Source organism: Mobula birostris, chromosome 9 (assembly GCF_030028105.1).
Source record: "Mobula birostris isolate sMobBir1 chromosome 9, sMobBir1.hap1, whole genome shotgun sequence".
NCBI classification, from domain to species: Eukaryota; Metazoa; Chordata; class Chondrichthyes; order Myliobatiformes; family Myliobatidae; genus Mobula; species Mobula birostris.
In genome coordinates this window covers 40,642,968-40,787,146 of record NC_092378.1, presented here as the reverse complement: position 1 = coordinate 40,787,146, position 144,179 = coordinate 40,642,968, and the positions used below count along the sequence as shown (strand labels likewise).

The 144,179-nt window shown below is 41.1% G+C and overlaps 2 protein-coding genes across 2 annotated transcripts; one reads left to right on the top strand and one right to left on the bottom strand.

Annotated features, from left to right (window-relative positions):
* Positions 1–34,174: 34,174 nt before the first annotated feature.
* tmem229a (transmembrane protein 229A) lies at positions 34,175–36,578 on the top strand. Its single transcript, XM_072267894.1, has one exon. The coding sequence runs from the start codon at positions 34,186–34,188 to the stop codon at positions 35,224–35,226; it is 1,041 nt and encodes a 346-aa protein (XP_072123995.1). The 5' UTR covers positions 34,175–34,185; the 3' UTR covers positions 35,227–36,578.
* Positions 36,249–141,757, bottom strand: LOC140202709 (ADP-ribosylation factor-like protein 8B-A). Its single transcript, XM_072267895.1, has 7 exons — positions 141,527–141,757; positions 116,502–116,582; positions 83,577–83,650; positions 82,243–82,336; positions 53,360–53,427; positions 52,254–52,324; positions 36,249–42,908 (listed from the first exon to the last, which is right to left on the bottom strand). The coding sequence occupies exons 1-7, from the start codon at positions 141,653–141,655 to the stop codon at positions 42,859–42,861; spliced, it is 567 nt and encodes a 188-aa protein (XP_072123996.1). The 5' UTR covers positions 141,656–141,757; the 3' UTR covers positions 36,249–42,858.
* Positions 141,758–144,179: the final 2,422 nt, after the last annotated feature.

The following is a 144,179-nucleotide window of genomic DNA, read 5'->3' as shown; positions in this document are numbered from 1 at the left end:
TTCTCAGTATTATTTCTATTTGCAGAGTTTGTCTTCTTTTGCACATTGGCAGTTGCCAGTCTTTGATTATGTATAATTTTTTCATAAAATTCTGCTGTATTTCTTTCATGTAAAGGCCTATAAGGAGATGAATCTCAAGGTCGTATATGGTAAAATATACATACTTCGATAATAAATTTACTTTGAACTTTGAAATGCTGCAGGACCTCAGGACTGCTGAAGAGTCTCGGACTGAAATGCCAACTCTTTATTTGCTGCCTGACTTGCTGAATCCCTCCAGCATTTTGTGTGTTTTGATTTCAATATTTAGCAAACAGACTGCAATGAGCCAGAGTATGCAGTGCACCTTTCAACACCACCATCTGGGTGGGTAATTCACAACAAAACTGGACTGCAGTAGTGCCTGGTTGAAGTAATCCTTATACAATGTATCAATGATGTTAAATCAACAGTAGGTAAAGTCAAAGTCTGGCTGATGGAAATAACCATGATGCAGATGGTACACAGGCATTAGAATCTAATGATCTGTTTGTGCTCAGTAGGAAGCTCAATCAGATTAACAGCTGTTTTTTTTAACAGAAAGTGTATAAATCCTTCGGAATCCCATGTTGCCCAGACAGTACACAGCTAAACCATCTAGATCCCGATGATCCCAGGTTCAATCCTTACTCAGCACTGAAATATGCGATTGTATCAATGAAGCTTCATGGTTTTTTCAACATGCAAAGGTTTGGTATCTATCTGCTAACATCCAGATGGAAATGATAATGATCGGATTTTGCAATCAGAAGCAAAGAACCAACTGCCCATAAAATTTTTGCCAGCTTAGGAGAGATTTGTAATCATTAAAAATTTGATCCACTCCACATTAGTAAATAGGAAGTACTCTGCTTACCTAAACCGACTGAAGAAGCTTTTTTGTGATATGTTTATAAACAAAAAAGGTAGTAATTAGATAGTATTACTTTGCAGGAATTTAAATAAGAAATTTTTACAGAAAAATTGAATTATGAAATATGCTAAATTAAATTTCTGTAATTGTTATTTTCCATGTACTCTACTGCTACCTTAAATAGTTAAATTTTGTGGCATTTATACAACATGTGCAGATGTCCATGATAATAAACTTGAACTTGAAACTAAAAAAGAAAGAAAAATAGAAAGCTAAAATATACAACCCTAATTAAATTCTGAAGGAACAAAGTTCCCTAAATGGAAAATTAAGTGTCAGAGGATTTGTTTATTATGTAATAATATACCACATTGTTAAAAATTCAAACACCCGAATGTACAATCCATCATTTTGATTTAAAGAGGTGCTAATCAAGAAATTTGTTCTCTTGCCTTGATATCAAAGCTGAGTCTATCACCAAGATGCCTGTGGATGGTCAGGTTGCCTTAAATACCATTTCTGGATTTACCTTTATCTCTTCATGTGAATTTTCCAGAAGCTGCTATCCAATTCATTCCGCTTTATTCTGTGCTAATGGCTTTATCTTTCTTCTCAATGCAAAATCTGGTCCAATTACTTGATGACAAATTTATCTATCATAAGTACACCCTGAGGTTCGGTGGTGCTATGGATTGTCTGATACAGGGGAGTAAAGGCACTTTAAGAACAAACTCATTTACTTTGCAATCAGATTTCTGAACAGTCCTTGAATACCACCTCTCTACTCCTCTTTTACACTATTTATTTATTTTTATAGTAATTTTTATGTTTTGCACATCACAGAGTATGTCCATGATAATAAACCTGGTGACCATAATTAGTATACAGTTCCTAACACTCTACTTAAGGTGGCAAGAAATGCCCATCCTAGTTGAAGAGTCTTAGCCAGCCCTCATTCTATTTAAGTTACTTGGACTATGAGTATACAATATTCCTTTATCTTAATCTTCAACTGTATAGAGTCCATCAGCATTTAGATTATAATCCTAGAATTCTTTCCTTAGTGATGCTCCTGCTTCTTGGCATTTTTGAAGCATGACTTTAAAGTCTGACAATTGCTTGTGTTTGTATTGTGTCTTTCCAGATACCAAAGTGTCTTCTATGTAACCCATAACATCCAGCAGTCGTCAGACCAAATTATCACCGCCCTCTGGAAAAATAATCCGAGCCAATACTATTCCAAATGCAAGTCCACTGGATTGGGACTGACCAAGGTGAGCATTATTGTGGAGTACTTTCTGGAATATCTATACTCATCCTAGTAGAGCAAAGAAGTATCAATTAAAGATAAGGATTATCTGTCCACCTTTACTTTGTTGTTGATTATTATATTGAAATCTCCACAAATCAGTCTTTACTACACTGAATGAAATAATCCAATTAAAATCATTGATCCCTGTTTCCTGTGGTCACCTCAGATCTTCCTCTATCTTTACCTTCAGACTTTAAGCAGAGGCTAAGCTCTGACGAATGAAGGTGTAGTATTTTAGTTAAGGCAGTTCTCAGCTTTCATACCTTGAATACCTCTAAGCTCATTATGAAACATAACAATTCACTCGTCCAATAGGGTGCATTGACAATAATAGGACCATAAAAATTCTCTTGCCCCCTACAGGGTCTTCAGCACTGCCTTGCTTATCACAAACACAAAACACTGACCTAGAAATATGTTTGCACAACACAAGGGAAAAAATATGTTCGTTTGAAAATCTCATTAGTGCTACATTAAACTGTTCTATGCAGCTGTTTAGGAGCAAAGAGGATCCGTACCTGGAAAATATCTTGCAAGTGTACTTTCATACATCACAAAGGTGGGACAATGTTTGCATTGTATATTTCTGTGGGTAAAGAGCAGAAATATGGCGAAAAATGGACTCACAAATCAAGGATATTTACATCACCAGGTAAAAGGTTGCACATGCACAATGTACAGGAAACTGGATGTTGGCAACAGTCTTCAAAACATTTTAAAACATTATTGGGAATTATTTCCATTCCATTTGCTAATTTCTGCTGGACAGATTCAGAACTCAGCAACAAAATGCCTGCCAACCAATCCACATATTGTGGTGTACTTTAGCATGAGGATGGATGGATGGATGGATATAGTTGTGACAGAAACATAGAGAATCCTTTCATTTTTTGTTTATAGCTTGTGAAGAGATTGATTCATTTTTGGAATAACACATATTTGAATAAAACATTATGTAATTATTTTAAAAGGAAGCATCGATTCCCCAGCAAAGTTCAAAGTAAATTTATTATCAAAGTACATATATGTCACCATATATAATCCTGAGATTCATTTTCTTGAGGGTGTACTCAATAAATCCAGTAAACCTAATATAATCAATGAAAGACCGTACCAACAGGGTGGACAAGCAATGTGCAAAAGACAACAAACACCGCAAATACAAGATACATGAAATAATAATAATCAATAAATATCAAGAACATGAGATGAAGAGTCTTTGCAAGCGAGTCCATAGGTTGTAGGAACAGTTCAGTGATGGGAGAAGTAAAGTTTTTCCCTTTGGTTCAAGAGACTGATGGTTGAAGGGTAATAACTTTTCCTGAACCTGGTGGTGTGAGTCCTGAAGCTCCTGTACCTTCTCGAGAAGAGAGCATGGCCTGGATGGTGTGGGGGTTGGGGGTCCCTGATGATGGATGCTGTTCGATGGTGGGGACCATATCCATTACCTTTTGTAGGATTTTCCGTTCAAGGGCAAAGGTGTCTCCATACCAGGCTATGATGCAACAAGTCAACATACTCTCCACCGCACATCTGTAGAGGTTTGTGAATGTTTTAGATGTCATGCTGAATCTTTACAAACCCCTAAGGAAGTAGAGGCTCTGCCATACTTTCTTTGTAAATACATTTATGTGCTGGGCCCAGGACAGGTCCTCCGAAATAATAGCACTGAGGAGTTTAAATTTGCTGACGCTCTCCACCTCTGATCCCTACATGAGGACTGGTTCATGGACCTCCGGTTTCCTCCTCCTAAACTCGATAGTTAGTTCTTTGGAACGGCTGACCTTGAGTAAGTGTTTGTTGTTGTGGCACCACTCAAACTCCTTCCTATATGATGACGATTCCTCACCACCTTTGATTCTGTCTGCGACAATGGCATCATCAGCAAACTTGAAGATGGCATTGGAGCTGTGCTTAGCCACTCAGTCATAAATATAAAGTGAATAGAGCAGGGGGCTAAGCACACAGACTTGTGATGTACCTGTGTTCATGGAAATTATGGAGGAGCCGAACTGACTGGCATCTACAAGGGAGCAAATCGAGGATCCAATTGCACAAGGAGGTATTGAGGCCAAGGTTAGTAAGAGGACAGGACACTTTCATCTCTAGTAAAAGGTAGAGGCGGAATCAGCACAATGAACAGAAAATTAGATGTTGGAAAGTGTCTTCAGAACATTTTAAAATATCATAGAGAATTAATCTTTATGCCTTTTCCCAATCACAACTTGGGCAGCAGCACCAATCAGCAAAGTGGTTCCTGTCAAGCACTGCACATATCCATAAGCAACATTGAATAACATTTCAAATGAATGGTGCAGTTGGCAACGTCCACGTTCTTTCAACTTGTAAACTTCGTGTGGGAACCATGAGCTCCTTATGCTAGTCTATTTGATGGATTAACTGTTCTTATAAATAACAGTAATACAATCTTCTTGTTTGTTTCTAAAAGGAGTTGAATCCCACAACGCTGCAGTGATGAATGGAGAACACACATTTCCTGCATTGTCCTTCACATTGTAGTGAATAGGCTCTTGTATCTTGCAAAATGTTAAAAATGTGAAGTTAATCACCGAAGTAAAATAACAACTAATAATAGACATGCCTCACATTCAAACATAGTCCAACTTCACACACAGTTACTGAATGAAATGGTCAGATCTTTTCAAATACTACAGATTTGTCAAACTTAGTTGTTCAGATTTATGATATCACATTCTTTGGGTCCATTCCAAACAGTTAAGCTAAAATCTAGGCTGACATTTCAGTCTAATACAGAGGGAGGTTCCTGCAGTATAACATCCAATTGATAGTTAATTCATTTGGAGCACTTCAAGGTCAATCTTCTTTGCTGTGCTTTGTGTTTCTGAAAACAAATTTAATTTCATAGAAGAAAGGGGAGAGAAATGGGAACTATTTACTAAATAGTCTGCTATAAGTTGCCAGGAAAATGCTGGGAGATAACAGGGCACTTAGCGAAGCACAATATTAGGCAGTACCAACATATAGAATGGGAACACTGTTTGGCAAAATGTTCTTCCTCTTCTTCCTGCACACTTTCATGACAATTGGGAGACCAACATAAGGTGCATTACCGCTGCCTACTGTGTTGGAGTGTGGAGCAAAGTGACAGGAAGTATACCTACTAAATTCCCCTAAAATAAACTCAAATAATATCAAAAAGTCTAATGCTTTACAGAAAGTCAAATGCACACCTGTATATAATGACAGTGATATCCTAACAAACTTTCCATGTTAAACTGTATCCGTCCCAAAGATCTCAATTTAGCAACTAGATATTTTCTGTGCACTTCATAGGAACTGGTATTCAAACAATATACAGTATGCTGCACTTTTTCTTGACAAATGCACTCCCTACAAATGTCTGTATCATGTATGTTAATTTGGAACAAGGATTTATTCAGCCTAGTATGTTCATTACATAGCAACACACACAAAATGCTGGAGGAACTCAGCAGGCCAGGCAGCATCTCTGTAAAAATTACAGTTGAAGTTTCGGGCTGAAACATCGACTGGACTTTTTTCCACAGATGCTGCCTGGCTTGCTGAGTTCCTCCAGTTTTTTGTGTGTGTTGCTCAGATTTCCAGCATCTGCAGATTCTATCTTGTTTATGTTCATTATAGTTTGAGTACAGAGAGGAAGTTAAGAACCTGGTGGCATGGTGCGAAGACAATAACCTATCCCTCGATGTCAGTAAGACGAAGGAATTGGTTGCTGACTTCAGAAGGAGTAACGGACCGCACGACCCAATTTACATCGGTGGTACACTAGTGGAACAGGTCAAAAGCTTTAAGTTTCTCGGGGTCAATATCACAAATGACCTTACTTGGTCCAACCAAGCAGAGTTCACTGCCAAGAAGGCCCACCAGCGCCTTCACTGCCTGAGAAAACGAAAGAAATTTGTCCTGTCCCCTAAAACCCTCACTCATTTTTATAGATGCACCGTAGAAAGCATTCTTCTAGAGTGCATCACAACCTGGTATGGAAGTTGTCCTGTCCAAGACCAAAAGAAGCTGCAGAAGATCGTGAACACGGCGCAGCACATCACACAAACCAATCTTTCATCCGTGGACTCTACACCGCACGCTGTTGGAGCAGTGCTGCCAGGATAATTAAGGACACGACCCACCCAGCCAACACACTTTTCATCCCTCTTCCCTCCGGGAGAAGGCTCAGGAGCTTGAAGACTCGTACGGCCAGATTTGGGAACAGCTTCTTTCCAACTGTGATATGACTGCTGAACGGATCCTGACCCAGATCTGGGCCGTACCCTCCAAATATCCGGACCTGCCTCTCGGTTTTTTTTGCATTACCTTACTTCCCATTTTTCTATTTTCTATTTATGATTTATAATTTAAATTTTTAATATTTACTAATATTAACTATTTTTATTATTTAATATTTGTAATCCATGGAGTGTGAAGCGCAGAATCAAATATTGCTGTGATGATTGTACGTTCTAGTACCAATTGTTTGGCAACAATAAAGTATTAAGTATAAAGTATAAATGTGCAAGTATAACTTCTTCCCTACTTTTATACCCATCTCCCAGCTGAGTTCCACCACCCTCTGCATTTTATTTAAATGCCATCTTTTCTTTTTCCTTATCCTGACTTCATTGCCACAGTCATCAAGTAGACTTGTTAAATATGGCTTTCAGCTCCCTTGTAAGCAAAGGCACCACGACATTTACATCGCTAAGTTTAAGGGATTGTTTGGCTGGTGTGTCGGCCACCTTGTTTTCCTCAACCCAAACATGGGCATGGACCCATAAGAACTGTTACAGAGTCAGAGTAGCTGTGTGAATAAAGTTCAGAAGAATGTGAGAAATAGAAGCACGAGTAGGCCATCTGGTCCCTTGCACCTGATCCAGCACTCAATAGGTTCAACGGTAAAATGGCTTATTATTGTCACGTGTCACATTGTTTACCGTATGGATCATTCAATCAGTGTATCTTTTCCCTCAGCTTCACTTTTCTGCACTAAGCCAACATTCATTGATTCATTTGATATACAAACATCTATTGAATTAATCTCTGTTTTAAAGATACTCAGCAGCTGAACCTCTTAGGTAAAGAACTCAAAAGGTTCACTACCCTCTAGAATTTAGAACCTAGAATCTAAATAAAGTAGGTTCTTCTCAGCCCCTACCCCCTTACTCTTATTATTTTTCCCTGACCCTGTCCTAAATACCAATTTTTAGGGGAATCTATTTCATCCCTTCAATCACTTGATATAGTACTATCCCAGGAAACATACAGTTCATCTTCATAACACTCCCTTCGTTGCAAGTATATCTTTCCTTAAACACGGAAAACTAGTTTTATATTCAGAATCTGATTCAGGTTTATTATCACTGACTTATGTGTTGAGAAATATGATGCTTTGTGGCAGCGGTACAATGCAAAAACATAAAAGTACTCTAAATTACAAAATAAATAAACAATGCAAATAAAAAGAATGTAGTAGTGTTCATGGCCATACAGAAATCTTATTACAGAGGGGAAGAAGCTGGTCCTAATTCAGAAAGTGTAGACCTTTAAATTCCTATACCCCGGATGTAATCTCACCCAGGGGCCCATATAACTGGATTAAAATACCATTAATTTGCACTCAAATCCCCTTGCAAAAGGAATACATCTTAATTGTCTTCCTAATTACTTGTTGTACCTGCAGTCTAACTTTCATTGATTTATGTAAATACACACCCAGGTTCTTCTGAATACTCACTTCTTTCAATCTATCACCATTTAGCCTTTAGCTAACAAGACAGATGACCTCATTTTATTTCCAAGTTATATTTCACCTTTTGTGAAACAATTGATCTTCCTTGTTTCCCTGTATTTCCTTGAAACCTCTGCACATCCACCTCACAACCCATACTGTCCACCCCGCCTCCCACCCCAGTTTAGTATCACCAGCAAACTTGGTTCTCTCATTAAAATCATTGATATAAATTGTGAACATCTGGGGTCCTATGGGAACCATTAGTCACAGCTAAGCAACTGGAATATGACCTGTTCATTCCTATACTTTTACTGTCCATTAACTAATCCTCTATGCCAGTATGTTACTCCAGTTCCATCTGCCATCATCTTGCTTTGTGATACACACAACTTACAATTAGATTTTCAAAAGGCAATAGACAAGATGTCTTGTAAAAGATTTAAAGCAGGGCCTTATATTTGCGAGTTAAAACACTGGTATGGATGTCATATTGATTAACAGACATGGAGATAAATAGATGGCTTTGAAGTCAGCAGATTGTAATCAGTGAAGTTCCAAATGGATGAGTGGATGGATGCCAGCAGCTAATGGTATATAAATGACTTGGAAAAAAGGGGTTGATTGTAATCAAGTTTGCTGATGATGTTAAGTGATGTGGGAAAGTGAGCTATGGGAAGGAAATTGAAAAGGGATATGGAGAGGTTAATTGAGAGGAACAAAAAGGAATGGGAGAATGTGAAATTATTCGCTTTGTTAGGTAGAAAACATTTTTTTAATGGACAGCTGCCATTAAATATTAGTGCTTGGAGTAATTTGGGTGTCTTCATGCACACGTGAATTAGAACACAGGACAGAGGTCTGTGTGGCACAGGTAGATGCCCTTTGACACAATGTTGTGGAACAAATTAATCTAGTAATTAAATGCTGAACTAAGCTTTTGCCAACACAATGTCCATATCCCTCCATTCTCAGCATACTCATGTCCTTATCTGAAAGCCTCTTAAATGACTCTACTACCACCCCTGGAGGGTCCAGAATCCCACTACTCCCTGCAGTTATCCTTTGAATGTATCTCCTTGCCCCTTAAATGCACGGAATTAGACATTTCAACCCTAGGGGAAAAGATACTGGCTGTCTACACTTTCTATGCTTCTAATAATTTTATAAACTTTTTATTAGATCTCCCCTCAGCCTCTGCTGCTCCAGAGAAAGCAATTTAAGTCTGTCCAACCTTTCCTCATAGATATGCCCTCTAATCCAGGCAATATCCTGGTAAACTTATTTTGCATCCACATCCTATCTATAATGGGGTCACCCGAATTGAAGGTAATGCTCCAGATGTAGCCTAATTAGAGTTTTATAAATCTACCACATAACTACCAACTTGCACAGCCACTTTCAGTGAACTATAGACTTGAACTCTAAGATCCCTCTGTACATCAGTACTAAGGAACCCCTCACACTTGCCCAGATTAAACTCTATCTGCTATTTCTTTGCCCATACCTGCTGCTGATCTGTATCCCACCGTATCCTTTGGAAACCCTCCTCACTATGCACAATACCACCAACCTTTGTGCCTTCTGCAATGTACTAAACCAACCATCCACGTTATTATCAAGTTCCTGGGTGTCAAGATCTCTGAGGATTTAACCTGGTCCCAACATATCAATGCAGTTATAAAGAAGGCAAGACAGTGGCTATACTTCATTAGGATTCTGAGGCGATTTGGCATGTCAACAAATACAGTCAAAAACTTCTATAGATGTACCGTAGAGAGCATTGAGACAGGCGGCATCACTGTCAGCGGGGGTGGGGGGGGGCGGGGGTGATGTTACTGCACAGGACCAAAAGAAGCTGTGGAGGGTTGTAAATCTAGTCAGCTCCATCTTGGGTACTAGCCTACAAATTACCCAGGACATCTTCAAGGAGCGGTGTCTCAGAAAGGCAGCGTCCATTATTAAGGATCTCCAGCATCCAGGGCATGTCCTTTTCTCACTGTTACCATCAGGTAGGAGATACAGAAGCCTGAAGGCACACATTCAGTGATTCAAGAACAGCTTCTTCCCCTCTGCCATCTGATTCCTAAATGGACATTGAACTCTTGGACACTACCTCACTTTTTTAATATGCAGTATTTCTGTTTTCTGCACGTTTTTAAATCTATTCAATATATGTACACGGCAACCGATTTATTTATTTATTTATTATTGTTGTTAGTTTTATTTTGTTCATTTTTTTTCTCTTCTATATTTTACATTGCATTGAACTGCTGCTGCTAATTTAACAAATTTCACGTCACATGCCGATGATAATAAACCTGATTCTGATCTATGTCATTTATACACTGTATATCACAAACAGCAGAGGTCCAAGTATAGGTCCCTGTAGAACAATACCTGTCACAACTCCAGCCAGAATGCGCCCCATTAACCACTACTCTGTCCTCTATGGACAAGCCAGTTCTGAATCTAAACGGCCAAATCACCGTGGATACTATGCATCTCAATCTCCTGGATGAGCCTACCAAGTGGAACCTTGGCAAAAACTGTACTAAAAACCATGGAAACAAAATTCACAGCTCTACCTTCATCAAGTTACTATTCCAAGCCGTAAGGCTGATTAACACATCTACCCATTAACCCACTCACCACTATTTTATGATTTCTTGTCAGTCACCTTATGTACAGATACTCCCGTACCTATTGTTTCTTTATGCACATACAATCTAGGTATATAAACTAATGTTATGCTTTAATAGTTATTATGTTCTTTATGCTTACTGTGCTTTTTAAGCTGCATCAGATCCAGAGTAACACTCATTTCATTATCCTTTACACTTGTCACTGAAAAATGACAATAAGAAATTTGGAATCTTGAATCAATCACCTCCACTATCTCCTCAAAAAACTCAATCAAATTATAAAAAGATAATGTGCCAATGCAACAAGTAATGAAGAAAGCAAACAACTCTTGCCCTGTACTATGAAGACATGGAAGCACAAGGTTAAGATATCCTAGCCTAATTTGATTTGAGCTTTGAGAAGGCCACCTCTACACAATTTTGGTCTGCTTATCTCGGTAAGAATGAATTTGTTTTGGAATCAGTGTACTGTAAGTTTACTAGATTGATTTCTGAAATGGGAGTGCAGTCAAATGAGGAAAGATTGAGCAGACTGAGTCTATGTTTTCTGATTTAGAAGAACGAGAGGTGATTGTACTTAAATGATGGGCTGCATTTGTGCTAGATACAATATGGACTTACATTCTGGTTTTAATGGGCCACGTGAGCTGAAGTTCTGTATCCACAAGAGGGAGAGAGGTCCTGGTAGCAATAGGCTTCTGTTACAGGTAAAGGCCTTTAAACTGTAAATGTTTTCTGAAAGGTACTATGACTAGTTTAAGAAAAAGTGATATTGTTTAAAAAATAAATAAATGATAAAATTCTAGCAAACAATTAAATAGACACATATGTGCACTTACCTGTTTCCAAGTGTGATCTCATTAAAATGAGTGGTGTCTTCATTCTTACACCAACTACCGCTTGTGCCAACCGGAGAAGCAGAGTGGCTCTGGACTCACCCCACCATATATCCATGCACTGCCATTAAGCTGCAATCTAAGGTGTGTAACAATAGTTAGCTGGAAAGGACAAGCAAGGTTAAAGGAAATCTGGAGCAGTGAGAATGAAACACCCTCTTGAGGACAGGCAGGGTGACATGGTAGCATAATGTTAGCACAAAGCTTACAGTATAGTGACCTGGGCTCAACTCCACCGCTGCTGACTGTAAGTTTGTACTTTCTCCCCATTACCATATGGGATTCCTCTGTGTGCTCCGATTTCCTCCCAAAGTCCAAAGAAGTACTGGATGATAGGTTAATTGGTCATTGTCAATTGTTCCGTAAGTAGTCTAGGATTAAATCCGGTGATTACTGTGCAGTGTGGCTCCAAGGGCCGGAAGTGCCATACCCCAATAAATAAATAAATAACATCTGGTCATCAGGTGTGAAGTGCTCTCAGTGTTATCGTACTTGGTGCAGGTGGGGTTCATGTCCTGGTCCTCCATTATAGCAGTAACCCAGACTGGGTTCTGTAAGATCTGGGGATCTAAGGTAGAACTTGCTCATAGATATTTCAGCATCTTTATATAACTTCTTAATTTCTTCTAATGAGTAGTTTTGTGCATTAAATCTGATCTATTATGTTTAGGACCTTACATATTTTATCCGATTTTATTCACGCTCTCAGTCACTCCCACTACACCTTCACAGTAAATCTGTTTACTTTGAATTCTTGATCACATAAATGCAAAATATATCCATGGTGATTTATCCGTTTTGAAAACTTTTAGATGGTCTTTGACTTAAAGTCATAGAGTCATGCAATGTAGAGCCAGGCCCTACAGTCCACGACAACCAAGATTCCCATCTAAGCTAGACCCATTTAGCTGTGTTTGTCTCATTTCACTCCAGACCTTCCCTATCCATGTACCTGTCCAAGTTCCTTTAAAATGTTGTTAATGTACCTGCTTCAAGCACTTCTTCTGGCAAGTCTTTCCACATACTAATCATCTCTGGGTGAAAAATTGCCCTTCAGATCCCAACTAAATCTCTCCCCTCTTACATTAAACCAATATAGATCTATAATTCTGGATTCAGTAACACTGGGAAAAAGACTATGCATTAATCCTACCTATAGCCCTCAATCTTCTATGCAATAAAAGTAGTCCTAATCTGCTCAACCTCTCTCCATAACCCAGTGTCATAAGTCCAGGCAACATCTCCGCAAATCTCCTCTGCCCTCTTTCCAGCTTAATGGTATCTTTCTTATAGCAGAGTGACCAAAACTGCATATTACATTCCAAATACAGCCTCACCAATGCCTTGCGCAACTGCAACAATAACATCACACTATCTATTGTAAGAGTCCTGACTGAAGAAGTAGAATATGTCAAAAGACTTCTCACCACACTGTCTACCTATAACGTCATTTCAGGAAACTATGTACTCATACCCCCAAGTCCCTTTGTTCTACAACATTCCCTTGGGCCTTTCCATTCATTGTGAAAGTACTCCAATCTTGTCATCCCAAACTGTAACACTTCAATGATTTCACTTGGGTTATCTCTGTTTGCAAATATCAAGATACTAATGGATTCTCTTGTGAATACTGGGAAGATGTAATCACTCAGAAGACGAAATATTCTGTGATCACCTTCGCTTTCATTTTTTCCAGTGTTGGTCAAGAATGTGATGGACAGACCACAGAACTGAAATTACTACCTGAGGAGAGCAGAAGGGATCCAAACTTGTAACACTTGTTTCCACAGTTTATAACTGAGACTTTACCAGTATCTATCACTCATTTGTTTTTCTCTAATTTTGAAGTTATGAGTGTAAGTTGGTATTAGTACATGTACCAAGATACCTTGAAAAGCTTGTCTCATATACTGCTCCTACAGACCAAAATTATTGCATAGCGCATTGAGATAGAACAAAGTAAAACAATAACGATGCAGAATAAAGTGTAAAACCTACAGGGAAACTGCAGTGCAGGTAAACAACGAAGTGCAAGATAATAATGGAGTAGGTTGTGAGGTCAAGATTCCATCTTATCATACAAGGGGTAGAAATTGTCCTTGAGTTAGGTGTTATGTACCTTTAGGCTTTTCTATCTTCTGTCTAATAGGAGAGAGGAGAAGGAAGAATGTCTAGGGTGGGTGGAATCTTTGATTATGTTAGGTAGACTCATCTCCTACCTAAACAATGACCTGGACCAGCTGCAATTTGCCTATCGGCACAATAGATACAGCAGATGCAATCTCTCTGGCTCCCCACTCAGCCTTGGGTTATCTGGACAGTAGTAATACCCACATCAGGCTGCAGTTTATTTACTATAGCTCAGCCTTCAATACAATCATATCCTCAGTTCTAATCAACAAGCTCCAAAACCTGGGCCACTGTACATCACTCTGCAACTGGACCGTTGACTTCCTCACCAGGATACCACAGTCTGTGCAGATCGGAGATAACATCTTCTCCTTGCTGACAATCAACACTCGTGCACCTCCAGGATGTATGCTTAGCCCACTACTGGATTCTCTGTACAACTATGACTGTGTATGTATGCACAGCTCAAGCTCCGTCTATGACTTTGCCAATGACACAACTATTATTCACAGAATTTTAGATGGTGATGAGGAGTCATATAGAAGCAAGATAGATCATCTGAATGAGTGATGTCACAGAAACAACCTTTCAATCGATGTCAGTAAGACTAAAGAATTAATTATAGAATTCAGGAAGGGGAAATCAAGGAAACACAAACCAGTCCTTATCGAGGGATCAGAACTGGAAAGGGTAAGCAGTTTCAAATTTCCATCAGTATTATTTCCACTTTTCTGTACTACTTATTTCAATTAGTTTTATATATATACCTATTGTAATTTATAGCTTTTATTATTATTTATAGCAATGTACTGCCATCACAAAACAACAGATTTCATGACATATACCAATACTGTAATATCAAACCTGACTCTATTGAGGCAGCAAGTATAGACAGAGTTACAGCTTCCATAGAGGGGATGTTATTCTGCTTGATGTGCTGAGCTGTAGCCATAACTCTCAGGAATTTCTTGTGGTCACATGGAGAGCAGTTGCTATTCCATCTGATATGCATCTCGACAGAATTCTTTCTATGGTGCATTGATAAGAATTGCTGAGAATTAATGGGAACATGCCAAATTTCACTAGCTTCCTGAGGAAGTAAAGGCCTTGATGAGCTTTCTTGGCTGTGACATAAAAGTGGTTGGACCAGGACAGGTTTCGGATGATATTCACTCCTCGGAACTTAAAACCCTCAACCCTTTCAACTTCAGCACTGTTAATGTAGACAGGAGCATGAGCACTTCTCCCTTTTCTGAAGTCAATGACCAGCTCTTTTGTTTAGTTGGCATTGAGGGAAGGTGTTGGCATGACAACATGTCACTAAGGCCTCTATCTCCTATCTGCCCTTCAACTGATCCTTATTTGAGATCTGTCCGATTACAGTGCAAACATAGATAGGGTTGGAGCAGAATCTCGCCATGCAGATATATGTGTTCAGAGAGTAGGGTAGGAAGCTGAGAACACAACCTTGTGGAGCACTGCTGTTCAGAATAATTGTGGCTGCGATGTTGCTGCCTATCCTTACTGATTGCATTCTAGTGGTCAGTAAGAGGAGGATCCAGTTGCAGAGGGAGACATTGACTTCCAGGATGGTTTTTTTCGTAATGAATTTGCCTAGAACTATACACCCAGTGGCTACTTTATTACGTACATTTGTACAATTGCTCATTGATGCAGGTATCTAATCAGCCAATCATATGGCAGCAAGTCAATGCATAAAAGCATGCAGAAATGGTCAAGAGGCTCAGTTATTATGCAGACCAATGTGGCAGAAATATAATGTAAGTGACTTTCACCGTAGACTGCATGTTGGTGCCAGATGGGGTAGTTTGAGTATCTTAGAAACTGTTGATCTCCTGGGATTTTCATCCACAACAGTTTCTAGAGTTTATAGAGAATTGAGAAAGACAAAAATACTACCCTTGAGCGGCAGTTTTGTGGGTGAAAATGCTTTGTTAATGATGGAGGTCAGAGGAAAATGGCAAGACTGGTTCAAGCTGACTGGAAGGCAACGGTAATTCAAATAACCACTTGTTAAAACAGTGGTTTTAGAATCAGGTTTAGTGTCACCAGCACATGTCATGAAATTTGTTGTTTTGTGGCAGCAGTACATTGCAATACATAAAAACAAAAACTATAAATTACAATAAGGATATATAAACAAAGAAAAACAAATTAAATAAATAGTGCAAAAAGAGAGGGAATAAAAATACTGAGGTAGTGTTCATGAGTTCATTGTCCATTCAGAAACCTGATGGTGGAGGGGAAGAAGCTGTTCCTGAAACTCTGTGCGTATCTTTAGGCTCCTCTACCTCTTCCTCAATGATAACAATGAGAAGAGGGCATGTTCTGCATGATGGAAGTCCTTGATGGATGCTGCCTTTTCGAGGCATCGCCTTTTGAAAGTATCCTTGATGCTGGGGAGGCTAGTGCCATAATGGAGCTGTCAGAGTTTACAACTTTCTGCAACCTTTTCCGATCCTGTGCAGTAGCCTCTCCATACCAGACAGTGATGCAACCAGTTAGAATGCTCTCCATGGTACATCTGTAGAAATTTGTGAGCGTCTTTGGTGACAGGCCAATTCTCCTCAATCTCCTAATACAATACAGCCATTGTCATGTGTTATTTGTCATTGCATCAATATGTTGGGCCCAGGATAGATCCTCAGGGATGTTGATATCGAAGAACTTGAAACTGCTCACCCTTTGCACTTCTGATCCCTAGGTGAGGACTGGTGTAAGGTCCCTCGACTTCTCCTTCCTGAAGTCTGCAATCAACTCCTTGGTCTTACTGACACTGAGTGCAAGGTTGTTGCTGCGGCACCACTGAACCAGCTGATTTATTTCACTCCTGTACACTTCCTCATCACCATCTGAAATTCAGCCAACAATAGTTGTGTCATCGACAAATTTATAGATGGTGTTTGAACTGCATGGCTACACAACCATGGATGTAGAGAGAGTAGAGCATGCATCCTGGGTTTGCAGAAGAGCATCTCTAAATGCACAGCATGTTGAACCTTGAAGTGGATGGACTACAGTAGCAGAAGACCAGAATCATGTACTCAATGACCACATCATTAGGTACAGGAGGTAGTTAAGAAGCTTACCTGGAGGTTCCAGTTCCAGTTAATAATTACAGAATAAAAGAGAATTTTGGAAGGACAAGGCCTTTATTTAAAGTTTAAATGAGGGTATGAAATGACACGTCATACTTAAGTGGATACATCATTTTGCTATTTTGTTATTGGCAATATGTGGGTGCTGATAGTAAGGACAGCATTTCACACTCTTTAAGATGGTTTTGATAAACCATCCTCTTGAATCATATCAGCCCTTATGATTGAGGTACACCCACATTATGCAACAGTTTCAATACGACTGAGCTATTCCAGAGGGAAGTTATGAGCATGTCACTATAAGCACAAAGGAGCCAGTCTAGATCAGATTATCAGATTTCATTCCTGGAAGGACATTTGTCAATCAGTTGGGTTGTTATGACAACTAATATGTATTTTATCATCTTCAGTTATATTATTATGAAATTATAATAATTGATCATTTCATTTTACAATATAAATTTGGTATATTATAATTAATTTGGTATGTTAATATTAATTACATTTCAAGTTCGTTTAATGCCATTTCCAGTACATAAATTTCCAGTACAGAGAATGGACTAATTGTTTCTCCAGACACAGTGCAGCACAGTAAAACACAATAAGTTAAAGAGCACAGTAATACAAAACCACAACAGATATAACAATATAAATACTTAAAATTGATTGCTCTATATGTCCATAAAGTGCCATTAGGCACAGGAGTGTCTGTACATGGGGTGACTCCAACAAGAAATGATAAAAGTACGGGAGTTGGGGGGTGGTGGATTGTGGGCGGTTTGGTTGGTGGGTGGAGATGTTGACCAGCCTTACTGCTTGGGGAATGTAATTACTTTTGAGTTTGGTGGTCCTGTCATAGATGCTGTGCAGCCTTCTTTAACAAGATGCATTTTAAGAGATCGATTGGCCTAATCTTTTTAAGGTCACTTTTAATGGTCATTTCTCCTAATTCATCATTCAGGCTTTGTTAGTTTCACAGATTTCTGTTGCCACATTATAGCCATTCTTTTAAGCAACACACATAAAAATTGCTGGTGAATGCAGCAGGCCAGGCAGCATCTACAGGAAGAGGTACAGTCGACGTTATATAGATGCTGCCTGACCTGCTGCGTTCACCTGCAATTTTTATGTCTGTTGCTTGAAGTTCCAGCATCTGCAGATTTTCTCATGTTTGCGTTTTTATAGCCATTCTTTTGGCTGCATTCCATTCCATTTAGCTTGATTTGTTGCTGTTCTAATTTAAGTGTAACACCCTAGTAAATGTGTTACTGCTAATGTTGTAGGGTATTTCATGTAATGGTCTTTCTGCAGAAGCAGTATTTGTCTTTTTCTGCAGGAGATGAAAAGAGAAGACGCTGGAGAGAACCAGTCATAGGATTCAATCCAGGGAGGAAACGTGATTCAATGGCGCTCAGACATGGAGATATGCCGAGGATTGGTGAATATGGCTTTCAGAAGATTTGAGCTCAAACCTGTGCATATTTGACTATTTAAATATAATGGGCCCTTTTGTTTCTTTCGTTTCTTTTCTTTATTAACTCTTTGATTAAGTCGACGTTCACAAATATACTTCTTTATAATTGTATGCAGTGTGCAATCTGTTATTTCATGCTGTTGGGCTATTGCTGGGCAGTAAATCACACAGCATCCACACAAACTGGGGTCAGTGTGGGCAAGACATCCCAACCCCATGGATTTGGTGGGACTAAAGTCATATACTCCCTAGACATACGAAGCCGGAGAAAGGTGGGTTCTCACTGAAGAATCCAGTTTAATGAGTGAGGGGCTAACGAATCGCATTTGCAGAGACAGCCGGTAAAAGGGGGTCTTCATTGTGGGGGCTTGTCCGGGAGTGAATTCATTGAATGCTGTGTGATTGCCCTAGGAATTGATTAAGTGAGTTTGTGGTTAAGAGTGTGTTAAACTATTGTCTATGAAAATGACTAAGATACTTGGTTGTGGATGCTTCAGGGGCTAAGCGTTGGTGCAATTCAAAGAGATTAGCTGTAGCTAATGCTTGTGTTCTAATCAGGGTGGATATCCACAGCCCAGAAAATTGTTGATTAGACTTTTAAGCACTGTTAAATCATTAGGAAAAGTTACGATCATGGAGTGGCAACTTGACTGAACTGTGGGGAAAGATGTACTGTTAGTTCAGACTAGCACTGAGGTAATGGGAGTGAATCTGCCTGGTACGATTGGGGTCCTGGGAAAGGCAGGGTCATGGGCCATCCATACTTTCCAATGAAAGGGGAGCATAGACGAGAGTGCCAGATTGGAAGCCGAGTTTCCTGTAGCTGAGGGCGAAAACTTTAAAGACAAGTTGCTGTTGTTTCTGCAGAGTGAGGGGAAGGAGTGGTCTGATGTGAAAGGTCTAATGAGTCCTCCAGTGAGAGGTGAAAATTCTGAGTTGGTATCGGCCCGTATATCCCTGGCAGGTAAATGGTAAAGTGCACTGGCAGAGAGTCAAAGATATCGTAGGCTGAGGATATTCTCAGGAGTGAAGCCCAACTTCGAGGGGAGAAGGAACATGAGACTTGGGCGGAGCAGACCTCTCAGATGCTGGATGAGTGACAGTTCTCTGATAATGTGAAAAGACAGCGACTGGTAGAGAGTCTAAAAGGTCTGGCTGCTGAAATCATGAGGTCCTTAAAGGCAGAGAACCCCTAAGCTACGTCCACAGGCTACATGCAAGTGCTAGAAAACATTTTTTGCATGGCAGGAAGCCCAATGGAGCTTATGACAGGACTTAGGAGCAAGATTCAGGGGAAAGGGGAGAAACTGTCTGCCTACATCTTTCGGTTAGAGAGGCAGCTGTGTTGCTTGTGGCTTAGAGGTGCCATCCAGGTGGCTGAGGTGAATCAATTAAGGATGGACCAAGTGGCGAAGGGTGCACAATCACAGGACATGATTGCTTTCAGTCTCTGAATCTGAAGATACGCAGCGCCTCCCTTGTTTGTTGAACTGATCAGAGAAGTAAAAGAGGAGGTAAATGCGATGGAGGTGTCTGGGGCCTCTATCAGCAGGGTACAGTCCTTGGTAGTACCTCTGTTGCTGAAGTGATCCCTGATATCCCACAAACATGGGTGTTACAGGAGTTCGTGGCAGATCTTAGAGCTGAGGTATCCTGGTTATTATCAGCAGGTGCTGCCACCAAGCATAACAAAGCCAGTAGGGAGTCAGACCCACTGAGGGGACATACTAAGCAGAGGGCTGCTCTTGAATGGGGTCCCTTGAAAAGGGGAGCGACCGGTATCGTCTGTTACAATTGTCGTGAGGAGGGACACTTCAGGCAAGAGTGTGAAGGATGGGAAACCTTCAGAAGGTGAGCCTACAGTTCCTTAAGCAGAAAGGGAAGTTGGAAAACTTTGGAGAAACCCAGTGAGGGAATGGCCTGGAGCCTCAGTGGTGGGGGGGGGGGGAAGGGGAGTCACATTCCAATCAAAGTTTCAAGGCTGACACTGAAGTGAAAAACCCTATTCCCGAGGGCTTGGGGGGGGGGGGCGGGGAAGCTCCAGTGTATCCCTATGGATTGAGGGTATTTATGCAAGAGCCATACTTGACACCGAATCTCAGGTTACTCTGCTGTACCATTTGTTCTAAAGCTGGTATTTGACGCGTTTACCATTGACGCAATTCATTGTCCTAGAGCTCTGGGGCCTTAGTACTGATAACTAACCACATGATGGTCACTTGTCGTTGAAGCTGGAGTTTTCGGAGGTAGACGTGGGTGTAGCTGAGGTCCTTGATATGTTAGTGTTGGTTTGTCTGGACCCGGTTGAGAAGGGAGAAGCTTCAATTCTTGTGGGAACAAATAGTCCAATTATAAGGTGCTAGTGGGAGCCTGCAAGGAGAAAATTAGAGAGAGCTATCTGAAAACCTTGTCCATTCACCCTGTGTTCAAAGCTGCTTTTGAGGAGGTGTGCACCTGTCCTAGGCTGGATGATAAGCCCAAACGAGGAACTATGTGGTACACCCCGCCAAAACCCATCATGCTACGGCCTGGGGAAATAGCTAGAACGATGGGAAACTTCCTGGAATTTCCTGGAATGCCAAAGGCACACCTTTTTCTGGTGACGGTAATGTCTAGTTTTCCGGTGAGATAAACAGGAGAGAAACCAGCTCAAGGAAGGGGGAAGATGACAGCCAAGTCATTCAACTTTGGTGACTCCCAGTACCTGGAGGTTGACCAAGAAGATGTTGAAATTTGAAGGTGTCTTTTCCACTGACCAGTTTGATGTAGGTTGTTCCAAGAGTACTCATCATAACACCCGAGTGACAGAGGACATCCTTTTCAGAGAAAGGTCTCAGCGACTGGTACCCGCCGAGGTAGAGGACATGCAGCAGCATCTGTGGAAGCTGAAGAAAGCTTGGATTATCACTGAGGCCAGGAGTCCATATGCATCCCCCATTGTGGTGGTGAGGAACAAAATGGGAAGGTCCGAGTATGAGTTGACTATTGGACTCTGAATTGACACACAGTACCTGACGAGTATACTGTTCTGAGGATCAAGGACACACTGGCCTGCCTGAGTGAAGTGAAGTGGTTCAGTGTACTGGACCTAAGGAGTGCGTATTATCAGATACCCATGAGTGAGGCTGACAAGGAGAAGACGCATTCATATGTCCACTTGGATTCTTTCAATTTGAAAGGATGCCCCAGGGCATATCTGGAGCTCCGGCTACTTTCTAACTTATCATGGAGAAAACTGTTGGGGATATGAACTTGATTGAGGTACTGGTGTAGCTGGATGATCTCATAGTGTAGTGTTCAGGTCCACCCTGGAAGAGTACAAGGCGAGGCACCCGAAGGTGTTAGGCCACCTGAAAGGTGAAGAGTTAAAGCTGTCACTGGACAAGTATCAATTCTGCAAAACGTCTGTCAACTACGTTGGGCGCATAGTCTCATGGATGGAGTAGCTACCTATCAGCCAAAAATAGAGGCAGCGACCACATGGCCAAGGCTCAAGAATGTGAGTGTCCTATGCTCATTCCTTAGATTCTGTGGGTACTGTCAGAGGTTCATGAAGGACTATTCTAAAGTGAGTCACCTTTTGAATCACATTCTGTGTGGTTACCCTCCCCTGGGGAAGAACGGAGGGAGGACAAAAGGAGAAAATGATAAAAATGGAGCCTTTTGGAGCAAAATGTGAAGAGGTCTTTCAGTTGCTGATGGAGCTGCTGACAAAAGTGCCTGTTATGGCTTTTGCAGACCCCTAATTGCCATAAATATTGCACACAGACACCAACCAGAGTGAGACTAGTCGCTTTCATCAGCCAGAGTCCGTCACCCTCCAAGCGAAACTACCCTATGCACAAATAGGAGTTCCTGACATCGAAATTAGCCATGGGGATCAGTTAAGTGACTACCTATATGGTGCCAAGTCCAAGGTGAAGACAGACAACAATCCATTGACTTATATCCTGACCTCAGTGAAGTTGAATGCCACGGGCCATCGCTGGTTGGCGGTGTTGTCTGCCTATGATTTCAGCCTGAAGTACCAGCTGGGAAGCCGGAACACTGATGCAGATGCATTGTCCTGTTGTGCACATGAATGGATGGAAATGGATGGAGAGTGGGAGAGCGTTCCTGCACCTGGAGTTAAAGCAACGTGCCAGTTTTCTGCCACAGGCAAGGCGAGGGCAGGATCGAGCAGTGGATCATTTGGGGACTTCTGGCTGTGCCATTCCATAAGCTTACTGCAATGTGACTGCTCTGAATACAAAGCAGTTTCCTGAGTAGGGTCCAGGGGAAGTGGACTCCGCTCAGTGAGATGACCCTTGTGTAGGTACCATTTGGTCAGCTGTTGTGGAAGCGGATAGGCCCTAAGCTGAAAAGGTGAAACACCCTGCCATTTTTCTACTGCTGAGAGACTGGAATGAACTGGAGTTGAAGAACCAGGTTCACGTCTCCTCCAGGCAGGCCTTGGTGATCCCAGTTGGTTCTGCCTGAGAAGTTGAGGTCATTTGGGGTTTGACAAGACCTATGGATTGGTCTGAGGTCAGCTCTACTGGCCCCGAATGAAGCCTGAGATCGAAGAGTACTGCAAGACATGCACTTGATGTTTTCGGAGGAGGACACTGCCTGTGAGAACTGCTCCTTTATCCCTCTTACAGAGTGCAGGGCCACTAGTTTCAGTATGTATGGATTTCCAATCCATAGAGCCTGATCCAACAACCGGCAAATATCTGAGCCTGATTCCAGCAACTGGCGAATATCTTGGTAATTACTGATCTTTTTTTTTAAGGCATCCGTTAGTCTTGCGAGACCATGGATCTGCGCCTGGAAAGTTTTCACTCTCCAGGGCGCAGGCCTGGGCAAGGTTGTATGGAAGACCAGCAGTTGCCCATGCTGCAAGTCTCCCCTCTCCACAACACCAATGTTGTCCAAGGGAAGGGCAAGGGCCAATACGGCCTGGCACCAGTGTTGTCGCAGAGCAGCGTGTGGTTAAGTGCCTTGCTCAAGGACACAACACGTTGCCTCGGCTGGGGCTCGAACACACGACCTTCAGGTCGCTAGTCCAATGCCTTAACCACTTGGCCACATGCCCACGAATTACTGATCACTACCCCAGATATCCTACAAAGGATATGAGGGAGGCCACCATGGCCGAAGTGTTATGGGAGAAGTATTTTGTTCATTATGGCCTTCCCAAATGGATAAGTAGCGATTAGGGAAGGGATTCTGAGAGAAGGCTCATACATGTGTTACTGAGCATGCTTGGAGTTGAGAAGTTGAGGACTATGCCTTATTGCCCTGAGGGTGATCCCCAGTCTGAGAGGTTCAATCAGACATTGCTAGACATGCTTGGAATCCTAGAGATCAGCAAGAAGAACAAATGGAGTCAGCATATTGGGCATCTGGTCCTCTGCTACAACTGTACACGGAATAAAGCTACTGGATACTCACCATATTATTTGTTTGGGCGCAAGGCAAGATTGCCTGTAGACCTGTGTTTTGTAACTGATGGGAAAGATTTACCATAGAAGACCTATCTGAAGTATGTGTCTAACATGAGGAGGGAATTGCAGAAGGTTTGTGAACTAGCAGAGGTCTCTGCTACCAAACAGAATCAAAGAAATAAGAAGAGATGTGATCAAGAGATTAGGTTCTCCCAAATGATGCCTGGAGACAGAGTTTTCATGAGGAATTTGGGGCTACTAGGGAAGCAGAAATTGGCTGACTGCCGGGTGGCTACGTCTTACGTAGTGGAGGGTCAGATGCCAAACTTACCTGTTTTCTGGGTGAAACCAGAGGATGGGAATGGACCTGACAAGGTACTTCATTGGAACCACCTTCTACCTCTGGGACAAGAGGTACATGTGACCCAGAGCCTGACCTGGACCCAACACCTAATAAGAGGACATTGCGATGATGTGGCAAAACAGAAGGACAAACGCTGGAAAGGCCCGGAAGGGACTTAACCACTGAATATGGTACGGACTCAGAGTACGAGGAAATGGGAATATGGTATATGTTACCCTATGCAAACTCTCCAGTTATGGACAAAGAGATTTCCAAACCTCCCCACTCTGCCACTGTGATGCAGATGAAATCGGGGGAGGGGGAACACTACCATGGACAGGCAGGCTTGCATCTGGACAATGAAGGGAGACTGAGCTCTAAAGTAACTGGGAATGAGGCTGAGCTCAGCCAAGTGACAGGGGCCCCGAGTTGCCGGAAGGCATGAGTAATAGACGGGGACAAGTCTCTCCATGTAGACAGGAAAGATCCCAGAGAGTGTCCGAAACTGAAGAAGTAGATAATGGGATAAGGAGGCCTCATAGAGTCAGGAAACCCCCAGGTAGACTGACCTATGGCACACCAGGGGAGCAGAGTGTTACGTCTATGCCACTAGTGAGATATGCCACTACAATTTACAAATAGATCAGAGGTTCTGACATCAGGAAATTCTTTTGAAAACTATGTTATTAATGAGGGAATGATGAATTATTTCAGGTCATGAGGACATGACTATTTTGATGGGGGGAGAGTGTAACACCTTGGTAAAGGTTTTACTGCTAATGTTGTAGGATATTCCATGTAATGGTCTTTCTCTGGAAGCAGTGTTTGGGTTGCTGTTGAGAATAAGGGACGCCTAGGAATGTGGGCCATCCAATCAGGAGAGTGGAATGGGGAGAAGTTTCTGGAGAAGGCTGGGGGAGTGGTTTTGTGACTGACACCAGTGGTAGGTCTTTGTTTTTTTTTCAGCAGGAGATAAAGAGAGAAAATGCTGCAGAGAACCAGTCACGGGATTCGATCCAGTAGAGGAACATGACTCAGTGGCGCCCAGGTGTGGAAGTCTGCTGAGGATCGGTGAATATAGCTTTTGGAAGATTTGAGCTCCAATCTGTTCGCATTTGACTGTTTAATTATAATGGGCCCTTTTGTTTTTCTTTCTTTCTTTACTAACTATTTGGTTAAGTTAATGCTCACAAATATAAAGGCTTTATAATTTTATGCAGTGTGCGTTCTTTTATTTCATGCTGACTGGTTATAGTAGACAGTAAATCACACAATATTCACACAAACCAGGGTCAGGGTGGGCGAGACATCCCAACCCCAAGGATTTGGTGGGACCAAAAGATCCATATTCCCAAGACATATGAAGCCAGAGAAAGGTGTGTTCTTGCTGCAGAATCCAGTGGCTGTTAATAAGGGGTAATGAGCTGCACTTCCAGTAAAAGGGGGTTTCATGGTCATAAGGCAAAGTGTGATAGCAAAGAAATGACACCAAATGTTGACAAAGGTTTTGTCAACATTTGGTATTTACCTTCATAATTGAATGCTAAATGATTTCCCACAGATTTACTATTGGTGAAATGGTATTACATCACACAAGCAACATATTGACATAGGGCGGGGAGCGCAAACAGCTCTGAGAAAGGAGTCATATATCAGCTCTATGAATATAGAGTTGGGCTTGGACTCCACCAGCACAAAGAGTTTTGAAAGTACCGAGAGAATGTGTCTACACTGTTTGAGTATCCCAGGAAAAAATGTTCTGAGGCATCCTTACCGGTTCTGGGAATTAGATTAATAGGGGTGAGGTCCTGCATACCAGCACAAGTTCACTCTGGAGGATGAAGGCCTTTTGCTGCATTAGTGAGTGGAAGATCTGTAAGTATTGCTGGATGACAAAGGGGAGAGAAGTGTCTTGTAAATGTCTGGCAATATAAAATGATTGTGGAGATTGCCAATTAAATGAGATTGAGATTCACAACTGCCATTTTAGGGCACCTTTCTCAAATGATGGTTTCCACATCTAGGAGGATTCATGAAAATTGACAGAATCTATTATTCTTCATTCTAATCTACTCAAATGTACTACTAGATTAAATACTTGAACCACATTATATTCCACCCCTCAATAGTTCCTGAACTCTCCAGGCATCCATGTTCCCCAATTAGTTTAAATTCTTCACCCTCTACATATACCATACACTGATAAATGGCTTGGATCCTATGAACCCTCATCCAGTAACCTCAATCCTAATTATCTCTTCCTCAGTGCTTCTGGAACCAAACTTTGATAGCATTCTCAAACCAAGCCTTCCATCCTTCATTGTTCCCAAATTGCCAGCCCAACAGCTGAGAGAATGGAGGCAGTTTCAGTGCTATGAAAGAAAGACTACAATTGCAGCATTATTAGTCTTCATTCTTATCACCTGGGAAACAGGAAATGTGTCCTATTAATCTGAGTTGAAAGGAGCTCCTTCCCTATTATGCTCAAAGCCCAGCATCAACTTCCCTTCCAAACTCCATTGCTTCTAGACTTGCGCGCCAGCTAGTAAACCTAAAATATTTTCCACATACCATTATCATTTAGAGCCAATGTGCCAAATCTACCTGTGATGCCATTTTCAATGAATTATGGACCTGTATTCCCAGATACCTTTATTCTACCACACTCCACAGTGCCCTACCTTTCACTGTGTAAGGCCTACCTTGGTTGGTCCTATCAATGTGTAAAACTTCACACTTGTCTGCCTTAAATTCCATCTGCCATTTTTTTTAGCTCATTTTTCCAGCTGATGCAATCACTTGATAACCTTCCTCACTGTCCACTACACCCCCAATCTTGGTGTCATCCACAAATTTGCTGATCAAGTTAACCACATTATCATCCAGATCACTGATACAGATGACAAATAATGAAGGACCCAGCACCAATCCCTGTGGCACTCCACTGGTCACAGGCCTCCGGTCAGAGAAGCAACCCTCTACTATCACTCTTTGGCTTCTCCCACAAAGCCAATGTCTAATCCAATTTACTACCTCATCCTGAATGCTGGGTGACTGAACTTTCTTGATCAGCATCCATTATGGGACCTTATCAAATGTTCCTGCATAATTTGATCAAGATTTACCTCATAATTCACTGCACCTCAACATATGGGCTTAACAGGATGAACGTCATGTGTGATTTCTTCTACCTGTAATAGCTAGATGCAAAGATCACCAATGAATTCTCATATCCATAAACTTGAGTCACACTTTCAAAAAACATATACAAAGGAATAAAAGCAAACTGTTCATTTTCAGGACATGGAGAAGTTTTACCTATGACAGAAGTTCTAATTTACTTCAGAAGTCATACAATTTGTACAGAAAGAAAGCTAGTTCAATGTCTATTGACCCGAGCAGTATTTAGAAACAATTAGGTTCTAACTGATGTGGGAAGGCAATATAATTACATATTATCTATTAAAGGGACACATTAATTTTTGCACAGCTGTACTTTAGCAACAGAATTACAAGCTGTTCTTTATGTATTACAGTTCTCTTGTCCTTACAGAACAATTTAATGTGTCACTTAGTTTGAGGAAAACCAATGGGAGTTTTATTTGCATAATTAAAATATCACAAACCTAAAATTGTCTGCTGAGTTTGCTAGTATATAGACCTCCTAATGAAGGAATGCTTAGAAGAATTGTTTAACGTCAACGATATAAGACAACAGCTTCTATCATCTTGTAAATAATCAGTTTACAATTGTCTTTAAAAATGACAATCTTGTGAACATGATGATAATAATATAGCCAATATTCAAAACTATTCACAAAGTCAAGCATGCAGAACAGTTGATGATTGCAAGTCCAAAGTGACCATCCTTCAGATGGTAAATTAAATAAGCCATTGTTACAGGGTATGAATGAAATTCGGGCTTTGTTGTTTTTACTGAAATCTTTTCCCAAATAAGAATGATGAAAGGCCTGAAGGCAACTGTGCAGACAGCCAATTATGATTAACCCTGTGGCTCCATTCCTCTCATTCCCCTTTCCAAAATGCTGCCAATGATAATATTCCAGTTACCCACAGCAATCAACAGACTTCTCTAATGCCCCTCAAGGACAGGGGAAGAGGTGACAGTTGTCAGTACAATTTCGGCAACAGTTAGCAATCTAAGTTGTTGCCATAGCAACAGATAAGTCGGACATGACCACAAGCACTGATCTTATTGTATGAAGTAAGATTAAACACAGGAAAGAAGATTGTTGCAAATTTTTAAAAAATTCTTCGGATATTTAAAGACATGCCCTTAAATGTTGCAGAAAACTTTGACAAACTTCTATAAACATGTGGTGAAGAGTATATTAACTGGTTGCATCACAGCCTAGTATGGAAAGACCAGTGTGCTCGAATGGAATAGCCGATAACAATTAGGGGATATGGGTCAGTCCATCACAGGTAAAGCCTCGGCACTATGGTGCATATCTGCACGGAGCGCTGTCACAGGAGGGCAGCATCCATCATTAGGCACCCACTCCCACCCCCAACCAGGTCATGCTCTCTTCTCGCTGCTGCCATCAGGAAGAAGGTACAGGAGTTTCAGGACTCACACCACCTGGTTCAGGAAAAGTTTTTACCCCTCAACCTGAATCAAAGGATACAACTTCATTCATCTTCACTTGCTCCATCAAAGAAATGTTCCCTCAACCTAAGGACTCACTTTCAAGGACTCTTAATTTCAGGGTCTCAATATTTATTTCATTCTTTATGAATTTGCAAAGTTGTTCTTTTGCACACTGCTTGCCCGCCATGTTGGTGCAGTCTTTCATTGATTCTATTATGATTATTGTATTTATTGGGTATGCCCACAAGAGGAGGAATCTCAGGGTTGGACATGGTGATGTATATGTTCTTTGATAATAAATTTACTTTGGACTCTGAAAAGATTAAAGATATTTATATGTTCTACAGACATTTGAAGCCAATGTTATAAAATGAAAACTTTTTTAAACAGGTTTTCTGCCAACATTTGAAGTTCTTCCTAAAGCTCGACATTTAAATGTCTCTAGTCAGTAGAAGCAGAACTCCAGTTCATCCCACTTCCATAGAAAGTGTCTTTGAAGGATTTACTTCAAGAATCTGGAAGAATTCCAGTGGAAGAGCTTTTCAGGATTTTGTCATTGAAAAGAGTAGACAAGCCTCATTGAACTGACATTCAGACATCAGCTTTTGTTTTTGCATTTCTGAAATCTCGAATTTGGCAAAAAGCTTTCCTTGTATATAAAGGCCTTTTTTGATTAAATTGCTTGCTCCCAAGTACTGCTGCCTGAGAAATGTGGACTAAATTTGCTTCTCCTGACATAATTGACAACTAGGTAATCCAAGTGAGAGGAAGTATCCTTATGAAGTGATGTATTCTGTTCAGTGTGAGATGCTTCTATTACCGACTTGTTTTCTTTTATTTATGACGGATACATATAAAAGGACTTGAATTTATGAAGTGTCTCTCACAGTCTCACCGTATGTCCAAAGTACTTTTTGGCCAATTATGTTTTGATTTGTAGTCACTATTTTGCAATGCAAATTACATTGCATTCAATTTGCACACTGTAAAAGGCCACAAAGAGTGTGGTGATAAACACCCTCCAACCAGTTTTGGTGATATTGGTTGAGTTAAATATTAATTATGACAACAGGTAGAATTTGAGTCCATCAACCAAAGCCATGGGAGAGAGCAGACATGGGTCAACTGGAACTCATGCACAGTGGGATGGTGACAATGCTTATTCTTCCTGGATGAATGCAAAGTGCCATAGATTTCTGAAACAAAACCTACAAGTTCTGAAAAGACTAGCTTGTGAAGAACTATGTGTGAAAAAGAGTTCATGTTTTGGGTTGATGGCCTTCTGTCAGAACAGACATATATGAGTTTAAGATTTTAATGTTTTTATGGGAGTAACCCTGATAGTAAAATCCTGTTTAACTTCAACATTCTTCACTGCTACTTCTCCAGCAAAACAAGGACGAACAGCTTTTTTTTTGTTGGTAGAGCCAGACTAGCAATCTAAACCATTTCCTGATGAGAAACACATTTTATTTTGTAAGGGCCACATAATATCTTAAGTAACACAAAATGCTGGAAGGAACTCAGCAGGTCAGGCAGCATCTACAGAAATGAATAAACAGCCTATGTTTCAGGCCAAGACACTTCATCAGGACTGGGAAGGAAGGGGAGAAGATGCCAGAATAAAAAGATGGGGGAGGGGAAAGGGAAAAAGCTAGAAGGAGATAGGTAAAGCTAGGTGTGTTTGGGGGGGTGAAGTAGGAGGCTGTGAGATGATAATTGGAAAAGGCAAAGGGCTGGAGAAGAAGGATTCTGATAGGGGAGGAGAGTAAACCATGGGAGAAAGGAAAGGAGGAGGGGAACCAAGGGGAGGTAATAGGCAGGTGAAAGTAGATAAGAGGCCAGAATGGGGAATAGAAGAAGAGGGATGGGAGATGGAAAAAATTTACCAGAAGTTGAAATTAATGTTCACGCCATCAGGTTGGAGGCTACCTGGATGGAATATGAGGTATTGCTCCTCCACCTTGAGAGTGCCCTCATCATGGCAGAAAAGGAGGTCATGGACCAACATGTCAAAAGGGGAAGGGGGATAGGAATTAAAGTGGCTTGTCACTGGTAAATTCTACCTCTTGCAGCGGTGCTCGACACAGTGGGCCTTCAATTTACATCAGGTCTCACCCATCTCAACTCTCCACTTCTTCTCACACCCCATCAACTCCTGCTGGGTGTCCCCCCCCCCCCACTTCTCTCCTTTCTCCCATGGTCCACTCTCCTCTCCTATCTGATTTATTCTTCTCCAGCCCTTTACCTTTTCCACCTTTCTTAAGTGTACGTATTAAATCTAGCTGCTTGCACCTTACTCTCAGAGGCCTGATTCATGTAATTTCCTCACTGTCCAGTTTCAATAATATTGCAATTCAGGTTAATGGTCATATGTTCGGACTTACAAATGTAAACCCTGGGATGGAGGCCAAGGCAGGGAATGTAATTCAAAGAATCTTATGACTCGTTGTGTCCTTTATCCACTTGTCAAAAGAACTCTCCGAAACTGCCTTTTCTGCCAGAAAGAGATCAGAACCGTATCTTGGTGTTCTAAGTACTAGTAATGCATACAATATTATACCCCAGTTTTATTCAGTGAAAGCCTGGTGCTCACAAGTAACGTAACCCATTATGATGCAAAAACGTTTCTGTGTCCACCAGTACTGCATCCCTGTGTATACAGTGACAGTCCTATGCCTATCTCAATGATAATCCATGACAATGGACCCTATACAGATGACAGAGGAGGAGGAGTTTGCTGGCTAGAGGAAAATTGGGGTGGACATATCCCCTGGTCCTGACAAGGTGTTCCCTCAAACCCTGTGGGAGACAAGTGCAGGAACTGCAAGATCCATAGAAACATAGAAACATAGAAAACCTACAGCACAATACAGACCCTTAGGCCCACAATGCAGAGATACTTAAATCTTCTTTAGCAACATGTGAGGTACTGGAGGATTGGAGGATAGCTAATATTGCTCCGCTGTTTAAGAATAAACTAGGAAATTATAGGCCAATGAGCATGACATCAGTAGTGGGAAAATTATTGGAAGGTATTCTAAGGGACCAGATATATGAGTGTTTGGATAGACAGGGACTGATCAGGGATAGTCAGTATAATTTGTGTGTGGTAAATCATGGCTGACCAAACTTATAGAATCTTTAGAGGAAGTTACCAGGAAAGTGGGTGAAGGTAAGGCAGTGGATGTCTGCTACATGGACTTTTCAACAAGGCATTTGACAAGGTCCCAAATAGGAGGTTGGTCAAGAAGGTTCAGTCGCTTGGTATTCAAGATGAGATAGTAAATTGGATTAACATTGGCTTTGCGGGAGAAGCCAGAGAGTGGTAGTAGATGGTTACCTCTCTGACTGGAAGCCTGTGACAAGTGGATTGCCACAGAAACAAGTGCCAGGTCCATTGATGTTTGTCATCTATATCAATGATCTGAATGATAGTGTGGTAAACTGGATCAGCAAATTTGTGGATGACACCAAGATTGAGGTGTAGTCGACAGTGAGGAAGATTATCAAAGCTTGCAGGGGGATCTGCATCAGCTGGAAAAATGGGCTGAAAAATGGCAGATGGAATTTAATGCAGACAAGTGCGAAGTTTTGCACTTTGGTAGGATCAACCAGTGTAGGTCTGATACAGTGAATGGTAGGGCACTGAGAGTTGCAGTGAAACAAAGAGATCTGGGAATATAGGTCCATAACTCATATATTACAGATAGATAGGTTCATAAAGAAAACTTATGGCATATTGGCCTTGAAGTACTGAGTACTGGAATTGGGATGTTATACTGAAGTTGTAGGATGTTGGTAGTGCCTAATTTGAAGCATTGTATGCAGTTTTGGTCACCTACCTACAGGGAAGATGTTAAGAAAGTTGAGAGAGTACAGAAAATATTTTCAGGCATGTTTTGGGACTGAAGGACCTGAGTTATAAGGAGAGTTTGAGTAGGTTAGAAATTTATTCCCTCAACATAGAAGATTGAGGGGAGATTTGATAGAGGTATACAGAATTAAGAGGGGTATAGGTAGTGTAAATGCAAGCAGGCTTTTACCACTGAGGTTGGGTGAGACTACAGCTGGAGGTCATGGGTTAAGGATGAAAGGTAAAATGTTTAAGGGGACCATGAGGGGAAGCTTCTTCACTCGGAGGGTGGAGAGAGTGTGGAATGAGCTGCCAGCACAAGTGGTGGATGCATTTTCGATTTCAACCTTTAAGAGAAGTTTGGATTTAGATTTAGATTTAGATTATGAGGACACTCAAGTTTAGATAGGTACATGAATGGGAGGGGTATGGAAGGCTGTGGTCTGGGTGCAGCTGGATGGATCTAAGCAGATTAAATGGTTCTGCATGGACTAGATGGGCCAAAGGGCATGTTTCTGTTTGTACTTTTTCTCCTCTACCCACCTTGGTATTCCGGCTACTTTCCACAGAATCACTTATGTTTACAGAACCAATAACAATTTAACTTCTTAGTCATTTTACAGTGCAAATTCATATTTTATTAATAGTTGAATTAAGATAAAGTCAGCAGGTACGGGAAGTTGACAAAATGTCCCCACTGATGGTTTACTGCCGTACCATGTGTTTCGTGACTCACAACCAAAACAGTTTTCTGAAAGCACTTGGCTGAGTTACCAAGCCGGCTTTTAAAAGGATTTTTGTGCTCTCCAAACTGTGCGGGGAAAAAAACAGCTGAAAAAAAAGTATATTCGTAAACTTGTTTTATAACACTGGGCAATTTAAATAAAAAGCTTCTGGAACAGTGGACATTTGAGTTCAATTAACAGATAAATGTTCAGCATGCAATAGCTAATATCACCCACCACAATTCCTGCCTTGCATATTTATATAATTAAACGTCCGTGCAATGTAATACTTGTGGCACTGTTTCGCTTTCCAGCGTACTCCCGAAAATCGTGAACCTCTGAAGACCGAAAAGGTGAATTTAAATATATATATCTTTAGGAATTTGGGGGGAGGAAGGGTTGAAGTATATCTTTCCGCGCTCCTAGGGATTTATTCCTCAACCACGTAATTCTGAAGCTTCTGCTATCATAGCTAGTGAATGGGGTATCTGTAGAGAGGTGGAAGATTGTTGGGATGGAATACATGAACCTTGCAAACTGTGGTAGAATACTTTATTAATGTCTAAAAGAAATGTGATGACACTAGCAGTCTTAAATAAATTCGGCCTTATTGGGAAGACCATCATTTGGATTTTCGGGGGTGGGACACTGTATGCATGCAGCTTTAAGGATGGCTGCGTTTGAGGTGGCGAGTATGGGCTTGCTGTGTGGAGACGTTTATTTTTACGTCTGTATTTGCCGGCCCGGCTGCGTAGGGTGAGCTTGCTACGTCTGCTGCCAGGTAACCGGGATTGGATACACAATCAAAACTGCTAACCTTTCCGCGAGGGCAGAGAGAGAGTGAGAGAGGCGGGGTGGTGGGGCGGGAAAAGGAGGGAGGTGAGTTCGTCCTTAACCTTGCCCGCTTGCTTTTGCAGGTTTTTGTTCTGAAGTGCAACTCCGCGGGCTGCAGGCCTTCATTTGAGGGGTGCGGAGGGGAGGAAGCGCCGAAAAAAAGAGCTAGGAGATAATGAGCAGCAAACGCCGCGAGGGTCAGCGACTGCTGTCAGCGGAGCGCGCCCAGCAGAGCAGCAAACGGAGCCGGCTGGGCGCGTCATTCTCCCCCCGGCTCAGGGACCTGTCCGGTGCTGAAAGCGGCGGCCGCGCCAGCTCCACTCTTCCTACTTGGATGCGCCTGTATTTCTACGGGATGCACGGGATCACGCTGGACGTCCTGCTGTCCTCCGTGCAGCGCTTCGCGCGGACCAGCGATCCGAAGATGCTGGGCTACTCGTCGCCCTACCTCGCTGTGCTTCACTCGCTCTCCCACCTGGCCCTGGAGAAACTCTACCTGCAGGGAAGGAACTTCCAAGGGCGGCCCGTGGTCTTTCACCTGCTGCTCTACCCCTCGGTCTACGTGGGCTTGCAGAGCCTGTTGTCCACGCTGGCGGAGGGCTCGGGCTCCTCGCTGCTCACCCTCCTGCTGCACTACCTCCTCGCCCTCTACGACTCGCAGCTCTTCCTCAAGGGCTTCCTCCGCCTACAGTGTTGCTGCCGCCGAGCTCGGCTGCCCGAACGCTTGCCCTCGCCCCGGGGTCTCCCTGGCTCCCTGCGCTTTGTCTTTTACGGGATGCACGGATTCTTGGACGAGATCTTCTTCACGTCCATGTTCAACCTGGTGGAGAACTCGGACCGCAGGCTATCGGGTCACACGTCGCTCTGGTCCTTCCTCATGTACGGCAGCTGCAGCTTCGTGGTGGAGAAGCTCTACTTCTATCTGTACTACCGCCTCGGCTGGACCACTTGGCAGAGGTTGCCCGTGTACATCCTCTTCATCTACACCTGGGAATTCACCTGGGGACTGGGGCTCCGCCACTACGACGCTTGTTCCTGGGATTACTCTCACTATCCGCTCAACTTCATGGGCCTCGTCACCTTAATGTACCTGCCTGGTTGGATCGTGCTCAGTTACTACCAGGACGTGTTGTCTAACGTGTTACTACGTGTGCAGTGTGCCAAGAGCAAAAGCTCCAAGACAGTCTGCAGCAATGGCAAAAGCAAAGAATCCTGACTCAAGCAAGAAGCTGATTTTTTAGTACATCTGAAACTAACGGGAGTTTTGATAACGATTGGGATATATTTTAATAAACGGCGGAGTTATGATTAAATATTTAGCTTTGCATAAGACTGGTAAATATTAACGATCATCAAATTGATTGCAAGCCGGCTTCCAGCGGACGCATGTTCCCTTTCATTGATAGCAACTCTCCAATTGTAATTGTCCGTCCATACTCTCACGGCCCACGGTGTTCAAGGTGTGCGTGTTGTGGCTATAATTCCAGAATCTGCTGAGATCTGTACTTACAGTATAACCATCACATTATCATGTGTTCAACAGCAGACATTGCTTGCAGTAGTGTTGTAAATCTCACGTTGAGTAGGTTTAGTTTAAAAAATAGCAACCGGGGAAGATCTTTGCCAGCCAAGCTGCCTGGGGCATTGAAACCCAATTTGAAAATCATTTATTCCCTGCCATATTGATTAACAGCACAAAGAATTGCTAAAAATATTTTTAAAAAACAGATCAGTAGTTAGTCAATCAGAATGGTGCTACGAGAGACTTTCTTAACACCTCATGGATGAGGCGAAGTGAATCCCAATTGGATCCAAAATGACCAATCCAACCCAACTTGGATGCGTAGGGTGCACATTTAGGTGAATTTGGGACGTTCTCCAGTGAATAATGGAAGCACTATTTCCTATGACTGTACCACGTGTTTTATACACCTGACGGTATTTGTAATCAGCCACATTTAGGGGGCTACAGATGAGTTTTTTTTAAGTCAATGAAACCCAGTCCCTTTGAGAGCCACACCTTTATTCTAATACTCTAAATGCTACAATTTGTAATTCCAAACAAAAGAATTGTATGTATATTAATTTTTAAATGTTTGATTGTTCTTAGGCTAATTTTATTAAACATAATTGAAGGTAGATGGTGAAATCTCCACCTCGGCTGAAAACTTCCTCAAATCACTGTTTTTGTATTGGTCTATAGACATCAATATTGTTTCTCTAACAGATGTTAACCACACCAACTATACTTTAGTACTGTACTTTTGTGGATTTATTTGAAGGATACATATATCTTTTTTTGCAATATTGTTTGATAACAACCATATGTCACTGTGTTATTACAATACTTAAGTTAAAAAATCTCTACAATTTTGGCTTCAGTACAGAGAATAAAACAAATACTTATATAAGAGACTGTAAACATGCTAAGGCCACAGTTTAAATCTGTACATTTTGTGTCAGGAAGCATAAACAGAAATTAATCCATATATTTATTTCTTATTAAAACAGTTATTCATAGCTGAAATAGTGTGAAGTTTGTATTCTGCGGGTGCCGCCACACTCATCATTGCAGAGCATCCAGGACTTCCATATTCAGTCAGTTTGGGAATTCCAATGGATTAATTAGAGATTTGTGCATTAAATATTCCAGCATGATTTCACACTGCCCAATATAATGCTTTATTTCCTCTTTCGGTTCCTTAAGGTTGTTATAACCAGGGTGACAATGGGGACAAGCTCCCACCACCTATTAAATGCTTCCAATGGCGTGTGCCTCAAATAGGCTCTCACAACCAAGTCCAGCTCCTGGCCTTCACATGTGGCTTAGCTACTAAGCCCAGCAGAACTGTTTCTACTGACAGGAGAAGGGGCAAAGGTAGGTTACTGGCACCTTAAAACCAGTCGCTTCAGGCAGATGGGGCTTGTGAGCTGTGATTGACAGCTCATTTAGGAGAAGGAAAACTCATCTCAAACCTCCGCTGCCTTCTGGCTATACACACTCATGGGGAAGGCTTCGGGAGTAAACCCAGAGAGAAATACCCAGAGCTGGAGTCCCTAAGGCAGTCCTACTGGCAACTCCTGCGATGCTACTGGTACCAAACTTTGTCTGTCTCTGCCATTCCTTTGAGTTCATCAGATGCGTGGAGAGGGAGAGCTTGCTACATGGGCAACAGCTTGCTCTCCAAATTGTACTACCCAGGCTTGCATATCCAGACAGCTAAGACAATATCCATGGTCAACTTTGACCAACAGAAGCCTCAGACCTCAGATTTCCTCTTCGTGCCTCTGATTATATCCAGTTTTTTTTAATACAAGGAAATATGCAAGGCTGATAAATCTACAATTCACAGACATCAGGGATGTTTTTTTTTCAAGTCAAATTCAGTAGATATTGTAAACTTTACAAAGGCATTTGATAAGGTGCCACACCAAAAGGACTGGAGAAGGCAAAGTTTGGGGGGAGGGGGTAGGGTGGATTGGCGTTTGGTAATGATGGAGCCTGTTAAGATACTAGGATAAGAGAGTATAGGCTTGTTATTTTCAGGTTGATGAGCTTCAACAATTGGGATATTGTAAGGATCAATGGTAGGATCATAACTACTCAGACTGGCAAAAGTGCATGGATATGTCCTTTGATGGTACATACAGAGCCTGTTCTACAATTATCCTGGGCTTCCTTGTCAGAAACTGAGAACTTGCTGTTAAGAACATGTGTTAACTGATGTAACAGTAATCCTGTGTTAAAACAACATTGGAATGATGGCTAATCATTCTTCATTCCAAAGGTTTGCTTAAGAAGAAAGACTTGTAATCAATTTTAATGACTTGGCTGAAGGAACAGGGTGTAGTTGGGGTTTATGATGATGTGAAGTGGTAAAATGTGACAGACAGAAATATGTAAATAAGCCAGAGAATGGGCAAAATTTGCAGAAGGGATATCCATTTTGTTAGGAGAATAGGAAAATGTGCTCTTTAAATAGTTCTACTCAAAGCTGCAATAGAGAGAGATCTGGGTGTCTTCATTCATGAAGCACAACTTAAGCATATAGATACAAGCTGCAAAAGGAAGTACAATGCTAACCTCTGTATAATTAAGGCCAGTTTATAAATATCTTGAATGTAACTGTGCTGTTTACAAGTAATTGACACTGTTTACCTCAGGTCACCTTATTATTGGAGACACACACTTGCATTGGAGGTACCTCACAGGTTCACTTGGTTAATTTCTGAGATGAGGGCATTGCTTTCTGAGCGAAGTCTGAATAGCTAAAGCCTATACCCATTGGTTTAAAAAGACCGATAATATCACTGAAGTATATAATATCCTGATGGGATTTGGCATGATGTACTCCTTCAAGGGGAAATCTAAAATTGTGGGGGTGGGGAGAAAGAAAGATTAAACTTCAGAATAAGGAGCTATCCATTTCCTACAAAGAACAGGAGAAATTTATTCTGTCAAGGGAGATTTCAAATCTTTGGAATTCTTTACCTGAGAGATCTATGGAGTCTGATTCACTCAATCGTATTCAAGGTCCACTTTGATTTCTGATTTACAGTGGAGTCAAGGTTAAATCTACAGATGAGAGAGTGGAGCTGAGATTAAGTCAGCTGTGTTTCCTTGAATGGAGGAGCAGCTTTAGAGAGTCATATCATGTTCTCCTGTTTCTTATTTTTAGGAATCTGAAAGGTTTGGTTGGCTTATAAACCCTAGATTGTAAATATTCAACATGCAAGCTATTTGGTTCATATAACATTCTATAATAACTATTTCAATTTTAAAATAGGCAGAATATAAATTTAACCTGTGGTCAAAATATATATATGGACCATGCTGATCAGAAATCTGAATTTGCTGATGACTGCTGACCTCTTTGCAGAGTTCTCAGTCTCCTTGACAAAAAAAAAACAACCATGTCACCGAATAAAAAGGCTGCATTACCAAACTGTAAATGAACAGTCAACCTGTCCTTACAAAATCAGGTTAGTGAGTGGATGATGTTAAACATCAGTATTGGATAAAACTAATTCTGTAACACATAGCGAACCCTGAAAATAACAGAATAAATTTGCATCTAATCCACTGTTCCACAAATTCATCACCTCATTTTGAACGTGTTTGTTCCCATTAACTAAAAAATTGTCTTCTGTATTTGCTTAATCCTGTAAAAATATACAGATTTTCAGAACTGAAGCAATCAACCACAAGAATCCAGTCTCTACTTGAAATAACAGTACTTAAGATTCATCTCAGTTTTTTAATAGCATTACATTTCATTGTTATTATAGAATTTATAAGTTTAGTCTGTAAGTATACACAAACTTTTCTACCACGACTATCAAGGAAATAAAAATTACTGAACTTTAAAAAACAAGTTGTTCCAGTCAGCAACAGTGTGAAATACCCAGACATATTGCAGTGGCAGATGCACATAAACATTAGGTGGAATATTGAGCAATACAAGGTCATCCTTTCAATATAAAAGCTGATCAAGAATAGGGCCTACTGATTGCTAGTATGTTAGATTCTTGGTTAGAATTATACACCATGGAAGGAAACACTTTGATTGATTCTGATCATGGGGACTCTTGAAAGAACTACCAATTGGTTCAAGTCCCCAGTGCTGGACAAACAATAGAGAACAAACGAGACTACATGGTCCAACTGATCCATGTTTGGATCTTGTACTCCCAATGGGCCACCTCAAACCCTACTACTCCTAAGCCTCCTTGTATTAGCATTCTATTTCTTTCTCTCTCATCAAATGCTGCTTGTTTCGAAATACTTTGACATTTTAGTTAATACAAGATTATATGATACATACTGCAGCATAATTTGAGAGAATACATAGTGCATAAACCAGCAAAATGAAATGTACATTAAAACTATTTCAGAAAAATATTCAAAAAGTAATTGGAAATTGAAATTGTATTTTGCAGAATGACTGTAACAATGCATTGGACTGAAAGTGTTACACAACTATAATAGATCAGATTGAAAGCATGATTCTGGTAGTAGAGAAATACAAAGTTCACCATTTAAAATTGAGTATAAGCATATCATCACAGTAGTTACAATGCAAATTTACTTTTGTTTTAATATAAATATGCTGAACAAGAAGAGCTTAGAGGTCCATCTTTATCCAGTTATTGTGAATATGATCTGAAATATGTTCTATATAGATATGAGAGTCGGTTGAATAGGTGGTGTTCCTGCAGAAGCAACTTGCAGGCATGAAAGAAGAACATGAGCAATAAACCCAGCATTTTACTGATGTATCCAGTTTAAAATTTACATGCCACAGCACTTAGTAATAAAGTTAAATTTCAATTACAACAAGTAATTTTACTGAAGAATTGGAGATGTTCCAGGCTTCATGGAATTGTTGTAATGGTGCAATCAAATCATCAAATTTATTTAATTACTAAACTGAAAAATGTAACTGACAAATTGTATAAAGCAAGTTAAACACATTGCATCTGCACCTTGTAGCAGGGGTTCCCAACCATTTTCATGCCATGGACCTCTACCATTAACCGAGGGGTCTATGAACTCCAGGTTGGGAACTCCAGTAAGTGACATGAACTGCAACTTGCTGCTTGGGTCCTGCAAATGAGCTTCTAACCCTTAAAAAAAAAAGGAAATTCATTCTCAACATTAACTGCAGTTATTTCGAAATTTCAACACCTCAGATTTTGCACATTTATTGAGATTTTATCCTCTTTAATAAATCAGAATGTTCATTTAAAAACTTTTAAGGATGCATTAAATAAAAATCTATAAAATATAAAACAGTGCCTTAAACTGTTATGGTGATTTAAGCATAAAGTAATTTAATTGTTTTAAAAATGTTGGCAATTATTTGTTTTACTATTGAAAAGGAATGAAGAAATCTTATTGAACAGAAAACCATTCAGCTTTCAGAACAGGAAATTCTGGCACTAGAAATGTTATCCATTTTCAGCAAACTTTCCCTCCCGTCTTTCTAAAATGGTAAGCACCTTTCACTTAGTTGCGATATTGTGTTCAGTAAACATCAAACATCAGCTTGTATGCTACAAATTCAAAAGCCATTCCAACCAAACACAATCCAGTTTGATATCAGTGGAATGCTAAGTAAGTGCTAGATTGTCACAGGTCTTGTATTTTGGATGAGACTAACCAAGGCACTCCGTCAAGAATCAAGATCGCAGCTGTTTAATGAATGAGGGCATTCTCCTGAGCCCAAACCATTAATTTTCCCTCAACTAACATAACTAAACTCAAATTAAATATCTTTGTTGAAAGGAATCAGTAAGACAGAATGGAATGAAACAAAGATTTTGTAAGCATTGAACTGACATATTTCATTGTAGGTCAACAGATGTTTGTCCTACTAATACTGCAATAAACAATTTTTACATTGGCAAAAACATTCTTAAGTCTGGTGACATAAGAGACAGCAGAAACTGAAATCTGGAGTGAGAATTATGGTGCTGAGTGAACTCAGTGGGTTGAGCAGCACCTGTGTAGTAGTCCTGATGCAGAGTTTTGACCCAAAATGTCAACAGTTCCTTTCCCTCCAAAGATGCTTCTTAACCTGCTGTGTTCCTCGTTTTGATCATCAGCATCTGTTAGGAAATGCTTAACTTCACGGGCACCAAGTTCAAGTGCTAGGCAACTCATATGTACTAGACAATGTTACATTAATTAAATGTACTTTCAAAATTTATCAGGGAATGAAAAAAAGGGAGAGAAATGTGAAAGTGGCAGAAATTTATTACTACAGAAGAGCAATCTTGTTTAAATAATGTAGTGTTTCCTCATTCAAAATGTATCAAAAAAAATCCTACTCAGTAAATACTACACCATTCTGGAGCTGATTGACTGTGATTGAAGACTGTTCAAATTTGTTCTTTTTCTGATAGAACTGATGTGACCCACCCTATATTTAGTTACGAAGTGTCCTGCAGCTATTACAACATTAATAGTAGGTCTATCATGTGCTGCACTGGCAAAGGCATCTGAAGAATACAAGATGGAACTGGGAGTGGTGTATATCATTACATGAATTTAAATCAATCTCCAATTTCCATCAAATCAATATCAACTGATTTCTTTTTACATGTTTACAAAAGCAAATAGTTGAGAGAAATTTAAAAATGAAAAAAAAACTGAGGATATCCTGCAGAGCTGAATATTCAAACAGTGCTTGACAGGAAAAAAAGCATTTTAGAGCTATTTCCAGTGTCTATATTAAGAGTGCAATCCATATCGCTGTCAAAATGGGGAAGTGAAGCTGTTTCTCCCAATCAACAAAAACTTACCAGCCTGCTCCAAAATCCACTCTCACAATATGATTATTCTTATTATAGTAGCAGCATTATCTTCACTGGTATTCAAATAATCCAAAGTTATTTTAAATAGAGCTGAGCAGTTTTGATCAGTAATCCTTCAAAGAAATAATGCATTGTATGAAAACATCACATGCAAAATGAAAAATACACAACCAGAATAAGCACCCTGTTAAATAGGGTATAGGCAATTTGCATTTTTTTTTAAACAGAGACATCATTCAAATAATGAAGCCACATGTCTGGGGCTTACATAGGTGGTTTGTGATTACTCTGCATTACTGTTGAACGGCACAAATCAATTTTCCTTTTAAATGTAGAAAATGGCCTGAAGTCAGAGGAAACCAAAAGGAGAAATCTTTGAGGTCCATAATAACAGGAACTGGGGGTGGGGGGGGGGGGTGGTGTTGAAAGACTCAGTCCCAGCTGAGTTAGGATTTGCTCTTCCAAACTTTCTTCCAAGGTATGTAGGATGGACAAGCTGTTTATGATCTTCTGCTAAGCAAGACCATTCTCAGCAACGCCTCGACTTGGAGTGCTGAATAAGCCACTGTAGTGTAATGTCTGCAATGACACAATTTAAGATGTGAATTACAGCATCATGTCACTATTTTTACATTCATGAACAAAAAGTACAATAATCCATAGAAGGATTTTACCCTTGAAATTCCTTAATATGAAAAAGCACATGGAAAACTATCGGGCTGTTTCACACTCAGATCAAATAAAACATAGCATCCCAACACAATAGAAATATTGAGTAAATTGCTGACAGCAATTGCAGTAACTTATTTTCTTTTTACAGGCATGAAAACTATTTTAATATCTAAGCAAACCTAGGGTGAGTTTACTATAATAGAAATGAGCCTTCAACTATGCAATGAAATTTAGCAAGCTAAATGCGATCCCAGACTTAGATACTATACACATAGAACATCTGTTCTACCTCCGAAACGATACACAAACAAGCACGAATGAACATGAGTGTGCAGCAAGGTGAATTGCTTCTCAGTTGCACATTTCCATTCATTAATACATCCTCTTAAGTTGGTTGTGAAGACAATGTCAAATAAGTATCATTTGTAAATTGAGTGGGAAAGGCAAGTAATGGCTGCTCTTTGACCTCTCTTTAACTCAGTGCAAAATAATGTATCACAAAACTATTCAATGGAATAAAAAAATTAAACATTAAATGAAAAGCATAAAGTCAATGTAGATCAACACACATCAAAGTTGCCGGTGAAAGCAGCAGGCCAGGCAGCATCTCTAGGAAGAGGTGCAGTCGACGTTTCAGGCCGAGACCCTCATTGAATTTCCAGCATCTGCAGAATTCCTGTTGTTTGTTGTTTGAAGTCAATGTAGATATACATTTTAAATGCTTTTTCTAACAAGTAGTCAAATGGAATTCTGTTAGGATTACAAACACACATTTTCCATTTTTTGCTGATTTAAAACTAACCCTCATTTTCCAACTTCAGCAACAAGTGCATTAGTGTAATAAATGGAAAAGACCTGGAGAATTAGCTGGAATATCTCTTAGTGCATTTTCATACATCAGTCAGTGCAAAGACTTGAAATGTTTTGTTTAATTTATGAGCTACTTATTTTGGATTTACATTTTAAATGCACCATGAACAGGAAAAATCCAGCAAATTTAAAACTTTCTAGTAAAGAAGCAATGGTATAGTACATTGGAGCACCATCATACAAAATTACTGTGTTGGATATAGAGTCCGTCCCCTTCACTTGTTACTGGGTTCTCAGTGACATCGCCCTCTGTCACATAGGACAGCACTCAAATTGAAAGTAGGTTAATTTCTTCACCCTTTCAGCTTGTACTGTTACTCCGCAGTCCTTCATTGTTTATATGTGTTAGATACAGACATCAACAATACGGATTGATAAGAGGTCCATTCTCCCCAAGACCAAATACATCGTTTGCTAGGAGAGGTATCATTTTTACAAAAATCGTCAACTGTTACTACTTCCCACTAAGCAATAAACCATACAAAGTAATGGGTTTCTCTGGCATTCAGATTAAATGTCTGGATCACTTTTACAAGAATAAATTCGTATCAACACAAATACTTTGTTTTCTTAGACAAAGCCACCCATTCAGAATTGTCACATATGCGCATACTGATACCAATTTTCCATACGTGATTAGTATTTCCCAGCCTTTTCCTTGAATGTACATCAATGCCAGACTCCTCATGGGGACAAGAATTGGAATGAGAAGTTGTGGCAAATATCCACTTCTCTCTCACCAGGGAATCCACCCACAGAAGTGCCCCAAGTTAGATCAAACAGAGAAAGAGCAGCAATTAACCAAAGTATTACATCATTATCATCCATTGATTTAACCGAGCTTAGAGAACTACTTTGTTTCTAAGACCATAAGTCATCGTAGCAGAATTAAGCCAATTGGCCCATCGAGTCTGCTCTGCTATTCCATCACATCTGATCATTTATCCCTCTCAACCCCATTCTCCTGCCCTCTCTCCATAATCAAACACCTCGTTAAGGTTCCTACAAGTATTGTTGATTTCTGGATGTCAATCAACATTGAAATAGTTATTGTTAATTTCCTAATTAACAGTAAGTATATTTCAAGTATACTGCCTGTAAGGAGTTTGTACGTTCTCCCCATGACCACGCGGGTTTCCTCCCACAGTCCAAGGTTGTACCGGTTGATAAGTTAATTGGTCATTGTGACCTGTCCCGTGATCATGCTATTATTAAATTGGGGGACGGCTGGGTGGCACGGCTCAAAGGGCAGGAAGGGCCTGTTCCACACTGCATCTCAATAAATCAATAAACAAACATAGCAGTGAAACAAACAAAGCTTCACAATCCAAGTTCCAGGTCATTCTCTTCATTTTCCAGAACTAGAACTAAAACGCCTTTCTTCCTCGCTGGACTGGGAAATGCTGAATAAGTAAGTTCTTTATATTTGGAATTCCACCCACCCACCAAACCTTGACCTTTACACAGATATTTTCCCAACCTAATTTAGCATTATTAAAATCTCCCTCACACTCACTGTTCTTGCGTCTGACAGCAATTTACCTTCCTACTATCTGGCAATCTGTTCTACAAAGCCAGTGGTCTGATAACTCTGCCAACTTGAAGCTTATGGGAACATCATTTTTTCAAACACTGTAGCAGTACCTGTAGTCAATACCTAAATCAACCTCCTTTAATTCCTTCCCTATACATTGCAGTCAAAAATATCAAGCGTCCATCCCTATCTTGTTTAGGCCAACTGTGTAGCTACCTCTAGTGTAATCTTAATTTTACTTCCACTTGCAAATACACTTTGTACGCCTGATTCTGTGTGTTTATATAGAAAAACTCCAAATCCATCTTACATCTGGGGTGGCACGGTAGCGTAGAGATTAGCACAAGACTTTACAGTACAGGTGAGCTGGTTCAATTCCTGCCACTGCCTATAAGGAGTTTGTACATTCTCCACATGACCATCTGGGTTTCCTCCGAGTGCTCCGGTTTCTTCCCACAGTCCAAAGATGTACCGGTTGGTAGGCTAATTGGTCATTGTAAATTGTCCTGTGATTAGGTGAGCATAAAATCGGGGGATTGCTAAGCAGAGTGGCTCGAAGAGCTGCAAGGACCTATTCCGTGTTGAGTCTCAACAAGTAAACACATCCTTCCCCATTTGATTTCAGATTTACCTAGTCATGTATAAGGATCCTACACTTTCTGAATGACTCTTTACTCTAATGTTTCCTCTTTCCCAGTTCTCTGATCGTCTTTTATCGACTCTCTAATTACTCCTGCTCTCATGTTAGTTTAAACCTTTCCTCATAATATTAGTACAGAAAGGTGTAAAATAGTTCATCTTGCACTATTCCCTTTCACTAACTCACTTGCTTTTGCTTGCATTCACCTGGACCACCATTATCCTTATGGGTATGCAATGTAGAAAACCAGTTTTTAAGTCATATGCTCCAAGTAGACTTTTGCACCCCTGCTTCATCCTGCCAGAGCAGCCAGACTACTGCATATTTACAGTTTTCCTCAACCATGGGCTCAGGGTAATCACCTGCTGAAATTTAGAGCTTTGTCAACCCTCCAGTGCTGGTACTGGACCTTGGCAAATGAAGGAAGCCTGTAGCTTCCTATGGCACATGAACTAGTGTGTGTTTAATGTTTCAAATTAAATCCCCAAAGAACGTTTTTCAAAAAGATTTAAAGGTTAACTTAAAACCACACATATTGAATTTTTCCCGTGATTCAAATGTTGGTGTATATTCATAAACTTGCTATTTCTCCTTCACCCGTCACTCCAGAGTAGATTGCTTTTGTAATGCAATAATCCATAAATTGCAAATGAATGACCCAATAATCCAGGGGTGTGGGTGGGGAAGGTGTTTGAATTTGTTTCAACAGTGTTTGGTGATGGAGAAATGCTGTCCAGGATGATGGGGGAACTTCACGCTATTTTTCAAATGGTGCCACAGAAAATCTGCCACCTATCCAAGTAAATTGGGAGGAAGCAGTATTACAGTACACCATCTTTGTCAAAGGCCAGCACATTGACAATGCAAAGTCAATTATTCCAGATTATGAAGTCACTTCCAGAAATATGTGTCCCAAGGAGCTCCACAGCACCACATGGCTTGCATTCGACAAGGTATTCGGCAAGCTGCAGAGTTCTTCTCACACTTATGTTTTCTTTGTTTTATATATATACTCCGCTGAATTTTATGTTTCTATAACAAGGTTGGTTGTAGTCTTCAATGACATAATGAGTCTGCATACAGCAGATAAATGTTACACTTCTATTGAAATACCTCAGCATTCGTTCATCCTGTATCATGTGGCGTGGTCTTAAATTTATGAGCATTCTGGGATGTTTTTAAACAGATGTGAATGGAGTTGAAACAAAACATACAGTATACATAGATATAATGAAGAAGTCCTAAGCTGCAATGACTTACAATGATTGACTCTGAGGTGATTTTTATTTATCAAGACACACAGTGTGGAATAGGCCTTCCTATTCAGTTGTATCATCCAGCAACTCACCCATTTAAGCCCAGTCTAATCACAATACAATTTACAATGACCAATTAGCCTACTAACCAGTGTGTCTTTGGAACGTGGGAGGAAACTGGAGCATGCAGAGGACACTCATGGGGAGGAACGTATAAACTCCTTACAGATGGCGTCGGGATTGAACTCTCTACTCCGATGCCCCAAGCTGTAATAGCTTAGTGCTAAGTACTACACTACCGTGGCACTGTGATGTTTTGGCAATGCTGGTCAGTGATATGATGGGTGTTGCTTCTACTGGAAACTTCCTCCGCAACCTAAGCAGCGTCATCTACAGATGGCCCTGACCCCTTGAAATGAAAATAGCCCTCAAATGGATGCTGTGATCTACCTGCCTCTTCGGGGACCTCTCACTAAACCTGAGCGCACATTCTCTGCCTTAGAGATCACCAGCAAATAAACAGCGACCGTAAGCATACTGGTGATCTTGTGCACGGGTACTCATAAGGTTTGCTAATTAAGTCTCAGCTGAGTAGCTAACCATTGGCAGTGGGGAGAAATCCAGCAAGAGCTTCTCAGTAAAGCCACCCGTTTCCAATGCAGAATGGCATTTCATTAAATAAGCCCAGCCACGTGGCACTGTAAATTATCACCACCTTTTTAGGAGATATTTAGAAGAGACATCATTGTTTTAATGGTACATAAAGGAAGCAAATTAATTATTTAGTCAAAAACGTTTGGAAAGAAAAGCATTGGGGTGGAATAAAAGCCTTCCATTAGTTTCCATTTTCTCCCTGTAGATCACAGTTAGTCCCCCCGAGACATCACAATTGTAGAGAGATACAGAACAAGCCAGGAGCTTTCTCATGTGCATGCACACACACACATAAAATACTAAAATGACCATTAAGCATTGTTTCATTTTGTCACACACACACACACACAATACTAAAAAGGCCATTAAGCATTCTGTTTGATTTTGTTCGGTTTTCTGAGCGAGAGGAAGGATTTGGGGGTCAATATGCCTGTTCTGCTTTGTTTTTTGTGTGGGGAGGGGACATTTTGGAAGTTGATGGTCATACTGCCTTTTCTTTCTTGGTTTCATGGCTACTCAGCGAGTATACTTTGTATACTAAGTGAACCTTTGAATTTAAATATTAATTTATGCTCATATGTCAACTTTTAATTGTTCTGAATCATGAAGTGACCAAGTTTGTTGAAAGTTAGTAAAAAAGTTTACAGATACAATGGACTTCTTGATAGTTGGTGTCAGTGTCACACAGAAAGCCAGGACTTTCTGAGCACGTCTCAAATCTGCCTTCTGGCCAGAACGGCTGTTCATGCACTTTGCCCACACACACACTTGCCTGGGGTCAATATGGAGGGCTAAATAAGCTGGCCACCCACCCTAGGGAACCCATCTGTGACAGATATTTGAGGATCTAGTAGCACACCTGCTACTAGATCCCCAAATATCTGTCACAAATGGGTTCCTCAGGTAGCACACTGCTGAAAGACTGTGGTTCCCACCCCAGGTGCTGGCCGAGCCCACTTTATCTCTGCCTAATGTTTCAGTAATTCTAAACCCCGTATTAACATACAGAATTTGCTTGATTTTCTTAAAGCATTACTTGCATATAAATTGACTTTTGTCTCCAGAATAGAAAGCCACACATGAAATCACTCTACACTAGAAACCCAGTGGATGCAATTTGAGCTTTCATCAGTGACTGATTTTCCCCATGAGATTCAGATCTAAAGATATTATTTGCTATCCCTGGAACATTGTAGGGAAAATGAGTCACAGTGTTGTGAGGTTCATCAGATTCAACAGCTTTCACCAGTCAGCACTGGGATCCCGACCTAAGGGGTTATCTTTCATTTAGTTAATTACCTTCAGTTCTTGTGCTACCACTGCCCACGTACAACCTTTAGGCAATTCACATCATTATGCTCCAGCTTTAAGATGCATATATGCAAATATACGTGTGTGTGTGTGTGTGTGTGTGTGTGTGTGTGTGTGTGTGTGTGTGCGCGCGCGCGCACACGCGCGCACGCTCCATCCAACAGATGCTGTCTCTAAACGTTTTGGATTCTTTTTTTTACCTTTCAATGAAGGCCTCGCTCTGTCAAGTGTGAATGACAGGTGACGTGCAATAGCTGTCCAAGCTAAAGAATTAAGCATGTACTACTGCTTGGAATTGAAGTGGGAGCAAAATCACCTACAGCCTGCAAATCACCCTTATAAGTTGAAGCAACTGGGAAGGATTGATGTGCAGTTGTTAGAGTGAAGTGTCAAAACCTGGAAACTAGATATTCAAATGATCTTTGCTATTCAAAAGGACAGAAAGGAAAAGAAAGTGTGTAGTTGAGTTGAGGCTGAGGTCAGTACAGTGAGGAGTGGTGATACCGGCTCAGTATCTCAAATACTATGGAAGAAGTTACTGGTGGGAATAGTAAATGAGCTGCATAACAGGTGTAGCCTACTGCATAAATCAATAAATAATAGGAACCTGTGTGGAAGGTACTGCAATAGTCATGCATGATTTTAATTATCATATAAAAAGTTCCTCGGCATAAACATTACCGAGGATCTCACGTGGTCTGTACGTACTGGCTGGGTGGTGAAAAAGGCACAACAGCGCCTCTTTCACCTCAGACAGTTGAGGAAGTTTGGTATTGGCCCCCACCACCCAAACTTCTAAGAACTTTCTACAGGGGCACAATTGAGAGCATCCTGACTGGCTGCATCACTGCCTGGTATGGGAACTGTACCTCCCTCAATCGCAGGACTCTGCAGAGAGTGGTGTGAACAGCCCGGCCCATCTGTAGATGTGAACTTCCCACTATTCAAGACATCTACAAAGATAGGTGTGTAAAAAGGGCCCGAAGGATCATTGGAGACCCGAGTCACCCCAACCACAAACTGTTCAGCTGCTACCATCCAGGAAACAGTACTGCAGCATAAAAGCCAGGACTAACAGGCTCCAGGACAGCTTCTTCCACCAGGCTATCAGACTGATTAATTCATGCTGATGCTACCGTATTTCTGTTATATTGGCTATCCTGTAACATTTATTATAAATTATTATAATTGCACATTTGAATGGAGATGCAACATAAAAATTTTTACTCATGTATTTGAAGGATGCAAGTAATAAAGTCAATTCAATTCAAATTGACAAGGTTCACCATGTGGATGAGTTCATAGCGTATGCTCAGGAAGCTTCATTAGAGCAATATGTGGAGGAACCAACTGCAGTGTAATATTGTAAATATATTGTTTGATTAAGCATTCTTAGTTTCCTTACATAATTTATTATGTATTATATGTAAATAGTACACACAAATGACATATGTCATTATGCCACTACCTTCCCTTTCTGTAAAGGGTGAAAGCAAGAAGTAGAGATAGGTCACTAATCTATCTGTAATGAGCAAGCTGTCCGTAAGAAAATTGTACATTCACCCTGTGACCACCTGCATTTCCAACCACATTCCAAAAAGAGGTATGGGGTATGTTTAGTAAGTTGTGGGCATACTATGTTGGTGCCAGAATCATGCCGATATTTGCAGGCTGCCCCCAGCACATTTCCAGAATGTGTTGGTCATTGACTCAAACAACACATTTCACTGCATGTTTCAATGTATATGTGACAAGTAAAGCTAACCTTAAAGATTTAGGTCTTAAATCTACCGGAGTGAACAATGGTGGCTCCTTAGTGACAGTGAACAGTGACGATGCTGAGATGAAACCTGAAGCTTTGGCTCCAGTTAGTTAACTACTTGAATAAAACTTCAATAAATTGAAAGATGGAAATTGCAGAGCAGACAAAGAGGAGAAATAACGCACCAGATCCTCAATCAAGAAGATTGTGCTTCAAGACTCTAATTCTGGACCCTTTTGGCACTTTGCTGGAGGAAGAAATTTGACCAGAGAGATTCAAACACAAAGCTGCATAAATCTGAGAGTGACAAGTGGAGCAGCAGTTTGGAAGGAGGGGGCATTTTAAACAGAAGCTGATGATTGCAGTTTTGAAAGATAGAGACCCTGGGTAATGGAAGCATTCACATATCAGTTCACAGAGCTGCTACGAAGCAAATTGATAGGCAAAAATTTAGTGAAAATTAGTCTCGAGGGACCATGGATATAGAGATAGAATTGAAAGAAAGGAGTATCTTAGTGGACAAGGGGAAGGTGGAAGCAGAGTTGTATGATGAAGCAACAGAAGCCACTGAATGAATCACCATAGTTCTGGTTACGAAGAAGTCACTCTGACAAACATGAGGGAAAAAGGATTCAGGTGTTTAAGAATCTGCTGGAGAAAAAGAGACAAAGACCATCAGACATAGGAGCAGAATTAGGCCATTTGGTCCATTAAATCAGCTCCACCATTCAATCATGGTTTATTTATTATCCCGCTCAACCCCATTCTCCTGGCTTCTCCCCATAATCATTTATGACCTTACGAACAACCTTACAACTACCATCTAGGGCAATGAGTTCCACAGATGCACCATCCTCTAGCTAAAGAAATTCCTCCTCATCTCTGGTCAATTTTGCTTTTAAGAATAATCTAGGAATAATGGAAAGGGTTGGCAGAACAGCGTGTCTCAAAATTCTCTGGAATGACTTTGTCTTACTGTAATTAGCATCATCGAAAAGAACTGTCTGTGGTACTGAAGAGTCTACTCTATGTCAGAAGTTAAATATAGACTTGGAATAGAAATATACTACGCAGCTCTGAAGAATGGTCATTGACCTGAAATGTTAACTCTCTCTCCCCCTCCCTCCCTTACACTGGGCTCCTTTGTAAGTCCAGAAATTTCTGTTTACACTTCAGAATTCCAATATATTCAGCATTTTGTAGATAAGAATCTGGATGTTCTCACCTATGTTATCCTTCTCTTTGCAGGACACTGAGTAACAACAGATTTCTCGATCCTGGATGGCAGATAGGTTCCTGCAGAATAAATAAATGCACATCACAAACACTGGTTTACAACTCAAAAATGCAGGAAAATGTATTCCAATGTCAGTCACATTAGCTACTACTTTAAACTTCTCCACCTGAATCCATTAAGTATTGAGAGGGAGCCAGACAGGCTGCTACTAACTACATGGTTTAGTTTTTGTACAAGACCCCTACCCTCTAAGTGGTTACTTCGCAAGAGCTACCCCATGCTCACTAACTTTGTCTGGCATCCAATACAACCAATCCAATACGGACAGGCAAAATGTAAATGAATTTAATTAAACAAAATGCAACACCAGACTTATTCATTTGTATTTACATAATATTGGGAATTTGGCCTGACATTTCTAACAACCATTAAGCTTGAATGAGTGCATGCAGAAAATCTATTATTAATTTATTTCTAAATATCTTCTCGCACAGCTCTGGAAATTGCTGGCTCATCTAACCTGTGGCTAATGTCCAAGAAATTTTTGGGAATCATCCTGGGTATACTTTCCATTCTGCTGTCCAACAGAGAAAGTTATCACTCTTGTAGCCAGAATGGGGATGATTGAAGAATTCTCCACAGTTGTGAACAGAATTAATATTACACATATTAACTATCTATCCTCTCATTATTACTTCATGCTTGATAAATCACCTTATTTTGGTTTTATTTTATGTAGCTCACTGAAATAATTTTCTTCTGTAACTTGCTTGCTTTAGAGCAATTTAAACAGATATGCTTTGCTGAGTAACTCAGCTTTGTCAGGTAAAAATAAACAGAGTCCGGTGAATCCCAAACCCCCTACAACTCTTTCCCTGACAGTGTGGTGACAACAGATATTTTGCTCTAGAAGAGGTCAAGATACCTACCCAATATTATGTGACTCTTAGAAAAATCAAAAGGAAACTGGGGTAGATCGTCCTGCCATTCTAGTAACATAAAACATTAGCCTAAGTGCTGAAATAGAGCTATTTATCACTAAAGTTCACAATATTGCTGCTATTTCAGTCATATAGGGAAACACAATGACTTACATTTTCTCAATCAGCTGTTTCTCATCCAAAGCATTGGAAAGGTCTCTCTTGTTGCCCAAGACTAATACCTATTAAATAAAACAAAAAAACTCAAACTGATTGTTTGACTGAAGACACGACTGGTTCAGTTTTCCAAACAGACTATGCTGGGTTTGATATCGAAACCTGCATTCATTAATGAACTAATTTGCAATTCTAATGCAGCAGTTGTTTTCTTTTTCTTTGGTAGAAAAACAGGAAGGACTATATTCACTGGATGTTGTATCATTTACTGTACATCATCCCTACAATAAGGCCTTACACTGTTGTATCTATGGTTAATCCATTCAGTGATTAATTCAAGTGTTAACTAACTGAAATGAAAAGTTAGCAACATGACTTTGTTCTATTTGGACTGTCATTTTTAACATCTAACAAACAGCACGTACACCAGTGTAAGCCTATGGTTACTAATGTGGAATACTGTCTTTCAACTCTGAACTCAGCAAGAATAATGGGAGAGGAATACTTTGTTTTGCCATTAACCATAAAGTACCTTTTGTTAGATCAGCAGCTTTAAATCAAACATACAATACTGTACCATAATCCTCAGCACAAGTTTAACCAACAGTTGGTACTTTTTAAACTGTTAAAAAAAACCGCCATACTTCTCATTAGTGTGCTGCCATGCAACATCCGCTTTACGGTTTGCTCTAATAGTTATGTGGGCAATATCTGGTTCTGACTCAGACTTAGCACATCTGTCCTTACTGAGGGATTAGCAGTGGAAAGGGTGGATAGATTTCACTAGGAGATTGAAGAGATTTGATATGTCTCCAAAGAGAAGTAAATTTCTACAGATTTTCTGTGAAGAGCATTCTTGCTGGTTGCATCACCGTCTGGTATGAAGGGCTATTACACAGAATTGGCATAACCTGCAGAGGATTGCAAACTCAGCCAGTTCCATCATAGGCACTAGTCTCCCTGGCATTGATGACATTTTTAAAAGACAATACCGCAAAAAGTTGACATCCATCATTAAGCACCCCCATCACCAAGGGCATGCTCTCTTCTTATTACTACCAAAGAGGTATAGGAGTCGAAGACACTCACTCAACATTTTACAAATAGCTTCTTTCCCTCCACTATCAGATTCCTGAAGGGACAATGAACCAACCCATGAACATTTCCTTACTATTTTTGCTCTCTCTTTATGCTACTTATTTAATTTTTAAAATACATTTCTCATAAATTATAGATTTTTGTGTGTATTACAATGCACTGCTGCCACAAACAACAAATTTCATCATGTGCCAGAAATATTAAACTTGATTCTGATCAACATGACAATAGCTACCCAGTTTGACTGTCAATAGTCTCTAACAATGATGTTTCTCTCTAAACCTCTGCATTTTCAGGGTAGTAACTGGAATCTCCCAAATGAACAGAACTCAACATTGACACAAGAAAGTCTGCAGATGCTGGAAATCCAAAGCAACACAAATTGCTGGAGGAACTTAGCAGACTTGGTAGAATCTAGGGAAATGAATAGACAATCGACTTTTCAGTCTGAGACCCTTTTTCAGGAGTGAAAAGGAAGGTGGAAGATGGCAGAATAAAAAGGTGGGGGGGGAGGGGAAGGAGGCTAGTTAGAAGATGATTAGTGAAGCCAAGTGGGTGGGAAAGGCAAAAGGCTGGGGGAAGAAGAAATCTGATAGGAGAGGAGAGTGGACCACAGGAGAAAGGGAAGGAGGAGGGGACCCAGGGGAAGTGATAGGCAGGTGAGAAGGAGTAAAAGGCTAGAATGGGGAAATCGAAGAAGAGGGGAGTGGGAGGTTTTTTTTAACTGTAAGGCGAGATCGATATTCATGCCATCAGGTTGGAGGCTACCCAGATGGAATAACAAAGTGCTGCTCCTCCACTCCAAGGGTGGCCTTGTCTTAGCCTAAGAGGAGGCTATGGACTGACACCTCGGAACAGGAATTGGAATGGGAATTTAAATGTTTGGCCACTGGGAAATTACACTGTTGGCAGATGGAGCGGAGGTGCTCAACAAAGCGGTCCCTGAATTTACAACGGGCCTCACCAATATAGAGGAGGCCACATTCGGAACGCCAGAGACAATAGACAACCCCAACAGATTCACAGGTGGAGTGTTGCCTCACCTGGAGGGGCTGCTTGGGGCCTCTAATGGAGGTGAGGCGATTGAGGAGGTGGAATAGGCAGGTATAGCACTCGGGCTGCTTGCAGCGATAAATGCCTGAAGGGAGATTAGTGGGGAGGGACAAATGTAGTGGGGAATGGCGGAGGGAGTGATTCCCTGTAAAAAGTCAGGTGGGGGAGGAGAGCAAAATACATTTAGTGGTAGGATCCCTTTGGAGATGGCAGAAGTTGCGGATGTTAATGTTCCTCGTCTTTACCTACTACTCCTTCATCCTCCACATCTAACACATCATCCTCCGCAACTTCCGCCACCTCCAAAGGGATCCTCCCCCCACCTGGCTTTTTGCAGGGAATCACTCCCTCCACCATTCCCTTGTACATTTGTCTCTCCCCACTAATCCTCCTCCAGGCATTTACTGCTGCAAGCAGCCCGAGTGCTATACCTGCCCATTCACCTCCTTCCTCGCCTCACCTCCATTAGGGGCCCCAAGCAGTCCCTCCAGGTGAAGTAACGCTTCACCCGTGAATCTGTTGAGGTTGTCTATTGTGTCTGGCATTCCCAATGTGGCCTCCTCTATATTGGTGAGGTCCCTTGGCCAGGAGATGGAGGAGATGTGGATGAGGGCAGCATTAATGATGGAGGAAGGGTAACCCTGTTCTTTGAAGGAGGACAACTCTGATGGTCTGGGAAGGAACGCTGCATCCTGGGAACAGATGCAGCAGTGTCTTGGAAACTGAGAAAAAGGAATAGCATTTTTTTTTATAGAAAATAGCAAGGAAACTCCACATTGAGGCCCACAAAACATTTTCCAGCTTCAATTTTTAGCAGCAGAATATCAAAATTCAGTTATACTTTATTAAAATTCTGTTGCACTCAATCTACATCTCACAAATCAGTGTTAACAGATGTGAAGAGTCAGGAACTATTGATATTGCAACATATCCAGCTCGTTGTCCCAACTAGATTTCTGGAATACGACTTGGAGCTAGAGGTAGAAAAGTGTCTTTTGCCAATCTTCTTCCTTGCATTAACTCATAATAAAGACATCCTGAAAAACTGTGTGGTAATTACATTTTCTTAACACAGCCTGTGTGAGGTAAAGGTCCATTAACACAACTATTGTGCATTAGCCCACTACTGATATGTTATGTCATTCCTATAACTCTATCCTTCAGCAAGGAACTAAATATTATATTTCAGACACATGCTTTAATTTATTTTACTCCAGCGGTGAAAATACTGGATTAGAAAACAAACAGAAATGATGCAGAGAGAGATTTTTTTAAAATCAGTAGCCTAAAACAGATGAGCATTCATTGGTGCAATAAGAGCAAGCCTGTAGACTAAAATCATTAATCAATTTGCTTTTGAGGATTACTGGTGACCAACGAAAAACCTTTCCCATTTTTCCTCAGAACTGGCCAGCAGCCTGTTTCCATTCAGCCTCACTAATGATTGTTCTCTGTAATTTACATAAAAAGTACATCTACTGCTTTCGTAGTGTGGATATATAGTGCTATGCAGGGAGTTAAACTCCTTGTCAAAAAAAAAATCACCCGAGATGGAAACTTTCTTCAGGGTTTTTAAATGAGATCTTACTTGTGAAAAGATATTGTTGTTTCAAAGGCAGTTAAAGAGTGGCTAGAGATAGATGGCTTTCTACCTGCTTGCAACAAAATTCAAATTAACCTCTGCAAGGAAATGTTGTCCATACAAAATGAACTGTACCTCTAGAAGTCAGAACACCATAGGATGTCAAACCCAAATTGATAATCCAAGGAATTATCAAATCTAATCACTTGACTACTGAAACTAAAAGTCAAATTATTATTTCACACACCATTTCACAAACTGTTTGGTAAAAGAAGGGCAGTCTCAGAGACTGGTCTTGAAAACAGCCTTACTATATAGACTTTAACTGCTCTCATGTCGAAAATACCAGCCTTGATGATGTTCCTGGTGGAGATCAGGAAGAAACGCTGGGCCAGTTAACCATGAGCAGAAGGTGAGCTGGAGCCCTCTTGTGGCATGATCAGATGAGATGAAATCAATAGCAATGCAGTTCCATGGGCTCTTCAGGGTTGTAGATCGTGGAAAAGTTGGGTAGGTTTGTGGAATCTTCAAACCTTTAAGATCCTGAAAAGAAGACCAGCAGTGCTGCCATTGCTCACGTTTCTCTTTAGAGTGAGGGACATCCCATCTAAACTGTCTGAGGTTAACTCTCTTAACATGAAGTATCCCTGGATATCGAATGAAGCATCAAATCCAAGAGGGTCAAATAGGCTGCTGATAGTCGATAGCACACCACAATATGCAAAGGGTCTTTCAGTATAAGCAACCTGGAAAGTAAGGGTGTTGGTAAACCAGATCCCTTCTAATGCCCCGACTGCACTATACAGGAGTGAGGTCCTGTCCACGATCAAAATTCTGTGGACCTTTGGCCAGAACTTCAGATGGGAAACATTTCTGACCTCAGCACTATTGAATGCAATCTCATGCGGTCTGAGATTAGATTGTACCAATGCATCTTGCGCCACTTTCAGCATGCTGACTGCTTCTATTGCGGTAGAAAATGATGCAAGACCATCGACTTAGAAAAAGTTCTCTAAGTATTTAAAAGCTCTCCATGAGTTAGTAAATTTGCTGATGACACAAAGGTTGGGGGTGTTTTGGATAGTGTGCAGAGCTGTCAAAGGTTACAGCAGGACATTGATAGGATGCAAAATTGCGCTGAGAAGTGGCAGATGGAGTTCAACCCAGATATGTGTGAGGTTCATTTTGATAGGTCAAATATGAAGGCAGAATATAGTATTAACGGTAAAACTCTTCGCAGTGTGGAGGATCAGAGGGATCTTGGGGTCCAAGTCCATAGGACACTCAAAGCTACTGCACAGGTTGACTCTGTGGTTAAGAAGGCCTTCATCAATTGTGGGATTGAATTTAGAAGCTGAGAGGTACTGTTGCAGTTATATAGAACCCTGGTCAGACCCAACTTGGAGTACTGTGCTCAGTTCCCACTACAGGAAGAATGTGGAAACCACAGAAAGGGTTCAGAGGAGATTTACAAGGATGGTGCCTGGATTGGGGAGCATGCCTTATGGGAATAGGTTGAGTGAACTCGGCCTTTTTTCGGAGCGACGGAGGATGAGAGGTGACCTGATAGAGGTGTACAAGATGATAAGAGACGTTGATCATGTGGATAGTCAGAGGCTTTTTCCCAGGGCTGAAATCCCCAGCACACAAGAGGGCACAGTTTCAAGGTGCTTGGAAATAGGTGCAGAGGAGATGCCAGGAGCAAGTTTTTTTTAAAAAACGCAAAGAGTGGTGAGTGCCTGGAATGGGCTGCAGGCGGATACAATAGGGTTTTTTAAGAGACTCCTGGATAGTTACACGGAGCTTAGAAAAATAGAGGGCTATGGGTAACCCTAGATAATTTCTAAGATAAGGACAAGTTGGGCACAGCATTGTGGGCTGAAGGGTCTGTATTGTGCTGTAGGTTTTCTATGTTCTATGTTCTATTTCCATACTTCAATCCCGAATTACTTTTCTCTCTCAATAGTTATTCTCTTAAGGCCATGGTGGTCATAAAGACATGAGAATCTAAGGTAGTCTCAATGATCCTCTCTTACTAGGAAGCTCTGGAACATTTGTTTGACTTCTGCCTTCACTGCATTCTGAGTTCTGAAGTGCGTGATGACTCCGAACAGATAGTTGTTGAGGTCTGTACCCTGGAAAAGCACATCGTTCAGTGATACGCCTTTGGGGAAATGCGCACTTACATCAAACACAATTCACATTTGTTTCTTGGGGGTAGTAAACACCAGAGGTAGGCAAATACCAGTTTTCTTAGTTGGGATCTGGTGGAGGAGCTCACTCAGCATGATTACTCCTGAAGAGTCTCTCCATGAATTCCATGTGATGATCTTTAATTTCTGGTTTCCTTCTCAATGTATGACTGGGTGACACAAGTTGACTGAGGACCTGCTTTCTGTTATTTGGTAGGAAATGTAGTGGAGAGCAGAAAGGAAGGGGAGCTACCCAACTGTTTGTTCATGATTTGAAGGAAGACCCCATCTTCGCTGGAAGGTGCCAGCTTATAATCATTGTCCAAGTGCTTGCCTATATCTGGTTGAGCAGAAACAAGTATACCATGGTGCTTGGTTTGCTTTCGTACAATCTTCTCTTTCATACACAATCTACTCTCACAGGGTCTGAAATGACTTGGGCGTTTGACACAGTGACTTCACCCACTATGATCCAACCCAGGTCCAGTTGTTGGTTGTAAGATGCATTGTGCCAGCCATTGTGCTGTTCACAGACCTTATGTGCATGGATGGTGTCTCAGCCAAATGAAAGAACCTCTGCAGGAGAGACAAGTGGGGGAATCTTGCCAGCTATGGCCTTAAGATGTGAATGACTGCATGCACATTCAGGAGTCGAGATTTGTCCCTGTTGTTGGGAATATGATCATACTCAATGAGGCTTGGCAAGGGTAAAATGCCCTCCCCTCCTATTGACTCCATGACAAATTCACTGACTCTTCTTCCAGCAACTTCTGAGGTTTCAGAATATGCCTTTAGCGTGTTTGAGAAAAGAGAACTTTGAATTCTGAATGTGTCAAAGAATGTCAACTTTGCTAATGACACATTGCTCAGGTCATCCAATATCACATATATCTTTATTTTTTGCTCAGTATGTCCTTTAAGGTAGATGTTGGCTGGACATACCTTAGAGCAGAATTTGCCTTGGAACCCTATCCCACTTACCTCTGTACCTGAGGAAGTGGCTACATCTAATGGAGGCTCAGCTGGCTCCCTGCCGTGCTCTGCTGAGGGTGTGCTGGAACCAGTCATAGCCTAAGGTGCTGGCCCAGGATGAAGTGCTGATATGTGCTAGTCACTAGGTATGGTAACCTCATAGTTTTTCTGTTGTGCTTTTGAAGCACCACACTTGAAACATATTGAGCGTTCCTTCAGAACGCACTTCCGGTCTGCAAGCAGTGTGTTTCTGAATCCTCTGTGTTACCTTCGGGGGTGAGGGTTCTTATGAACCGGATAATATCATGATCCGGATTCATGATAGAGTTTTCTATTTTGATTTTGTTGACCATGATAGGGGTTTTGGTCCTTCCATGCTTTTGCTGGAGATCTCTCTTTGAATGAGGTGCTGCTGAAATTTGAAAGCATAAAACTAGGGTCATTTTGGATTTCTGCGTGGTGGCAGATGAACTCCACAAAGAATGAAAATGGCAGGTAGTGGGCATGATGCTTCATTTTATACTTGAACTCTTCAGTTAGCCACTGTTTTTGCACATTATTCGATAGTTTATCCACTGTAGGGTTTGTTCCCCTTGCTGTATCCAAACTCAGTTCTAATAGGTAACACTCATTACTTGCAGCTTGCAGTTCCAACAACAGATCTGCAAGCCCCAGTTCCTTGAGTGAGAGCTTTGGAAAGTTATAGAATCTGCTACAGAGACTCTTCAATGGCCTCTGGAGACAGCATTTGTAACCCTTCTTACACATTGCAGCGATTCCCATCAAGCCACTTAAAGAGAGGTTTAGCTCTTCACTAGCTTTGAGACTTAGTCTTTCCACAGCATTGTGAAAGTTCGAATTCCAGGACAGATAACTGGCATACTGGTTGTTGAACACTTTTAGTCCTGCTGTGACTAAGTCTTGGCGAGTCATATACAAAGCCAAATGTAATGCACCTGCGGCTCCTAAATAAGAGCATTATGGGGAGGCTGGTTTACCAAATGTGTGTCCTGGGATGGATGGAAATTCAGCCAGTAATTGCAGTCAAATACTTAACTTTTGCTGACATCTCTGTAAGTGAGGTTTCACCTTTGGAAGCACATACAATTGTCACCTCCTGTGCGAAACCGTCTTGTAAATGCTGTCAAAATCCATCCACTTTTCCAGTGAAAGCTCACCTGTGTGCTATTCAGACTCAGATCATTCCAATGAATGATCCAACTCTGAAATCAAACCCCTATGAGCAAAATTTGCAAGATCCAAATATCTGCAGCTGACACTATCCAACCTGTTCCTCACTACCATATTCAGTTGTTCCTTCCCAGTTTACTTGGTGCAGCTTTCCCAGGCCCTTTCTGAACGTCCCACAGCAGACGCACCTAGAATATGCTTACAACATGATGACAGAGGCACAAAAATGTGCCTAATGAGCAGTTGTACCTACCAACACTGACAGCCTTGGAGAAAGAGTAAAGAAGTTTGTAGATGATGTCAGAACTGGTTGTGTAGTGGACAGGGAAGAATGTTGTCCAAGTTTACAGTAGGATCTGGATCAACTGGGAAAGTGTACAAAGAAGTTGCAGACAGACAAGTGAAAATTATGCATTTTGGAAAGATAAATCAGGGAAAACAATGAAAGGCAGGATCTTGGAGAATAATTAAAGGGCACAAGTACATAGTTCACCGAAAGTGGCAACACTGGTATACAGAGTAGTGAAGGAGGTGCCTGGGATGCTTGTTTTCATCAAAGCACTGAATACAGGAGTTAGGGCATCATTTTGCAGATGTACAAGATGTAGGTGAGTCTGCATCTGGAGTATTCTGTACATTTCTGGTCACCACACTACAGGGAGGACAAAATTAAGTTCTAGAAGATGCAGAAAAGATTGATAAGGAAGTTGCTAGGAGGGCTTGTGTTATAAGGAAAGACTAGACAGGCTGAGGCAGTTTTCTCTTAGAGGTTTATAAAACCATGAGGAACACAATGGATGGTCACAGTATTCTTCACAGAGTATAGGGGTCTAAAACTATAGGGCAAAGCTTAAAGGTGAAAGAGGAAAGATTTAAAGAGGATTTGAAGAGAAAATATTTCATACAGAGGCTGGTAGGTATACGGAACAAGCTGCCAGAAGTATTAGAGGTAGGTACAGTTACAACATTCAAAAGTCAGGTTCTCAGATAGGAAAGGTTTAGCAGGGTATGGACCACACGCAGGCAAAATAACACTAGATCAGATAGGTACCCAACTCAACATGGATGGGTTAAGGCCAAAGGGATGGCTTCCATCCTGTACAACCCCGTGACTCTATTTCTGACCCTAAAATAGTTTACATAGACATACACTTTATTACATACTATAACCATATAACAATTACAGCACGGAAACAGGCCATCTCGGCCCATCTAGTCCGTGCCAAACTCTTACTCTCACCTAGTCCCACCAACCTGCACTCAGTCCATAACCCTCCATTCCTTTCCTGTCCATATATCTATCCAATTGAACTTTAAATGACAACATCGAACCTGCCTTAACCACTTCTGCTGGAAGCTCGTTCCAGACAGCTACCACTCTCTGAGTATACCGTTTAATGTTTTTGCAGGACTAGTTGAAAAAACAAATGTGCTGTCAAATGTAGTAGTGCAAACAGGTACATGTGCAGGGAGAAAGGATTTAATTTGGCATATTTGGCACATCATAGAACAGAGATCAGCCTGTGCTGTCATGATCTATGCTCTCCCATTCATTGGGGTTCTCTCGGTTCCTCTACCATCACTAAGTATGCTGCGTTATCCTTAAATAAACACATGGGCATTCATTTTTTTTAAACTGAAAGAAGTTTTTGCCCCATTCATGATTCAGAATTGCACTACTTGTTAAGTTGATCAATCAAGAGGCTACCAGGACCAAAACTGTTAGGCTTTTCACTGATTATGATTTCCAGCACTCCAACATCTGACGTTACAATGAGGCTTTCCTCCCTCTGTAGTAGTGTAGTTCTCGTACTATACTTAGGGTATGAATCGAAGGACTAAGTTTTGAGCAATTCAGTATTCAGAGCATATTCTATCAGGCAAGCTTCAAATTTCTGAGTCTTTCCTACTTCAAATTCTACAGAAAATATGACATAAAAGCCCCCTCAACCTTATTCTAATTCTTCACCTCCCCATAACCTTTGATGCATCCTTTTTAATCAAGAACCTATCAAGCTTAAGTTCTAAAATTTAAGGATTTAGCACCCACTAAACAATCGGACAAACGACAGAATGGAGCCAACAGATGTGAGCCGAGTGCCAGACGGAACCCAAGGACAGTAGGATCTGGCAGGTGAGAGTTTGGACAGGTGTGAAGAGCTGCTCTCACGGCAGCTTTGCACACAATTAACTTTTAATGATTAGTGAAATTTGGTGGTATGCTTCTGAAAGGAAGAACAGTTGAGTGTTGCTTCTTTTTAACATATATTTGTGTGGCAGCAATCATGCAAACAAGGACAGTGGACATAATGGTTACACACTGTAAACGCTTACAATGTTCCAGGTTCTAGCAACACACATCAAAGTTGCTGGTGAACGCAACAGGCCAGGCAGCATCTCTAGGAAGAGGTACAGTCGACGTTTCAGGCCGAGACCCTTCGTCAGGACTAACTGAAGGAAGAGTGAGTAAGAGATTTGAAAGTGGGAGGGGGAGGGGGAGATCCAAAATGATAGGAGAAGACAGGAGGGGGAGGGATGGAGCCAAGAGCTGGACAGGTGATTGGCAAAGGGGATGTTCGAGATTCTGTTTTTTTTAAACTTGCATATCCAGTATCATCTTCCCACATGGTTTCAGTACAATTAGATTAGCAACTTTGTTATTTCCTATTAATTTAATTTGGCCAGCTAAAAGAGAAAGTGAAATATTATGAGATTAAACAGCAAACATGCTGTGATAGCTGTGGTCTCCCTACATGTCAGTGACTGAGCTAGATTGTGACAAAAAGAACATCTTTTGAGAAGCTAGTGTGATGATAGATACTGATAGTGGATAAATTAGATTTCAGAAGGAGTGTGCTGCTGTTTTATGACTCACAAAAAAGAGATATTAGTTCTATGAAATGTCATACATGGATATAAACAACAGAAACGTCAAACATTTGAATTTCCCTGCCACATTACTTGCTTAGTTCGAGTAAAACAAGTAATCAGAGCTAGCTCCTTTAGAAGATATGTCTAAGTCAATGATTCTGGGTAGTCAGGCTCCGGTACCTCCTCCTCGATGATAGTAATGAGAAGAGGGCACATCCCAGATGATGAGGGCCCTTACCAATGGACACCACCTTCTTGAAGCATGCTTCAAACTAAAGTTACTTACTTCCCAGGTGTCCACGTTTTAAGGTTCATTTCAACTGTTCTTTTTTTTAAAAAGAGAATACTACCAAGTTTCACTAAAGTTTAACATGCGTAGAGTAACCCTGAGAACAGCACTTTGCACCTGTCCAAACTCTCACCTGTCAGATCCTACTATCCTTAGGGCCAGTCTGGCACCTCAGCTCTCATCTGTTGGTGCCATTCAGTTTTTGTCTTATTGTTTAATAGGTGCTAAGTTTTAACATTTTAGAATTTAATATCTTTTTAACCAGCCCCCCAAAAAATCAATATTCAAATTGAAATTGAGATCATGGGTATTTTAAAGCAAAATTCTAAAAAAAAACTGGAACCAGGAGCGGACTACTCAGCTTCTCAAACCTGCATCACTCTCCAGTAAGATTATGGCTCTTGATACTGAAACCGCATCTAGCTGTGTCCACTTGCAGTAAACCTTCTATTCCTTTGCTTCTTAAGAATCTGTGCTTCTGCCTTAAAAATATCCAGTGATTCTGTGCCCAATCTCAGTTAAGGAAGAGAGTTCCAAAGATGTGTTACACTCAGGAGAGAAAAAAAAATCCTGTTCTTAAATAAGTGACCCTTATTTTGAAACAATAATCCTTAATTCTAGATTCCCCAGCAAACAGAAACCCCTCTACATATCCTCTCCACGGGATCTTATTTGGTGAGATGACTAAGACATTAAAACAGTTCTAAAACTAGCTTTAGATCAACACAGATTACAAACACTAGCCCAAAATAGGTTTTGCAGGCCCCATGATATTTGTTTTGTGAATTGACCCTCGAAAATGAATCTGCAGAGAGCCTCTAATTACATACACACTAGTATGTTACACAAGGCAGAGATATCACAACTAATTTCTAGTGACTGCAAATATACACACTTGAGATTCTTCAGACAGCTATCTGACTGTTCATATTACGTTATGATCTTTTAATATTTTTGATGACCTGCTGGATGATTTTTTGATGCATTTGAATCATTATTTTAGCCACAGTTCTCTACTTCCTCCTTTATTTCTTGAAACACATCCAATGTCTGCATTCACACATGACGAAAACTTACCTGGCTGAAACACTTCTCTTCACTTCATGTACCTAAGTTCAGAGGGCAAAACAACTCCAGCTAACAAAGGGCTGTCAGCAATACTATACGTACAAATGTAGAGTGTATAAATCGGGTTGCTTCACGTGCCCTGAGCCGGGCCAGCTAGCAGCCCGAACTCCGCAGGAACCCGAAGAAGCACAAAATGCTGGAGGGACTCAACAGGTCAGAGTGCATCCAGGGAAATGAGCAAGCAGTCGCTGATTCGAACTGAGACCGAGTCCTGAAGAAGCTCGAAACATTGACTGTTTATTAATTTCTATGGATGCTGCCTGACCTGCTGTTCTTCCAGCATTTTGTGTGTATTGGTTTGGATTTTCAGTTTCTGCAGAATTTCTCATGTTTAGAAGGAAATTGGGGTGGGTAAAAGGGAATAAATTAGAAAATAAGGACAAAGCACACAAATTGCAGAGATAAAGAAAAACATTGGATAGCTCCCCATACGAAAGTTCCCTAAACATGCATCTTCTAAAGCCATCTGTTGAAGTTCTCAACACAGGAACAATAATAAAGAAAAATGTGTTAAGGATCACACATCAAAGTTGCTGGTGAACGCAGCAGGCCAGGCAGCATCTCTAGGAAGAGGTGCAGTCGACGGTTCAGGCCGAAACCCTTCGTCAGGACTAACTGAAGGAAGAGTAAGTAAGAGATTTGAAAGTTGGAGGGGGAGGGGGAGATCCAAAATGATAGAAGAAGACAGGAGGGGGAGGGATAGAGCCAAGAGCTGGACAGGTGATAGGCAAAAGGGATACGAGAGGATCATGGGACAGGAGGTCCAGGAAGAAAGACAAGGAGGGGGAACCCAGAGGATGGGCAAGGGGTATAATCAGAAGGACAGAGGGAGAAAAAGGAGAGTGAGAGAAAGAATGCGTGTATAAAAGTAAGTAACAGATGGGGTACGAGGGGGAGGTGGGGCATTAGCGGAAGTTAGAGAAGTCGATGTTCATGCCATCAGGTTGGAGGCTACCCAGATGGAATATAAAGTGTTGTTCCTCCAACCTGAGTGTGGCTTCATCTTTACAGTAGAGGAGGCCGTGGATAGACATGTCAGAATGGGAATGGGATGTGGAATTAAAATGTGTGGCCACTGGGAGATCCTGCTTTCTCTGGCGGACAGAGCGTAGGTGTTCAGCAAAGCGGTCTCCCAGTCTGAGTTGGGTCTCGCCAATATATAAAAGGTCACATCGGGAGCACCGGACGCAGTATATCACCCCAGCCGACTCACAGGTGAAGTGTCGCCTCACCTGGAAGGACTGTTTGGGGCCCTGAATGGTGGTAAGGGAGGAAGTGTAAGTGCATGTGTAGCACTTGTTCCGCTTACACGGATGTTAAGGATACACTGTTTGCTCATTATTGTACTGTATGTTTAGATTTTCTCAATACAGACTGAAAAAAAATTGGATATACACAGTATTCTCAAATCACCCACTATCCTTTTTCCATGGTCAATATCTGCTAATCATATAATGCAGTTTCAAAACTAACCAGGAAATAGTAAGTGAAATTAAGTTTGATTTTTATCAACAATGAATCATTGTAGGCAATATTATTTTTATTTTAACATGTCCATATGAATTGGAGTAGAGACCAGAATAACTTCGACAAACAGCAGCTTTACCACCGATGGTAAGGCACTAGAGGCAAGGCCAACAAAGGGATTGTCACAGAAGGCAGGGGAGTGGCTACTGGACTACTGTGTAGACGGGGCCATGTTTAAAGAATCAGAGGACCTGAATTAATATGCCAAGGTTACCACCAACTTTACAAAGACACATAGGGATGAGTGTGTCCCCATAAAATCATTCCAAGTCTCCCCAACCAGAAGCCGTGGATGAATTAAGAGATTCACAATCTGCTGAGGGTTAGATCGGTGGCATTTAGGATTGACAATCCAGAAGAAATACAAGAGGTTCAGGTATGGTCTCCAGAAGGCCCTCTCAGGAGCAAAGAGCAAAGTATTGAAGACCTGTGCTAATCAACCTCTCTCTTGGCAGACTGAGGTACCCACCTGTTTCAAACAGGCATCAACCAACTAAGAAGAATGTGTAACTTCCTTTAATGACTATTGTCCAGTAGCACTTACATCCACTGTGATGAAGTGCTTCGAGAGGTTGGTCATAAAACAAGTGACCTGGATCTGTTACAATTTGCCTATGGTTGCAAAAGGTCAAGAGTAGATGCCATTTCATTGGCTCTTCACTCAGCTCAGGAATGCATGAACAATGAAGATGCATACATCAGGATGCTCTTCATTGACTACAGCTCAGCATTCAACACCATTATACCCTCAAATCTCATCATTAAGCTCCGAAACCTGGACCTTGGTACCTCCATGAGCAACTAGGCCAAATCTTCTTCTCACTACTACCACTAGGCAGGATGCAGGGAAGTCTTGGTTCCTACACCACTAAGTTCAGCAACAATTATTACCCTACAGTCATCAAGATCTATGACCTACAGACCCGCTTTCATTGACTCTTTACAACTCACGCTCTCAGTATTATTTTTATTTACAGATTGTGGTATTTTGCACATTAAGACCGTAGGATATAGAACATAGAATAGCATAACACATTACAGGCCCTTCAGCCTACAATGTTGTGCCGACCCTCAAACTCTGCCTCCCATATAACCCCCCACCTTAAGTTCCTCCATATACCTGTCTAGTAGTCTCTTAAACTTCACTAGTGTACCTGCCTCCACCACTGACTCAGGCAGTGCATTCCACGCACCAACCACTCTCTGAGTAAAAAACCTTCCTCTAATATCCCCTCTGAACTTCCCACTCCTTACCCTAAAGCTATGTCTTCTTGTATTGAGCAGTGGTGCCCTGGGGAAAAGGTGCTGGCTATCCACTCTATCTATTCCTCTTAATATCTTGTACACCTCTATCGTGTCTCCTCTCATCCTCCTTCTCTCCAAAGAGTAAAGCCCTAGCTCCTTTAATCTCTGATCATAATCCATACTCTCTAAACCAGGCAGCATCCTGGTAAATCTCTTCTGTACCCTTTCCAATGCTTCCACATCCTTCGTATAGTGAGGCGACCAGAACTGGACACAGTATTCCAAGTGTGGCCTAACCAGAGTTTTATAGAGCTGCATCATTACATCGCGACTATTAAACTCTATCCCTCAACTTATGAAAGCTAACACTCCATAAGCTTTCTTAACTACCCTATGTACCTGTGAGGCAACTTTCAGGGATCTGTGGACGTGTACCCCCAGATCCCTCTGCTCCTCCACACTACCAAGTATCCTGCCATTTACTTTGTACTCTGCCTTGGAGTTTGTCCTTCCAAAGTGTACCACCTCACACTTCTCCGGGTTGAACTCCATCTGCCACTTCTCAGCCCACTTCTGCATCCTATCAATGTCTCTCTGCAATCTTTGACAATCCTCTACACTATCTACAACACCACCAACCTTTGTGTTGTCTACAAACTTGCAACCCACCCTTCTACCCCCACATCCAGGTCGTTAATAAAAATCACGAAAAGTAGAGATCCCAGAACAGATCCTTGTGGGACACCACTAGTTACAACCCTCCAATCTGAATGTACTCCCTCCACCACGACCCTCTGCCTTCTGCAGGCAAGCCAGTTCTGAATCCACCTGGCCAAACTTCCCTGGATCCCATGCCTTCTAACTTTCTGAATAAGACTACCGAGTGGAACCTTATCAAATGCCTTACTAAAATTCATGTAGATCACATCCACTGCACTACCCTCATCTATATGCCTGGTCACCTCCTCAAAGAACTCTATCAGGCTTGTTAGACATGATCTGCCCTTCACAAAGCCATGCTGACTGTCCCTGATCAGACCATAATTCTTTAAATGCCCATAGATCGTATCTCTAAGAATCTTTTCCAACAGCTTTCCCACCACAGATGTAAGGCTCACTGGTCTATAATTACCCGGACCATCCCTACTACCTTTTTTGAGCAGACATATAGGAGCAGAATTAGGCCATTTGGCCAATTGACTCTGCTCTACCATTTCATCATGGCTGATCCATTCCTCTTTCAGCCCCAGTCATCTGCCTTCTGCCCATAACCCATCCTTCTCTGACTAATCAAAAATCTATCAACCTCCATCTTAAATACACCCAATGACTTGGCCTCCACTGCTGCCTGTGGCAGTGAATTCCACAGATTCATCACTCTCTGGCTAAAGAAATTCTTCATCTCAGTTCTAAATGGACATTATTCTGAGGGCTGTTCAACTCTGGTCTTAAGACTCCCCCACCATAGGAAACGTCCTCTCCATATCCACTCTATCGAGGTCATTCAACATTTGATAAGTTTCAATGAGGTCACTCCTCGGTCTTCTGAATTCCAGGGAACACAGGCCCCATGGTCATTAAACACTCCTCATATAAGCCTCTCAATTCCAGAATCATTCTCATTAACCTCCTTTGAACCCTCTCCAAAATCAGCAGAACCTTTCATCGATGAGCCCAAAACTGCTCACAATACTCCGTGACGCCTCCCCAGTGCCTCATAAAGATTCTTGCATTTTCTCTCCATTTAGAAAATAGTCTTCGCCTTTATTTCTTCCACTAAAGCACATGACTATACACTTCCTGACACTGTATTCACTATATTTCATCTGCCACTTCTTTGATCATTCTCCTAATCTGTCTAAGCCCATCTGCAATATCTCTGCTTCAATACTACTTTCCCTTCCACCTATCTTCATCTCATCCACAGACTTGCCACAAAGTCATCCATTTCATCATCCAAATCGATGTCGTATAATGTAAAAAGAAGCGGTTCCAATGCAGACCCCTGTGGAACACCGCTAGTCACGGGCAGACAACCAGAAAAGGCTCCCTTTATTCCCACTTTTTGCCTCCTGCCAATCAGCCAATGCTCTCTCTATGCTACTACCTTTCCTGTAATGTTATAAGCTCTTAACTTGTTAAGCAACCTCAGGTGTGGCACTTTGTCAAAGGCCTCCTGAAAATCCAAGTACACAACATCCACTGATTTTCCTTTGTCTCTCCTGTTTGTTATTTCTTTAAAGAATTCCAACAGATATGTCAGGCAAGATTTTCCCTTAAGCAAACCATGCTCACTTCACCCTATTTTATTATGTGCCTCCAACACCATGAAATCACATCATTAGCAATTGACTCCAACGCCTTCCCAACCACTGAGGTCAGACTAACCGGTCGATAGCTTCTGTATTTTGGCTTCTCTCCCTTCCTGAGAAGAGTGGAGTGACATCTTCAATTTTCCACTACTCTGGAAACATGCCAGAATCCATTGATTCCTGGAAGATCATTATTAATGCCTCCACAATCTCTTCAGCCACCTCCTTCAGAACCCTGGGGTGTAGACCATCTGGTCTGGGTGGCTTATATTTTTCAGACCTTTCAGTTTCCCAAGCACCTTCTCCTTTATAATGGCAACTTCACTCATTTCTGCCCACTGATACTTTCGAACTTCCAGCATACTACTAGTGTCTTCCACAGTGAAGAGTGAGTCAAGATATTCAAGTTCATCTGTCATTTCCTTGTCCCCCATTACCACCCCTCCAGCATCATTTTCTAGTAGTCTGATATCAACTCTCACCTGTCTTTTATTCTTTATATATCTGAAGGAACTTTTGGTATCCTCTTGAATATTACTGGCTAGCATGCCTTCATATTCCATCTTTTTCCTCATAACTTTTTTTTAAAGTTGCCTTCGGGTAGTTTTTTTTTAAAAGCTTTTAAAACTTAACTTCCCACTAATTTTCGCTCCATTATATACCCTCCCATTGGCTTTCACTTCCCTTGTCAGCCATGCTTGTCATCCTGCCTTTGGAATACTACTTCTTTGATATGTATCTATCCTGCACCTTCTGAACTGTTGCCAGAAACTCCAGCTTTTGCAGTCATTTCTGCTAGTATCTCCTTCCAATAAAATTTGGTTATGTCTTTTCTCATGCCTCTGTGATTCCTTTTTCTTCATTATAATGCTGATACATCTGACTTACCTTCTCCCTCTCAAATTGCCGAGTGAATTCTATCATATGATTGATGTTTCCTAAGGGTTCCTTTAACCTTAAGCTCTCTAATTGATTTAAGTTCATTGCACAACACCCAATCTAGAATAGCTGATCTCCTAGTGGTCTCAATCTCGAGCTGCTCTTAAAAAGCCATCTTGTAAGCATTCTACAAATTCCTTCTCTTTGGAACTAGCACCAACCTGATTTTCCCAATCTACTTGCATTGTGAAATCCCCCATGAGTATTGTAAGACTGACCTTTTGACATGCATTTTCTATCTCCTGTTGTAATTTGTAGTTCACATCTTTGCTACTGTTCAGAGCTCTGTATACAACTCCCATTATGGTCTATTTACCTTTGCAGCTTCTTAGCTCTACCGCAACGATTCCTCACCTTCTGATCCTATGTCACCTCTTTCTAAGGATTTGATTTTATTTTTTAACCAACAAAGCCACTCCATCCCCTCTGCCCACCTGCTTGCCCCTTTGATACAATATTTATCCTTAGATGTTGAGCTCCCAGTTATAATCTTCTTTCAGCCGTAATACAGGGATGCGCTTGCTAACAGTGTCACTAAGTACTGCCACTAAACCAACTACCCCACCTTCAACCCTTTCACTCTTTCACTCCTGTTCCCATCCTCCTGCCAAATTAGATTAAATCGTCCCGATCAGTTCTAGCAAATCTGCCCGCAAGTTTATTGGTCTCCCTCAGGTTCAGATGTAACCTGTCCCTTTTGTAGAGGTCATACATTCCCCAGAAGAGGTCTCAACAATCCAGAAATCTGAACGCCTGCCCCCTGCACCAGTTCTTCATCCACGCATTTACCTGGCAAATTCTCCTATTCTTATCTTCACTTGTGCGTGGTACAGGCAGCAATCTAGAGATTACTATCTTGCAAGTCCTGCTTTTCAGCTTTCTACCTAGCTTCCCAAAATCTCTTCTCAGGATCTCCTTACCATTCCTACCTATGACATTGGTGCCAATTTGTACCAAGACCTCCAGCTGCCCACCTTCCCCCTTTAGAATGCCATGGACATGATCCGAGACATCCCTGACCCTGGCCGCTAGGAGGCAACATGCCATCCGGATGTGTCCATTGTGTCCATGGAGAAACCCCACTTGAGTGATGTGCTGAAGAGTGTTAGTGGATCTGACAAAACTGGATACCATTGAAAACCAACAAAAAAAGCCTTCTTAAAACAGAATTACTGTGTAAACATGGAACTGCACCAAATGATGCATCAATTGCACAAGAATAAACTTTTCACAAGTTTTAGAAGCACTGTGCATTTTTTTCCCTAAAATATGATTACAGATTAAAAATGTCAAGCAGCTTTCAACAAACAGGATAAAACTTGAAAATGCGCAGCACGAGTCCTGTTTCATCAGGAAACTGTGCTTCTGTGCTCTTTTATCTGACAAAAAAAATATTTCATGCTAATATCTCCCTGGGTTTTGCTCTGCTTGTAAACTTATTATTCAGAAACCAGACGTTGCCAGGGTAATCATTAAACTCATTGTTACTTGAAGCTCCTTGCTGTGCTCAAATAGATTGAGCATTTTTCCCCCAAAGGTGGGGAAAATTTACAAGTAATACAGAAATGTATTGCGACAATGACCAGGCTGCAAAGGAATGTTGACTGCGAAAGTAGATATCCTGAGATGATGAGTCTCTGTAAAATAAAAATGTTTCTTTCTTAAATAAGAAAATCAAGGAGTCACCCTTTGGCATAATGACTTTGGTCTTGTTGGTTCCACTGTAAGTTTTCAACTGTAAGTGTTAAACGACAACAAAATTGAGTACATCTACAAGGAGCACTGCCACAAGAATCTAACATCCATCATCAAAGACCTCCACCATCAAGACCATGCTCTCTTCTCGCTGCTCCCATCACAGAGGAGGTACAGGAGCCCTAGGCACCATGCCACCAGCTTCAGGAATAGTTAATACCCTTCAATCGCCAGGCTTCTGAACTAGCATGGATAACTTCACTCAACTGAACAGTGAACTGATTCCACAGCTTATGGACTACTTTCAGGGACTCTACAACTGATGTTTTCAATATTATTTATTTACTTATTTATTACTATTAGGGTTTTCTTGTAATCACACAGTTTGTCATCTTTTACATTTTGATTGTTTGTCAGTCTGTGTGCCATTTTACATTGATTCCATTGTGTTTCTTTGTTCAACTGTGAATGTCTGCAAGAAAATGAATCACAGGGTGACGTGTTATCTGCTTTGGTAATAAACTTACTCTGAACTCTGAGATTAGAAATGGATCACAGCTCCACAATCTCTATCCAAAATACTTTTTGGCTAGGTAAGTGTTGGCACAAAAGCCACCCCCAAGTAAAAGGAAGATAAATAAAATAAAAAGCAAGATGCTGAGAAAAAGGTGACAAGACTTCCAGTTGATGCTACATGCTGAAATAATTAAGTGAACTTTCAAGAAGCACATGAAAATAAAAAAAAATGAAGATGCCAGAAATCTGAAATAAAAATAGAACATGCCAGAAAAACTCAGCAGGCCAAGCAGCATCTGTGGTAGGAGAAACAGAGATGACGTTTCAACCAGCATCAAAGAGGAGAAAGACAGGCCTCTATTTTCTGCTGGTGACTGACTCGTTGGATACTTCCAACATTTTGTTTTATCTATCAATTAATTTTTCCACTCCAGTTTCAATGACCTCTCACTCCTTGCACCACAAGCCTTCAATCTGTTGAATTAAGCAGAGCTACAATTGGATGTCTGATTCAGCGCTTTTCCATGATGAAAGTCTAACTAATGGTAGGAATTGAAATGAATACAGAACCAACAATACCCACGTAGCAAGAATGAATAAATACATATTATATAAAATGTCATCAGAAAACTTACCTCAGCAAACTAATGCTCAATCGCTTTTGTTGTTCCCTTCAACAACATAACGCTATTGTATGTTGGGGGGGAGGGGTGGCACTCGAATCAGTGCACTGACTGCCACAACGGAGAATGATACCAGTAAATGATCTCCGTATTTTAATACTTCTGATTGGCCACTTTCTATACTTGTGTCAATTTTCCTCTGAATGAGTCAATATTAGAATCGTGATAACTTTATTCAGCAAATTTCTGTCAAAAGGAGTCTGACGTGGAAAAAGGGAAGACACTATTTAACCCCCACCCAACTCCTGCTGTGTTCAAGGACTGTGTTCATTTCAGACTCTGCCATAAGAAGCAGATAAAAACAAAAGTGAAATGCAAGATACTGATGATGGACAGGTCTAATTTTCATCACTGCTTTAATAGAGACTTTGCAAAGCAAAATGCTTAAAGCTTTTCAGATTCAGCCTGCAAAGTATATTTCAGACTCTGTAGCAAGTGATCTACTTTCAGATGCACAAATTCAGTTCTACAAATGAGGATCAGCTACTTGGGATGACTGCTTTACAAAGTGCGAGGGGAAAGACACTTTTCACAGACTGAGTTATTTTAATGTTACAAACTGAGTTTGCTGCAAGAGAGCTTTATTCATCATTGTTTCACAGTCTGAAGGTACTCAAGAACCTGACTTGGTTATGACTTCGGGCAAGTTCCACAGCATCCAGCAGAGACGTAATTGTTAAGGGGCTGAGCAGGGTAGATGCAGAGATGCTGCTCTAAAGGGCACAGCGGAACATATATATTTTTTAATTCAGCTGATAGTAAATCTTTGGAATTCATGATGGAAATCAAATTTTGTGATATTAAGGGATACTGGTGCTGAGGTATAGAAGTCAGCCTTGCCCTGCTGAATGGTGGGACAGACACAAAGGGGCTCTATAGTCCTCTATTCTATATTATATAAAATATGGCATTAGTCGCCCCCAACCACAAGCTGTTCCAGCTGCTACCATCCAGGAAACAGTACCGCAGCATTAAAGCCAGGACCAACAGGCTCCGGACAGCTTCTTCCACCAGGTCACCAGACTGATGAATTCATGCTGAAACAACTGTATTTCTGTTAATATTGACTGTTCTGATGTACATCTTACTGTACATACTATTTATTACAAACTACTATAATTTGCGCATTGTACATTCAGATGGGATGTAACGTAAAGATTTTTACTCCTCACATATGTGAAGGATACAAGAAATAAAGTCAATTCAATTATGTGACCTGCTTCATTAAACTAGGGACCAATGGCTATTCCTGATATTCATCAATAAAAATCAATGAGGATCATCTATCAAGTTTGCTTTCTAGGAAACCACGTTTAATACTTAACAAAAGTTCAAAGTTATTGCTGTGTTCACTTCCCGTTACTGGAATGTTTCTCTACCATATGAACTTGGAAAATTCTGCTCTTTTAATTTTCAGCACTACATGAACCAAGATCAATTTTATCTGGAGGAAAGCGTATTAGTGATTATTCCCTCATAAGATCTTTGCAAAACTAAACTGGACACATTCCGTCAAAATTTGTTCACTTCCCGTTACAGGAATGTTTCTCTACCATATGAACTTGGAAAATTCTGCTCTTTTAATTTTCAGCACTACATGAACCAAGATCAATTTTATCTGGAGGAAAGGTATTAGTGATTATTCCCTCATAAGATCTTTGCAAAACTAATCTGGACACATTCCATTAAAATTTAACTGAGCACCCTTAACATTTTTTCCAGTGTCACTTAACAAAGAGAATGATGTCAATTATTAGTCACAACAGCAGCAGAAGGAAGTAAACACAAGAGATTCTGCAGATGCTGGAAACCTTTGAGCAACACACACAAAATTCTGGTGGAACTCATCTATGAATGGAATAATTTGTTAGGATTGGAAAAAAAAAAGGGCCAGAAGTCAGAAAAAGAAGGTGGGAAGAGAGGAAGGAGTACAAGCTGGTAGGTGATATGAGGTGTTGCTCTTCCAACCCAGGTTTGGCCTCATTGCGGTATCTGAGATGGCCAAGGACAGGCAAGTCAGGATTGGAATGGGAAATCAAACTGAAATGGGTAGCCACTGGGAGATCCTGCCTTTCGCGGTGGACAGAGTGAAGGTGCTTGACAGAACAGTGTGCTATAGTCCAGCTTAACTCAATACTTAAATGGCCACCTCAGCAGGTAGTTTCAGAACTAACAGTGCAATCACTTTCCAAAGTCCACAGGGCAGTTTAAACTAACAGTGATCCCACTGCATAACTGAAGGCTTCCAGATCACCACAGAAGGCTCAGCAAGGTCAGAGATGATGGAACAGAAGTGTCCATATCCAAGAACCAAATACACAGACAGTCTTTACAGACAGGGCATCCCAGATCCCTCTTATCAGCAATAGCTTTGCAGTACAGGTTTTCCCAAGGCTTTTAGAACATTTACCCTCAAGTTCATGGTCTCAAATTTCTGCCACATGTTTGCTGGTCATCACAGGCATAGCAAGGTTGGCCTAGCTTTGTATTCCTGGAGGAACAATTTCATTTACTTTGATTTAAGAAAGAAGGGCTAGACTCTCCTCCTTTGGCTTCTCACTCTTGCCCACAGTTCTACCATAGCCAAATACAAAAGGCACTCATACAAGAGTGAAGGGTTTCAGACTTCAAATGTTAAGTCTATTTCTCTTTCCACAGGTGGTGACTGGCATGCTAAGTGTTTTCAGAACTGTCTGTTTTTATTTCAAATTTCCAGCATCTGCAGTTTTTAAAAATTTCCATTTGATTTTCAGGTTGTGATGGAGACCTCCGTTAGTTTCCCCATGATGACACTTCACTGTCTTCACCAGCCCAGATGTTCATATACTCAATATGTGGAGGCTTCACTGTATTGTATTTAAACAAAGACAGAAGCGGCGCTGGAAGAGCACTGAAGAGCCAAGTACCCTACACCTCCTCTTTCTGTTATGTTCATCACTGAAAGGCTCTCGAGAACCACTAACCTCAGGCAGGAGGAGGAAGAGGGCTAGGAAAATAGTGGATGTTCATGATAGACAATGGAAAGAACTAATGTCTTGGGAAATAGAAGCAACACATTTCACTTTTTCACAGGAACTAGATGTGACCACTATATTTGTCAGCTGTCACTAACCCCATTTTTCCTGGAATCAGAATGTCATACATCCTCGTCATGTCCATGCCAACTATCTGATTAGTACTAATCCTGCTTTATCAGCACTTGGTCCGTGGTGTTCCATGCCTTGGATACTTGTTAAATATTGTTTAGAGCTGTTACTTCAATCACTTCCTTGACAGTGCGTTCCAGATTTCAACTGCACTTTCAATGAATAAACAATCTTCTAATCCCCTATATATCCCCTGCTCCTCAACTTGAACCAATACCTTTTAATAAGCAGGAAAAATTGAATTTTGCTGTCCACTACTGCGAGGCCAATAAACTCAGGCCATTCAGACTTTCCTCACAACTGAATAACAAATCCTAGGAATGTCCACATGAATCCGTTCTGCACCCTCTCCTGTGGCATGCATAACGGAAAGAACAGCACCAAGTACTTGCTCCTCACTCTGCAAGAATTCATATCCAGAAGATTCTCAGGGAAGACACTTCACCAGAGATTGACATTATGTTTTTAAATAAAGTTATAGTAGGGAAGGAGGCCATTTGGTCCATCATTCCTGTACCTTCTCTTTGAACAAACCAGCTGGACCCACTCCTCTGCCTGTTCCCCTTAACCCCTGTAGATTCTCTATGAAAGGGATGGTAGAACAGACAAGCAGGCAAGAATCCTGCGATAATAATACCCGTCAGATGTTCGCATTCACAGCCCAATGGTCATGGGGCTCCAAGTGCCACATCTGGACCAACCACTGCCAAAGACCCAGGATCAATCCTGACCTCCAGTCCGGTATGTGCAGAATTTGTACATTCTCCCTGTGATCACACTGGTTTCCTTCTAGTGATGTTGCTTCTTCCCACATCCCAAAAATGAGCAAGTGGGCAAGCTAATGAACCAGCGTCAATTGCCCTGTGTGTGTCGGTGACTAGTAGAACCCTGGGGGAGTTGCACAATAACACAGAATAGTACTGCACAGGATCAGAACCTTCAGCCTATGATGTTTCTGATAACCACGTTGCCAGTTTAAAACGTATACCTCTTTGTGCATGGTCTATACCCCTCTATTCCTTGGTAGACTTGGCCACCTCAAGTATTTGACCTGACAAGGTGCATGGCGATTTACTAATGCCCTGTGGAAGGGAAGTCTACCAATGCACTATGCCCACCCTCCTCCTGCTTTTTCCACTCTTCCCTTCAGCTCCTCCCTGTGCTCTCCCACTCCCAGCAGAGGGGCGAGCAGGAGGACTCCAGTGGTCACACTCAAAGCACACTCCAGTGGTCACACTCAAAGCACATTTATAGTCTTATAGTGTTGCAGCAGTGCGCATGGTATTACTCAGAAAAAAGCAAGTGCAGTGATCATAACGAAGCACTGCTAACAAGCATACCTGGCAGATTTTGTATTGCTTCCACTCGTGAAAGCAGTTGTCCCTCAGGGCAAGTCCTGTCCTTGAAGGGAACAATTGTGACCTAAATATAAAGGTCTGGTTTTTGCTGCTGGGATTAGCTCAAAGTTCCTCAAAAAGTGTGATAAATCACCGGGGTGGTGGGGGGGGGGGGTGGCACAGTGATGCAGCGATACTGCTCCTTCCTCTCAGCTCAAGTAACCCTGGTCACTCCCAACCTCAACTACTGTGTGTGTGGAATTCTTCCCCTCATCCATGCAAGGATTTCCTCCACGTGATGCTGTTTCCTCCTACTTTCAAAAACCTGCAAGCTGCTGGGTTAATTAGATATTGTAAAATGCCACTCACGGGTGGATCTGGTGGGAACGTCAGAGAATAAAACGGGATGAGTGTCGGCGTGGTGCAAGTGCATGATTGATGGTTGGTGTGGACTCCTCCTGTGCTGTGGTAGTTTGTTCACCTCGATCGGCTGAGTGAGGCATTGCTCTCAAGGAACGACCAACCCACCCCCCAACCCACTGCCATTCCGGTGATCTGTTCCTCACTGTTTTAGCCCAAAATGGAGAAGATGCAGCTCACAAAATTACTTCTCCATAACCCTATATTGAGAGGATTGATTCTAAGTATCGGGAGAACGCCAATGGTGATGGTGAAAATGCTGGATGGTTAGGACAGGGTAGTGTGTGTGTGGAAATGCAAGTGTATGAGAGAGCAGTACACATGGCAATCCATAGCCCCCCTCCTACCAACCCCTTTGTATGATGCCGCAGACCTGCCCCCTGGTTCCCTTGACAAATGAATCCTCCCTCATGGATCAGTGCTTCAACATCCCCTTTGAAAAGCTCCCCTCTCCTCTTTGGTAGCCACTGTATGCTGCTGTTGTTGTCCAGCTGCCAGAGGACCAACACCACTCCCTGACCTCGGTGCAGCTACATGGACTTTAGTAAGGCCTTTGACAAGGTCCCACATGGGAGGTTAGTTCAGAAGGTTCAGACCCTAGGTATCCATGGAGAGGTTGTAAACTGGATTCAAAATTGGCTGTGTGGGAGAAGACAGAGAGTGGTAGTGGATGATTGCTTATCAGACTGGAGGCCTGTGACTAGTGGTGTGCCTCAAGGATCTGTCCTGGGTCCATTGTTGTTTGTTGTCTATATCAATGATCTAGATAATAATGTGATAAATTGGATCAGCAGTTTGCTAATGACACTAAGATTGGAGGCGTTGTGGACAGCGAGGAAGGCTTTCAAAGCTTGCAGAGGGATCTGGACCAAATGGAAGAATGGGCTAGAAAATGGCAGATGGAATTTACTGCAGACAAGTGTGAGGTGTTGCATTTTGGAAGGACATATGCAGTAAATGGTAGGGCACTGGGAAGTGCGCAGGAACAAAGAGATCTGGGAGTTCAGATACATAATTCCCTGAAAAGTGGCGTCACAGGTAGATAGGGTTGTAAAGAGGATTTTGGCATCCTCGCATTCATAAATCGAAGTATTGAGTATAGGAGTTGGGATGTTATGGGGAGGTTGTATAAGACATTGGTGAGGCCAAATTTGGAGTTCTGGTTAGGTGTACAGTTCTGGTCACCTAACTATAGGAAGGATATCAATAAGATTGAAAGAGTGAAGAGAAGATTTACTAGGATGTTGCCGGGTCTTCAGGAGTTGAGTTATAGGGAAAGATTGAACAGGTTAGGACTTTATTCCTTGGAGCATAGAAGAATGAGGGGAGTTTTTATAAGAGGTTTACAAAATTATGAGGGGTACAGACAGAGTAAATGTGAATAAGCTCTTTCCACTTAGATTAGGAGAGATAATTGTGAGAGGACATGGCTTTAGAGTGAAAGGGGAAAGGTTTAGGGGGAACATTGGGGGAACTTCTTCACTCAGAGGGTGGTGGGAGCATGGAACGAGCTGCCATCTGACGTGGTAAATGCAGGCTCACTCTTAAGTTTTAAGAATAAATTAAATAGGTACATGGATGGGAGAGGTCTGGAGGGTTATGGACTGGATGCAGGTCAATGGGACTAGCAGAATAATGTTCCGGCACAGACTAGAAAGGCCGAATGGCCTGTTTTCTGTGCTGTAGTGTTCTACGGCTCTAAGTGTCAGCAGCTCTGCTGCACTTAAGGTGGCAAGATGAAACTGTGCCTCTCACAACTTCTGGGAAAACAAACTAATTGTGCTGCACAAGCAAGAGAACATCTACAGATGCTGGAAATCAAAGCAACACACAAAATACTGAAGGAACTCAGCAGCCCAGACATCATCAAGAAGAACAGTACAGTCGACATTTCAGGCCGGGACCCTTCAGCAGGGCTCAGCATCAGTACTAATTGTGCTGCACTCATTTTTGACTAATTTGACATCTTAATGAACAAAAAGATTTTTGCCGAGAATGCTTAGTACACAAACAGGTGCAGCCCAGTTTTTATGCATATGATACCACTATTTGGTGACATTATCATTTCTTCTCTATCTCTGTCCAGGGTCTTAAAAGCCATTACACAAATACAGGCTTTCTAATTAACAGTCCTTGTGTACATCAGTGCCAGAGTCAAGGTCTGTCCATCTTTAATGTGGCTCCTGGACGCTTACACTTCAGATGGTATCTCTTTTACCATTGCTATCTCTCCTTTCCTTGCTCTTCAAAGGAGACAGACAAATTCCATTCAAGGCTGTTTTCTTATTGAATCTAAAAAAACTGAAGGATCCCTCTTGAATTGCTTACTATTCAATTGTTTAATATTGTGCTTTGTCTGTGGAAAGGGACATAGCCTCCACTTTGCAAGTGCTAACATGGGCAGGGTTTCAAGACAGGTGCAGGGGACTAACTTCAGATGCAGGACATCATGCCGTAATTTGCAGGTGCTCAGAATTACATTGAGTCTAAGAGGCTGCCCTCCAGGAAGATATACTGAGAGTCTATACCTTCACAAAAGTTAGAACAAAATTATATTAAATACACAAGTATTCCAAAATCAACAGCAAGGTTTCCGAAACCTTACAAGTGGCCCCTTCTGTGTTACATTTCAGCCAATATGGAAAGCAATTTAAACATACAGTATAAAAGAAAGGTTGACTTACAGGAATTCCTTGCAATTGTGGCTTATCTAATAAGTTGTGGAGTTCATTCTTTGAAGCTTCAATCTTTTCAAAGTCTGCAGCATCCACCATGTAGCTATAAACAAGCATCAGGAGCACTGGTCAAGTACACTGTGAAAGGAAGCCTTAAAAAGCATGAGAGGGAGAGCAAGGGGGAAAAGGAAGTACACCAAGAAGGGGCTAAAGGACAAGAAGATGTAATGTGGTAAATTGGATCAGCAAATTTGCTGATGATACAAAGATTGGAGGTGTAGTGGGCAGTGAGGAAGGTTTTCAAAGCTTGCAGAAGGATTTGGACCAGCTGGAAAAATGGGCTGAAAAATGGTAGATGGAGTTTAATACAGACAAGTGTGAGGTATTGCACTTTGGAAGGACAAACCAAGGTAGAATATACAAGGTAAACGGTAGAGCACTGAAGAGTGCAGTAGAACAGAGGGATCTGGGAATACAGATACAAAATTTCCTAAAAGTGGTGTCACAGGTAGATAGGGTCGTAAAGAGAGCTTTTGGTACATTGGCCTTTATAAATCAAAGTATTGAGTATAAGAGTTGGAATGTTATGGTGATATTGTATAAGGCATTGATGAGGCCGAATTTGGAGTACTGTGTGCAGTTTTGGTCACCAAATTACAGGAAGGATATTAATAAAGTGGAAAGAGTGCAGAGAAGGTTTACAAGGATGTTTCCGGGACTTGAGAAACTGAGTTACAGAGAAAGGTTGAATAGGATAGGACTTTATTCCCTGGAGCGCAGAAGAATGAAGGGAGATTTGATAGAGGTATATAAAATTATGATGGGTATAGATAGAGTGAATGCAAGCAGGCTTTTTCCACTGAGGCTAGGGGAGAAAATAAAACAGAGGACATGGGTTAAGGGTGAAAGGGGAAAGTTTAAAGGGAATATTAGAGGGGGCTTCTTCACACAGAGAGTGGTGGGAGTGTGGAATAAGCTGCCAGATGAAGTGGTAAATGCGGGCTCACTTTAAACATTTAAGAAAAACTTGGACAGGTACACGGATGAGAGGTGTATGGAGGGATATAGTCCAGGTGCAGGTCAGTGGGACTAGGCAGAAAAATGGTTCGGCACAGCGAAGGGCCAAAAGGCCTGTTTCTGTGCTGTAATGTTCTATGGTTCTATGGTAAGAGGGGATAAGAGGAAGAAAGGAGAGAAGGTAGGAGAGGGAGAGAGGAAGTTGAAGAGATGGTACAAGAGGCAAAGGGGAGATGAGGGTGGAGTGGAAGAGGACTAGGAGAGGGTAGAAGTGGAGGAGAGGCTCTATATATGGAAATCATAAAAATTACAGACTGTAAACTCACACAATAGCATTGACTCCTCGGCAGTAACGTTCCCACATACTTCGGAATCTTGGCTGACCACCAATGTCCCAAATCTGAGGGGGAAAGAGTATACACATGCATTCAGCACAACCTTATTAAAAAGGTAAAATAAGAACACTGCTTCCAATTGGAAAATAAGATGCAACAAAGATTAATCAAATTTTCTCTGAGTAAAAAACATTCTGAGCTGCAGTAAGGTTGAGCAGACCTTAATCATTTTTATAGCTACCAGTACCCATGACAAATTATCTCACAACAATCTGGTGATAACTCGTGGCGTTCTTCAGCTATCATCCAAAGCATTTCCACCAGCATATCCTGATGGAATTCAGATTAATGAACTATTTGGAAATATTAAAAACAAGAAATGAAAAACAACTTTAAAGATATTGGCTTGGGAAATGTACCTTGTTTGAAAAGATACAGTAAAGCCATATAGTCAACTTGGGCAGAGTTACAGCACACCTTTTGAATGTTTGGCCTCCAGAATCTTACTTTATTGCATGAAACCCCAAATTTTTCATACAATAAATCAATTTTGTGCATACAAATGAACAAGATTTAGTATCCCAGGTTAGGCAGGCTGATCATTTGCTGGTGTGCATCTGAACCCAGGCGGCAAATCTCTGTATTCAGACAGAGATATCTACTGCATATGTTGTAAACCAACTCACAAACAAGAGAAATCTGTAGATGCTGGAATTCCGAGCAACACACACAAAACGCTTGAGGAGCTCAGCATTTATGGAAAAGAGCAGTCGATGTTCCAGGCCGAAACCCCTTGGCAGGACAGGAGAAAAAAAGCTGAGGAGTAGATTCAAAAGGTGGGAGGGAGGGGAGAAAGAAAAATACCAAGTGAAACTTGGAGGGAGAGGGATGAAGTAAAGAGCTGGGAAGTTGATTGGTGAAAGAGACAGAAGGCCATGGAAGAAAGATAAAGGGGGGGGGAAGGAGGATCACCAGAGGGAGGCAATGGGTGGGGCAAGGAGATAAGGTGAGGGAGGGTAAAGGGGATGGGAACTATTGAAGGGGGGGGGCGGTTGGTGGTGGGAGGCATTACCAGAAGTTTAAGAAATCGATGTTAATGCTATTAGGCTGGAGGCTGCCCAAAAGGAATACAAGGTGTTGTTCCTCCAACCTAAGTGTGGCCTCATCACGACAAAGGAGGAGACCATGGATAGACATATCGGAATGGGAAATGGGAAGTGGAATTAAAATAGGTGGCCACTGGCGGACAGAGTGTAGATGCTTAGTGGTCTCCCAATCTACATCGGGTCTCACCGATAATACATGAGGCCGAACTGGACACAGTATATGACACCAACAAACTCACAGGTGAAGTGTCACCTTACGTGGACTGACTGTTTAGGGCCCTGAATGGTAGTGAGAGAGGAAGTGTAGGGGTCGGTGTAGCACTTGTTCTGCTTGCAAGGATAAGTGCCAGGAGGGAGAGATGAATGGACAAATGAGTCACGTAGGGAGCTATCCCTGCGGAAAACAGAAATTGAGGGGGAAGGGAAAGATGTGCTTGGTAGTGGGATCCCATTGGAGGTAGCGGAAGTTTCGGAGAATTATGTGCTGGACGTGGAGGCTGGTGGGGTGGTAGGTGAGGACAAGAGGAACCCTATCCCTGGTAGGGTGGCGGGAGGATGGAGTAAGAGCAGACGTGTGTGAAATGGAAGAGATGCGGTTGAGGGCAGTGTTGATGTTGAAGGAAGGGAAGCCCCTTTCTTTGAAACTGGAGGACATCTCCTTCATTCTAGAAAGAAAAGCCTCATCCTGAGAGCAGATGCGGTGGGGACAGAGGAATTGCGAGAAGGGGATGGTGTTTTTACAAGTAGCAGGTTGTGATGAGGTATAGTCCAGGTAACTTTGAGGGTCCGTGGGTTTGGAATAGACATTGGTGGATAAGCTGTCTCCAGAGATAGACAGTGAGATTGAGATTGAGAAAGGGAAGGGAGGTGTCAGAAATGGACCATATAAATTTGAGGGCATGGTGGAATTTGGAGGCAAAGTGGATGAAATCGACGAGTTCAGCACGGTTGTTGGAAGCAGCACCAATGCAGTCATCGATATAGCATAGGAAAAGTGCGGGACGGTCACCAGTGTAGGCTTGGAACATAGACTATTCCATGTAGCCGACAAACAGGCAGGCATAGTTGAGACCCAAAAGAGTGCCCATGGCTACCCCTTTTGTTTGAAGGTGGGAGAAGCTAAAGGAGAAATTACTTAGAGTGAGGACTAGTTCTGCTAGGTGCAGGAGAGTGGTGGTGGAGTGGAACTGGTTAGGTCTGGTGTTCAGAAAAAAAAACGGAGAGCTTTGATGCCTTCCTGGTGAGGGACAGAGATGTACAGGGACTGGACATCCATGGTAAAAATAAGATCATGGGGGCCAGGGAACCCAAAATCCTTGAAAAGATCAAGAGCGTTTGAGGTGATATGGATGATGCTAGGAAGGACTGGACTGGGGGGATCCTTTTGGATAGTATGCACTGAGCTTTTTGCCTCTCAATAAGGGGCACTGACTTCAAGATAATGTGCATGTGAAACACTGGAGTCCCACTTTGAGTGTGAGGATCAGTCCCACAGTGAAGGGACCACTCCTCACACTCTGGTTGTACTTTTGTTTCAACCTCCTAACCTTTGAGAAGGTAGTGTGGAGTAAGTTGTCAGTCTTATGCTGGGTCTGGCCAAGGTGGCCCTTCACAAGTCCACACAGAAGGCCATCAAGTGTTACACCAAGCTGATTGTCTGTCCACTATCCCCCGCACCTTTTCAGAAGACAAAAGAGCCCTAGCGAGAGAGCACATAGTGTCCACTGGCGCTCTGAAGGCTGTCTAGAACTGGTGGGTTGTGCAGGAGCATCCAAGACAAGAATGGTAACATTTAAATTTTATGTAAATTTTGTAAATACTGAACTGAGAATGATGCAAGAATTGTAAATACTGTTCAGGAATAAACTTGAAAAAGAAGACAAGTATTTTTCAGTATTTGCTGCCACAGTGTGGAACTATTCAGGGACCATTTGGCCTCCTCATACACATATCTGTCCTATTCACTTTAATGCTGCCCTGTGGTAAGCTCCACACACTCCAGATAAAAGGCTCTTCGTAACTCCCCGTTCCATTTCATGGTCATTCTCTTAAGCTGTCAGGTCCCAGCTACATTGTTTCCTACTGTAACAGACTCAATGTGTCCTTATCATCAAGATTATCATTTTAAACAGTTCTATAAATTCTAAATTTACTTTTCTCAAGAGAAAAGGCACCCAAGCTAGTATGTGTGTGCGTGCGTATACTGTATATCTCTATGTCTTCTTGGTATCATCCTTGTAAATCTTTGGTGTATTTTTTCCCAGTCTATCTATTCATTTTTATAATATAGCAACTAGAAACATATCAAATCTCCCAAATGTCAAGCCAAGGGTAGATGAAGGTTTAGCATTACTTCCTTACTTTTTCCAATTTTAAACCTTCAGTAATGATCCCATGTACTTGACCTGCTTTCTTGTTTACCTCTCTCCATCTATACACACATTTTTATTTATTTATACACACACACACACACACACACACACACACAGAGTTCAAAATCTCTTTGTTTCCCTACCTAGATTCCATCTTCCAAGTAATCTGACTTCCCTGCTTCTCCCAGCAAAACCTAACAGCAGGCATTTATATCTGTTGAATCCCGTCAATTTTTTTTGCTCAGTCTGTCCCTCAGACAGTGTTGCATTCCTCTTGTTTCTGACCAACACCCCAATTTTGCATCACCTGGTAATTAAGAAATTGTTTTGTTGCCAAAGTCTAAGTTATTAATTTAAGTTGTGAACAGCTGTTGCCATAGCATTGATTCCGAGGAACACCATTATTTATTTTCCATTCCAAATAGCTGACCTTTGCTATCCCGCTTTACTGTCTTCACCTTGAAAATAGCTACCAATCCAGTCTTCCAGCTTCCGCACTTCGTCATGTTTACTAGACAGTTATGGGATATCTATGGAAGGCCTTTAGAAAAATCTAGGTAAATTACATACATTGCATTTTGATGGTTTAACATAAAAAGGATAATAACGTTTGTGAAGCAAGGTCTTCCTTTTCAAAAGGCTTGCTATTTATTATTACATTTTGTTTCTAGATGCTCTAAATATTCTATATTTTCCTACCACGGATATGAAACTGAGTGGTCCATAATTTACTTAACATTCTATCTCCTTTTTAAATATAGACATTACACACATTATCTGACACTGCGTCTTCTCATGAATCATCAAATGTATTTGACCATCCTTACTCAACACTTTCACAGATGTGTAGTGCTAATATCTGTTTGCATTTATTATTCAGATTTTGGATCAAATTTCTTGACAGCGCGTATTAGAACACTGGAAACAACATTTGACAACTTTAGAATACGACAGGCCAACAGAAAAGGAGGGCTAATTTAAATTGGTTTTCTATTGCCATATGTACTGAGGTATAGTGATAAATTTGTTTTCAAAACTTTTTTGGAGATACAGTGCAGAACTGGCCCTTTTGGCCCAATGAGCCACGCCACCCAGCCACCCAGGACAACTTACAATGACCAATTAATCTATGACCTCTAACAAGAGGTAATCTGCAGATGCTGGAAATCCAAACCAACACACACAAAATGCTGGAGGAACTCAGCAGGCCAGGCAGCATCTCTGGTGAAGAGTAAACAGCCAACATTTCAGGCTGAGACCCTTTACCAGGACTGGAGAAAGAGATGAGAAGTCAGAGTAAAAGGTGGGGGGAAAAGGTGGTAAATGGAGAACGGGGAGAGGGGTGAAGTAAAGAGCTGAGAAGCTGATTGGTGAAAGAGATAAAGGACTGGAGAAGGGTGAATCTGATAGGAGAGGGTAGGAGACCATGGAAGAAAGGGAAGTGGGAGGAGCACAAGAGGGAGGTGATGGACAAGTAAGGAGATAAGGTGAGAGAGGGAAACGGGAATGGGGAATGGTGGGGGAAGTTACTGGAAGTTTGAGAAATCAATGTTCATGCCATCAGGTTGGAGGCTACCCAGGCAGAAAACAAGGTGTTGCTCCCCCAGCCTGAGTGAGACTTCATCACAACAGTGGAGGCAGCCATGGACTGGCATGTTAGAATGGTAAGTAGAATTAAAATGGGTGGCCACTGGGAGATCCCGCTTTTTCTGGTAGGTACTCGGTGAAGCAGTCTCCCAATCTACTTTGTATCTCACCAACATACAAGAGGCCAACACTCAGAGCACCAGATTCAGTAGATAACCCCAAAAAACTTACAGGTGAAGTGTTACCTCACCTGGAAGAACAGTTAGGGGCCCCTGAATGGCAGTGAGGGAGATGGGGAAGGGGAATGTATGACATTTGTTCTGCTTGCAAGGACAAGTACCAGAGGGAGATAAATGCTGAAGGATGAATGGACAAGGGAGTCACGTAGGGAGTGATCCCTGTGGAAAGCAGAAAGTGGGGTGGGGGAGGGGAGGGGAGGGAAAGATATGCTTGGTGGTGCGATCCCATTGAAGATGGCGGAAGTTATGGAGAATTATGCACTGGATGTGGAAGCTAGTGGGGTGATAGGTGAGGACAAGAAGAACGCCATCCCTGGTGGGGTGGTGCGAGGATGGGGTGAGGACAGACGTGCGCGAAATGGAAGAGATGCAGGTGAGGGTACCATTGTTGGTAAGGAAGGGAAGTTCCTTTCTTTGGAGGAGGACATCTCATTAGTTCTGGAGTGAAAAGCCTCTCCAGAACTGAGAGCTGAAGCAGTGGAGACAGAGGAACTGATAGAAGGGGATGGCATTTTCACAAGTGACAGGTGGGAAGAGGTTTAGTTTAGGTAGCTGTGAGAATACATAGGTTTATAAAATATATCAGCAGATAAGCTATCTCCAATGATAGAGAGAGCAAGAAAGGGGAGGGAGGTGTCCGAAATTGACCACATAAATTTGCACTAACTGCTGTGCTATTGTGGTCTCTCTTCTGGTATACCGTTCATACAGATCAATTCATTCGAGTAGTGTATTGAAGTAGTACAAGGTAAAACAACAAGAGTGCAGGATGAAGTGTTACTGTTACGGAAGAAGTGCACTGCAGGTCTGCATGTGGTCATTAAGGTGCATGGTTATCGTGAGGTAGATCGAAGTCAAGAGTCATCATACTGTACAATGGAACATTTCAATAGTCTTACAACAGCAGGGTAGAAGCTGTCCTTGAACATAGTGGGGTGTCCTTTTGAGCTTTTGGAATTGGAATTGATTTATTATTGTCACATGCAACAAGATACAGTGAAAAGCTTGTCTTGCATACTGTTACTAGAGATCAACTTACTACACAGTGCATTGAGGTAGAACAAGGCAAAACAATAATAATGCAGAATAAAGTGTAACAGCTACAGAGAAAGTGCAGTGCAGTTAAACAATAAGGTGGTATAAAAATAACGAGTGAGGTCTAGAGTCCATCTTATTGTACAGTCAGCTCTCCTTATCCACGGGTTCCGCATGCGTGGATTCAACCAACCGCGGATCAGGAAAACCCGGAAGCTCTCTCTCCAGCACTTGTTGTTTGAGCATGTACAGACTTCTTTTTCTTGTCATTATTCCCTAAACAATGCAGTATAACAACTACTTACATAGCATTTACATTGTATTAGGTATTATAAGTAACCTAGAGGTCATTTAAATTATACGGGAGGATGTGCGCAGGTTACCGCGGATCGAGATCGAAGAAGAACCAGAAGTTCTCTTACTAAGTAAGTCGGAACAGGTACATCCGATATTATTTAGCGTCAGTTAGTCAAACGTTTGTCTTAGTATATAGTACATATTTTACCTTTCTGTGCATATAAAACACTTAAGAAACGTATGTATTTCAATAATTAAACCACTGCGTTGTTTAGTAATAACTGTAGCTTTCATTGGGGCAGGGCCTTTCTCAATTTATTCTTTAAAATTATTCCAGTCGTTGACCAACTGTAGCCTAATGCTTTTCCAATGACCGATGGCATTTCACCTCTTCCCGATCGCTTTATTATTTCCACTTTATTTTCCATCGTGACCGTGATTATTTTCATGAACAGAAACACTGAAGATTCAGAACTCCGCCGGGTCCTAAAGTCCACCGCACTGAGACAGAATGAATAAGGGGCTTGAGCATCCGTGTTTTTTTGGTATCCGTGGGGAGTCCTGGAACCAGTCCCCTGCGGATAAGGAGGGCCAAATGTACTAGGGAATAGCCTTGTAACAGTGGAGTAGAGCCTGATCATATGTGCTTTCACGTTTCTGTACCTTCTGCTCACTGGAAGAAGGGAGAAGAGATAATGTCCAGCAGGCTATTGGTGATATTCACTCTGAGGAATTTAAAGCTGTCAATCTTCTCAACTGCTCATATCTATTGCCCGATGGGAAAGGGAGAACAGAGAATATCTGCGATGGGTTGGGTCTTTGATTATGCTGACTGCTTTACCAAGACAGCGAGGAGTGCAGACAGAGTCTGTGGAAATGAGGCTGATTTCCACGATGTGCTAAGCTGTGTTGGCAACACTCCGCAGTTTCGTGTGGTCACAGGCCAAACTGCAATGTATTCAGATTGGATGCTTTCTGTAGTGCATCAATAAAAATATATGAGGGTTCAAAGGGGACATGCTAAATTTCATTAGCCTCCTGAGGATAGTTCAGGTGAACTTTCTTGGTCATGCATCAATGCAGTTGGACAGCATCGGAAATCTGCTGCGTCAGAAATAATAATGCACGACTTCCCCATGTCGTGCAGGAAACACACCATCTCTGGACTCATTATAGTGACTACTGCATGGTGAAAAGCTCAAGTTACACACTAACTGAAAAACTAAATGAAAGCTTAAATACTTTAAAAAGGGGACATAGCCTCAAGGTTCGAGGGAGTAGATTTAGGACGGCAATGAGGAGGAGCTACTTTCCTCAGAGAGTGGTGAATATGTGGAGTTCTCTGCCAATGAAGCAGTGGAGGCTACCTCAGTAAATATATTTAAGACAAGGTTGGATAGATTTTTACACAGTAGGGGAATTCAGTGTTACGGGGAAAAGGCAGATATGTGAAGATGTTTCCATGGTTAGATCAGTCATGATCTTATTGAATGGCAGAGCAGGATCAATGGGCCAGATGGCCTACTCCTGCTCCTATTTCTTATGTTCTTATGACAAATCAGTAAATAGGATGGAGATTGAAAATCTGGCTGAGTGGTGTCACAGCAATGACTTCTCACTCAATGTCAGTAAGGCCATTTCTTATGTTGTTAAATTTAAACCAACTGGCATACAACTATCAATAACCATGCAGCTCAATTGTAATGACTGACAGTGGCCCTAATGATGTTACAAACTCGCTGGAACTGCATGATGTCTTTATCGTCTGGTGAAACAGTACATTGGGACTACTGGAGATTGCTAAGATCGTTCTGAACAGTGCTCTATGATAAAGAGTGGCATGCTATACAGGATAAGGCAGAAGCAATTTGGGAAGCATTATTACCACAGCTCTGGTCACTACCCTCATCGTGTAATATCACAGAGGAAAATGACATTATGCATGCATTTCCAACTTCTCTCCTTCCCTTCACCTCACCGCAGATGTTTTTCTTTTATCATCAGGCAGTGGAGGGATGGAAAGTAGAGAATTGATGAAAGCACAAAATCATATTTATTTGCAGTGACTAACTAAAGCAGTGACACAGCATGTACATCAGATGATAGCATACAATCAAGATCTGCACTCACTGAGGATACAGTTCTGCTACAGGCCAATGTAGATAAGAATAAAGCACTTATCAGCTCACTGGAGGGCAAGACTGTACACAAGTCCTTTCGCTGAGCTATTTGATGTACAGGCAACAGACGAAAGCTGATAAAGGCATAACAGAACTTCTGTTGTATCTCCACGAGGCCCAAGGAACATGGAGGCTTTGGGAAACAGTTTAGTCAAAGGTCTTGTGCAAAGCTCGGTATTACTGGCAAGCACAATGCTTGCAGTTTGTTAAATATGATGCAGTGTTCAAGACTGAAGTTTCAGTTTCCATTAGAAGTACAAGTGCAACAATAGAAGGTCACCCTGGTGCTATCTTGCCTTTAGACATGGGGCTACATAGGGAAATCTGCTCACCAGATACCAGGATTGTGAGGATCTGTAACTAGGGAGCAACAGCAATTCCACTGAGGACAAATCCATTACCTCTCTTAGGATGACAGTATTTGTGATCCCACATGCACTCTGCTGTTGTCCACTGAACAGGTCAAACAGGCCACTGTTGAACTTGCTGCAATGGTGCAATCTGAAGATGTTACTTCAGTTAGAGCTGCTCAAGGTTCACCTCTAGCTGTCAGCTCCACAGGTCAGCAGCCCTCCACCAGCCACACCCTGAACACCTTTCACTCTTCATCTTCTTATCAACTTGCGAACATTTACTGTGAGTAAACTGACTGACAGGCTTCTCAGAGGAGCAACTCCGCCTGAGAACAAACAGCTCTCCGAAGAGTAGTTTGGGTCATGTATCTAGCAAGTCATTCATTCTTTTATTTTTAATTAGGAATTAGGTTAAGACTGCATTCTGTGCAAAAGGAAGAAAATATGGTGGTACGGTCATAGACAAGGTAGCAATGGGACCGGGGTGCGGATTGGAATTGAGATAGTGTTTTAACAATTAACCCTTTATATGACCCAAGCAGACAGGAGCAGTCTATATTGAGACTGTCCATCCTCTTCAGTCTTGTCTCATCTCCTCGGTGCCTTATAAGAGGTGATGGCAAAAACTATCACCACAAGATGCTGAGGTTGTATCATAAGTGCTATAGCACCATCTCAAGGCCAATTACCCTCTTCTGTAGTCACCATGAAATTGTTGTTTCAGCACCCCAATAGTTTGGACTAGCATTATATCTCTTGTGATATACCTATGAGCAGCAAGCTGGTATTATGAGTCCACAGACAACCCTCATCAGGCTCCAGCCACATTTTGGCTGGCTACAGTAAGTGAAACACTGCCAGCAAACAGGGCTATTGTAAGTATACTAACCATCAATATTAGAAAATCTGCAGATGCTGGAAATCCAAGCAACACACACAAAATGTTGGAGGAACTCAACAGGTCAGGCAGCATCTATAGGAAAGAGTAAACAGTTGAAGTATCGGGCCAAGACCCCTCAGCAGAACCACTACCTGCCTATGATCCCACAAGCTGAAGATGTGGAATTTGTTTCAATTCAGTTGCATTATAGGAGTTGACATGCATACCATCAAGGTACTATGTATGGACTTGATAGTAACTCAACATAGCACAGTTATGGGCATTATAGTCCCTAGACTCAGAGGTGGAGTTGTGATTGCAGTAGTTGGCAGATGTCGGGACTACCTCCCTTCTGAAAAGCAGATGTCCTGCAGGTAGGCTATCTACTCCACAAATACCACATTGACATTTTTGTCTTCTCCTCTCATCCTCAATTCCAAGGGGTTTGAGCAGAAATACTGGAATCAGCACAAAAGTGTTTTACTAGTTGCCACACTACTCCCTATAGACATCGAAAACTTGTGAGAGGAATGGAATGGACAAAAATATTCAAAGGTGGTTGCTATAAATCTACATAACTTACTGGCATTTTGTTCTTACCAGGGTCAAAAATCCTTGGGGAATTGGTGACAGTGCTAAAGTGCTGATCTCAGGACTTCTGCAGAAACAGATTACCCTCACACAAAACAAAACTGATGATTTCTTTACAAAAATGATAGTGGGTATGGAAGTGACATGAGGGATGTAGGTGGAAAGGTGCTCCCTGCTGCTGAATCCATATGCCAAGTTAAACAGCCTGGAGCTCTGAAAAAAAAGGCAGCACAGTAAAGAGATGAACTTTATTTGTCACATGTACATCGAAACATACAGTGAAATGTGTCATTTGCATCAAATCAAGTCAGCAAGGATTGTGCTGGGCAAGTGTCACCATGCTTCTTCTGCTAATACAGAATGCCCACAGCTCACTAACCTTAACCATTCATCTTTGGAACATTGGAAGAAACAGGAGCACCCCTACCCGGTCACGGGGAGAGCCAACCTACTCTTACAGACAGCGGCAGGAATTGAATTCCTATCTTACAACTGGTGCTACTGTACACTGAACGATGACACAATCTGCCTGTTCTGTTAACTTTAAGGTGATCCTATTACCATAATGATGTCTGGCAATGTACGCTTGGAATTCAAATAGTACTCTTATCAGGCGCTACAGTGTCCATTTTGTCCACTTCACTACTGCAAGAACTGCTTTCTTAGTAGTTGTTCTTCCTCTAGATCTGCTCTTTGATAGATGATAAATACATAATCTCATTTCCCCTCACAATTTTCCTTACTGTTAAAAAAAATGGTATATAGTATGGATTCCTCCATCACCCATATTTCTGCTAGAATATTTAACCACCATCTGCTTAACAAAAAAAAACTGATTTCTTCATTCATTCTTTCAGAAATAACGTCAAGTTTGTAACCTGCACCCCTCCCATTTTGCCAAATCTGACCAATGTGCAGTTTCTCAACTTACCTTCTGAGATCCCCAAATTTCTCATCCTTCCATATTTTAGAGAATGAGCCATTTTCCTCTCTGATAAATCCCATTACTAAAGACCAGGGTTATGTTAGTAAATAATCGTATTTACCCTTCCATGGTCTTCCTTCAGGGCGTTCAAAATATTCAACAGGAAGGAAAGGGTTAAGCAGTCATCTGAGAACTTCACTAATTTAGTGGCATTGTGGAATTGAATTTATAGGTTAATAAAGTTAACTTTTAAACTTTGCTAAATGGGGAGCTATGGATCTTAAATTGCAATATCCTAAATTAAAAGCATGAGGATGACAAGTTTTAAATTGAAACTGAACACTACATCTCTGATTAAATTTAACCTTAAATAACCACCTGCATAATGAAAGGCATACATTTCCTTATTGCTTCCCTATTTTCAAGGAGCTGTACCCACTTCACTACCAATAATCTCATTGTTTCCGATTATGATGTATGCATTTTGATTTAATTCATCTTTGGCAGAATTGGAAGGAGTCAAACTGGTGGTACAGACTTGAAGGATAAGCCACAATTTCCAAATATGCAGATGGTACAAAGCTTGGTAGTGTCATGAGCTTGTAAAGAGGACTGTTAGAGGCTGTTAACAGATACAAAAAGGCTGAATGAATAGGCAGGCACATGATAGATGTAATTTAAATTGGAAAATTTGTGTTTTTTAGTAGGATGAATGAGGAGATGCAATGTTGAATAGAGCGTCCTCTTCTGAAAATGCTGAAGAAACTAAGGAACACTGGGGTACTGTGCACAAAACATTCAGTCATAGGACACACTAAGACAGGCCAAGTCAGGTGCTTGAGGCCTGGATTACAAGTTCTTCTTCATCATCATCAGCGAGTCCTTGATTGATACAGAGCATCAAAGCCCGGATCGATCAGAAGTCGAGGCCTGATGGCCGAAACCCCAATGTGCGAATCTTTGCGAGTCCACTGTGGAAGTCGAAGGCCCAATGTCTAGGAGTCTGAGTCCACTGGAGGCAGGAGAAGATGGCCTGACCTGAGATTGAAGGGCTGTGTATGTACCTAGGTGGGTGGGAGGGAGGAAGGAAAGTTGCTTGTTTTGCTGTTGTTGCTTTGTCACTCGGTCAATGCCATTATTGACTCCAATGATCAAGCCCACGATCGACTCCATTTCTTTCTGTCTAAAGCACTGAGGAAGATTGAAATCATTGAGGAAAAGTGCAGAAGGCGAGCAAGTATTCATCGCTGTCTACCACCCTCTCACTCACTGCTGCCGAAAGAAGATGTCTATGTGTGATAGTCTCTCTCTTCCTCTTGCTCGCTGCTCCCAGAGGAAGGTCCCTGCATTCAGATGGTGTCTCTCTCACTCGATGCTGCTGGAGAACGGTGCCAGAGTTCACACGAGGTTTAATCAATGTGATTTGTGTACTGTATTGGACTTTGTAGTTCACATTATGATGAGATTCTGGTTTCCGGTCGCTCCTTCTGTTGTTGCTATTTTGGGTGATTTGAGTCAGGGCAGCCTGCAGATAACGAACACTGAACTGAACTGAATATGCCTGAGCTCTTTCCATTTTGTGTTTTTCACTTTTTTTTTGCCCTTTGCGTGATTTACATGGGAAGGTTTGATGTTTTTCTTTGAATGGGTTCCATGGTTTTCTTTGTTTCATGGCTGTCTGTGGGGAAGACAACGCCTAGGGCTGTAAACTGCACACATACATATTTTGGTAATAAATGTACTTTGAATCATTGCAATGATCTGTTTTGTGTTGCTCTGCACAGAATGGTGGGCATTTTATTCTGGCACTGGAAAGTGTGGTGACACTTACAGGCTGACCCCAGCACATCATTGGGTGTGTTGTTAAAGCAAACATTACATTTCACTGTATGTTTCAATGTACATGTAATAAATAAATATGAAACTGAATTCTGAAAGCACAGTGTTTTTCTCTATAAATTAAGACACAAAGTAAAATTCAGAAAGTTATGCTAAGGCATTATAAATCCTTATCCAGCTTCATCTGCAGTATTTGTGTTGAATTCTGATTGTCACATTGTAGAAGAATTTAAAAGCATTAATAGGGTACCAGAAAAGATTTATCAGAATAATTCCTGAGATTAGAGATTACAGTTAAAAGGATCGATTATAGATATTGGGACTGCTTTATTTGGCAAAGGCAGGCTGAAAGGAAATTTGATGGAAGTAATACAAAACAGTAAGAAAATGTAGAGTGGTTAGTGAAAAGTCTATTGCATTGGTGAAGGAACCAAGGACAAGAATTTACTGGTAGTAAACGACAATGAAGAGATTTTTAAAAATGACAAGGAAAAATATTTCATGCAGTTCGTGGCTGGAACCTGGAATGTACTACCTGCAAATGTGGTGGGGGATGATTCCAAGAAATCTGATAAATACGTAAAAGGGATTTTTTAAAAAATCTGCAAGGAGAATAGGCCAATGGATAGAACTTCAGTTGCTCTGGCAGACAGCCAACATGGACATAATGGGCCAAGTTGCCTCCTATGCTGCAACAAATCTGTAATTCTATGGTGCCAAATGGTACACAATCAAGGATGGGTCACTGAACAGCATGGGAACAAGTTCTTCAGCCCACAGTGTACATTAAACCAAACAAATTAATAATCAATTAGTCAACTAAACTAATCCCTTGTACCTATACAACATCCACATCCTTCCATTTTCCTCACATTCACGTGCCTATCTCAATGTCTCTTTGATATCCCGACTGTATCTGTTTCTATCACCACCCTGGCGAGTACATTCCATGGCACCCACCACTCTGTATGTAAAAAAAAACTTGCCCCTCACATCATCTTTGAAATTATGTCCTCTCACCTTAAAAGCATACCTTTTTGCAGGAGATATTTCAACTCTGGGAGAAAGATACTGTCTGTCTATTCTATCTATGCCTCTCACAAAGTCATAAATCTTTATCAGATCTCCGCTCAGTCACTGCCACTCTAGAGAAAACAACCCAATGTCCAACCTCTTATTATAGCAAGTGCGCTCTAATCCAGGCAGCATCCTGGTAAACATCTTCTGCACCCTCTCCAAGGTCCCAACATCCTTCCTGTAATGGGGTGACCAGAACTGTATGCACGATTCCAGATGCAGCCTAACTCGAGCTTTATAAAGCAGCAACATAACTTCCTGACTTTTGAACTCAATGCCTCAACTAGTACAGGCAAGCATACCAAATGCCTTCTTAACCACCCTATCAATCTCTGTAGCCACTTTCAGGGAGTTGTGAACTTGGACTCCAAGATCTCTGCTCATCATCACAGTAAAGGGTCTTGCCCTTAACAGTGTACTGTCTCTTTACATTTGATCTATCAGGTGCAACACTTCACATATGCTGGGGTAAAACTCCATTGGCCATTTCTCTATCCATATCTGTAACTGATCTACAACCCACTGTATTCTTTGTCAGTCCTCTATACTCTCCCAGTATCACTAATCTTTGTATCATCTGCAAACTTACTGACCCACCCATCTACATTTTCATCCAGGTCATTTATATACATCATAAATAGCAAAGACATCTGAAGAACACCACTAATCACAGATCTCCAACTAAAATAAGTCCCTCTGACCATCTCCCTGTCTTCAATGGCAAGCCAGTTCTGAATCCAACAGTCCGCTATGGATCCCATGCATCTTAATCTGCTGAATGAACCTCCCCATGAGGGACCTTGTCAAATGCTTTACTAAAATCCACGTAGACAACATCTACTACCTCACTTCCATCGGTCACCCTCATCAATTCATCAAAAAAAAACTCAATCAAGTTAGTAAGACACAGCCTAACCCGCACAAATTCATGCTGGATCTCCCTAATTAGGTCATGGTTTTCCAAATGCTCATAAATCCCATCCCTAAGAATTCTCTCCATTAACTTCCCTACCACTAATGTGAGACTTACCAATCTATAGTTTCCAGGATTATCCCTGGATCACTCCTTGAATAATGGAACAAGGTTAGCTACTTGCCAGACCTCTGGAAGCTTGCCTGTGGCTAGGGAGCACACAAAGATATTGGTCAAGGCCCCAGCAATCTCTTCACTTGCCTCCCTTTATAATGTGGGGTAAATCCCATCAGACTCTGGGGACTTGTCCACTTTAACATACTTTAGACCCAATGTTAACTCCTCCTTTACTTTGAAATGCCCTAGCATAGTATACTCTTGGCACTGATCTCCCTATCCTCCACATCCTTCTCCTTGGTAAATACTGATGTAAAACTGCATCCAAGCAAATGGTTTCCCCTTTATCCTTCAGTGATCCCACCCTCTCCCTAGTTATCCTCCTGCTCCTGAAGTAGGTATGGAATGCCCTGGGATTCTCTTTAATTCTACTTGACATGGACTTTTCATGGCTCCTCATGGCTTTCCTAATTTCCTTCTTGAGTTCTTTTCTAGCTTCTTATAATGCTCAAGGGATCTGTCTGATTCTAGCTTCCTAAGTTTTAGGAAGCTTTTCTTTTTCCTTTTCCTTCTTGACTAAATTCATCACCTCCCCTGGTCACCAAAGCTCTCTTACCTTGCCATCCTTGTCCTCCCTTGCTTCTCATTGGAACATACCTGTCCTGTATTCTGTGCTGTTGGTCTTTACACATGTGAGATGTGAACTTACCCAACAACGGCTGTCTCAAATTATCTCTCCCTATTCTCTGCCTAATACACTTGTAATTTGCCCTGCTCCAGTTTAATACTCTCCTACACGGTACACATTAAGCCTCATCTATAGCCATCTTAAAACTTAAGGAGATGTACTCAGTTTCCTAACTGCTTACCAGATCCTTAAAATCTTCACATATGAACCACAATAGTATGCATTAAGAAATAAATCCTGTTATAGAAAATGATTAAAGGGACCCACTAGCAGGAAATCAACTTAAGAAGTGATATTAGATAATCACTGGAAGGAAGAGAAAGTTTATTTTAAAAATAAGAAATGGAATGTTTGGTTCTCTGGAAGGTGGAAGGAGAAAGGGTAATAAGGCAAGAAATGTAAATCCTGAGGTTACAGTTTTTAGCACTTAATACAAAGTAAACCGCCCTCCCCCCACCTCACAGATCTGGATATACCTTTCTTGTTTTAATTGTAATGTTTCTCTATCAATTTTGTTCCAACTGTGATTTTTAAAGTAAATTTTACTTTGAGAATATTGGTCTGCACAATATCAGTAACATTCTCTCTGTTCTCTTCAACTCCCCTTCACTGCAACTTAAAACACACTGCTCTACATGCTTTTCCACTGATGACAGGGCTTTGAACCAAACCATTGATTTAGAATATCTCCCCAATACATCTCCCCTGATGTGCTCATGTATCCCACATTCTGTTTCTGATTTAAGTATACACATATCATTTTTTTTTGCTCCATTCACCTGAAGGAATTATTATCAAGTTTAGCATGTAACTGAGGAAAGCAACCTATAATACACAGGTGTACAGAAGACCACTCGTCATTATTCTGTGATTTATGCTTACATACAAACAAGATTTTATAATCTACTGTCAAGATGAATGTCAATCCATGGCCTCTTCAACTGTCAAGATGAAGTCACACTCAGGTTGGAGGAACAACACCTTATATTCCGTCTGGGTAGCCTCCAACCTGATGGCATGAACATTTGACTTCTCTAACTTTCGTTAATACCCCTCCTCTCCTTCTTACCCCATCCCTTATTTATTATTTCCCCCCACCTTTTTTCTCTCTGTGTCCCTCTCACTATCACTCCTTGCCTGCTCTCCATCTTCCTCTGGGCTCCCCCCCCCCTTTCTTTCTCCCTAGGACTCCCTTCCCATGATACTCCCCCTTCTCCAGCTCTGTATCCCTTTTGCCAATCAACTTTCCAGCTCTTAGCTTCATCCCTCCCCCTCCTGGCTTCTCATATCATTTTGGATCTCTCCCTCCCCCTCGCACTTTCAAATCTTACTGTCTCTTCTTTCAGTTAACCCTGATGAAGGGTCTCGGCCCGAAACGTTGACTGTACTTCTTCCTATTGATGCTGCTTGGCCTGCTGTGTTCTACCAGCATTTTATGTGTGTTGCTTTTATAACATGAGATTTTTTTAACAATGTGTTTGGATATTTAGAGAATATGTCATATGGCAAGAGATCAGGGTTTGGGGATATTTGATCAATCTAAATATTGTGCTCAGAAAAATAATATCAATAAATGCATATACTTGACATAAATGTGCTGAAGACTTTTGCATAATACTGTACAAAGTATTTCTGTATGCATAATGTGCCAAATAAGTATATTTTCTCATTGTAAGAACTTTTTTGTATTTGAGATAAAGTTAGATTAATTCAATTTATTAATAAGTAATTAGCATTCCAACCATAGAATGTTACCTAGCCTATGATGGTTTCAATTCCTTTGTACTGTTTCCTTACTTTTAAAAGCTAGCATCTGATAATTATTTTACTTAAGAGTCCTACTTGGAAAGATTTGCAAATCTGAATATCATTCTCTTTCTAACATTTCACCATTTCATCTCATGCTTTGATTATATACAAATTACTAACATGAGAAAATCTGCAGATGCCAGAAATCCAAGCAACACACACACACAAAATGCTGGAGAAACTCAGCAGGTCAGGCTGCATCTATGGAAAAGAGTAAACAGTCAACGTTTTGGGCCATGACCCTCCATCAGGACTAGAAAAAAAAAAGATACCATCCCTTCTCTCCAGTCATGATTAAGGGTCTCAACCCAAAACATTCACTATTTATTCTTTTCCATAGATTCTGCTTGACCTGCTGAGTTTCTCTACCATTTTGTGTGTTGCATATGCAAATTGCTTTCCATTTCACCTTCACTTTCATCCCTTAAATCATAAAAAGCACCATCTGTTGTTCTTAATATTAGTAACCTCTTATACATTTTGCACAGTGATAACGAACAGAAAGCTTGATGAAGAAATACCATTCATTTCCCTGCAATACCTCCCTGAGATCCTCATCTTTTATGACTAATTTTTTTTATTGCTGCCAAATTAAATTTTAAATCATGACAGCCCTTAATTTTTTTTTAAAAAAAAGCTAATTGTATTTGGAATTTAGAATGTCACGTATAATGAATAATCTTTATCTGCAAGCAATAGCAAATCAAAGCAACTGGACTTGCTGTGTTGTCTATAAGACACTTCACCACTCATCCGAGAGGCTTCTTCAGCTCTAATCCATGCTGGGTAGTTTTCTGGTTTATAAACTCTGAGTTGTTTAAAGGTATAGTAATTACATGAGGGTCGTTAAAAGTCACAGAGCTAATGAGAGGGTCATTAGTCTCATCTTTGCATAAATGGAGGTGTGAACTGTTTGGAGACGCCGGGGTAGCGATGTATTGCAAGTAGCTGATAGGTGCCCACTTCAGAAGCTATCAAGACAATAAGAAAATGGCTACATCAGGGTAGTACCCTGGAGAATAGAACCATACTCAACGCCGATCAGGTACATACTCTACTCGACCTTTGTCTCAACACTACCCATTTCAAATAACAAAGATGTCTTCTCCAGGCAGAAACACAGATGTTCCATGGGTACGCCGACGTCTCCTATTGTAGCCAACTTATACATGGAAGAAGTAGAAAGGACAGCCTTGAACACCTCCCATGAAACATCACCCAGTCATTGGTTCAGGTATGTGGACAACACCTGGGTGAAGATCAAAATCCATGAGATACAAGCCACAAAAAGATGTTGAGAACAAAAGACTGGCCTTTTTAGGATGTGCAGTACTTATCCAAGAAAATGGACATCTAGATATTAAAGTTTACAGGAAACCAGCCCACACAGATCAGTATCTACGGTCTGACTCTCATCACCCATGAGAACACAAGTTGGGGGTTTTCAGAGTACTACATCACCACACTAAGAATGTGCCCACCAATATTACAGCTAAAGACAAGGAGCACAGTATTTGAGAGAAGCCTTGAAAGCTTGTGGCTACCCTGACTGGGCCTTCATCAAGGTAGCAACAAAAACCAGCAGGGGGCATCAGCCCAACAGACAGAGGTAAGGAGCAAAGCAGACGGAAAAACATTGTCATAACATAAGAACATAAGAAACAGGAGCAGGAATAGGCCATCCGGCCCATCAAGCCTGCCCCGCCATTCAGTAAGATCACGGCTGATCTGTCCGTAAATTCACTGATCTGTCATCCCAGATGTAGCTGTAGGTTCAGAGAAACTCAGAAGGATTTTCAACCAACACCAAATCCCTGTGTTTTTCAAACCTACAAACACATAAATTCATTCACCCCAAGGATCCTATGCCCAAACATAAACAGAGCAATATTGTATATGCTATCCAATGCAATGAGAACTGCACAGATCTGTACATTGGCATGACAAGACAAGACAACCACTTCACATATGGATGGCCCAACATAGGAGGGCTAACACCTCAGTTTAAGACTCGGCTTTATATCTAAACCTAAAGGACAAAGGACACTCCTTTGATAACAATGTGCACATGTTGGACAGGGAGGACAGGTCGTTTGAAAGAGGGGTTAAAAAAAAGCCATTTTTGTCAAACTGGAAAACCCATCCCTGAACAGAGGGGGTGGGGTACGACACCACCTATCAGCTACGTACAATGTAGTCCTAACATCTCTACTCCAGTGTCTCCACAACAGTTCACATCTCTATTCATGCAAAGACTAATGATCCTCTCATTACTTCTACAACTTTTAACAACCCCCATGTGATTGCTATATCTTTAAACAACTCACATAGTTTATAAACTGGAAAACTACCCACTATGGATCAGAACTGAAGAAGTTTCTTGGAGGATGAGTGATGAAACATCTTCCAGACAACACAGCAAGTCCAGTTGCCTTGATTTAATATTGACTGATATAAAATGACCCGCATGACTGAGAACTTTCATAGACTTTATCTGCTAGCTTTTCATAGAATTCAGTGGTTTCATGGATAAAAATCTGAATTTTCAAACTAAGCTGACTGTCCACATGGCTACCGTGCTTATTTAGATTAACACTGATAAGATTTTGTAAAATAGTACAGTACTTGTTTCATGATAAATGATCTCTTGGTTCTTTAATGCTCCTCAATTAAATTTCACAGTCACAGGATTACACACTTCCAGCTGGGAATGAGAATTCAGTTCCCTCCTAACAATTATGAATAAATTTTAATCCTTTTGAGTGCTGTGGATGAGTTTACATTACTGGATCCTGTTCATAACACAAGTTAAACATCAACATATTCATCACCAACTTCCACTCATTTTGGTGCTGGGAAAAATCATTCTGCTAGAAGTGTACATTTTAATGACGAGTTCAGTGGCTCACTGAGTTATATCGTTCAATATATACTGACAGGTTCAAAGGTAACTTTCCATGATGATCTCCACTCTAAATAATGGGATTTTTTTTGGCGTGTGCCTGCATGTGTGCGAGTCTGTGCGTGTGCGTCTGCGTGCACGTCTGCGTGTGTGTGCGCGTGCGTCCATGATGTCGTCTTTTTCATGGCTTTTACAAGGCGAGGAGCAGGCGAGAGACTGTGTGGCACGCCACTCCTCACAAAGACATTTTTTGCAGTATTTTTCCTTTTTTTTATTTTAAGAGGTCGAGTTGCGATCTCAACAATCAACCCGGCATGAATGGAACGCATACTTGGAAGCGGACCCAACTGTTTTCGAACCCGGGAACCCCTGCTCTCGGGTCCGGCGCCGATGCCATTGCGCCACCAGCCAGCCCCATAATGGGATTTTAGAAAGTCTTCCTGCATATAATATCAATGACATTGAATGTCCCTACCAAACTGGAAATCATAGGCAAGGTTACCTGCGATATATCATGAAACATTGTGCTGGTATGCAGCTTGAATGAGAAAGCAGAAGTTCATTTGACGAACCTTTGAGGGTGAAAAGCAATTTGCAGAACTTACTCACAAAAGATATAAAGTAAGGCTCTAAAAGACAGCAGAATTTGCACGCTGGTAACACAGACTCAACTCCACCATGGACGGTGCCAAGCCCAGCTATAAAAGGAGGAGAGGTTGGGCATGGGGCTAGCAAATTCTATCCTGAAAAAAAAGAGTTGCAGAAATGCCAACAGAAGCTCCAAAGACCTCATCCCTGGGAGAGGAAGAAAATGGGCTACACCTGGGGACAATTTGAAAGACTGGCCCAAGATAGATGACTCAGGCAGACCTCCAGTAGGGGTGACAGGCTCAGAATGGGCACTCCTTCCTTAATTAACTTTGTTATGCAACTTTTGACTTTAAAAAAGACTCTACCTTACAGGATACTAATGAGATACTGGAATTGCGATGACATTTTGCCCCTCAACAATGTTAAAATGTCTTGCTTCTGATTTCAGGATTCCATCTAATCAACTAGGAAATTTAGAAAATGTGGAATAATAGCTTCAATGAAAAAATTAAACCTCCATTGAATCAAGCCATTTACTGCTCATTTATCTTCAGTGCTAGAAAGATCTCAAACCCCTTCCCTCTGCCCTATGTATCGTGCAGTTCTTCTACTCACCCATCCTTTAGACTGCCACCCTCTATCCACTTTTAGTACCACTACCTCCCATATTCATAGGTTCCCCTTTCTTCCCTAACTCAATTCCTCTTGCACTGGTCTTTCTAGCCTATATCCATCTACATTCTGTAGAGTTTAGGAAAATGAGACAATCTCACTTAAATGTGCGAATCTTAAGGGGGGCATGAGAGGGTAAGATATTTCCACCAGTTAGAGACTCTTGGGTAAGGGAATACAGTCACAAGATAAGGGATGAGTCATTTAAAACTGCATTTTCTACCCCAAAGGTTTGTGAAGATGTCACAGGAAGTATTTGAAGAGGAGATATTTTTAAAATAGCAGGGAACTGAGGGCTGGAGGAACTGGTGCAGAAGATGAGGACTGAGTCTGAACAGCCACAATAATATTTTATTGTGGTTCTACTTAAAGCAAGCAACTGTCATCACCCATCCTCCATTTCATCAAATACCTCCTCCATCTTCACTGCTACTTCTCACTTGCCCTACTCAGCAAGAACACAAGCATCAATGTACAAAGAGTCCATATTAATGATCTAAAAATATTAGTCAGATATTCCTGACCTTTGTACTGAGCAGCAGGAGTGAAGGACAAAATGCAAGGCTGATTGGACCTGGCAGGGGTTAGGGTGTAGTGATGAAAGTTCTAGTGTAAGGGCATGCTCACACAAGGAATTAGATAAATAGTTCACTTCATGGGAAATGTTTGCGAACTATAATCATCACCAACAACAAAAAAAAACTTGCTTTCACCCCCACATGGATTGAAAAGGTTTTACCTACCCTCGGATTCACACATTTCCATCTGACCAATTCCCACCCATGAAGAGGACTATAGCACACACTTCACACTAACTCTTCTTGTGGCAATGGACAAGATATAGTACATGGTAAAACAGTGGTACCTTTCACTTTATTGAGTAGAGGCAAAAGTTGCAAAAATCATTTTAGTAGAACTTCAAGAATTAGTCCCAATGCACCTTTCTACCATTCAGCTACTATTGAGTCTATTTTCAATGCTTTATATTGCTGACCAAGTGCTCATTCTAGTTATCAAATAATTTTCAATCAATAGCCTTTTCAGTCACTGTGATAAATTGAAAAGGATTGAGGTATTTAAAATATTATAGCATCTATTCTTCTGTTGTTTGTATGAATTATCACCAATAACTAGAAAACTGAAATCCAGAGATTCTTAATTCAAAACATTGCTGTACTATCTTAAGAGGATAATTCTCATCGTTTCTTCTTTGGCTCAGCCATTTAAAAATAAATAAAGTTAGTATTATTCATTTCCTGCGGCGAAGGGATGTTTCTAATCTGGTAGTATAGCCCAGCAGCCAATTAATCCAACATTCACAACACTGTACCCTGTACGTAATTAGTTCACTCACAATTGTCAGGACCAGTCTGTAAAAGCTGGTGAAGCAATTCCACTAAAAGTTTGAAGCCAGGAGTATTTAAGAAATTTACTGGGTCATCAGTGGAAAGGAAAGACTTCAGGAGTAAGGATGACCACACATTCGAGAAAGAAACCAACAAAAGTACAATGGGACAAATGGCTTCACTATAAGTTTGAAATTTCCAAAATTCAACATGCAAAACTCAAAGTTCCAAGTCAGCATTCCCAGAAACTGAGCTCTTCTTCCATCAAAAGTGCATAAATATTTTACATTCCCTTATCTGTATTTCCCAGTTTCCCCAAATATTTGAATACTGCTGATCCATTGAAAGGATCTGATAATCAGGCCTAAAAATAACTATACTATCTCAATTCTTCATCACTATTAGATTTGAATGCCTTTTTCCAGATATTGTTAATTGGCTTTTCCACATTAATCATACTTCTTATATCTACAAATAAGGCAGCCAATTTATATTTCACTTGCAATGCTTTAAATTTTCTTAAATATGCGAAACTCCTCCCTGCTTAGCTATAAACTCCAACTCAATAGAGAGAACATGTCAGCTATATAAACAGTATACTATATAATACAACTACTATATAAAGACATCCACAGCATAGTAAATTTTAAGTCGTCCCATTCAGGCCTAAAGAATTAATTGCTCTTGAGGACTTCATACTCTTGTGGGATAACGTCTTTCCTGACAAGGGGGGGAATCACTCTGTTTGCCAGCTGAGACTTGGGCTGCGAAATAATCTCAGGTTCTGGAGCTGCTTCAATAGTGGCTGTAGGAGTTGACTCTGGAACTACAGGAAGTAGTTCTGATAGTTCTAGACACCCTTCTTTTTTCTTCTTCTAGTTTGTACAGCTCGATCTTGGGAAGGTGCTTTTAGTTCACTGGAGTGTTCTTTTATTAATCCTTCTATTGTTCCCTTTGCAATCTGATCTCTCCTCATGGATTCTGCATCCATAACACCCCCCAACAAATCACAAAGAGAAAATCTGCAGATACTTGAAATCTGAGCAACACACACAAAATGTGGAGGAACTCAGCAGGCCAGGCAGCATCCATGGAAAAAAGTACAGCTGACATTTTGGCCCAAAACATCGACTGTACCTTTTGCCATAGATGCTTCCTGGCCTAATGAGTTCCTCCAGTAATTGTTATGTGCATCACCCAACAAATTCTCATTTTTAAATCTCCATTGACTCCTTTCTTTTTGGCCTTCCATTCATTAAGCTGGGCTTTGGTCTTTTCATCTACCTTCGCAAGCATCTTTTTTTGAACTCCGTGCAAAAACCTTAATGCACACAGAGCAGAATCTGCTTTTTTAAAATATATACTCACAAAAGCCAAATGCTTGCAACTTTCCTGAAGCTCCTTGAACTCTTTTTAGCTTAAAACCAAACCACATTTCACAAGTAACTGCGTGATTAATATTTAATATTTGTAATCCAGGGAGTGTGAAGCGCAGAATCAAATATCGCTGTGATGATTGTACGTTCTAGTACCAATTGTTTGGCGACAATAAAGTATAAAGGATTAACATTATCAGAAGCTTTCTCAGATATATTGCCTCTGACAAAAGCTGCTGTAGTTGGACCACTGCTTTCATCACTTTCACAATTCCTCTAAGCAGCATAGTCCTTCCTTGGTCCAATATACTTTCCAATCAGAGGCACAGAGGTGGGCAACAATTCATGGTATACAGAATGGAGACAGTTGTTGCATCATCCAATAACTTTCTTAATTCACTAAGTTGACTTTATTACAGTGGACGTGGCATGCAAACAGTAGATGGATCTCCAATCAAGTTGTAATTGTCTCAGCCACTCACAACACCACATTGATGGTCCTTCCTGTTTTTACCACATACAAGCCCAAAGTTGCTTGTCAGTTGTTGTTTTTCACTGTTACTAATGTCATTACCACAGGAGTTTTCTTTTCTCCAGCACAAGTCCTTAGCTGGATATCTGCAAGCTTCAATTTGAAAGGCTGTTAAAACTCATGTTGTGGGATGACGGAAACAGGCAAGCCAGTATCCAATTCTATTTTAATTAATTTTCCATTCGCTTCTGGTGCAAGCCATATTGCTTGTTTGTTGTTTGTTTTCGCACTATAAATCTCAAGGCTACCCATTTCTACATCACCCTCATCATTATTAGATTTTTCATCTACAGTATGCAGATTAGTGCTCTATCTGAAACTGAAACTTGGGATTTTATCTTTTTCCCTTCCCTGTGCAGTCCATTTATTTTTGCTTGCCCAACATGCTCTTTCCATGTGACCTACTTTGTTGCATTTTCTGCAAGTTTTGCCTTTAAACGTGCATTGGTCTGGTATATGCGAACCCTGTCACAACAGTATCACAATTTGTTCAGCCAGGCTGATTTCTATTTAGGCATTGCAATTTTGTAAACACTCATTTTCATTCCTGACTGCAACTCAACTGTGTCTCTCTCTACTATTTCCATTGATAAAATTTCAACTGCTGTTTAAATGCAAGTTGTGCTTCAGTTAATATCAGTTTTTGAATGTTGTCTTGTAAGATTCCACACACTAAGCAATCTCTCACGAGCATCATTAAGCCCATTATTGAACTGACAATGTTCAGACATGCTCTTCAATTCAGGCACGTAGGCTGAAATGGACTCTCCTTCCTTTGGTTCTGCTTATGAAACCTAAAACTTTCTGCAATTTCTGTCAGTTTGGTTGGAGCAGTCATTGGATTTGTGTGCCTTCAAATCCAATGCACTCAGCAAAATTAGCACTGGTTTCTCATTGGCTATTCCATTTGCTTTAAAATAGTGCTCAATTGATTCACTATACAAAATCCAGTTATCTGTTGTGGAATCAACCACGCTAATCTAGCCAGCCATTTCTGCTCCTTTTTTTTTAATGATTATTATCACACAGTACTTACTATTTACGAAACCGAGGAATTCTTCCACTTTCTGCCATTTTTTTAAAAAAGAACTTGATCATGTCTTCCCTTCTGAAGAACATGTGCTGCATTGCTTTTTAAAAAAAAACTCAGATGTCTAGTTGCACTTCCACAGATAGGGAGTTGTCTCAGGTTAGTTGTAAAAATATTCACCACTACTATGTTTGTAATTCCAAAACATTAAACCAACAAACAGGCCAAGACAGGAGTCCGAAATGAGAGTCAAACTTAGTTCATGTTTACTTCAAGTGAAGCACATATGTATCACATGGTAGTGTCATGACGTATGCAATTCATATATATTTTACATATAAGCTGTAGTGAATTACTTAAACAAAGAATGCTTAATCAACACATTTACAAGATTACTCAAATATTACTAATAGCTTAAGTACACATCAAGTACCAAGAAGGGCTCCACCATTCTGAGATAACCGCAAAGTTGTACAATAGTTTTGCTTTAAACCCATTGTAAACTATTACTGAGACGTTTTTAAAGAGAGGTTGCAGATGACAGAGCAGGACATCACTAAGTCTAAGGATAGGGAAGTGCATGATGCCATTAAGGAACAATGAAAACCCTTTGCATCATTTTAGAAGCATGTAACTGGAGGTAGGAAGAAAAACTCAAGATACTCTATGGTCTTGAGGACCTGAAGCCATGGAGTTAATTTAAGAAATACTGCAAAATATAATGGCTAAATAAACCAATTCAATTTGCTTTTACAGCGATTTTTAGAACTTAGTGTTGAAAGATGAGCACTCTCCTTCTCAAATCATTGAAATTTATTTAGTCATTACGTCCTATCAATCATTCTGTTATTGTGCATTCTTACAAAGCTGCTCTGTTTTCAGATTTTTCTCAAATTACAGGTGAACTAATCTCTCTGAAACAGAAGTGTCCTTCAATTGTGCAGTCACCCAACAATTACACTCGGCTTTGCAAAACATATGTGTTCACAAACAGTTTAAACCAAATGCCTTCTACACATCATAACTCAGGTTGTCTCACTGTCTTATTAAATACACATCACTGATACCACAGGCAACGGTGCCAGTAGCATTCGCACAGACACGGGCCTCTTCCTGGTTCAGTGCACCTGCGTCTTATGCAAAAAAAAAATTTGTGTCATTACACAATCACTTGCCAGCTCTTCAAGGGGATACAAATAGAAGTATATAATAAAAATATATTTAAAAAAAACAAAGGAATGAAGAGAGCCACACAGAGTTTCAAAACTCAGAGGATTACAAAGAACACAGCATGAAAGAGGAGTAGCCAAGGGGACAGATTGAGGAAGAATAAAGCCATAAATTCATACATCAGGGGGTTGTTAGAGGATATGACTTTGGAAAAGGATTTGCACAGCAAAAATAAATAGAAATTTTGGTAAATTCTCACAATCAAGTTTCAAAAGCTGTTATGCAAAACTCTCAAAATAATATACAAAGCAGGGAACTTAACTTATATTAATGACAAATGCATTTCTCTGGCACCAGCCCTCTCAGGTGACATTTCCCCCTCCCACCAATAGCATATCACACAGGTTACTTGCATGGCAATGGCAGGGCATGGATGTGCCTTCTGTGCTCATTTTGACCATCAAAACATGGAGCAGGGGTTCCAAACCCGGCTTCCATGACATAAAAAAAGATTGGGAACGCCTGACATGGAGGGACCATCGTGAACTCCAACATCCCCTGATGATCCCGTGATTTCAGTCACTAAAGCAGATGTGCGAGCATCCTTCAGGAGGGTGAACCCACGAGAAACACCCAACCCAGATGGGGTACCTCGCCAAGTACTAAAGACCTGTGCTGATCACCTGGTTAGCGTGTTCACTGAGACCTTTGACCTCTCGCTTCTGCAGTGTGTGGTACCCTCCCGCTTCAAGCAGGTTTCAATTATACTAGTGCCTAAGAAGAACATGGTGACCTGCCTCAATGACTATCACTCAGTTGCACTTACATCCACAGTGATGAATTGTTTTGAGAGGTTAGTGATAAAACATATTAAGTCCTGCCTGAGAAACGACTTGGATCTATCTGCTCAGATTTACCTATAGGAGCAACTGGTCCACAGCAGATGCTATCTCATTGGCTCCACTCAATGCTGGAACATCTGGACAGCAAAGATGCATACATCAAGATGCTCTCTACTGACTACAGCTCAGCATTCAATACCATTATCCCCTCAAAACAAGTCAATAAGCTCCAACACCATGGCCTCAATACCTCCTTGTGCAAATGGATCCTGGACTGCAGACCCCAGTCAGTTCGGACTGGCAACAACATCTCCTCCATGATCTCCAACAGCACAGATTCACCACAAGAGCTGTGTGCTTAGTCCCCTGCACTACTTGCTTTACACTTATAACTGTGTGGCTCAGCACAGCTCCAATGCTACATTTAAGTTTGATGATAACACCACTGTCATAGGCCAAATCAAAGGTGGTGATGAATCAGCATACAGGAGGGAGACAGAAAATTTGACTGAGTGGTGTCATACCAACAACTTCTTACTCAGTATCAGCAAGATCAAGGAGCTGATTATCAACTTCAGGAAAAGGAAACCAGGATATCCATGAGCCACTCCTCACAGAAGGATTAGAGCTGGAGAGGGTGATCATCTTTGAATTCCTAGGTGTTATTATTTCAAAGGACACAAATTCTGGAAAAAAAAAAGCACAGCAGCACCTCTACTTCCTTAGGAGTTTGTGGAGATTGGGTATTGCATCTAAACCTTTGGGTAGCTACTATAGATGTGCAGTGGAGAGTATTTTGCCTGGCTGCATCACAGCCTGGACTGGAAACTCCAATGCCCTTGAACAGAAAATCCTACAAAAAGTAGTGGATACTGCCCAGTCTATCACAGGTAAAGCCCTCCCAACCATTGAGTACATCTACATGAAAAGCCGACGCTGAAAGGCAACATCCATCATCACCACCCAGTACATGCTCTCTTCTCACTGCTGTCATCAGAAAGAAGATACAAGAGCCTCAGGACTCATACCTCTAGATTCAGGAACAGATATGAACCCTCAATTGTCAGGCTCTTGAACCAAAGGGGATAACTTCACTCGTCCTTTCATTAAAATGTTTCCACAACCAATGGACTCACTTTCAAGGACACTTCTTCTCAGGTTCTTGATATTTATTGCTTACTTATTTATCCTTCTTTGTACTTGCACAGTTTGTTGTCTTCTGCACTCTGGCTGAACACCATAGTTCGGCAGTCTTTCACTGACTTTGTTATGGTTATTATCTATAGATTTCTTGAGTATGCCTACAACAAGTTGAATCTCAGGGTTTTATATGGTGACATGTGTACTTTGATAATAAAATTTACTTTAAACTTTGAATCTTTGGCCAGTGGTTCCACAGGTGCCAAACACCTGTCCATCAATGGACTCATCGCCAAGTTGATAGGGCGATGAGTGCAAGCACCCCACCCTTCAGCTTTGTACCGGGGTGACTGGTGTATGTACATAGCCCCACTCCTACTCTAGTATTGAAGATAGATGACTTCATTAATAAGTGGCTTGCTTTAAAAATATCTTTATAGTTATGTTTTTATTTGTCATCTAATCTTCCTGTCTTTAAAGTATTTTATTTCTTGAAATCTATTAGAAATGTCAGAAAGCCACCCAATCATTTGGCAGGGGTGCCTCAGGTTCCCCAACACCTCATCTCCATCATTGAGCATTGTACCCTATATCCTGAGATTGTTACCTTTGTTTCTTTAGGCACCCTCCTCTAGCCAAGAGAAAACACTGTGAATCCAATCTGCTGCATGCCATCAGCATTTTCACTGTTTCAGTGAGGTCACCTCTCATTCTTCTAAACCCTAGTGAATACAATCCCAGTCAACCCAATCCTTCCTCACACAGATTATCACAAGATCATCAAGATTCACAACCCCACCTAATTTAGAAACAATACAGCTGGACCTCTTCCACTGGGCAGAAGATACAAAAGCCTGAAAGTATGTGCCACCAGGCAAGGACAACTTCTACCCTACTGTTATAAGACTACTAAATGGTTCCCTAGTAGAATAAGATAGACTCTTGACTTCAATCTATCACATTCTGATCTTGCATTTTGTGGTGTATCTGCACTACACTTTCTCCATAGCTGTTACACTTAATTCTACATTATTACTGTTTTACCTTGTTCTACCTCAATGCAATTTATCTGTAGGAACAATGTGCAAGACTAGCTTTTCACTGCATTTTATTTCATAGGAAAATAATGAACAAAATCTAATAATGCAAATCATTGATATATACTGTGCATAAGCTGGGGCTAAAGCACCGGGCCTTAAAGTAACACATTTGGCATTGCATGCCATCCCTAAGAAGACCCATTTATTCCTAACAACACACACAAACTTCTGGAGGAGCTCTGCAGGCCAGGCCAGGCCGCAATTTTTCCTAGTGTTTGTCAGCGGATTTTCAATCCATGCTTGTTTACTACCTCCATTTCCATATGCTTTCATTTTGTGCATTTTCCTATGTGACACTTTACCAAAAAACCTCTGAAAAATGCGAAGTCGCCACATACGCTAGCTCTTTCTCATTACATCCTCCCAAAAAAGAAACTCCAATAGATACGTGGAACACAACTTCCTTTTCATAAATCCATTTTGACTTTCTCCAATCCCATGGATATTTTTAAGTGTCCTGTCAGCACATCCTTTATAATTGACTTTCTAACTTTCCCTTCTTTTGTCATTAAGCCAAATAAATCATAGTGACCCATTCTCATTCTCCGTTATTTAAAAAAATGATGGGTTATAGCTGTCACCCTCCAGATTGCAGGAACAGTTTCATAATTTTTATAACAACTAATTCATCACTATTCATCCTCATCTGCTCCTTTAGTATTCTGGAATGTACACAAGACATGCAGACAATTAGACAAGGCCCCATCAGATAAATTATTTCTGTGGCACCACATTCTAGTCATGCCTTCAGGAAATAAGAGAAGGGAGAGTGAGGGGGGTGGGGTTGAACCCTGGAAAAGAATACCTTTTGCTATAAGGTTAGCAAGTGAAGAGGAATATGTAGCATTAAATTGATGAATGTGAAGTACTAGTAACCAGCATTGCTCTTGGAGAGCAATAGAAATGCCAAGTGATGGCATGGAGGAAATAGGAACAATGTGATCCAGCAACACATATTGATCACAACCACAAAAGAAAATTTAAAAATATAGTTTCACTATAAATGTACAATCTTTTTTGTGTGCAGAACAGCATCTTTGAATGCACAACATGTCAAATCTTGAAGTAGATAGGTTATAGCAACAGAAGACCATGAACATAGAGTGGCCACTTTATTAGGTACAGGAGATACTTCTAAAGTGGCTAACAAGTGTAATTGTCTTTAACTCATAAATGTCATGAATGCACCCTGCCTCCTTTTCCTCTACAATTTCACAACTAATGGAGAAAGTTAGGCAGGATTCAGCGGTAAGCATGGAGGGTCAGAAGTAAAGGAGAAGTGGTGGCCATAGAAGAAATGACCCTCGAAAATAAAGAGGCATCAGTGTGCTAGACGGATAATTGGGTGGTGATGAGATGGAGAGGACACCTTATCAAGCTAGAGTGGTGGCTTGAAAGAGAAGTGGTTGGGTTTCAGATATATGGATGGGGTCTGGGATATAGTAAGCTGGCTGGTGGCGTAGTGGCATCAGCGCTGGACTTTGAAGCGAAGGCTCCTGAGTTCGAATCCAGCCGGCTCCCTTGCACGCTTTCCATCCATGCTGGGTTCAGCATCGAGCCAGCAACTCAGCCTCGTAAAAATAAAAAACACCGCCATGACGGCGTCCCAATGACTCCACTCGGAGTTAAGGGCTTTCTCCTTCTTCTTCTTCTTCTTCTTCTTCTGGGATATAGTAACAAGAAAGATGGATGGTGGCAGTGAACATCATGTAACTGAAGGCATACCTACTTGCAAGAAGAGGAGCTGCTTGGTCTTCCCTGCTACAAGCCTTTTTAACTAACACCAGAACCTGACTAAAAGAGGCTCTTAGATAGATACATGACTATGCAGAGAATGGAGGGATCATATAGAAATGAAAGTGGTTTAGTATAATTTGGGATAGTACTCACTCAGACATAATGGGCCAAAGGGCCTGCTCCTGTGCTGTATTGTTCAATGCTCTATTCACATTTTTGATAAGACTCAATCACATTTCAGATAAGCAAGTAGCACAGAAATACATTCTTCTAAGCAAAAAAATTCTAACCCAAGTTTGCCTGACAAAAGCAAGCACATTCCACACAAAAGGTGATCTATTACTGAACCAAGATTAAAAAGGTACATTGTTCAGTGACAGAGGAACAGCATACACCCAAGAGCTTACTAAAACTTAGTTTTGCTGCAGAGCAAAATAAAGAGCATTTGGCAAAGTACTCCATAAACCTACCTTTATGGTGACATTTCCCTTAGTCAACTTCCTCATGTTGAAACCCACTGTCGGAATCATATCTTCAGTGAACTGGCCAGACTGTTCAAAAAAAGAAAATAATTCATATTTAAAAAAAGAAAACTATCAACAATGTTTAAACTTCTTTTGCTCTTTAAAAGTAATTTTTCTTTTACACAAACTTTTGTTTTTGTAAAGAAAATGTATAATTTTCTTATCAATATCTTTCATTTTATAGGATTATTGATCTTTAGAACAGTTTATCCCAGGCAATTGTGGATGCTGAGTCACTAATTATATTTAAAGCATTCTTGAACTGCAGAGAAATCAGTTATAGGACAAAATTAGAGGAAAACTGAGCTGAAACCAAAGATTAAATTACCTATTACCTGACTGAATGGCATCACATGCTGGTAGGCTGATTGGCTAATATTCCTTGTGTTCTTACAATTTTATCTCAGTGATACAAAATAAAAGATATCACTATTTAGGCATCCAGCTCCAGCATGATGTGTAACTGTATCAGCTGAGCACAGACAAGTGAGAACGGCTGTTTCACTGATCACTTAATAAAACTACTCCCAGTTAGGCAATCAATGAAATAAACGTAGACATGTATACTAAAATCAGCACCATGTAGCGTCCAGCAGAATTCCTTTCACAAGAGGATTATTAAAATACGGAAGGCAAGCAGTTGAGCTGATTTTCAGAGTTCAAGAATAAATCAAAATTGTGTAAAGACAAGGGTATCAAAGAATATGAGGAGAGGGTAGGGGAAATGGTTGTACATCAATAAATCCACTACAGCAGACGAGCACACACCCTGTTGTCTATTCCTTTGCTGAAATTCCATGGACTCTAGCAAAACAAATCATGATGTTCAGGTTTATGGAATCTTAGATCCAATGAAGATCCTGTCATAAACAAACACGAAGCGTACCCGCAAATATTTGGTTTTCCCATAACACAGACCCAATGTGTATCAATCTAAAAATGCTTTAATTTAGTTAATGGGATTGAGCTAAGCAAATGATTGGTGTCTTCACTATGATGGGTGGATTTTAAAAAAGGGATCTCTCCAAAATAACCAGCCTCTTGACCATTCCCAAACTAAGGTGCTAGAACATCTTTTGGGGAGATTACCTTAAAACTCTTGGTTACCGCCTCACTATCTCCCTTCATGCTGCACCATTATTTGTTTGATAATGTTCTTGTGAAGTTCCTCGAAATGCTACACAAGTGAGCACCAATGTCTAAGAAAACTCACCCAGAAGCCAAACGCTCTACTTCACCAAGTCAACTATACGCACTTGAAAACTGCATTGCTGAGACACCAATCGGACACAGGGTTGCTTCATTGTTTTGTATCCAGTACCATCACTGAGTCCCAGTCCCTTCCTCCATTGGAAAACATACATCCCTCTATAGAATGAGGACAAAAAACTGACAGAGATTTATCCTTCCCCTGTTAAGTGACCTGACAATAATTCTTCTCTTCTTAAACATTCCTTCAGGATTGAAGATAACATGCTTCTGCTCTTAAAGAGCGAACTGGATCCTCAGTCTCTGCTGTAGGTGGGACAAATGGTGCCCACCCTGCTAGGCAATAAGGGAGGTGGTGCTCTCCTTCCAATATTTTCACTGGGCTTCCATGTGCTCCCAAGGAAAGAGAGCTCACAGCATCTTCTAGGATACTCTCGTTTCACTTTCCTTGTTCATTTTATCAAAATGGTCATATTCTGGTAACATGGCAGCATACATGGTCACTGCTGCCACTCCGGGTCCAACTAGTGTAACTTTATGTCCTTCATGTCTTTCCTACAATCACAAGCCACTGCTAGTTATCAAAAACCCTACTAGCTAGCTGCTCATTTGCAAAGGAGCTGGACTTGGTGCAGACTGTGCTGCCACCTGCTATAGGAAGGGGCAGAGTCTGTGCACAGAGGCGGTGTGCAGTCTAATAAATACAGCGAGTGATTGTCTTGGGCATTTTTCTTGTGATTGCAAGACCCTGATGACATTGTTACTGCAAGCCCAGTTCACTAGCTCATTGGCGAGACCGACTGCACGGGAGCTGCGTTGCCTCCGTTGCAGCCCGGACAAGGCCCTTAGGCTGCAGGGTCGCCTGTTGCAGCCACCCAAGGGAGAAACGTTGCAGGTGGTATGGGAAAGAGCAAAGGCATGGCAGGCACGCTGAAGTCCATGCTGGGTTGTGGTCTGGCCCCTCCGGTGCTGCCCTCCAGTTTGTTCAGTAGAAGACAAGCTGGATTGCATTTGTCTGCAGCTGCACAAGCTGATAAATGGATAGCTGCGAGCTTCTTGCTGACAGCATCCATGCACCGTCAATCTACAAGACATGACACTCAGGGACTTGGAAATATTATATTTTTGTGTGTCAATATATGTTTACTGCTATGCTGCTACCTTACACATTCTTTAAGTGAACTGTGCTGTGTATGACTGTTGGTACTTTTTTTTTGTACCTTAGCCTCGGAGGAACACTGTTCTGCTTGGTTGTATTCACCGACAATCAGGTATGGTTGAATAACAGTTAAACTTGAACTTAAGATATTCCTAAAAGTCAATAGGGTTGTTGTACGTTTCTCCAGGAAGACTTAGACAACATTCTTGACTGGTTTTCTGTCCTCTTAGTAATCTCCTGCCTGGATGGAGCTCAGAACACAATTCCTACTCCCAGAGCATGGAATGGCCTGTCCATACAGTCCAATTAGCACCTTGATGTTGACAATGTTTTCCTGCAGACAATGCTAATGTCCACCTACCCCGGCAATGGATAAGCAACATTGACTGGGAGTCTGCAGTGCTCTGAGGACCTGCCGTAGGTAGATATGTCTATGAAGCATACAACAGGGTGTGGGTATCATCATTGCACAACAAAGCTCTGAAGTCTTGACCTTAGAGGGATCTTCAGGCAGCAAAGGTTCTGCTGCTGCCCTAGGAACAAGGGGGAATATTATCAGCCACGACTATCTTTACTGAGTTAACGCTCCCAGGATATGGCGACTGGTTCCTGTTTTCCTGTGTCTTACCATGGACATCTATTGATGGGGACTAACACAATTGGATGTGACACCCAATGACTGTTGATAGGCGAGACTAAATCACTTAGATAAATAAATATAATGTAAAAAGCTCAAGTTCCCTCTTTTCACCTTAACGCAAGCAAACCTAAAAGATAAATTTAGTCTTGACTGTGAGAAAATTATTTAATTAAGTAGTAAAGCTGTGGTTGATGAACCATGGAGTAAATGAAACACTAATTTACGCTAAACCGTTCAAATTAAGTTTCTGCACAACTATTAAAATGGTCAAAAGGTAAATGGATTTGGATAACGGATCTTGGCACGAACCATCGCTCACTCCACCCTGTCAAGTTTGTGCTTGTCCATTTGACCAGGTGCATAAGTACTGCATACTAAGTGCAAAATGACCCTGTTTATTTTGGGATATAAAACAAGGAGCCTTGTGACTTTCTACAAGATACATTCATGAATGAGAATTGCTGTTTGTGGCCAGCACTTCCAGAAGTACAATTCCTGCATGGGGAACCCACGTAATTCACATGAATGACAGCGCTGTGTTAGTGTAGCAGAGGGGTTTCACCTGAGCTGGGCCCAGCCCATGGAGTTCATTGCTTTGGAACCAGATCCAGGAACGTGTCCTTCAAGTTAAAAATTAACCTTTAGCTGCTGCTCATTCTGAAGTACCCCATCTGACTTTGACCTCAACCCAGCCCCAACCACATCGTGACACTTACCAACTCACCCACCTGATTGTGACCACCACAATGTCAGTTCATTGGCCAAATTCAAGCCCCTCAATCACTGATCCCATCTCTCCAGTACTCTGATTCTGCTCATCAATAATACCCTGTCCTACCCTGCCCCCCCCCACCAGAGCATACAGAGAAGAGGACTTTGACAGTGTTAAATATATGTGGCCTGCACTATTGCATACAGCTCCTTCACCTTCATGAGTGGCAGTGTGCCCTCATAAAATACAAGCAGTGGCTCACTTCTCGTGGCACATTTATCATGTCATTGCACACCCTGGAGAATTTCTAGCCGAAGATCTGCACTATTTAGATTGTATAAAGATTAGCTTTATGTGTCACATGTATATCAAGACACCAAAGCATACAGTGAAATAGTCATTTGTGTCAACAGCCAACATCGTCAGAGGATATGCTGGGGACAGCCTGCACTGTTTCTATGCTTCTGGCAGCAAAATAGCATGCCCTCAAGTTACTAGCTCTAATGCTAACCCATATGCCATTGTGACCCCCAATCCAGCCATTCCAACTTGCCTCAGCAAAGATATTGGAGCTTGAGATGCCAACAGCCTACTGGGTGGTAAAGGCCAGGTTTGGTGTTAAGTGAGGAAAGAGAGTAATGTCAAATTCACTTGGTGGATGTAGCCAGCAGTTCTTGGTGCTTTTTGATTTGCTTTTGTCATGATGAAACTGATATCCCAATGGAAATTAAGCAGACGTTCAGGACCACAATATCTTTCGGCCATGAAAGTGCTGATCAATGAAACTCTGCATCACAGCCTTCACGTGCATGGAATCCAGCCCAACAACCATTAAAGTGCACGTAGAAGGGAACATGCTCACTGTACAAACTAGACGAAGCACAGCCAGCTATGCTTTGGAAGCAGCTTCGTCTGTTCCAGCCCACTGCATACAGGAGCAGCTCACTCTATCCTGCAAATATATGGCATCAAGTGCTCTACACCCACTAACAGCTGCTGCGCCACAGCCATTAATTTTCACAGACATGAGACAGAGAAATGAGAGATACAAAAATTAATTATTTAATCCATATCATGAAATTAAGATGGATGAACCTTCTGAAGCCAAGCCTACAGTTTCAAGGAGGCAGAGATATTTGTTTAAACAGACAAATAACAAGAAAGGGGTTCCAGAAGTGAAATGTAACACAGTACTGTAAAGCACAACAAAATCAAAGAGCGGATTCCAGCATAGAAAATTTCACTTAGCCCGCAGACAGAAGGAAGACCTCAAACTATCCTCGGGGAGAAGAGAGTATCACTAGGGCGTTAAAGTGAGGAATGAACGAATGAGCAGTGATGATGAAGAGTAGTCAGATTTACAAAGCAGAAACCACTGTGTGAGGTCAGCTACAATGCTCTAATGATTTAAAAGTCTAATAAGTTTGGTATATTAGATAAGCTATCTGTAATTAGGAGGGTCAAAAAGAAATGTTCTCGATGTTGACACAACTTTTTCCATTTCAACATAAAAATGTAAGTAGTTCATACGACATGGACACAGTCTGTCATAGGAGATTTGAAAATCATGAATACAGAATTTATTTAAATAAATATATTTTATAATTAGATCTACATACTAACCATCTTCTCTCAAATAGTTCTTGTTTTACTTTTGTTTAAGCTTGTATTCTATTCCCAACCAATTGCCTCAGCCTTTCAAAATCCTCCAGGTTTAAATGCCTGATCCCCATTTTCTCAATTCCATAACTCCCTCAGAAAACCTCTTTCCTCAAGTCATGAGTTCTGGACATGCTCTTAATTCTGTGCTGCATCTCAATAAGCAAACAAACATAACAATTACATTAAGGGTAATGCACGTACTGCTAAAATGTAGTGTATCAGAGTACAACTGGAAAGTCAAATCACAGTAAGAATTTCGCAGTAAACAACAGGGCTCTGCGGAGTGTTTTAGAGCAGAGAGACCTTGCAGTTTAGGCACTAGTTCCCTGAAAGTTGAGTGACAGGCAGACTGGGTGGTGTAAAAGTTTTCTGGCAAACTGGGCTTCATTGGTCAGGGCATGCAGTACAAAGCTTGGGATGTCAGCATACTGGTGAGGCTCCATTGGCGAATTGTGTTCATTCTCGGTCACCGTACTGTAGGACAGGTGGTATTTAACTGGAAAGAGTACAGAAAAAATTATAAGAATGTTAGCAGGATTTGAGCAGCTGAGTTATAGGGAGAGGTTGGGCAGGCTAGGACTTTAATCCTTGGAGCATAGGAGTTTGAGAGGTGATCTAATAAATATGCATAAAATCACATGGGGCACAAATTGGGTGAATCCTCTCAGTCTTTTCCCCCTGGGGCTGGTAAAATCAAGAACTAGAAGACATGGGTTTAAAGTAAGAGGGGAAAAAATTAATAGGAACCAGAGAGACAGATTTTCTTTTACACAGAGGGCAGTGTGTGTGGGCAATGAACTAACAGAGGAAGAGGCTGAGGCAGGTACAATAATAACTTTTAAAGCACAGCTGGAGAGGCACATGGATTGGAAAGATGTTGGCCAAACTCTGGCAAATGGGAATAGCTTGGATAAGCATTTTGGCAATTATGAACTAGCTGGGCTGAAGGATCCATTTCTGTCTGTGTGCCCATGATCAATTTCTTACTCAATTAAGCCCTTTTTGAGATAGTGTGTCAAATAAAATGATAAAATGAGGTCATTTTTGAGGATTTAGAAAAAGTGGTTCTGAAATAGCTCAATAAACAGCTCATAGGACATGGAAGTTCTAAGGCTGTGTGCCCAGAGACCCGAGATCTTTGGGCACAGAGCTCAGAAAAAGTGACGCAACGGACTTTTAACATCGTAAACCAGCGAGTTGTTTGTTACGTCTTCCCTCTCGTTGTGAAACGGAGACACCTCTTTCTCCCTTATTTGGGAGAGAGAGCCTGTGGTATGTTGAATACCGGGTGAACAATGTAGTCTTTGGAGTGCTGCAAGTCTGTGTCTTTGCTGTTGCCTTGCCAACGCGGTGCTCAGTGGCGGGTGCCGATGCTTTTTTTTGCCAGTGGGTGAGGGGGGGATTGTTGCTTGCTGCTGTTTACGCACGGGAGGGAGGGAAGCTGCGGCGGACTTCGGGGTTCTAACAATTAACTGTCGTTCATTCTTTGGGGGCATTCCTCTGACTTCATGGATGGTTGTGAAGAAAAAGCATTTCAAGATGTATATTACATATATTTCTCTGACATTAAGTGTACTTTTGAAACCTTCCATGAAAAACTCTCAGATCTCATTGAAAAAGGGTGCCAACCAGACTAGATTTATAATGCAGATAAAACTGAAAGTGTTTACTAACAAAAACACTTCCAATTCAAGATGGAATAATGTGCCTTAAGAGTAATAAAGACAAGTTAATCCCCAAGTGCTGTGTAAATGCAACTGGCTCACATTAACTCATCCTGCATGTAATTGGCAAGTTTGGAAATTACACATTCACATAAAGGATTTTTCTTCTTCTTTTTTTTTAATTAGGCCATTTGGCCCATCAAGTGTGCTCTGCCATTCAATCATGGCTGATCCTTTTTCCCCTCCCCTCCGCAGCGTTCTCCCCATAACCTCTGATGCCTGTCCAATCAAGAATCTATCATATCAAGCTCCACCTTAAATACACCCAACAACCAGGCCTCCACAGCTGCCTGTGGTAACAACTTTCACAAGTTCACCACCCTCTGCCTAAAGAAATTTCTCCACACCTCTATTTTAAATGGACATCTCTCTATCCTGAGGCTGAGGTCTGGACTCCCGCACCATGGGAAACATCCTTTCCACATCTACCATGTCTAGGCCTTTCAACATTTGAAAGGTTTCAACAAGGTTCCCTCCCCCTCATCCTACTAAATACCAGTGAGTACAGACCAGAGCTATCGAACATTCCTCGTAGAATTGAAAGTACTCATATGTGAATGGAGTGTTTCCACCAGAAACAGCAAGATTGGGCATTTCTGAAGACTAGTTTGACAAATGTTTTGATCTGCACATCCTGGCACACCAGTGAACAATGTGCTTATCAAAATAGGCCGTGCTAGTGGTTGATGTTACCACTAAATGTATTTGTTTAATCCAACCCAAGAACCAGGGATTGGCTGCATACATTAAATGGAATTATTAAACTGAGCTGTTAGTGAGGGAAACTATGCAAACTCCTTTTGGAAGTATTTGAACTTCTTTGGTGTGATTCATAAAGTGATCAGAGAATGGAGCCCACTGTAAACTCCATTATGTAGATCAGGCCATGCAGCAAACAGATGGGGGTGAGAATGTTGCCAAAAAAAATTAGACATTAATTGCTATAAATCTGGATAATCTTGTCTGGACACAAGAGGAATTTTAGAGATTCACATGAATACTTTACAAGGTTGTTGGTTTTGAGAGTAACATTTTTATCACATGGACTGGAACAGACATTGTTTGGTGAAAGTGGATGGGAAGGAAGATCCAATTTCTTGGAATTTCTTAATGTGTTGAGATGATACTCCATTATACTGAGGAACAGGTGCTGCATACCTGCAGAAAGTCCTTCTGCAAATTGGCAAGTATCAGAAAAAAGGCAGTCCAATGAAAGAAACCTAATGTTAATTAACAATAAATTACTATGCATTGCTTTATCTATATTTTTTTAACATTTTCCTTGGAGACGCTCCCTTCTACAACTTGGATAACAGAGCATTAACGATCCTATAAAAAGTTGATCATTAGCTTTAGCATCATGCTGTTCTTTCTACTTCACTTGCTTAGGATGCCAGTGCTAAGGTCTGGTTTCAACAAATTCAAATGTCCCCAGACAACCCTGCCCATCGGGAGCTCTACCTATGTTTGTTCTGCAGGTATGTGATGTATTCCAAAGGTGAAATAAGAAAATGTAACTTTGGTCTTAATTTCACCTCTCATCACTTTTTTTTTCATTCCATCTTTCACTGACTGAGGTGTCTTTCCTACCAGCTGTTTGAGGCGTGAAGATTTGGATCTGCACATATGTTTGATTTTGTAAATTCAGAGCTAGAAAGTTGGATCCATCACAAGCAACTCTGAGAAAGAACTTTGCTATGCATGGTCTTCCAACTAAGCAAGAGTTACTTAAGCAGTACAGTACCTGAAGCAATCACTTAGAATATTCAGCGACAATGGCCACAATCTTACTTTCATAAACTATCTTGCAATTTCCAAATGTATCCCTGAGCAAGATTTGTTTGGCCAGAAGAAAATTTGTGAGGAGCTACCAGAGGAGTCCTGCAACACTTCTGATACTGGTCACAGTTTTACATTCCTCCATAGCATCTGCCAAATGCTTACATATCCCGCACACCAGTCAAAATCTCTGGCAACAAGATATTCCTGAGTATCCACGGAGATGCTTCAGAATAATAGGTGAAACAACTCTAGGTCCCTGGTATAAATCACACCATTCTGAGTGTTTGATTTTTTTTTAAACTGTGAGAAGTTAACAGGTTGCAATTTTCACATTCTCCTTCCATTGCAAGCTGGTTGTGTTCTCAGGACAGGCTGAGGTCACATCTTGTCACAAGAGCAAAATGATTGGTCTGACTGGTGTACTGTCAAGGTGGATGGAAAGAAAGATCCAATTTCTTGGGGTTTCTTCGCATGTTGAGATGATGCTCCACTATACTGAGCAATAAGGTGCTGCGTGCCTGAAGAAAGTCTTGCCGCAAATTGACAAATATCAGAAAAAGAAAACTATCCAATAAAAGAAATCCAATGATGTAGTCTGCAGTATTTTTGTTTCACATGAAATGCACTCCTGCACCCCCACATTCTGGCTATACCATCTGTTCTTGGACTTCAGAATAGAATCACATGCAGACAATGCTAATGGTAATCTCTGCACTCTAGCTCTCCCCTTGCATACATTTAAAATACCTTTGATAGGTCCATAGATGTTGTGGTCCATAACATTTATGAAGTTTTGTCAAACTCTATTGATGACAGTTGTGAATAACATTTATTTGGTTCTGCATTAACATCCTTTTCAAAAGCAAGCACATAATCATGCATCCCCACTTTCAATATGGCAATGGTAGAACCTTACAAAGCCAAATGAAACACAGGACCACTGCTCTGTTGAATCCACTGAAGAACTTTTGAGTTCAGCAGTTAACTGCTTTCATTTTCACAATGGAGCTTTGCGTTTGTCTGTCCACTTTTGTTTTGTTTTCTAATTGTATAACTTGTAGGAAGAAACATCCTTTATAGTCCAGAAGTCCTAATTGGTCTCTGACAAAGTTTGCAGGACAGAGTGCATATAAAGCCGCAATAATAAGGTCTTAAGATGGATCAGTCCTTCAATAGCGATTTTATAACCAAGATGTCATGGCAGAAGATGTGGGCTTTGTTATTCTGCAAACACTTTCTTGGATCTTGTAATCAAAGTATTCCCTCTAGATTCTCCTCGTGTTCCTGCTGTCCTTCCAGACAGCAACATTTCATTAAGATGACCTATGATATCAGCATCTGTTTTAGTATCACCTGCAAATGCCTTGAAATTTGCTAAATTTATGGCAGCAATACAATGCAATACATGATAAATATAGAAGAAAACACTGATTTACAGGAACTATATATATGTCTATTAAATAGCTAAGTTAAAATAAGTACAGCAAAAACACAGAAATAAAAAAAAGTAGTGAGGACTGTTCATGGGTTCAATGTCCATTTAGGAGTCAGATGGCAGAGGGAAAGAAGCTGTTCCTGAATCACTGAATGTGTGCCTTCAGGCTTCTGTATCTCCTACCTGATGGTGACAATGAGAAGAGGGAATGCCCTGGGTGTCTTGGATTCTACAGAGGCCAGTACCATGATGGAGCCGACTAATTTTACAAGTTTCCACAACTTACTTTGATCTTCTGTGGTATGCCCACATCCCCCCCATACAAGATGGTGATACAGCCTGTCAGAATACTCTCCACAGTATGTTTGTACAAGTTTGAGTGTTTTAGTTGACAAATCAAATTTCACCAGACTAATGAAATATAGCTGCTGTCTTGCCTTCTTTATAAGTGCATCAATATGTTGCGTCCAGGTTTGGACTTCAGAGATATTGACATACAAGAACCTGAAATTGCTCACACTCTCTACTTCTGATCCCTCCATGAGGATTGGTTTGCGTTCCCTGGTCTTACCCCTTCTGAAGTCCACAATCAGCTTTTTGGTCTTACTAACGTTGATTACAAGGTAATCCTTGGATCAAACCATCCACATCTAAAAAAATACTCAAAGCTGACCCATCCCAAATGAAACAAAAATAAAAGTGTCTTGAGTTGAGAAACTCGGCAGGTCAGGCAGCATCTGCAGGGGGAGACAGGCAATCCATGTTTCTCGTTTGCAGCTCTTCATCTGGATTTAGATCATTTTTTGCTCCTAGTCCCAGTATCTACAATCTCTTATATTTCTATCCCAAATGTTGTAGTATTGCAACATCACAAATATCTGCCGTATTGCAAGTGTCTAAGGTCTAAGCTAAGTACTTATCACCAAGAAGTCCTTAGAATTGTTGTTTAATTTTAGATGCGGTTAAGTCTGTGAAATGCAAATTTTAGTGCAGCGAAGAGTGGCGTAAATGTCATGGAGGCTGCAGACACAAAGCCTGGAGCAGCCGGAGCAGCCCCACAGGCTCAGCACAGTGCAGCGAAGAGTGGAGTAAACGTCACGGAGCCTGCAGACACAAACCCCAGAGCAGCCCCACAGGCTCAGCCTCAGCGCAGTGCGGCGAAGAGTGGAGTAAACGTCACGGAGCCTGCAGACACAAACCCCGTGACAGCCCCACAGGCTCAGTGCAGTGAAGAGTGGAGTAAACATCGTGGATCAGGGTGCAGAACTGGACTGACCCTCACATCTGGTCCCGACACCCTGCCTTTTCAATCTGTCTGGCTCGGCGTTTAAATCGTCGATACATCGGGTTGTCCCTTGCTCTAAGACCCGGGTCTGGATCCTAATGCCATGCTTCAGCCCGTTCCTGACCTTTCCAAATTGGCCTAGCACTTAGATTGGTCAAACTTCACTCTCGGTATAGGTGGACGGGCTCCGAATCTGCCTTTCCTGCTTTTCTCTGCTCCCTTCCCTCCAGCTTCATTGTGAATATGCCTCGATGCAACTCTCCTCCTCCTAACTAAGCAGACAAATTAATCGGATGTTCATGGCATCTGCTTATTTTTGTCTCTATTTCCTTCTATCCCCTCAGATCTTAATGGTGCCACATGTCTATGCTGCAGGAAAAATTAAAGCAGCCTCATCAGAAATCCAGAAATTCAGAAATGGTTCCATACACTTTTCCACAGATGCTGCCTGACCTGCTGAGTTCCTCCAGTGTTTTGTGTATGTTGCTTGGATTTCCAGCATCTGCACATTCTCTCATCCTGGTTCAATGATACCCGCTCTTTGTTGTCACTTCAGCTTCTACCCAGCCAAACTATAATCTGCAAGTCATACGCGGAAGAAGCAGGCTGCACTAATCTCCTTCAGATGAACTTTGACTTTCATACTTTGACTGCTTCTTTATTCAACAGGGAAGTACTTTGGAGTGCAAGTACAGCTCATTTAAACAAAATTTATACACGATTTAAAACACTCCTAACCTCCTCATCTATGATAGTTGGTTATGGCCTGACAAATTGCATCCCTCACTTGGTCAACTAGAGAGAGCTTTGCTTCATAACTCTCCCTTCTCATTCTGTCCTCACACTGATTAACTTGATTCTTTCTTCAGTCTAGGTACAAAGGAAAGCAAGTAACATCCTGAGCATCATTAGATCTTTGCATCAATGGTGCTTAAATTCCTATTCACACGTCACCGAAACTATAGCACCTGTGTCAACTTACATCAACAATTATCTAATTTTGATCTGCCTTCCACAACCTCCCATCTCATGGTTAACCAACCCACCACAGCTTGTCTTTATCTCAAAACACATAGCTTCTACCAACACTACCTTTACTTCAACATATACCAATATCAGAGAAGTATAGTAATATTAGAAAGGTATACTCTCTTGGTACGAACATTGATTGCCATCCATCCAGATCAGCAGCTCCACCCAGCTCAAATGTACAAAGCTCTTTACTTCTTAAAGGCTTTGTACTGCTTGATTGCTTGAGTTTACCATGGTCTTGTTTTTCTTTCAAGTGAACTGTTGGCAGATGTCCACTGAATATACAATTACAGCAGACTCTGTGACAACATCCGTCAACTCAAATGTTATGTCCTGCTGTTCTTTCCTCTTCCTGAAGATGCCGAAGAGCCTGGCCCCAAGGTGTCAATACCTCTGAACCTTTACTCAATGATGGTACAAACCCTGTACTTTATTGAGCACTCTATACATTGCCTGAGCAAGATCAAGTGCTTGCTTGGAGTTCATTTTTCTTCTCAATAAGCTGCCTCTTCTAATTATGCATAAACTATGAGATCATACTATATCCACTCCAGATGCGTACCCGCATTCAACAATTTTCACAAATCAGCAGCAGAAGTTGATTATTACTTTCAAATGGAAGGTAAGTCTAGCTGTTATTCTAAAAAAAATAGAAATGCAGGTGAACCATCATGTATGCTATTCAACTAGTTTCACCAACTCTTCAAATTTAGTGAAATACAAGCAGGTTATCTGCAGCAAAATGGATGACTTCTACCACCTGGACTGCTGCCTGCAGCAAGAAGGGTTCTATATTTTTCATGTCATCAAACGACAGAACCCAGAAGAATCTAGTGTTCACAACAGGAATTCTGCAGATGCTGGAAATTCAAGCAACACACATCAAAGTTGCTGGTGAACGCAGCAGGCCAGGCAGCATCTCTAGGAAGAAGTGCAGTCGACGTTTCAGGCCGAGAGCCTTCGTCAGGACGAAGGGTCTGTCCTGACGAAGGGTCTCGGCCTGAAACGTCGACTGCACCTCTTCCTAGAGATGCTGCCTGGCCTGCTGCGTTCAGAATCTAGTGTTCATCTGGATTGTATGAAGCCTTAACACTTGATACAAGCACAAAAGATCGAATCAGTGAAATCCAATGGGTTATCAGTAAGCTATGCTTCTCCATAGCTTCATAGAATGGACACACAAACCTCACAGAAGGCAAGTCACACGTATTTCATAACCATCCTTGTTTGTCTTCTTCACCTTCCTTGAGAATTATCCTAATAACAACATTCTCTTCCTTGAAATATGGTATGAAGAATCCACTATATTCAATCATGTGCCAAACAAAGTGCTGCAAAAGATTCAGCTCCTTCCATTTCATGTCTTTCTACCCCACCATCCAGGGAGCTAAGCAATTCACCCACACATTATCTAATGTAGTGTATTACATTCAATGCTTGCAATACGGTCTCCCCTATAGTGTAAAAACCTAACACGTTATGTGACCACTTTGCAAAGCACCTCTATTTAGTCTGCAAGATTGAATTTCCAGTCGGCAGTCACATTAACTTTCCATCCCACTCCCACACCATTCCAATGATGCCCAAGAAACAGCACTGACAACATCAACCATCCCTCTGCCTCCAACGTGGATGTCACCTGACTCACTGAACTCCTCCAGCAGTTTGTTTTTAACTCAGACGAGTGTATTACTTGTCAGTTGAAGTTGGCGGAAAAACATATCTTGAGAAACTCACTTCCAGCCTGACCCATGCCGCATCATTGGCTCTCTCTATATTTCAATACTGTCCGTAGTCAATATCATCCAGAATTATAGAACATTCTTTACATATACACATGATATCACTTGATATTTTAATCTGCTAAGGACGACAGACCTGCAATTTCAAGTAAAGTCAATGTTCCAGATCCTTGATGTGCTACCACCCCAAAACTCAAATACAAGATTCAATTTCACCGGTTTTTTAAAAAAATCATGCTTTTCCTCCATCTCACCTATGCTAAAATTCACCAAGGCTGAATTCCTTAAATAATAATCCCTTTTCTATTCAGGCAATCACTGACAGCTTTTTGTTTCTAATACAATGGTAATGGTTTAGTGGGATTGCGCAACAAAAATCAGAACTGGTGAATTAGAGTTGTGAGCAGCAGTCTTAGTTTCTCCTTTCACATATAAAACTAATTTTGTATATGAAAAACACATTCTTATTATTCACATAATAATGTATATACATACATACACACACATAGATATACACACATATATACTTACTATAATTCATTTTTTCTATATTTATCATGTATAGCATTGTATTTCTGCCTCAAAGTTAACAAATTTCATGACATATGCCAGTGATATTAAACCTGATTCTGCTTCAAGAACCGGAACTCAGAAAGCCATTCACAGAACATCCTACATGGATAGAATATGATCAACATAATCCATCTATCTTCTATCTGTTGCATTTGCATGACTTGAGCTAATTGCTTTTCCAAATTTGTCTAAATGTTATCCCAATCCCATCTGAATCCAGGGTACATTTATACAGCAAGGTATTTCCCACAGGGGATGACAGATTTTGATATGAGTCTACACCTTACTCAAATGGGAAAGGGCACAAGAATCCTGGAGGATCTAGAAATGCAGATGATGAAATTCCAACTGTCTGTTAAATCAGTTTAGAACAGCATTCTAGTAAGAGATCATCTAGTTCTCTTAGAAATACTCCCTTATTCTCAGATTTGCAATAAATAATTTATACCATATTATTTACACAATTGTAATTCCATTAATTAAACATGGATTGAGTTAAAATGATTCAGTATAGGGCAACTGAAACAAGCCAAAATTAAAATTGTGCCAAAGTTTATTTATATCAGATGGTAGAGAAAAAAATTGAAATTATATTGCAAAGTTCAGTAAGAAATGCGGGTATAAAAAAAGACTGAAATAACAAAGTAATAAAGCAGAAGAAAATGTACAAAAGTAAAGCAGATTTTGTCTGACACGCAAGAGGCATTTGAGAGATTCACATTAATACTTCACAAGGTTAGGCTTTGATAATGCAGAAAAAAAATAAATAAGCTGTCAGAATCTGTGATGAGTCAAATTATATTTCAAGAGCTTGACATTCAGGATCTGAAAGTTGATAACATCATCAAAAAACATGAAAGGAAAGCCAGTAATAGAAAAACACAATTAAAAGAAAACTGGTTGATAGATAATTGGAGCTCTTACTAACAACATACAAGGCGCATTTTACTTTGAGTGCATTAGTAAAAAGAAATCTACAATTTGACACTTTTCCCTAACCATCTGGGTATATTGAGTGGAATTTAACACCATTTCCAATACCACGGCCATTGATGATGCAGATCTTACTGTTCAACTGGCTATAAAATGTTGACTAAAAAACAGGAGCCATTCAACTCATGACACCTTTTATGTGGTTGTAATCAGGAAAAGACCATGTAATAACCCAGACCAACTATATTTTAGTATGTTTTAAGATAAGTGGACTTGGATCAACTCCAATTTGACTACTGTGACAACAGGTCAACAGCAGATGTCATTTCATTGGCTCTTCACTCATGACATGAACAGTGAAGTTGCATTCATCAGGATGTTCTTCATTGACTACAACTCTGCATTCAACACTAACATCCCTTCAAAACTAATCGATAAGCTCCCAGACCTAGGCCTCAACAATTCCTTGTGCAACTGAATCTTCGATTTTCTCTCCCAGTCAGTCCAGACTGGCAACAACATCTACTCCACAATCACCATTAGCACAGGTGCAACACAAGGCTGTGTGCCTCATCCCCTGCTCTACTTGCTTTTTACTTATGAATGTGAGGCCAAGTACAAGTCCAATGTCATTTTCAAGTTTCATGATGCCACCACTGTTGCTGGCTGAATCAAAGGTGGTGATGAATCAGCATATAGGAGGGAGATTGAAAACCTGCTGAATGATGCCACAACAACAACTTCTCACTCAACATCAGGCAAACCAAAGAGCTGATTATTGACTACAGGAAGAAGAATCTGGAGTTCCATGAGCCAGTCCTCATGAGAGGATCAGAGGTGAAGAAGGTCAGTAACTTGAAATACCTTGATGTTATCGTTTCAGAGGTTCTGACCTGGGATCAGCACACAAGAGTTCATATGAAGGCACTCGGTAATGCCTTTACTTTCTTAACCTCTATAGATGCATAGTGGAGAGTATCCTGACTGATTACATACATCAAGGCCTGGTGTGGAAATAGCAATGCCCATGAATGGAAAAACCTACAATAAGTAGCGGATACAGCCCAGTACATCCAGGAAAAGCCCTCTCCACCATTGAGCTCATCTACAAGGACTGCTACCACAAGAAAGCGGCATCAGTCATCAAAGACCCCTACCATCGAGGCCATGCTTTCTTCTCACTACTGCCATTGGAAGTGGTGGTACAACAGCCTTAGGTCCCACACCACCAGGTTCAGGAACAGTTACTACCCTTCAACCACCAGGTTCCGGAACCAACATGGATAACTTCACTCTCAACACTGAGCTGATTTCACAACCGATGGACTCTCTTTCAATGACACAAATATTCAATGTACATTTATTATCGAAGTATGTGTGCAGTATACAACCCTGAGATTCATCTTCCCACAGACAGCCACGGAACAAAGAAAGAAAACCATGGAACCCGTTCAAAGAAAAACACCAATCCCCCAAAGCGCAAATGGCAAAAAAAAATGAGTGAAAAATAGAGAATATAAAACACCAAACCACATATCATTGACCCAGTCCAGGCAGTTCAGTTCAGTCTCATGCTGTGTTCATTAACTTCAGGCTGCAGAGCCAGCCTGCCCAGATCAAAAATCGCACAAAATAGCAACAAAAGAGGAGCAATCAGAAACCAGAAACAGATCATAATGTGAACTACAGAGTGCAATCCACAAACCACATCGATTGAATCTTGAGAGAGACAGAGAGAGAGAGACAGACACCGGTCACCCTCAGGTGGATACTGCTGAACACCCACTCGGCTTCCAGTCTTGCCTTCGATAACTTCAATCTTCCTCGACACTTTAATCACGAGAGCAGTGAGAAATGGATCATTGACTCTTGCATTCTCAATATTATTTATTAGTAGTTTCTGTTTGTATTTGCATAGTTTGTCTTCTTCTGCACAGTGGTTGTCTGTCTTTCTATATAGCTTTTGATTCTATTGTACTTTGTACCTAATGCGAATGCCTGCTAGAAGATGAGTCTCAGGGTGGTATACGGTGACATATTCATACTCTAATAATATACTTACTTGGAGGTTTTAAATCATACATCAAGGGAATTATATACAGGTCTGCTAACCTTGGCAAAATGAATGAATACACAACTAATTGTTCACACAGGAAGCAGGAAAGCAGTTTTGCACTTGTAAAGCAACCAGATCACATGTGCCAAAGTACTGCAAAATGCAAACAAATTTATATTTGGTAGCACAGACAGGAACAAACACCAAGATACTCATGTCAAACAGAGTCATGGGTTGCTAAGAAAATAGACTGAGCATCTGGTTGAAATCTCATCTGAGAACAATACTGCCATCAATACAACTCTCACACATCACACTACATATTAAAGTCACGAGTGAAACCTGAACCACAAGAGGTAAAACACAAGCAAGTACAGACCAAAATAATCCTCCAGCATGAACTGCAATGATGATCTAGCTACTTTAAGCACAAGAACACATTAATACAACAAAATAAGAGAAACAGGCCACTGGGCCCCTTGAGCCTGGCCCACATTTAATAAGATCATGACTGATCTATGCTGGGCTCAACTCACCTTCTGTGTGAGTTACCCAAAACCCTCAACTCTTCCATCTTCCAAATAGTTACCTATCTCAAACTAAAATACAAGAGGTGATTGATAAGTTTGAGGCCTAATGTAGGAGGGGTCAATCTGATAAAACCTAGCACATGTATTTTTCAACATAGTCCCCTCCTACATTTACACACTTAGTTCAGCGGTTGTGGAGCATGGATCTTGGACCTCCAGAAAGTGTCCACAGGTGGGTGATTGATAAGTTTGTGGCCTACAGTAGAAGGAGATGAGTTATACAACTCTCATTACATGCACATGCAGGTCAGCTCTTTGAGTGATTGTGCAGAAAGTTTGAAGTTAATAACTCATCTCCTTCTATCTTAGGCCATGAACTTATCATTCACCCCTCGTCTATCTAATTATCTAGTCTCCACAACTTTCAGGGGCAGAGAATTTCAGGAATTTCTTCACTCAGAAATGTTTATGTACTTGGATTTTAAATGACCAGCCCCTTCTCTTGTAGATAGGGTCTTATGACCCTATCAGTATTGGAAATTTCCAAGGCAGAGAAAAAGAAAGTTATGGACAATAGGTGCTGCTTTGTTCATATTCCAGCAACCAATTTTTGAAAAAACACTGCAGTGATGGTAGTGATTAAAAAGGGAAATCAACAAACAAAATAGAAAACTAACAGAAATAGGAAGATTGATATTTTAATACAAATAAGTTCAGTCCAATGAAACAATCTAAGAACTGAACTCTAAGGCTCCCTGGGTTACAAATGCAATTTTTATGCAAATTCTTCCACACATTTTTAAGCTAGTAATAATAACAATAAAATGTTTCATGGTATTCATTAATGACAGGATGCTGCATGTATTGTATTAGTTTAATTAAGGAGAACGTTGGATGATTATTAAATGAAATGTTTTGCAAGTGCATGTAGAGTGATACTATGCAGGCTACTATAAAAACAGATGTTTCTGATTTACAAGGAAATCACTAATAGACATTTCTAGGTAATGGAACACATAGATAACCCAGGGTCTGCTTGTAATTTGGTTTGAGTAAACACAATGATATTTTTGGGTTAAAATTCAAAATCAATATCACCTGTTAAAAAGGGAAAATTTGATGATGGTGAGTAAATGAATAAAGAAGAAAAACCAACAAGCACTTGACATTATCAATAAAAATTGCTTTGGACAAATTGTTTAGTTTGCAAGAGAATTAGAATCATGATTTTCTCATTATGTTAATCCAGAAATGTTATACTGTGAAGGTGATTCATAATTCAATGGCATCTTTTGTAAGAATCTCTCTCACATGCAAGGAGTATCCAAGACATCTTCAAGGAGTGGTGCCTTAGGAAGGTGGTGTCCATCATTACGGATCCCCACGACCCAGGACATGCCCCTTTCTTACTATTACCATCAGCGAGGAGGTACAGAAGTCTGAAAGCATGCACTCAGTGATTCAGGAACAGCTCCTTCCCCTCTGCCATCCGATTTCTAAATGGACATTGAACCCATGAACACTCCTTCACTACTTTTCTTAATTTGTTTGATATATATATCATCATCAGGTACCATGCCCAGTTTGAGCTTTGACTGCCATGGCCCACACACTCCTGTTTCGGGTCAAGTGGATCAATTCATTGATATTCATTTCCAGTTCTCTGGCTGCTGTCTCCATCATCATTTGTTTTTGTTTTCCTCTTGCTTTCTTCCCTTCAATCTTTCCCATAATTACCGTGCATTCTAACTCCTCTTTCCTAATCACATGTCCAATGAAGTTACGTTGCCTTTTCATGATCTCATACATTATTTCTCTTTTTGTATTTGCTCTGTTCATGACGTCCTTATTAGATATTCATTTCATCCATGATATTCTTTGCATCATCCTCAAAAACCACATCTCTGCTGCTACAATTCATTTACTCATGTTATTAGATATTGTCCAACATTCTGAGCCATATAACATAACTGGTTAAATGTAACATTTCAGTACTCTGAGGCAGGTTGCCATGCCTAGTTTAGTATTGGTCAGTATACTCTTCATTCTCGTAAAGGTGTCTTTTGCCATCCCTATTCTTCTTTTGATGTCCAAGTCGCACCTGCCATCTGATGTCACCCAGCTTCCTAAGTAGCAAAAGTTCTATACTTGTTTTATGTCTTCTCCATTTATTCTCAGTCTGCAGATAGGATGCTCCTTCTTTTTGGATATCACCATACATTCTGTCTTTTTGCAATTGATAGATAGATCCATTTTTGTGTGTGTGTAAATATATAAATATATATTGAGAGGTGTATGTATATATATCATATTTATCAGTTATTTCATTGTACTGCTGCTGTAAAATTAACAAATTTCTTGACATATGCCAGTGATATTAAACCTGATTCAGATTCTCATTCTGATATGACCCAGAAAAAAAAGTGAACCATTTATCAAATTCAAACAAGGAATTTAAAAATAAAAGTGAGACACTAAATAGTTACCTTCTATTAGCATTACTGCCATATATGTGGGAGCAGAGAAAGGGAAAAATCTGATCTACACAAAACAAGTATCGACAAAGTAGCATTGTTGGAGAGCATCACTGGCTATGATGGTGACCAACTACATTTGCCAATCAACTGTGCAAAAGCAGTTTTTTTGTTACTTCCCTACCTTCCTTCTTTTGACTTTTGCTCGTTGTCACAAGTGGGCAGCTTACATAGTGCTAACCTCAGGAAAGGTATCCGGGAGCAAAGGGTTAATACCGTCAGTCAAACTGGCCTGACCAATCGAATGACTTGAACTGTGTGATTGGTGAATCTGGAAAACCATCAAGTCATTCTTACAATACACGTGAAAAGTTAAGTTTCAGAAGAGCTTTTCCAAACTTCCTTGGTTGTGTGCGTGTGTGTGTGTGTGTGTGTGTATGTGTGTGTGTGTGTGTGTACGCGCGTGTGTGTGTGTGGAGGCATCACACAGAAACAGAACTAAACACCCTCAGAAGATTCTAGATTTCACTCCAGCTGCATGAAAACAATGAGGAATGGAATCAGGTGAGGACAATCTTGGTCAGCTAATGCCAGAACTAAGGCATTGGAGGAGACAGCCAATTTGAGATGTACCAGAATCTACAGATCATTACAGACACAGCCAATTCAGAATGAAAAGGTCCAGACAGCCAATTTCTTTTTTTCTTCTTCTGCCACTCTGTTGAGCAAAATTCTCAAGAAGATGCAAAACTAAAATTATTGTTAGATTAATATGGAATTATAATTATTCCCACAAAAAAAACCCTGAAAACATTGGAGAAGTCACAAGGACAAAGCACAGGATGATTAACATCAAGGATTTTATTTTTCTTTGTCAGAATTGATGAAAAATTTATACCTCATTTAGATTTGGCAATAACAATTTAAAATCTAATCTGGTTTGCATAAAATATGTTGGCAAAGCTCTAATACAGAAATGCAATAAAAATGCATTCTAAAATATTAAATCTATGTCAGCAAACCTGACTGTTACTGCAGACATACATTCTAGAGCTAACTGCACCTCTAGCGGGGCAGTTGTAGTACATTACATAAGTCTTATCTACAACACTGCTCACAAAAATCAGAGCAAATCGAGGCTGGATTAGTGGCATCTTATCAGTACACTGACAATCGCCCAAGTAATGAAGATGTAATGAACAGTGCCACCAAGCAGCACACGTTCACCAATAATCAATAATATGCTCAAAAAGTATTTCTATGAGTTTTATCAGGTCCATCATTAAGGATATCCAGCACCCAGGGCATGCCCTTTTCTCACTGTTACCATCAGGTAGGAGGTACAGAAGCCTGAAGGCACACACTCAGCGATTCAGGAACAACTTCTTCCCCTCTGCCATCCGATTCCTAAATGGACATTGAACTCTTGGACACTACATCACTTTTTTTTAATATACAGTATTTTTGTTTTGCACTTTTTTAAATCTATTCAATATATGTAATTGATTTACTTGTTTATTTATCATTATTATTTTTATTTTATTTATTATTATTTATTTTTTCTGCTAGATTATGTATTGCAGTGAACTACTGCTGCTGCTAAGTTAACAAATTCCACGTCACATGCCGCTGATAATAAACCTGATTCTGATTCTCCAGAACACTTCACAGGATTGTTCCAACTGCGAATCAAATGGATGAATTCCAGAAGTAATATCAGCGTGAGCCCCTGACAATAAACCAGCACTTGACCAGCCACTGCGTCAAGTAATCTTGGTAAAATTGGGGGGAATGAGTATCAAGGAAAAATCGCTCCAACAGCTGGAGTCACGCCTCACACAAAGATACTTCTGGTTATCAGTAGTCTATCTTCCCATCCTGAGGAGATGGTTCAAGCAGATCCTCAGGGCAGTATCCAAGGCCCAACCATCTGCAGCTGTTTCATCAGTGACATGCCCTTCACAACATCATAGGTGTGGATAATCACCAATAAATCTGGAATTCATATCTCATCAGCAAATGAAGCAGCCCATGCCCGCATGCACCAAGACCTGAAAGGGTGATGGAGGTGTTTTTCTTACAAAAGTTAAAATGAGTATTTGGATAACCAGGCTATAGAGGGCTACAGATCAAGTGCTGGTAGGTGGGGTTAGTATAGATAGTTACATGATGGTCAGCATGGACATAGGGGCCTATTTCTGTGCTGTATGACTCTATGACTTGGATAACATTCAGGCACAGGCTGATAATTATCACGCTACATTTTCACCATAACATGCCAAACAATTAACATCACCAGCTAGAGGCTGTCTAAGCACTGGTCCTTGCTATTCAATGCCATTACTATTGCCTTATTGTTAAGGAGAGCCACTCTCATCACACTTTAGGAAATCAAACTCGTGGTGCCACCAATAACTAGAAACTCAATTGGATCAGAAAAATAAATACAATCACAACAAGAGCAGGTCAGAGACTGGCTATCCTGATTCATCCCCTGACATCAACAAGATACAAGACAGGAGTGTGATGGAATATTCTCCACCTACCTGGATGACTTCAGCTCTAGTAACACTCAAGCAGCTTGACATGATCCTGGAGAAATTGGTCACTAGATTTGTACCCTATCCACTACCTTGAATAATTATTCCGTCACAACCATAGCAATCATAAAATACGCTTACCCCATCTCGATTACTATAACAGCTCCTCTTAAACCTGTCCTAGCAAGAAGGTCAAGGGCAGCTGGTGCATGCAAACATCACCACCTGCTAATTCTCCTCCAAATCAAACACCATCCTGACTTAGTAAGTACTTTGCTGCTCTTTTATTGCTACCGAGTCCAAAACCTGGATCTCCCAACAGCAATGCAGGGGTGCCATCATGAGAAGAACAACAACAGTGGAATGTGACAAGTCACTAACCAATGTAGCAGCAACTAGAGACAGCCAAAAATCGCAAGCCATGTCAACAGTACTAACATTCTAAAAATAAACTTTTTAAAAATTGATTCAGTACATTTTCAAAACTTTATATATTACTTTATTCAATTATACTGTAAACTTAGCACTAGAGGGTGGAAGAAGGGAAGGGGGCAATTTTTTTCCCAGAACAGCATGTTTCTTGAATGGTAATGAATGCCATCTTACAGTAGAGCAAAAGCAATTTTGCAGCAAGATAAACTTTTACTGTATCAGTGAAAAGGGGATTTCTATTTCTCACATCCAGCTTAATTATGAGAATTTAAGAATCATTTCAGCTTGCTGGAAAACAGAAAGGTATTTCACCACTAAAGGAAATTAAAAGACAAACCAACATATGACAATTAAATTTAAATGAATGTAGAATCAAGTCAAAGGGCACGAAAGGAAGGATGGATACAAATATCAATTCCCAGTGCATGGTTTGAGCTGTAGAACTTGTAGGCCAAAATCAGTTACTGGTGATTTATACATAATGTGACTGAATAGGGGTTGTAATTTCCCGGGGATGGGCTTTGGTAACACAAGGAGACCTGGTGCAGCCATACTGCACATGGCAGGTGCGTGTACAAAAAAAAAATCACACACACAAGCATCTATAATGTTTTTCGCAGTGATGAAGTTAGTTTAAAAAAACGATTTTTTTAAGGGAATAAAAAGCCAAGCTAGAAACTGCACAGGAAATGATGATAACCCTGCCTTTGCAGGAGAGGTTCGCATGGCAGAGACGTGATTCAGTAGAGCTGGGCTCCTCCCAAACACTCAGCAGGTACCCAACCCTTCAGACCCCGGTGGCAGCGCCAGACCCCAGTGATTCCCACTCAAATTAGGGGCAACGCTGCAAAGCAAAGTGAGTAGGTCTAAATGACAGGGAGCGGGGTGGGGGGAAAGAAATCAAAAGGCCAAAGAGAAGTGGCTGTGCCCTGAAATCCGGGTGGGTGAGGAAGGGTTGAGGGGGGAGGGGGCGCTGCTCGCTTTCTAGCTGTCGGGGCGATGAATAATAAATAAAGGCATGGGTTAATTACAAGATGCTGACTGACTATACCGCTATCACGTTGACAAACGTCGTCTTGCCCGAGTACTGCAGGCCAACCAGCGTCAGCTCCATCTCCTCCTTCCAGAACAGAGACTTGAACCAGTCCAGCAGCTTATTGATCAACACCAACATGCTCATCCCCGTGTGTGTCTGCGCGCTCCGCTCCTGCTAACGCCGCTGCTCTTGCTCCCCGTGCTCTGCTGACTCTCGGGCTGCGCTCGAACTCCCCTTCTGCTCCGCAACCACCGATCATATGACAGTCAAGCGAGAGCGCAGCGTCGCATCAGCTGCCCAACAACGCCGTGGGCGGGGATACTGTACCCAAGTATCAGCTGCATTGGTCAACTCCCAGAGCCGGCAATAAGGAGATGACTAATAAATGCATGATTTAATGCAGCATTAAACCCCACAGTGGAAGAAAACAGATGCAAAGGACAGTAAATACACCTTGGCAAACATACAAAGAATTACTGTACACAATCTCACCCATGCCTTAACATTATTGTGGACTCAAGTTTTACTCCGGAGATCTGATTCAGGGCCAGAGCGGTGCTGAAGGGGGTGCTGCATTGTCATAGGCACCATGGTTTGGATAAGACATTTAACCGCCTGCTCAGATAAATGGCAAAGACAAAAATGAAAATAGAACAGTAAGCACCAATTAAAAAAAGCGACTGATGCAATCAAATCAAAGACAGGAAAAATCAACAGTAAAGTATAGATATTTTTTATCTCTTTGCTACCCAGTAGCTGAGGAACTGCAAGGGAGTTCCCAATGTGTCCTGACTGATATTTATCTCACAAAAGCAGACTATCTCGGTCAGTTTACTTTATGGGATCTGTATACAGAATGAATGCTGTGCACCCTACAGTAGATTCCCAACTAGACTCCAAAACCTCACCAGTTCTAAGTGCCTTGGGTCCCTGTGAGAGCATATAAAAAGAGAAGGGGTTCTACAGGATGAATTTGAGTGATGAGAAGAAAAATTGGAGAACAGGATCTCAAAGGTAGTAATGACAGAATTGATTTTATTGCCACCTGTCAGTGAGTAAGGCAGCAAGAGAATCGGCCGGGTGAATTTGTGGCTGAAGAGATGGTGCAGAGAAAGAGAGTTTGATCCCTGAGACACCGGTACAGTTCTAGGGAAGGTGGATGTCCTATACCAGGGCAAGACAGACTGATGTCCACGCTACTCAATATCCTGCCACCTATTACCTTAACCTCCCCAGATGTATTGGCTCATTCTTCTCTGAACCAAAATCTATTTGTCACTTTTCTGCCCTACTAACCATACCATCCCTGAAAGCTTTCCTCTTTGGTTAATTTGTATATAATCTGCAAAATCCTAATCATGCCCCCTTCATTTAATGTGTTAATCATTAATATGCATACACACAAAAAGAAATGAAATAGACTATTAAAAGAGACTGAGCCTCTTAGAATCCCATTGGCAACACCCATCCAACTGTAAATACACCAGTCAAGCATGTGAGAATGAAGAGGCATTTCTGGTCAAAGTTGGAGACACAGACAGATGCTTGACAGCTGTGGTAGGGTTTGCATGCCATCACCTTCTACAGTGTGAAAATGAATCAGAATCAGGTTTAATATCACTGGAGTATATCCTGCCATTTGTTGTCTTTGCAGCAGCAGCACAATGCACTGCATAATTATAGAGAAACATGTGAATTACATTAAGTGTATATATATAATAGTTATATTTAATAAGTAGTGCAAAAAATAAAAAATAAAGAAGTAGTGAGGTAGGGTTCATGGATTCAATGTCCATTCAGAAATCTGGTGGCAGAGCATAAGACATAAAACCATAAGACATAGGAGCAGAATTAGGCCATCTGGCCCATCGAGTCTGCTCCAACATTCAATCACAGCTGATCCTTTTTTTTATCTCCTCCTCAACCCCAGTTCCCAGCCTTTTCCCAGTAACTTTTGATGCTATGTCCAATCAAGAACCTATTAATCTCTGCCTAAAATACACCCAACGACCTGGCCTTCACAACTGCACGTGGCAACAAATTTCACAAATTCACCACCCTTTGGCTAAATAAATTTCTCTGCATCTCTGTTTTGAAAGGGCACCCCTCTATCCTGAGGCTGTGTCCTCTTGTCCTAGACTCTCCCACCATGGGAAACATCCTTTCCACGTCTACGCTGTCTTGGCCTCTCAATATTTGAAAGATTTCAATGAGATCCCCCCTCATCCTTCTGAATTCCAGCGAGTACAGACACAGAGCCATCAAGCATTCCTCGTATGATAACTCCTTCATTCCTGGAATCATCCTTGTGAACCTCCTCTGAACCCTCTCCAAAGCCAGCACATATTTTCTAAGGTGAGGGGCCCAAAACTGTTCACAATACTCAAGGTGAGGCCTTGATAAGTGGCATTGATACGTCACCCTGATGAGCTTAATGTCTTCTATACTCACTCTGAGAGGAAGATTACTGAAATACCTGTGTGGGTCTCCAGAATGCATGACGAACTGTGACCTCAGCTTTGGATGCTGGCACCATAACATTTGCCAAGTGGGTGAAGCCTTGCAAATCATCAGGCCTGATTGTATAATTGGTCGAGTGCTAAAAACCTGCACTGATCAACTGGCTGGAGTGTTTGCAGGTGTCTTCAACCTCTTGTTTATGTATTTC

Excerpts from the sequence above, each read along its gene's own strand:
- tmem229a (XM_072267894.1), top strand. The coding sequence starts at position 34,186 with ATGAGCAGCAAACGCCGCGAGGGTCAGCGACTGCTGTCAGCGGAGCGC.
- LOC140202709 (XM_072267895.1), bottom strand. The coding sequence starts at position 141,655 with ATGAGCATGTTGGTGTTGATCAATAAGCTGCTGGACTGGTTCAAGTCT. Across the intron at positions 116,583-141,526 it reads CGTTTGTCAACGTGATAGCG|TCTGGCCAGTTCACTGAAGA; the intron begins GTATAGTCAGTC and ends TTTTTTGAACAG. Across the intron at positions 53,428-82,242 it reads CACAATTGCAAGGAATTCCT|GTATTAGTCTTGGGCAACAA; the intron begins GTAAGTCAACCT and ends TTTATTTAATAG.